Raw genomic sequence first — 144179 nt, forward strand, 5'->3', positions numbered from 1 at the left:
TATCCCTGATGAATATGGATGCCAAAATTCTCAACAAGATCCTGGCTAATAGGATCCAAGAGTACATTAAGAGGATTAACCATGAAGACTAAGTGGGATTCATCCCTGGGATGCAAGGTGGTTCAACATTCACAAATCGATCAGTGTGATAGATCACATCAACAAGAAAAGAGCCAATAACCATATGATCCTCTCAATTGATGCAGAAAAAGCATTTGACAAAATACAGCATCCTTTCCTGATTAAAACCCTTCAGAGTGTAGGGATAGAGGGCACATTCCTCAATTTCATAAAAACCATCTATGAAAAGCCTATAGCAAATATCATTCTCAATGGGGAAAAGCTGGAAGCCTTTCCCTTAGGATCAGGAACACGACAAGAATGCCCACTGTTGCCATTATTATTCAACATAGTACTAGAAGTCCTTGAAACAGCAATCAGACAACAAAAAGGGATAAAAGGTATCCAAATCGGCAAAGAAGTTAAACTGTCTCTCTTTGCAGATGACATGATACTCTCTATGGAAAGCCCAAAGACTCCACCCCCAAACTAGAACTTATAGAGCAATTCAGTAATGTGGTGGGATACAAAATCAGTGCTCAGAAATCAGTTGCATTTCTATACACGAACAATGAGACTGAAGAAAGAGAAATTAGGGAATCCATTCCATTTACAATAGCACCAAAAATCATACGTTATCTCGAAATTAACCAGAGAGGTAAAGGATCTATATTCTAGAAACTACAAATCACTCTTGAAAGACATTGAAGAAGACACAAAAAGATGGAAAAATATTCCATGCTCATGGATCAGAAGAATTAACATAGTTAAAATGTCCATGCTACCCAGAGCAATCTACACTTTCAACACCATCCCAATCAAAATACCACTGACATTTTTCAAAGAACTGGAACAAACAGCCTTTAAATTTGTGTGGAACCAGAAAAGGCACCGAGCCAGAGAACTGTTGTAAAGGAAAAACAAAGCTGGGGGCATCACGTTGCCAGATTTCAATATACTACAAAGCTGTGATCATAAAGACAGCGAGTACTGGCACAAAAAAGACAACACAGACCAATGGAACAGAATAGAGAACCCAGAAATGGACCTGGCTGTTGGGCAGCGAATCTTTGGCAAAGCAGGAAAAAACATCCAGTGGAAAAAGACAGTCTCTTCAATAAATGGTGCTGGGAAATTTGGACCGCTACATGCAAAAAGAATGAAACGTGACCACTCTCTCACACCATACACAAAGATAAACTCCAAATGGATGAAAGACCTCAATGGGAGACAAGATCATCAAAATCATAGAGAACATAGGCTGCAACTCTTTTACATTGACCACAGCAACTTTTTTGATCTCCAAACGCAAGAGACAAAAAGATTAAAATGACTTGTGGGACTTCATCAAGATAAAGCTTCTGCACCAAGCGAAACAGAATCAAAAAAACACTAAATAAGACAGATATTTGCAAATTACACCTACAGATAAAGACGGTATCCAAGATCTACAAAGAACTTTTCAAGCTCAAGACATGAGAAACAAATAATCAAATCAAAAAATGGGCAGAAGATATGAACAGACACTTTTCCAGTGAAGACATACAAATGGCTAACAGACACATGAAAAAATGTTCAAAATCATTAGCCATCAGGGAAATTCAAATCAAAACCATCTTGAAATACCACCTTACGCCAGGCAGAACGGCAAAAATTGACAAGGCATGAAACAACAAATGTTGGAGAGGATGTGGAGAAAGGGATCCCTCTTACACTGTTGGTGGGAATGCAAGTTGGTACAGCCACTTTGGAAATCAGTGTGGCAGTCCCTTAAAAAGTTAAAAATTGAGCTACTCTATGATCCAGCAATTGCACTACTGGGTATTTACCCCAAAGAGACAGATGTAGTGAAGAGAAGGGCCATATGCACCCCAGTGTTCATAGCAGCATTGTCCACAATAGCTAAATTGTGGAAGGAGCCGAGATGCCCTTCAACAGATGACTGGATTAAGAAGATGTGGTCCATATATACAATGGAATATTGTATATATGGAAAGAAAGAATGATTACACAACATTTGCAACAACATGGTAGGGACTGGAGGAGATTATGCTAAGTCAAATAAGCCAAGCAGAAAAAGACAATTATCATATGGTTTCATTCATTTATGGAACATAAGAAATAGCAGAAAGATTGGTAGGAGAAGGAAGAGAAGAATGAAGTGGGGGGTAAACAGAAGGGGGAATGAACCATGAGAGACTATGGACTCTGGGAAACAAACTGAGGGCTTCAGAGGGGAGCGGGATGGGGGATTGGAATAGGCCAGTGATGGGTATTAAGGAGGGTACATATTGCATGGTGCACTGGGTGTTATATGCAAATAATGAATCATGGAACATTGTGTCAATAACGGGATGTACTGTATGGTGACTAATATAACAAAATAAAATTATAAAAAAAAGAAAAAAAAGAAATATATAAATAATAAGAGGTCCACCATTTAAAAAATAAAACCTTAAAAAAATATAATAAAAATATAAAAATAAGAATAAAAAATATGTAAAAACAAAAAATATGATTTAGTAATATAGCAATAATGTAATTCCTTCCAGTTCTGTTTCTGTGTATATGAATTCAATTGTGAATTAACAGAAGTATGTATCAAATGCCTTCTGTCTGATCAAGCACAAGATTAGACTCTGAGGACATACTACAGAAAAAGCAGAAAAAAATCAGACCTGTGCCTATGCTAATGGACCCAAATGGAAGAGCTGGGAAGACAGAAATGAAACCAACAAATATAAGTTAAATACTGAAATAACAATGTGAGGTTCTTGGAGGCAGAATGATTTTTTTTTTTTTTAAGAGAAGGGGCCGTCAAGGAAAACCTCACAGAGAAGACAACTTTTTAATGATTACTGAGTAGTGAATAGCTGATACCAAAAAGGCAGGCAGAGACCCATTCCAAGCAGCAAGTACAAAAAGTACAGGCTCCAACCTGTATGAAGAAAGCCATAATCTTGCTGGAATCTTGGGCCAATATCTACCAGCTATTATACCCAACTATATTTAAAAAAATGATCCCTAAGAACATTTAAGCAGTTAACAAAGTTGAAAGACATTAAAGACGCCTTGTCCTAGCACTCCTGAGCTTGGAATCTAATCCTAATAAAAGTGATACACTGAATTATTGTACTCTTTCATTTTTTTTGTTAATTATGAAAGTACATTCTTTATAACCTCCTCAACTACTGCCAATTTATATGCTGTGGGACTGCCCCTTGACCTCTATGTGCCACAGTGTTCCACAACCACTTGTCTCAAAACAATGTGATTATGTTAATCAAAAAGCTGCCAGGCACAGGAGTCACTTAAAAATTGCTACCCAAAGGCCTTCCATTTGTCTTGTTTTAGAGGAGAAAAAAGAAAAAATATATATATATAGTTTTAGCATGATCCCTGGTGCCTACAAGTACAACAAAACTCTGATACACTTATAAATACTCCCCATAGCCTTCCCAGGTCCAATATCATATTTTCTTTCCAGTTTACAAAATTCTCTATCTTTACTTGAATCTTTCAAGTGGCACATTCATTATTACATTTTGGTGACTTTGAATTTTATTAATTTTTTTAAAATACATCTGAATTTGATACCTATTTTTTGGTAAAATCTTTGGAATTCAGTCATAACAAAACATAGATATAGTCCTCTAATAGAATTTGGGCAAATAGAAAGATAGTTAAAATAGGTAATTATACTAAGGTGTGATAATAAGCACTGTGATTAAAGGAAATACTGAATGAGATAAAAGCAAAAAAAAAAAGGTAGAATGAACTTAGTCTCAGGGCCAGAAAGGTGTTCCAGAGGAAACACTGTTTAAGGGAGAGACTTAGAAGATAAATAAGAGTTGCTCAGAGAAAGTGAGAAATGTGGAGAAGGACAGATGGTGGGGGAATACAATGAGAGACTCATTTTTGGACAAAATCAAAAGCCTAAAAGGAACACAAGGCAGGTCATTTTGGTGAGCAAAAATAGTTCAATATATCTGAGGTTTAGAGTTTATGAGCATTGAATGTATGATTGAGAGAAGTCAAGAGATGAGGTTGGAGAAAAAGGCAAAGACCCATGATATAAGGCCCAGCAAGGCAGGTTGCTTTATTCGTAGGACAATGGAAATCCAATGAAAGAATTAAAGCAGTGTAGACATGATTTAAAAGATGATCCTTCTACAGCGTGCAAAATGAATAAGCCATATAACAGTCTGTTGTACTAGTTCAGGCAAGAGATGATCTGATCACTGCCTTTACTAGAAGGATGACTACAGAGGAATTTGTTAGATGTTTAGGAAATAGAAATGTCAGTACTTGGTATCTGAATAGTATCAGTAAGGGCAGAAAGAGAAGTAACTGATGATTTCTATGTTATTAGCACTTTGAAAATAGGTTTAAAGGTGGAGTCATTTATTGTGACGAAAAAACCTCAGTTGAAAAGTAAATATAATGTATTCAGCTTTGACTATATACACTGATACACCAAGCAGAAATGACCAGTAAGCAAGAAGCTATACAATTCCACCATTTCTTTAGCACTTTTTGAAATGTATTACACCACTGAAAATGTTAATGTACTCTCTTCAGTAATATTTCTGCAATGTTGATCCACAGCATACAAAGGCCTAAAGATTGTTTCACAACGCTGTTAAAAGATAAAGTGAAATATTGAAAGAGCCAAGGAGAATCTTGAGATACTAATAAGTGAGTTAGACAGTGAATTACCTGAAAGAACCCTGAATTATGGCACTATGTGAGTTTTAATGGCAATTATATTCATGTGTTTTTTTGTGTGGCACAACTCAAAGCCACCCATGTGTTCTTCTGGAAATCTGCTATAACGGGAAAGACACATTATATGTTTTTGATGTTTGTGACAATTCTGGGACACATCTGCATTCTCACAGCTAGTCAAGTAGAAAGATAATGGAAGGAAAATTTGGAGAAGGACAGGGTAGAAATAAAAGGACAGATAAAGGAATGTTCTCTTTTGTGAGGGAACCTCTGCACCTGTATTTCTCAATCTTGGCTATACATGGAATCACCTTAGGAAGCTTTAAAACATACCACCCAACAAGTACAAAATCAATAGCTGTGGGTTTAGGTGATAGGCATGGTACTGTTTAAAAAGTTTCATTAGTTAACCTGAGACCTACCCTTTATTGAGAGTAGCTAGTTTATAACCTCTGTTGAAAGGAAAAGATTCACATATTGATATATATTTTTTATTTTACAAATATAACTTCCAAGGGTGAAATGGAATATGAATAGTTGTACTTAAAAATAATAGTTCAATATATCACATCAATAAGAAAAAGGATAAAAAACATATGATGATTTCAATAGACACAGAAAAAGCATTTGACAAAGTATAACCTCCATTCATGATAAAAATCCTCAACAAAACAGGTTTGGGGGGAATATGCTTCAACAATAATAAAGGCCTTAAATGAAAAACCCACAGCTAATATCATACTCAATGGGGAAAAACTGAGAGCTTTTCCCCTCAGGTCAGGAACAAGACAGGGATGTCCACTCGCACCGCTTTTATTCGACACAGTACTGGAAGTCCCTAGCCATGGCAATCAGAAAACAGGAAGAACAAAAAGACATCTAAATTGATAAGGAAGAAGTAAAAGTTTCACTATTTGCAGGTGACATGATACTATATTTAGAAAAGCCTAAAGATGCTACCAAAAAACTACTAGAACTGATAAACGAACTCAGTAAAGTCACAGGATACAAAATCGATACAGAAATCTGTTGCATTTCTATACACACATAATGAAGCAGCAGAAAGAGAAATTAAGACAACAATCCTATCTACAACTGTACCAAAACCAATAAAATACCTAGAAATAAACTTAATCAAAGAGATGAAAGACCTGTACTGTAAAAACTAGAAAATATTGAGGAAAAATTTGAAGATGGATAACACAAAGAAATGGAAAGGTATTTCAAGCTCATGAATTAGAAGAACAAATACTGTTAAAATGTCCATACTACCCAAAGCAATCTACATGTTTAATGCAATCCCTATCAAAATACCAACAGCATTTTTCACAGAACTGGAACAAATAATCCTAATATTTGTATAGAACCACAAAAGACCCTGATTAGCCAAAGCAATCTTGAAAAACAAAACTGGAGGTGTCACAATTCCAGACATCACGTTACATTACAAAGCTGTAGTAATCTAAACAGCATGGTACTGGCACAAAAATAGATACATAGATCAATAGAGCAGAACAGAAAACCCAGAAATAAACCCACAATTATATGCTTGCTCAATTATTCTTCAACAAAGGAGGCAAGGATATGTGATGGGAAAAAAGACAATATCTTCAACAAATGTTGTTGGGAAAAGTGCTGGACAGCTAAATGCAAAAGAATGAAAAATGGACCACTTTCTTACACCAGACATAAATATAAACTCAAAATGGATTAAGGACCTAAATGTGAGACCTGAAATCGTAGATATCCTAGAAGAGAGCACAGGCAGTAATTTCTTTGAGATCAGCTGTAGCATCGTATTTCTAGATATGTCTCCTGAGGCAAGAGAAACAAAAGCAAAAATAAACTACTGGCACTACATCAAAATAAAAAGCTCTGTACAGCAAAGGAAATAATCAGCAACACTAGAAAATAACCTACTGAATGGGATATATTTGCAAATCATATATTTGATAAAGGATTACTTTCCAAAATATATGAAAAACTGATTTAACCCAACACCCAAAAAACACATAATCCAATTTAAAAATGGGCAGAAGACATGAACAGACACTTCTCCAAAAAAGACATACAGACGGACAACAGATACATGAAAAGATGCTCAGCATCACTCATTATTGGGGAAATGCAAATCAAAACCACAATGAGATATCACCTTACACTGGTCAGAATGGCTAAAATCAAAAACACAAGAAACACAAGTGTTGGTGAGAATGTGGAGAAAAAGGAACTCTTTTGCGCTACTGGTGAGAATGCAAACTGGTGTAGCCACCGTGGGAAACAGTATGGAGGCTCCTCAAAAAGTTAAAAATAGAACTACCATATGATCCACTAATTGTACTACTGGATATTTATTCAAAGAACACAAAAACACTAATTCAAAGGGTACATGCAACTCTATGTTCATCAGAGCATTATTTATAATAGCCAAGACATAGAAGCATCCCAGGTACCCACTGACAGATAAATGGATAAAGAAGATGTGATATGTATATATAATGGAATATAATTCAGCCATAAAAATGAACAAAATCTTGCTATTTGCAACAACATGGATGGATCTAGAGAGTATAATGCTAAGTGAAATAAGTCAGAGAAAGACAAATACCATATGATTTCACTCATATGTGGAATTTAAGAAACAAAACAAATGAACAAAGAAAAAAAGAGAGAGAGAGAGAGGAACAAACCAAGAAACAGACTCTTAACTATAGAAAGCAAACCGATGGTTACCAGACGATGAGGTGGTGGTGGGGGGGGGGATGGGTGAAATAAGTGATGGGATTAAAGAGTACACTTACAACGAACACTGAGTAATGTACAGAATTGTTGGGTAAAAATAGTAATAGTTTATTGTCTTCCTAAAGACCGAGGGTTTTCTTTGGGGATCACAATTTCAGAAAGCTCAAGAGTAATATGTTATCTGCTTAGCCTGTAACACTCATTTCTTGAAAAATATTTGTCTTTTAATAAAACCTGTTAAGGGAGTTAGTTTTCTTTCTTGAAGTGATGCTATAGGCCACTGAATTGTAATATGCAGTTTTATCAGAATAATGTTGGGTATTTTTTTTTTCAAGTTTTTATTTAAACTGTAGTTAGTTAACTGGATAATACAGGGTAATATTAGTTTCAGGTGTAGAATTTAGTGATTTGGTTTAGTATTATTAAAAAATAGATTTTTCATAGCAATAAGATAAAGAGCAAAGATGTTTAACATACAAAAATAAATCCTAATCAGAATATTTTGAAAAACACTCTTTTTAATCAACTAGTTATTAGATAACCAACTATAACAAAAATATATACTGTATTTAGAAAAGAGCCAGCCCCAGTCCCCACAATGTCTAGCTTACTTTCTTTTTTCTTCCCAGGTGGAGCCAATCAGTGACCATAATTTTCTTGGTGTTCCAGACCAAACCAGAGATACACTAAAGCAGAAAGAATGGGTAAAAGTAAAGCAGAACATCGTTGAGTTTCTCTCTTTCTGTACCTTAGTTTCCTTATCTTTAAAATGAAGAATCCCTTCAACCACATTTTATTAAGCTAAGCAAGCCACGAGTGGCTAAAATAATTTAACATTTCCCTCTGATCTTCTAGTCAAAGATCCCTTACTTAAATAAATCTCACACTTCGATATCTGAATGGATGCTGTAATTTCATTAAAATTAATCAGAAAAATACAAATTTTAAGTTTCTAATATGAATTTATGTCCTAGTTTTAGGAAACTATCATACTTAAAAAAAAAGTCAGCATTCAGGAAAATGTAAGTATCAGCCTTGCGTTATGTATCTTACACTCAGCCCCATGAACCTTCTCCATGACCTGTCATGATCTCTATCTGCTATGCCGAAGTCTACTTCTGGTTAACTCAATGCCTGTGCATTCAGTGATTCTGATTCAAGAGCATTATGAATTACTTCATGAAATTTAAAATTCATGTAGGTTGTCTAAAATCTATCTACGTTAGGGGTTTTCAAATGGAGTGTAGCAGCAAAGAAAGGAGAGTTTCCCAGGGGTATTCAAACAGATTAAAGAAATTTCAAGCATCTGTGGTCTTTCCTGGAAAGAAAAGGTAATTGTAGAACAACTTTCCCTACAGGATTGTGGGAATTCACAGTGCCTGGATAGACAAAATCTGATTCGTATGTGCCTCCCTAGAGGAGACTAATTGAAAAGCAAAGGAGGAGTGCTGAGAACACTGGGCCTCCTTTGAAGTTTCTTGGCTGAAAACAGCCGGATTCTTACTGCGACTCAAGGCTCTCACCTAGGGAATAAATGTTTAAATTTTGAAGAAAAACAGGCACCTGTGGTAGTCACGTACTTCACGGACTCCTTGCCTCCTCGTCCTTATCACACGCGGCTCCATATACTATCCTGACCATTAAAGTTACACCCTCCTTGCTTTGCGCTTGCACCTGACATGTTGCTAAGACCCTAATAAAGGTGGAGACAAAGCTTAGCTCAGGGCCTTGTGCCACTAGAGCGTCTGGTCCCCAGGCCTCTCCTTTCTCCTACTAAGATATCTGGAGTAGTCTGTTCATTCGCCGACTCCGGGTTTGCTCGCCAAACCTGACACAGGATGGCATATTAGTGTTGAATAATGACTCTCTACTCACAACTCAATTAGGAAATATAATAGACCAGATTTACTATTAGGGGGAAAAAAAAGTAGACTTGAGAATTTGATTGTGTGTATTTGTGTGTGTGTGTCTGGTGGTGGAGGTGGCTGGAAAGGTGTGGTTGGTGTAAAGAAACAGAAAGAAAGCAAGAGAGTTTCTAACAGTGCCTTTTCCTATCCCTAGCTTTGCCCACCTCATCAGTTTAGAGTAGGAAAATACAAATCCCCAAATCAGGAGGGAAAAATAAACAGTATGAATCCAGGAAGAGAGCAGAGCAGATAATGAAAGGGGAAAACTAGCTAGCTAGACTCTAAGCTAATTATACTCCAGAAACCAAAGGACTACACAATGGCAAGTCATCTTTTCAGGGGGAAGGAAAAAAAAAAGTGCTCACAATCCGTATAACTTCCCAAAGTTTTGCTTGGCTCATGGACACTCCTGTAAGCGTGTAGAGAGGAGGGAGTGTGGCAAATAGGGTGTGGTTGAGCCTTAGCTGGAAATGGCATTCTTCTTCTGTAGGCACTAAATAACATGGCCAACTCAAAGTTTTCTATAGATACGGTATAAGATTGGCCCTAGGCTTTCACCCATCCTACTGCATACTCATGTGTCTAGGTTTAAAATTGGCCCAACGAAAGAGGAGCTTAGAAGAAAATAATAAATTGTTAGTAGTGCATGGACTGAAAAAAAAAATCAAAAGTTGATTAGTGTATTGTACAGGTTATTAATTAAATAGGGCAAACTGATTTGGAATTTTTAAAAATCCTAAGAAGATACCCTAATAAGACATCTCTGAATATTACCTCAGATGTAGTAAGCTAGAAAGAATGTTGCTCTCATCCTTACAATAAAGAGAAAGATGGACAAATTACAAATTAATGATTTTTTTTCTAAGCTACCAGAGAACTGAGGTTTCAGGCAAACCACATAACTCGACAACTTGGGAGAGATAGGTACCTTCAGGGAGAGGCAGAACACACACATTCGCTTGTCCAGGATACATACGGCCATGTGCCATATAAGCCAGTTAAAAGACACAATTGAAAAATTTTAATGAATTGCTGAAGCCATGTGTGAATTAGTGTGAGAACCTGAAGCTACGGGGGTGCCCATATAGGGGGATTCACACCTACTTTACACGTGTTTCCTCAATTAACCCCATCAGCATTGACAGGGAATAGTAAAAGCAATCCTGAGAACACTTTTATGGTGATGCTGGCTGGGGCAGGGAAACAGTGGATATTGCTGAAATTCTGCACAGACCAGCCCTTTCCTTTCTTTCCCAAAACAAAATGTTTAATCTGTAGAGGCAAAAGGAATGGGGAAAAGAAACAAAAACAGGAACTAACCCTGAAAGAAAGCAGTAATACATGCCGGGTCCAGAGCTATAGTTTTAGAAGGGGCAAGAAAACTTTCTCAGCTTATACCCTCAAGACCCAAGGCCATAGTACCTGCTGAGACTGAGGCTTAATCAGAACTGGAGAGAATGCCCCATCCCCCTGCCCTGCTACCACATTAACGAGCATCAAGTAAAAATGACAGTGGAATAAAGATGAGAAAGCAGCAGACAGAATTTCTCCAGGTATAAAGACTCAAAGCCAAGGGGTGAGCAGACATTGAGCAAATAACCTTTGGTACTGAGGGCATGCTCATCAAATGAGTGTATCATAGGTATATTGTATTGGAGAATCCATGACAACTAAAAATAATCATAAAGGTAAAAATGAGTTTAATTTGCGTCACAGTTTGATATGGCCATCCAAAAATTTTATACAATTCTAAGCTGCTTTAGTAGGAAAAGGGCCCCTAGGATACCAAATTGTTACATTTTAAATATACTCCACACTGGTTGTACCACAGTTTGATTATTGTTGTACACCTGAAGGGCAATGTAGAGGGTGACACCAAGCAGACAAACAGTCAAAAGAATATAACCTAATGTGACAGCACTAGAAATCATTCAAAATGTAATTCTTAAAAAAGATCAAGGCATGTTTAAACTTGAGAAAGAAAAGCCTATGGAATATATACTAGGTATTCAAAAACATTTAAAGGATTTTCAAATGGAAAAATCACATTTTGTACATGGTATTGATAGACAGAAATAATTAGTATCAATGTGAATCAATCATTGAGACGTATGCTTTCAATCACAGGAGAAATAACTTCTCATTCATCAAAGTAGCCTAAAGATAAATATACTGCTTCTGAGGTACATCATTAAAGGTATTCGTGTATATATTAAATAATCAATACTGGAAAATACTTTAATTGATCATTAGGTCAAATTATATTTAATACCCATTGATTATATTATTGTATCAAAGGTGAAGCACGCACCAAGTTTTCAACTCAGATTTTATATTGATACCTTTTGAGAAAGAAAGCTTATGATCGTATTTAGGCTAAAAATTTTACATGATATTAAACGCTGTAAATCTTCTAAAATAAGTCATTTGGCAGGAGACATTACTAACTTTTTATTTCAATGGAAAACAAAGCTAAGGAGAGAGTCAATGTAAACAATTCAGAAAAGAAAATCTTTTTCAAAATGAGCAAGAGATTTATATTTATTTATTGAATGCCCTAAAAACACTGAAGCTGCTTTGTATTATGTATTGCTTACACTTTAAGAATGCACTCTTCTAAAGGAAAGCAACCTCAATACATTCCATGAATCATCTTTCAGACAGGAAACACTGGGATTTGCCAATATCGGTGAAGGTGACCCTCTTATAAAAGTTTTCTTTCCTTTTGTCCCCATCTTCCACCAGGTTCTTAGATAAATTTAAAAATAGCACTGGCACTTAAAAATATATCTTAATTTATATGTAAATATTAAGAACTCTATAATTTAAAAGAAAATCTTGAAATTGCTTTGTAGCTTGTGTTTATAGGGAAGATTTCATGAAACAAAAGACAGAGAACTAAAAATGGCTTTTGGGTTTGCATCTTACAAAAAAAGGAATTTGCTGCCAGGAATAACAGAATGTGAAACAAGACTTGCAATTCATCAATACATTTTTTTTTTTTTAACCTGGAGCAGAGTTGGTCGAACAGATGTGGAGGGATTTGTGTTCAGGAAGGGAAAAGTATTCTGGATCTACACAAAAGGGAAATTTTTTTCAGTGTAGGATCTTGTGGGATGTCTATGGCGGAGAGGCAACTCCTATAAACCTGGCTTATTCTCTTGAGTCAAAAGAGCACAAAGACATCCATCTATGTTTCCCCATGAGATTGTCTGGCATTAAATTTAAGAGTAAATACTATGGAAAACAATGTAGCAAGTATATTTTTTCTAATAAAATAAGATTATTAAAGATTAGCTCAGGTCTTAACTCTATATTAAAATAAAATCTAATAAAAAGGCAACTCAATTTATTTAATCAACAAATAAAATACTTGCTTTTAATATTTTTATAATTTTTCCAAATATAATTATCTTAAAAAATTCATACATTGCATAATTCATTTAAATCATATAAATGCCAACACTTCCAAACTGAACAGTTTTAAGGAATTTGGGGGAAAACGAACAGCCAAACGATATACAAATTATATAATCAAATTTGCCTTCTGCAAGGTTTCCATTTTCTTTCTTTCTTTCTTTCTTTCTTTCTTTCTTTCTTTCTTTCTTTTTTTTTTTTAAGATTTTATTTATTTATTCGACAGAGATAGAGACAGCCAGCGAGAGAGGGAACACAAGCAGGGGGAGTGGGAGAGGAAGAAGCAGGCTCATAGTGGAGGAGCCCGATGTGGGGCTCGATCCCACAACGCCGGGATCACGCCCTGAGCCGAAGGCAAACGCCCAACCGCTGTGCCACCCAGGTGCCCCTCTTTTTTTTTTTTTTTTTTTAAGATTTTATTTATTTCAGAGAGAGAGCACAAGCAGGGGGACGAGTGGGTGTGGGGCAGAGGCAGAAGCAGACTCTCCACTGAGCCGCTGATCAGGGAGCCAGACCTGGGGCTTGATCCCAAGACCATGGGATCATGACCTCAGCCAAATGCAGACACTTAACTGACTGAGCCACCCAAGCATCCCAATGTTTCCATTTTCTATAAATTTTTACATTCATCAATAATTGATATAAATTTAACCGGCCTATAATATGGAATAAGTCCTTTCTTGATCAAGCATGTGAGTCTTGTGTGTGAGAACAGAAGCAAAAAAACAAGCAAGCAAATAAAACCCTGGTCACATGACATAATGTACCTGGAAAGGGCACACACATTCCAAATAACAAAGCAAGTTGCACTGTCAAGCCTTTTATCAGTGGGGCAGGAAGTAAAATCCTATTGCAGGAGAGGGTCCAGGAGAAAAGGGAAACAAATATTTTGACCAATAATACAATCTAGAACATATATAAAGATATAGTATAACGCTCCTGTAGATATCTTAATTAATTCAATCCTCATCCGTAACTTCATACGAGTTTGTTGGAACTTGATATGGAAATTTAATAGATTCTAATTGGATAGACAATGTAGCTCTTCGCAATTATTACAAGCTAATGTACATGGATGACATTTGATAATGAAAAACACAGGAAATATTGTCCTAAAAATTCTAATTAAAATTGCACTGAATTGTAAGTATTTATTCATCTTAAATACTGATATAAGAAAACATAAATTTAATTATGAACATGGGGGCAGGGGATGAACAAATTTGAGATTATCTCAATGAGATTTCTAAAATTCACAAAAGTCTTTAGAAATTGATGACATTGATTTATACCAGCGATAATTTCACAACAATACCTGTAACCTAAATCCCATAATCAATGCATCCCAAATTTATCTTAAGCTTATCTTTAAGTTCAGGATTGTGGTATACTTAACTCCTAAGGTAAACACATGCTAAAAAAGATAGGGAAAAAAATTCTAGGTAAAAGAAAGGAGGAAAGTATCACGTGTAGAACATCAAAAGAAATAGGAAAAAAATTAAAAGAAGAAAAATTATTTAATCAATAAAATAATCTGATTTAAAAGGCATCAAAGATAGAACTAAAGGAGAGTAATATGATACACAATTAATACCTTTGAGAGAAATAAATGCCATAGAAAAACTAGTGGAGATAGTTTATATATCAGTCAGCAACTCTATCTGTGATCAAGAAAAGCCGATTTGTTACCTAAATTGCGAGTGATAAGGATTAGGAAAATACAGGGTCTTTGTAGGACTATAGTAAAGAAAGAAAAAAATTCAATAAACTGTATATTCTTTTATACAACCTATGTATAAATTCTTCCCAGCTAAAATGAGATATGTTTTAATTGAAGAGTAAGAATTAAAAGAAATTTTTGTTGAATAAATTTGACAGGCAATATTGTGTAATTACAATGTGCTACCTTGATACCTTTATATTCTGTAATATGACTGCCAATGTAGCACTATTTATCAGGTTACATAATAATACTACATTATAGTCTATATTCACTATACTGTGCATTAGATCTCTATGGCTTATTTACTACTCATTACAAGTATCTACCTTTAAATATCATCACTCTTATCCTCCTCCTCCCTGAAGCCCCTGGTATCCACCACCCCACACTGTTTGCTACAGGTTTAATTTTTTTTAGATTCCACATTTAAGTGATATATAGTACTTATTCTCTGTCCAACTTCCTTTGCTTAGCATAATGTGCTTAAGGTCAATACAAGTTGTAAATGGGAGAGTATCGTCCTTTCTCATTACTGAATGATATGCCATTGTGTATATGTACCACGTTTTTTATCCCTTCATCTACTGATGGGTATTTGAACTGTTTCAATAACTTGGCTATTGTGAATAAAACTCCAGTAAACATGGGTGTGCATATATCTTCCTGTTTGCATTTCCTCTGGGTATATATCCAGAGTTAGAATTGCTGGATCATATGGTAGATCTTTTTTTAATTTCTTGAGGAACCCCGACATTGTTTTCCATAGTGGTTAGACTGATTTACACGCCCCCCCCCCCCCCCCCGGCAANNNGTAAGGGCTCTCTTCTCACCAGTATTTTTTGTCTCTTGTCTTCTTGATGATAGCCATTCTGACAGGTGACTGTTACATTTCTCATTGTAGTTTTGATTTGCACTTTCCTGATAATTAGTGATGCTGGGCATCTTCTCATGTGTCTATTAGCCACTTTATGTTGTCTTTGGAGAAATATCTATTTAGTTCTGCCTATTTCTTAACTGGATTGTTTGGGGGGGGTTGTTACTGAATTGACAAAATTCTTTATATACTTAGGAAAGTAACCCCTTATCTAACACATGGTTTGCAAAATTTTTCTCCCATTCTGTAGGCTGTCTTTGCATTTTGTTATTTCTTTTGCTTTTCAGAAGACTAAGTTTGATGTAGTCCTATTCATTATTTTTTTTTCTTTTGTTGTTTGAGCTTTTGTTGTTTTGAGCCCAAGAAATTACTGCCAAAACCAATATAATAAGCTTCTTCCCTACATTCTCTTTTAGGAGTTTTATACTATCAAGTCTTATGTGTAACTCTTTGATCTACTTAGAGTTAATTTTTGTGAGTGGCATGAAACAGGGGTCCAAATTCATTGTTCTTCATATGTTTCTCCAGTTTTCCCAGCACCATTTGTTGAAGAGACTATCCTTTCCCCATTGGGAATTCTTGGCTCCCTTGTTAAATATTAGTTGACCATATAAACTGGGATTTAATCTTAGGCTATCTATTCTGTTTCATCAGTGTATCTCTTTTTGTGCCATATTATTTTTTATTACTATGGCTTTGTAGTATAGTTTGAAATCCAGAAGCAGATACTTCTACCCTCTCCCTGCCCCGGGGATTGCTTTGGCTATTTGGGGTCTTTCGTGGTTTTCACACAATTTTTAAGACTGCTCCTTCTATTTAAATGATGCTTTTCGTTTTGATGGGGAATACATTAAATCTGTAGATAGCTTTGGGTAGTATGACCATTTTAGCAATATTAATTCTTCTTATCCATGACTACAGATAAATGTCTTTCCATTTGTTGGTGTCTTCTTCAATTTCCTTCAGCAAAGCTTTATAGTTTCCATTGTACAGATCTTTCACTTCCTTGATTAAATTTATTCCTAGGTATTTTATTTTGTTTTTGATGCTATTGTGAATAGGATGGTTTTATTTCTTTCTCCAATGCTTCATCATTAGTGAAAGGGAATGAAATTAATTTCTGTATGTTGATTTTGTATCCTGTAACTTTAATTAAATCATTAATTCTAACAGTTTTTTTAATTGATTCCTTGGGATTCTCTCTCTATAGGATCATAGCAGCAGCAAATAATAATTTTACTTCCTCCTTTTCAACTTAGATGCATTTTTTTTTCTATCTTGCCTAATTGCTCTAGGTCGGACTTCCAATACTATATGTAATAGTGAGAGCAGGCTTCCTTGCCCTGTTCCTGATCTTACAGGAAACACTTTCAATTTCTCCCAATTGAATATAATATTAGCTGTGGGTTTGTTACATATAATATTTATTATGTTGAGGTATGTTCCTTTTATATCCAGTCTGTTCAGGGTTTTCATCATGAAAGGATGTTGTATGTTGTCAAATTCTTTTTCTGCATCTATTGAGATGATCATATGATTTTTATCTTTCATTTTATTGATGTGATGTATTGTGTTTCTTGATTTGTGTGTGTTAAACCATCCTGCATCCCAGGGATAAATCCCACTTGATCATGGTGTATAATCCTTATAACATAGTTTTGAATTTAGTTTGCTAATATTTTGTTGAGAATTTTTGCATATATGTTCATCAGGAGCATTGGTCTATATTTTTCTTTTTGGTGCTATCCTTACCTGGTTTTGTTAACAAAGTAATGCTGGCCTCATAGAATGAGTTTGAAAGTGTTCCCTTCTCAATATTTTGGAAGAGTTTAATGGAGATTGGTGATAATTCTTTACATGTTTAGCAGAATTCTCCACTGAAGCCACTTGGTCCTGAAGACTTCTGTGTTGGGAGTTTTTTGATTACTGATTCAACTTCTTTACTCATTATTATTCTATTCAGATTGGTGGCTTGTGTCTTGGTAGCTTGTGTGTTTCTAGAAATGTATTCATTTCATCTGAGATTATGTAATTTGCTGGCATATAATTATTCATAGTAGTCTCTTATGATTCCATGTATTTCTGTAGTATCAGTTCTAAGGTCTCTACTTTTGTTTGTAGTTTTATTTCTTTGAGTTTTCTTTATTCTTGGTCCAGTTAAAGGTTTGTCAATTTTATCTTTTTGAAGGATCTTCTCTTTCGCTGATCCTTTTTATTTTTTCTGGTATTTCATTTACTTCCATTTTAATTCTTATTATGTCTTTCCTTCTGATAACTTTGGACTTAGTTTGTTCTTTTTTGAGTTCCTTGAAGTATAAAATTAGGTTTTTAGATTTTTCTGTCTTAATATATGTATGCACTTATTGCTACAAACTCTCCTCTCAGAACTGCTTTTGTTGCACCCCACAATATATGACATGTTGTATTTCCATTTTCATTTAAGATTTTTTTTATAATTTTTTTATTATATTTGTTTTTTAAGATTTTTTTATTTCCCTCTTGACTTTTTGACCCAATGGTTGTTTAGAAGTGTGTTTAGTTTTCACATATTTGTAAATCTTCTCACTTTCAAGTCCTCTTATTGTTGATTACTAAGTTTCATAACATTGTGGTCAGAGAAGATAGTTGGAATCCTTTCAATCTTTTTAAATTTGCTGAGATTTGCTTTGTGGGCTATTATATGATCTATCCTGGAGAATGTTCCATGTGCACTGGAGAAGAATGCATATTCTGCTGATGTTGGATGGAAAGTTCTGTATTTGTCTATTAAGTCTATTTGTTCTAAATTATGCTTCAATTCCAATGTTTCCTTTTGATTATCTGTCTGTACGATCTATCTATTGCTGAAGTATTGAAGTCCCCTACGATTACTGTATTGTTGTCTATTTCTCTCTTAAGTTCTGTTATTAATTGCTTAATATACTTCAGTGCTTGGGTGTTGGCAGCATACATATTTAGGATTGTTATATCTTCTTGATGTACAGATCCCTTTATCATATAATGACCTCCTTTGTCTCTTGTTACTTTTTCTGGCTTGATACAAGTCTTTAATACAAGTATGGCCACACCTGCCTTTTTTTCATTTCTGTTTGCTTGGAAAATCACCTTCCATCCTTTTACTTTGACCTATGTGTATCTTTGGACCTGAAATGAGTCTCTTGTAGGCAGCAGAGAGTTGGGTTTCCCTTTTTTCTATCCATCCAGCCACTCTGTGCCTTTTGATTGGTGAGTTCAATCCATTTATATTTAGGGTGATTATTAAGATATCACGATTTATACTATTTTAACTTTTGACTTCTGGTTATTTTGTCTGTCCATTGTTTCTTTTTTTCTTCTGTTTCTGTCTAGCTTTGTAAATTGGTAGTTGTTCAGTGACTTGTTCAGTCTCCCCTTTTTTAGGTTTTGTATCTCTGCTCTAGATTTTTGCTTTCATGGCTACTATGAGGTTTACATGAAACATTTCATAGATAAAATAATCCTTTTTCTGCTGATAGCCATTTATCCGCATTCATCTATAAAATTCCCATCCTTATATTCTTCTTTTGTATTTTTGATATCACAAATTATCTCATTTTATGCTATGCTTTCATTACCAAGTTGTGATTGTTAGTTATTTTTAATGCTCATTTATTTTAACCTTTATGCTATAGTTAAAAGTTTAATATACTATTTTTAAGAATACTTATTCAAATTTTGACTTTCATATTAATCCGAATTTTGTGTACCTTTGTCTTTTTGTTTCAGCTGAAAGGCCTCCTTTCAACATTCTTGTAAGCCAGGTCTAGTGGTGGTAAGCTCCCTTAGCTTTTGTTTGCCTGGGAAAGCTTTATTTCTTCTGCATATCTGAAAGATAACTTTGCAGATAGAGTACTCTTCTTGGCTGGCTTTTTTAATCTTTCAATATTTTGAATATGTCATTCTACTCTATTCTGGTTTGTAGAGTTTCTGCTGAGAAGTCTGCTGATAGCCTAATGAGGGTACCTTTGTAGGTTACTGTCTTTTCCTTGACTGCCTTTAAAATTCTTTATCACAGATTTTTGACAGTTTTAATATAAAACTGGAGAAGGTCTTTGTGCATTGAGATAATGAGGTGTTCTATTGGCTTTTTGGTCTTTTATATCCAGTTCCTTTTCAAGGCTTGGGAAAGTCTCAGCTATTATTTCTTTAAATACACTCTCTGCTCCCTCATCCCTCACTTCTCTTTCTGGAATGCCCATTATTTTTATGTTGGATTCTCTAATGGAGTCAGATAATTCTTGAAGGATTCCTTCACCTTTTAAAAATTTTAGGTATCTCTCCTTTTCCACCAGAATCATTTTTTATATTTTGATCTTCAAGCTCACTAATTCTCTCTTTCATATAATCTGCTCTATTTCCAATGCATTTTAGTTCATTCTCCATCTCATTATTGAGTTCTTCAACTCCAGACTTTGTTTGGTTCCTTTACAGAAATTCAATCTCTATAGTAAAGTGCTCTTTCTGCTTGTTAATTTTATTCTCAATATCATTGTATTGCCTTTCTGAATTTTCTTATAGCTTGTTGATTTTCTTCATAAGAGTTAAAGTTCTTTATCAGCTATATTGCAAAATTCCATGTCTATAAGTTCATTTGCTGGAAAATTGTCATTTTCTTTTTGTAATACCATATTACCATGACTTTTTAATGATGTTAGATGAAAAGTGCCTCTGCTACTGCATTTGAAGTAGTGGACACCTTTCTTTATTAGGCAAGGCTTACTTACTTTGACTCTAACAGTTCAACAAGTTGATAGTAAGGAACCTTCCCTTTGTTTTCCAGAAGGTAATGTTATAGTACAAGTTTTTGTTTTCTCTTCAAGGAGCTTACTCACCACTAAGGTTGGGAGCATGCATATTAAAAATAAAAAAAAAAAAAGGCAAAGGGTGGCAGCAGACTGGGGGAGGTATGCCCTTAGCACTTGTGTGCCCACAGCTCAATAGGGGGATCCTTAACTCTGGGGGAGTACCATAAGTCTGTGGGTTGTCCTCTTGCCTCTCAGGAGAGACAGAAGGAGATTCTTTCCTTTGCTCCTCTTTGTCTGCCTTCTTCCCTTTCCTTACCCCACCCCCGAGCCTCTCCCCTAGTCTCAGAGATATCAGTGGGTCCCTTCAGCTATAGTCCATGTGGCTGAGCAGGCCCCTACTCATTGTTTTCATTCCCCACCTCCTCTCCCAGAAAAGTCAGTACTGACTCACAGCCAGACTGCTCACTGCCTTCTCTGCCATCACTGCTTCTGTCACCACTTTCCTCACTCTGATGCCTCCTTCATAATCCAATCCACCTACTTTCTGGTGCACAAATGGATGAATTTCTTACATGTTCTAGTATGCTGTGCAGATGTGTTTTTTTTTTCCCCTTAAATATCCAATTAGTTGTAAATCGAAGAGGAGAGAAAAACGTAATGATTCCTGCCAACCATGACATTGATATCACCTGTCAATACAACAGAATTTTTTTTTAAAGGTATTCACATTTTGACTCCCTGGTGGAAAAATAGACAAGAAGTTCCAAATTACAAAAAATGAAACATTAGATAATATGCAGGTAGGAAGTCTTCCAAAATATCAGGAAAAAGAAAAGCATGATTTGAACAAATGGATTAGTGAATAAAAAAGAATGTTTACGACTTCTTTGGTTTGTTCTAGTATTGAAAGACTCTAACCTTCACTACCTATACTGAGCTACAAAGATTCTGTGTTCCCAATTCATTGCATTTATTTCAGCCATTATATTCAAAATAAGAGGATCTATATGTGAACTTTAAAGAAATAATAAATGGGCAACTAAGAATGTGGTGACATCTTTTTCAGTTTAGAAAAAGTAACTTTTGAGATGGGAGGTATTTTGCACAGATAATGATGTCATCCAGTTAGGTTTTTGTATAGTTATTATATTATTTGTTTGTTTTACCTTTATTTTGTTCCTTAACTGCAAGTGTGGATGTTGTTTTTAAAGTATCATGTTAGAAGTTTTGCCGGGGAGCTATGGGGTCATTTACATTAGAGTAGGATCACTTGGTAAGTAAACCTAGCAGCAAGAGAATAGTTGTAACTCTTCCTCCACCTTGTAAACACACAAAAAATTTGAAGTTTGTGATGCTCCTCTGAAACAGAGTAATATTATTGAAAATAGGATTTAATATGAAATATGAAGGAGTATTGAAGCTTTACACGGAGTTGAAGCTATGCTTAATATCACCCCTACCCCTCCAAAAAAAGTAAATGCAACATTGAATTACGAGAATATTTAAGATTATAAGATTAGACTAATGTTATCTGTCATACAGTTAAAGTTCTTCAAATCTCACCCCATTTTTACGCTAATCTTATTTAATATTTGAAAAAACAGAGATAGAAACTTTTAAACTGAAAGAATCCCTAGATAACATTTGTCCGTAACTCTCATTTTACAGAGAATAAATAGAGAGGTTTATTATGTCTTGTCTAATGCCACATAATTAATTAGAACAGATTTGAAATTTGTTAGTGTCTTTTTTTTTTTAAAACTGTGGTAAATTTTATCACATGTGTATAATCTATTTTAGGTTTACTTATACACACACCTGGAAGTTTTCAATTTTTGTAGACTGCACTGAATGAAATGCTACATACCATGTCTGTTTGTCAAATTATTTATATCTAAGTTCTGCATTTTCATGAGGTATCAAGAGGCCAAAGAATAAACTCCAGGAATGTTGCGCTCTTTAGGTATATTTTGCTCTTTCCTTGCTGCACATTTCCAACCTTATAAGTAGGTGGTAGAATAGACAATCCTCTGTTATAAAGGCACACAGATGGACCTTTAGATAAAAGCACATTAACCTTACTTGTTTATTAGGGGTTCCCCCAAAATCCATATGTTCATATGCTCATTCATACATCCTAAAAACCTAGGCCTCAGAGTATGTCCATATTTAGAGATAGGGTCTTTGAAAAGGTGATTAAGTTAAAATCAAGTCTTTGGGGTGGGCCCTAGGCCAATGTGACTGATATCCTTGTAGGAACAAGAAATGGGGACACATAGATAGACACACCAATCATGTACATGCAGAGGAATGACCATGTGAAGACACAGTTAAAAGGTGGCCATCTGTAAGCCAAGGAGAGAGACTGGAAATGAAACCAGTCTTGCTAATACCTTGATCTCAGACATCCAGCCTCAAGAACTGTGAGAAAATAAATCTCCATTGTTTACGCCAGCCAGTCTGTAGTATTTTGTTATAGCATCCTCAGCAAACTAACACACTGTCTATTTGCATTCATGAATACACATCGTGAGTGATCCACAGTCCTGAGCCTTTTGGTTTCTATTTTTTTCTTTACTGTGACAAATACAATTTTTACTTGCCATTGTTTCACCTTTACTGGAATAATTGGTTCAGAATCACGAAACATCAAGAAGTTATCATTTGTGTATCAGTACCATGTGTAAACATGAAGCTTTCAAAAATCTGCACATTGTATGCTTCTAGAGTCAAGAGGATGTATTTGGAAATACAGCAGTAAGTCTAGTTACCCTGCCTCACTCAGACTGTTAGAATGAATCCATCTTGCCTTAGAGTTCTGCTGACCCCAATCACTGACAGAAATCTCATCCTTCCAATCAACCTATCATTTCTGTATATTTTCTGTGTATTTCTATATATTTCCAATCCACCATCCCTTCCTTTTCTCTCCGTACTTTTCACCAATTTATAATCAACAAACTTGCCTATATTTGTACCATTTTGCATTGTTCTAACTATCTTTGCTTTTATGGAAAACCAGCTGTCAATTGAACAACAGCTTCTCCTATGATTTCACCAATCTGGAACTATTTTTGTTTTTTTACATAGCTATACTAGGATGGTAAACTGATACCTCTTTGCTTGCAATTGCCACTTCTGGGTCTTTACTGTCCTAAAAGATACCACCACCACCAGAAACATAATAGCAAAACTTTCTCTCACTGTGTGTTACTCAAGGCTCGAACATTATCATCCCTCTTCACCTATCTGTCTCTTGTTCACTCCCCAGCAGTCATTGAAGAAGTTAAATACTTGTTTATCTTTCTTCTCTATTTCTTACCACTTTCAGTAATATCAGAATCCACATGGATACCACTTTATCAATTAGAACTCTCATTTCTCTACTAGTCTTTTAGTTTCTTGAACTAGCCAAATTCATTTCTACATTAGAACCTTTTGTACCTATTTCCTGAAATGCTCTTAGTCATCTTTCCATGTACACATTTTTCAATGCTAACTATAGCTTAAGAAATATAAATTCTACACCATGCTTTTTCATGGTTTAAAAAAAAAAAAAGGTACTTTCAGGGGCACCTAGGTGGCTCAGTTGGTTGAGCATCCAGCTCTTAATTTCAGTTTAGGTCATGATCTCAGGGTGGTGAGATCAAGCCCTGCATGGGGCTCCATGCTGAGTATGGAGTCTGCTTGAAATTCTCTCTCCCTCTGCCCCTCCCCCACTCACTCGCTCTCTTTTCTCTAAATAAATAAAATATTTTAAAAAGAAATCTAAATTCTATATCATGCTTCTTCATGGTAAAAAAAAAAAAAGTGCCTTTCAGGAAAGAACAAGAGAAGAGAGGAGAGGAGAGGAGAGGAGAGGAGAGGAGAGGAGAGGAGAGGAGAGGAGAGAAGAGAGAAAAGAAGGAAAAAAGAAAGGAAGAAGAACAGGATAGGATAGGGGAATTAAGAACAAAGAAAGATTAATATAGAAATGAAGTCACTAAACTTTTTGAAGTATAGAGCAGGAAAAAAAATAATACAAACCATATTTCCCATCCTACTCTTAATAAACATACCTAGGCATGTTATTTTGAATTCCCATGTCTTTACTGTCTACTTTTTAAGAAGTAAACCACTTTGGCCATGGCCTAGATAAAGTTCATTTTTAAAAGATTTTAACCAACTATGGCCGCAGGAAAAAAAAATATAAGCTACTGAAATATATAAATTTGAGAACTTGCAAACTGTGCAAAATGGAACACAGAATGAAAGTGACGTCACCAAAAATTGGTGTCTGCCACTTTTTAGTCAAAAGACAAAGTTTAAGGGGAAGAGTATATCTAAAATTCATTGAAGTAACAGGGCAAGGATAACATCATAAACCATTTCCAAAGAATTAAAAGACCAATTTTCATTTTTTTGTTATGAAAATATTGGCATGTTATGCTTCATAATTAGGTCACATGTAAGGCCATACCAGGAGTCAAAGATAATTCAGGAAGTTGATTAGAAAATGTACCTTTCAGCCATCTTGCTTTCAGCTTATCTGAACCTGACACTTGCAGCTGTTTGCCATGCATATTGAAGCAGTGAAATGATTTTTATTAAAACGCAGTTAGTGTTGTCAGTTTGTTTCCAAAACTTGGTCTTGGCTAAAAGGGACATTTCTTCCTGAATATCCAACACCCAATCCCACAGGGTTTATATCTGCTTTGTTTGAATATTCAGTTTCTAGTTTTCAATTGGAAAATTCTATGGAAGAGATTTTTTTACTATCGAAGGTAATGAAAATACCACACAAACAGATGAATAAAATCTGCAGAAATTTCATTTAAACAGCATTATTTTTCCCCAGTAAAATATCTTTTTTAAAAATCTCAGATATTACTTGGTAGACTTTTCAGTCATAAATACTCCTGTTTAGAATGGCATTTCCAAATCATGATTGTATTCCCCAACATATTTTTCTGGAATTTCCCTTATTCTTTTGACTCTTTTGCTCACCTGAAAATAAATGTGATCTTTTCTGGTTTGCAAACATTTTGAAGAAGACCTTTTGCCTATGTATATACCAATAACATATAATTAATAGAAAAAAGAATCTGTTTTGAGATATAATAATTTGCCAGTTTTCTTCTCATTATATTATCACTGCCATAAACCGTTCATCTAACTTTAACTTCTAAGCTCCATCTGTTTAAAGAGAGGGCTTTATAATTATGTTACAGTGTTTGGGGAGAAACAAAAATGGAAAACAAGGAAGCATTATCCTCCTGAGTGGGTACATTTTATAAGATTATTAGAGAGGAATTTTTATTAATGGAATTTTTATTTATTGTATTTCATACCATGAAATACAATGATTTTTAATATAGAAAGAAAACACAGATAAGTCATTAATAATATAAAAACTCAAAAACATTAATTGCTTGGCACAAAAGTAATAAGAGGCCAGAAACATACAGATACACATTCATACACATTGATTGGTTAAAGCTTGATAGCAAGTGAAAATGAGTGAGAGCATAAAATAAAAGCTACAGGCAACAAATGTAGCAGAAGGGATTGAGACAGCAAGGATAATAGCTTGCTATAAATTAAGAGGGAAATAAAATTAATGATGAGTTTTTAGTAGCCAAGATACTGAACTAATATTTTAAACTTGTCTTGAAGGGAAAAAATGGGAAAAGAAAATCTAGACATTTGTAGAGTAATAGAGACTAGACTAATTGCACTTTCAAAAATCTAATAAGAAAATAGAGTACACCTAGAATTAAGTATGTAAAATGATAGAGTTCAGGTGCAATTTGTAATAAAGTAATAAAATAATTATAAGCCCCTAAGAATGTCTTAGACAATCATATAGCAAAGAGAGAAATATAGCCTTAGCTACAGAGAAGCTAAGAAACTACACCCAGGGAATTGTTGTTCATCTAAATCTAGTCCCAATAGATACCTCAATAATTTAAAATTTTGTTTAAGGGGAAAAAAATACAAACATTTTGCCTAGTTGGCAATAATTTCTTGAGATATTTCTTTGTAGGAAAATATATAATTATTTTGCATTTTGAAGCATATCTTCCTATTGTACGCAGATAATAAAAACAAACCAATATACAAACATACAACGAACACTTCCAACGTAAAGCCACTGATACTGACAATCTATAAAGGAAAAACTTATTTTATGCAAACATTCTTCTATGCAGCATAAGAAAGCTGAAGTGGCTCTATTAATATGACGAAAAAAGTGAATTAAAAAAAAACAATAGCACAAGATTATAAACAAGGCCATTTGATATTGACAAAAGGGTCATATTATCAAAGTGTAATCTATGTATGCATGCAATAGTACAGATCCGAGAAAAAAAGAATTAAAGGGAGAAATAAATACATCCACAAATATAGCTGCAGACTTTAACAATACATTGTAACTGAAAGAAAAAAGCAGACAAATCCACAATTATATAAATAATGACCAAAGTGATGTCATATATATGTATAGAAAACCCCACCCCATAAAAGCAAAGTACATTCTTCTCAAGTTAATATAAAACATTAATTCAGAATCAAAATAGTCTCCATAAAATTTCAAAGGATCAAAATCATTCAGAGCATGGTTTCTGAATCACAAAGGTATACTATTAGAAATCATTAAGATATTCAGAAAATCTTCAAATACTTGAAAATTAGACAAAACCCATCTCTATAACCCAGGAATCAAAGGAAAATATTTGAACTGAATAATAATGAAAACATAACATGCTGATATTTGTAGCTATAGCAATCCTCAGAGGCAACTGTATGATTTCAAACGGCTAAAACAGAAAAGATATGGGACTTAAAAAAAAATCTGATAATAACAAATACTGTTGAGAGTATGGAGGCACCTGAACTTTCTTACAGATGGGGATTAAACGGTCCAACTTTTTTTTTAATTGTTGGGCAATTCTTACAAACGTTCACTTCCTCTAGAATTCAGCAATTCCACTTCTAGACATTATTTTAAAAATGAAATATGTCCATACCAAGACTTTTACAGACTTATTCATAGTAACTTTACTCATTCTAGCCCAAACTGAAAACATCTCATGTTTCTATCAACAGAAAAACAAATGACTATGAACTGCTCTATTCATACAATGGCATACTACTCAGCAATAACAAGAACAGACTATTGGTACATGCAACTACATGGATGATGTCAAGAATATTCAACTGAGTGAAAGAAGTCAGACACGTAAGAGTACACAACTGTATAATTTCCTTTGTATGAAGTCTGAGAGTAGGCAACCCATAGTAAGAGAAATCCATGGTGATAGAAATCAAAACAACACTTGCTTGAGCAAAAGTTGGAATTGACTGATAATGGGCAAGAGGAAGAATTCTGGAGCTGAGAAAAAATATATATATACTGATAGGGATGTGGCTTATACAGCTTTATGCCTTTGTCAAAACCTATCCAAATGTAAACTTAGGATCAATGGGTTTCCCTGTGTTTCAATTATGTCTCAATAAAAGAAACAGTCTTATAAATATGAAGATACCATTTATAGTAGCAACAGAAAATCTAAAGAATCTAGGAGTTTAAGCAAAAATATATACAATCTCTACATAGAATATTTCAAAATTCTATGAGGAAGCATAAAATAAGATCTGAATAAATGAAAGATAGCCCAACTTGATATTAAAAATATGTTAATATACTCAATGCAATATGAATCAAATTTCCATCTAAATTTTTGAGAAGTTTGACAAATTTATTCAAGAAAAAATATATGGAAAATAAAAAGGCCATGGATAGCTGAGTCAACCTATATAAAAAAAATAAAAAAGAAACAGGCAACAAAACAAAGCAAAACAACAAAAGACTGAGGAGAACTTACCCTGCCAAGTAGTAAGACTGCAAATATGTATTAGTGTGAATTTGATGCAAGAACAGAAAAAAAAAGTTTACAGTTGGATAGAACAGAGAGGGCTAGAGAAAATACTTAATATATAATATATACATATATTCCTTTAATTTAATGGGGAATGCATGTATAAGTTTGGGAAATGTTGGGAAATTTGGGTTAACTCAGAGAAACAATAACGTACTGAATGCCTATATATAACAAGGATCCATGTGGATTAAGGACATTAATTAGAAAAGGGAAACTATAAAGTTAAAAAAAATGTGAAAAGATTATTGCTGTACTTGAAATTTTAAAAATGTCTACTTATTAAAACCTGTAAGTGCAAACAATGAGGCAAGAAATTTAAGGGTCATTTTTAATGGAGAAAAGCATGGAGAGAATAAGTAAAAAGGGGAATTTGGAAGATATTTGTATTATCTAAAATGAATAAGTTCATGACATTAAAGTGAACAGAAATGTCTAGAAATCAAAAATATATATAGGAGAAGGAAGGGAAGAATGAAGGGGGGGTAAACAGAAGGGCGAATGAACCACGAGAGACTATGGACTCTGGGAAACAAACAGGGTTTCAGAGGGGAGGAGGGTGGGGGATTGGGATAGGCGGGTGATGGGTATTAAGGAGAGCACATATTGCATGGAGCACTCGGTGTTATAGGCAAACAATGAATCATGGAACATTACATCAAAAACTAATGATGTACTATATGGTGACTAACATAACATAATAAAAAATTTATATATATATATATATATATATATATGTATTAATATATATATATGCAACCTAACAGAAGAATGGGCAAACAGATATGAATAGCCGGTTCAGAGAAGATGAAACCCCAAATTCCGTCAAACAAATGAAAAGAGATATTCAATTTATTCATTACAGAACTGCAACTTAAAAACTGCCTATTAACACATTACCAGCATTCAATCAGGAAAACCCGGAACATGCTGAATTTTGTTACCAGCCATGTAAATGAAAGAATGATGAGCACTGCAGCTGAAAACGGAAAGGAATAAAGCCATTCTAGTTGTATCTCCACTCAGTCAAGGTAAGTACAGGTAAAAATCCTGCTTCTTAAATACATCAACTTAAAAAATAATCCTCACACATGTATACGTTTGAGGATGTTTATCACAGAATCGTTTATGGTAGCGGACGCTGGAAGCCTCTCAGAAAGCCCCACTGGGGCAATAGGAAGACCGCGGTGGATATACAACACTGTGCGTGGAACGCAGCAGTTAGAAGCAGCCAGTATCAGACATATGCAGTCAGGCGCACACAGTCCAACGCGGATATTCCTGAAGACATTATTGACAGACAAAAATAGGTTCTATTGGAAAATACCACTTACATAAATTAAAAATAAGTACAGGTAGATGTAGAATTGAAGACTTGGTGGCAGGAATCTGAGGTGGTTGCTTGCGATAGACTTTATTTGTTCTACCAAGTAGGAGGCAAGGTCGTCTGCTGAGAACCACTCAGGTGGAGGAGTGTGGAGGATAGAAAGTTTGACTACAGAAACTAGACAAAACAAACGTAATAATAAATTTTTCAGCCAGTGTTGAGATCCAGCTGAGGTTAGTGACTATGCACTTATATTGCTAACAACCTCCTCAGTGTGTGATTTTTCTCCGACTGCTTTTAGCGCCCAGTGAGAGGCTTAGAGAATGCTGACAGTGATAGCGAATCATTTTTTTTTAATGGGCTATTTATCTAAATAAATTAATGGATTTCTTGTTTTTCTTTTAATTCTCTGGGCAGTACTTACTTTATCTCTACTTGATACTCTTGGTCAAGTAAAACGAGCTCTGATTAAAAATGGCAGAATTTGCAACAAATGTATTTAAAGGCTAAGATATGTTTGGAAATCTAATCAAAAGTATGATTACTTTTGAAAACCTTGATTTCTTTCTTTATTTAAAGATTTTACTTATTTGAGAGATTGAGAGAAGGAGCATGAACAAGGGAAGGAGCAGTTGGAGAGGGAGAAGCTCAGCAGGGACACGGAGCTTGATCTCAGGACGCTGGGATCATGACCTGAGCTGAAGGCAGATTCTTAACTGAGCCACCCAAGTGCCCACCCCACACCTCCCCCCGCTTTTTTTTTTTTTTTAAGATGGAAAACCTTGCTTTAAAATGAAAGATATACTATATAAATCAGGAGGGATGGATTGTAATTCTGGCACCATCATTAGTGAACTTTGTGAGTTGAGACCCCTTCCCAACTCTTTCAAACACCAGTTCCATCATCCATGAAATGAAATGATCAGATTTTTGGTCTTTGCATCTCTCCCACTGCAGACTCAGTAAGGCAAGCCACTCCAGCTGATATCTCCCAAGTTGCCACCAAATTCTTGAACAAATATAAACTCTACTAAAATTACTTAGATTTGTATTCTTATATGAGAACACCATAATGGAATATAGACAATGTTTTATAGTGATCTCAAGAGCTACTAAGCTAGAGATTTTAGGATGTATTCTCTTTATCTCCATTGCCTGCACTAGGAAGACTTTGAAATTAGGTTCTAGTAGTCACTAAAGACTATAGCTGCACCCATTATTGTAAGTAGAATGAAGACAGTTAACATTTGTTTTCTGATTTCTTTATCTGAAATAGGACTATTACAAAAGTCATACAGTTAAGAATATATTCATTATGTATTACCTGAATTTTATGGTTGCCTGAAGTCTTTCCTGTGGATTCATTTTGTCCAAAACACCTGGCTCTGAAAACAACAATAACATTATTTTAGGAGCTTGCTTTCCCCAAGAGAAAAGTAAAAATTAAACAAGCCATTATTCTTTGTGGAAAAAATTCAGAAAGGTATACAATGAAATAAATAAATAAAATAATAATAATAAATAAATGCTTCATGCTCAGCACTGTGCTTCACATATAAGGGATGCATTTAGGAAGTAACAAACCTGATACCCTGACTATGAAACTTGAAGTAACCCCATTTGTGTCTTTCAAACACAATTAAATCACAAGATAGGAGAAAAAAATATATGGGATAAAATATTCTAATTGTTTTAAAAGCCATATAGCCTACATGGCATATGTTTAGTGGAAATAATACTGTATAGTATGATAATGAAAATAATGTATAGTATGAGGTGAAATGGTATAGGAGTGAAAGTGTTTTGATAAAAGTGAAATTAGCACTTGATGCTCTTTGATTTTTTTAAAATGTGACTTAAGTATTAACAAATACTGGCACATGGGTTAATGTCTAATCTTCTTCCTAATAAAGAATATGCATGCAAACATATTTCACACATATGTGCATATATACATATCCATACATATATACATGTATGTTTGCTCACATTATCTGATTATTTTTTTTCTTTTTCAGGCACAAGATTATATTTTCTACCCCATCCTTTAGATAGTGCCATGCCACTTATTTTGGCCAATAGCTTGGGGACAGAAATGACATGTGCCTCTTTCTGGCCAGTGCATTCAGTTGCTAGCGCAAGACCCTACTCTCTTAATGGTAATCACAGAAGAATGTATTTAGGTGGAGCCACAGATTGAAAATCAGCTTCCTTGTTAAATAACCCAAACCTACAGTGGATTTTATATGAGTAAGGAAAAAGTACAAATAAACACAAACAAAAACCTAACCCCACTCTCCCATTAAAAAAAAGATACTTTGTTGTGTTAGCTACTTAAGAGGTTATGCTTACACAAAACAGATGGTCTATGCCAACTGATAGAATAAGCATCATAAATATTCCCTTCTCTAAGAATATTGAGTGCCCTAATAATAATACACTTGAGACAGCTCAACCCAGTAGGTTGGTACAGTGTCAAGTAGCTTAGAATGCTTAATTTTCTGATATAACCTTCACTCTTGTTTTTATAAATATGATTATCATGGTTGTATTAGTTTATGAAAAATCTAAAAGACTCATGATTCTGAAAATCTGGTGGGTCATTTTTATCCTTCAAATTTATTATTATTTACTGAGAAAACAATAGGCCTTATTTTGCTTTTGTTTCTCAATCCCAGCAAATTCAACTCATTTAAAAGTTTTAGATTTATTGTTCTTGCAGTTGTTTTCCCCATTCCCTTTAAAATAAATATATCACGCAGTGCTATTTTATAATCAGAAGTTCATATTTTTAATAGTTCATAATTACTTTTGTTATAGATTTCTCAGATATGTGTTCAAAATATGGATATCAGATTTCATATGTCCATTTAATTTGGTGCTCCTCTAAAGTTAAGCATTCTGTGAAAGGATTTAGAATCTTCAATTAATATGCCACTGATTGATCTACCCTAGAACATGGCGATTCTCATGTTTTGTTTTGTGTTTTTTTTCAGTGTAACATAGTAAGAGTACAGCAATACTGAAAAACTCTGTGCCCTTAATGTCTCGTCAAAGGTTCTGACCAATTTTGAAGAGGCTACTCTTCCATGAACAGATGGTTGTATGTGAATTCATCCAAGATATCCAAACAGATGTCTGTCCTGAGGTCATCCTACCACAGATTAGAAGATGTGCAAATGCTAATCCAGATCTGAGCTAGATAACATAATTTTTTTTCAGAAAATTGGATGAATTAAATAACCTAATTTTTGAAAGTTGGCTTTCAGGAAACCACAGCTGTTTGAAAATCACAGACTACACTCCCCATTACAACAGCATCTCATTCCTTCTAATGTTAATATTCTTACAAAAGGAAAAAAAAAAAAAGACTACTTGCCACATCCTGAAACTCTTAACTTCATAGAGAATATGACTTTAAATGATATTTCATGTGAATCTAAAAGCACCATTATTTTGTTAGGACACATCGTTTTAGCTTTTTTTTTTTTTTTTTTTTTTTCATTTTAGAGTTCTTATGGGCTAACTGGAAAGAGCAGATCTGCTAACTGATTATCAACCTTTCTCCAAAAAAATGTTTTCCGCACACTATAAAGTGTTTAATTTCAGTGTTTCCGTGATTAACTATTTAAATGACATTTGGTTATTAGACATCAGGCAAAAAATATATTTATAGTATAAACTCAATCATAATTAAATAATATATTTGTTTTATTCCACAAATACTTATAAATTCCTAAAATGTGCCAGTTACCCTTCATTGTCACGCTTAACTGAGACGATTTAAGTAAGAGAAAAAGAGTAGAGGGGTTACTTTATATTTCAAGGTCAGGTTATCAGATTTATGATTTCCATAGCAATGACAGCAAATACTGATGCATTTAGAAGACTGTTTTTGAAAGAGACTTTGACTTTCTCTGTCATACATAAATTTCCCAGAACTTTTATAAAGCAAATACACATTTCATAGGTTGTTTTATAATTTGCTCTCTGAATTTTCCTAATGTGGGAGATGAAAAGATTTCAGAGACACTACCTCTTTACTTCACCTATTTGAATTTTTAAAAGTTTTGTAAGAAGCTCTATTTGTTTAAATCCTCCAGATTATTTTATTTTCACCTAATATTATACTTCCCCAAACCAATTTATAATTATATTCAAGTACAGGTAGTGGCTATGTCTATTATTACTATGACTGACCAGTTACCCCACAAAACTGAACACATGCTCACCCTTCTATTCCATTTTATTTTATTTTATTTTTAATTTGACCTTATTTGTTAATCACATTAAACAGAAATAACACTACTTTTGACTCCCCTTAGCATTTTAAACAGAATTCCTGGAAGTGATTTATTCTTATCTTTTTGAAATTGCGTTGTTTCATAACAGATGACATGAAATTGATTATGCTACTTTATCCAATAACCGGAACCAATAGGAGCGCCATTTTAAACAGGGTGCAAAACATATGGTGGATTATTCCTGTCATTTTCTCTGAGAATTGGTCTGTATTATGAATACAAATATACCCAATTCTTATGTGTGTTACAGGAAACTTTAGTATAATCTTGAACATGTTAGAAGACAAAACACACAAAGGAAAATGCCAGTTTATTTTAATAGATATTTTAAAAATTTCAATAGACATATTTAATAGATATTATAGATATATTCAATAGATATTTAATAGATATTTTTAAAAATTCATTATTTCATTTGTTTCTCTGAATAATCATTAGAAATGGGCAGGATTTACGTAGCTTTTCTACAGATGATAAAGTGGATTGAACTGCTAGCTTTTAAGTGGCAGTGATTGGTCTAGAAAAGAGGGCTGTTTTTATAGCAATTTCAGAACTTTTCATATCCATCAGGGTCTTCATAAGTAAAATTATCTAAGTGGACCTTCAATTTATTTCATATGGATCTATTCACCTGGTGAATAAAGGTTATAGGAAATGTTGGAGATGCATAATTTGGAATAAAGGCAAAATAAAGCTGTCTTTCTTCATATTGTTGTCTAGAATTATAGTTACTACCATTGTCTTATACATAGGCAAATGAAGCAGCTAATGAGCAGAACAATATTTTATCAAATGTCTACTATATGTTATGCAGAACTGCATGTTATGGAAAGAAATAATGGCTTAAAAAAGCTCTCATTTCCAAAGAACTTGGCATGGTTAGTATATAAGAAATATAACCAAAATTTCACTAAAAAATTAAAAGGAATTTTAATGTAAATAGCCATTAAATGTGTAGTTGTATCAGTGAATGCTATAGGAATTCTGATAAGCAAAAAACAACAAAAAAAAGCAACTTTCCTGGTAGGTTGCTGGTGATGGATTCTCAAATTTTGGGCAGACATGTGGGAATTAAGTCAGCGGGAGAGTATTAAGAATCTTGCAATTTGTAAAAGTCATGTGATTCTTAGAACTCTTCAGATACAATTTTGTTTGTGAAAATAATAATGAAGACATATTAGGAAAAATAAACCTGATCTGGTGTGAAAGAATTCTGAATATCAGTCAGAAGAGCTAGATTTCTAATAAATGGAGAACCACTACAGATATTTGAAGAAATACATGTAAACAATATTTTGTATTTGTGTAAAAACAATTTGATGCTATTTTTCAGTAATAAGTGTAGATTAGAGAAATTTATAAAGTTATATGAGTTGAGAGAAGCCTGCTAACTGTATAGGCATAAGTTTGTAGACTTTGGGAGATAGTTTCACTGACATTTGAATGGTTGGAAGACTTTCACTCCATGGAATATATCAACAGGAAATAATGAATAATTAGAACAAAGAATTATTCATAAATATTACATTATTTATGATGGTTAAAAGTGTAATAAAAAGTTATATTCCCAAATATAAAGAAATGCTTTATATATATATACCTATATATATTTATATAGGTATGTGTATAACATGAGTAATATTAATATTTATTTATACTCTTCTACTAACATTAAAGAAATAAAAATTAACTTCTAAAATTGAATATGGAAAAATTATTATACTGTGCCTTATAATGGGTTATTATCAAAGTACTTAAATTATGATTTTAAAAAAAATGACCTCAGAAAATGCTGTGATACAATGCTAAATAAAGGAGAGTTAAAAACAATATAAAAAAAACCAAAATAAACAAACAATATAGTAAGTGGAAGACTTCCAGGGAAGATAGAGTAGGAGGATCCTAAACTGATCTCATTCCACAGATACAATTAGGTAACACCCAATCTGTAAATAACCCAGAAAATTACCCAAAGACTGGCAGAACACACTCTCCACCACTAAATGTAGAGAAGAGGCCACACCACAGAGGGTAGGGAGGTTGGAGATACTGCCAGGAGCTAAAACAGACTAGCGGGACTCTCTGTGGAAGGGAGGAACACTGGGCACAAGAGAGGGAAGAGAAACACACCTCAGGCCTGGGAACTCACTTGGGGAAAATGAACCCCCAAAACACTTGGCTTTGAAAACCAGAGAGGCTGAATTTCATGAATTCTTACAATCAGTGAGGCTTAATACCTAAAACTTTTTTTTTTTACCTTCCAAGTTGTTTTTAAATTCAAATTAGTTACATATAGTATTGGTTTCAGGAGAATTTAGTGATTCATCATTCACATAGAACACCTAGTGCTCATCACAAATGCCCTCTTTAATGCCCATCACCCATTTAGCCCATCTCCCCACCCACCTCCCCTCCAGCAACCCTCAGTTTATTCTCTATAAAGTCTCTTACGGTTTGTCTCCCTCTCTGTTTTTATTTTATTTTTACTTCCCTTCCCCTATGTTTATCTTTTTTGTTTCTTAAATTCCACATATCAGCGAAATCATATGGTTAAAACCTAGAACATTAAAAACCAGCAGGTTTGTTTCTGGGAAAGTCAAAAGGCGACAGAAATCTGAGTCCCTAGCCCTAAAGGAACAGCACAACAAAAAGCTCCTCAAAGATTAAGCACAGAAGCAGCAGTTTGAAAATCACCTTGGTTATATGGGAAAGAGATTTGTTTACTAATCTCAGAGCATGTGCTGGAGGGGCAGGGATCATTGCAAAACTTTTCCAGGAACGAACAGCTGGCAGGTATCATTTCCTTCCCCTGCCCCCAGCCTGTTCAGACAGACACTTGTGGCAACCAGCACAGCAACAACTCTCTCCACCTAACTTGCCAATACCACTGGCTCCACCCCCACATGCTTCTGTGGGTCCACCCCCTCAGCCATCCAGCCTTGGCAGGAGTTTTGGGCAGTGGCCAGGCCTCTCCTGCTAACACTGCTGCCCTGCCCCCACACAATTCTGCAGATCCCCTTCCTCCACCAAGCCTGTCTCATCCCTGGTGGCTGCAGGTTACCTCCAGTGGTCTGCACAGATCTTGCTGGCACTGCACAGCCCACCCCCGTGTTTTACTGTGGACCTGGCTCCTCCAATACACACTTGGTGGAGTTTGTTCAAAGCGGTGCCACAAACTTGGCAGTGCGCAAGCAGTCCAGACAGGGGACAACACCACTCCAAAGTGACTCCTAACCCAGGGAGATGGGAAAATAACCACACAGACCAGTCTCACTGAGGCCCCAGCCGTGGACTGGGAGCAGACATCTGTTCTGACTCCCGATATCATCCAACCCCTAAAGCTTCTCAGTACACAACACAGGGAAGTGCCCTACAATTCAGTGCTACTTCATCTCTGGAAAAAGCCTGATCTGACTCAAATCCAAGACAACCCCAAACTGGCCCACAAACAACACAAGGACCAAATCCTGCCCACAAAGGCAAAGGGAGCCATTGCAGACAACTGGGATAAAGGCAAACTTGGCTGAACTACAATAGTCAGGTACATACAAAACACATAGGAGACGCAACTGAAGTACTGGGTCCTGGCAAACAGGGGACATTGCACTATAGCACTACAGGCACTACAGATCCCGTCTTCATAAGGCCATTACTTTCAAGAGCGGGAGATACAGTGGACTTCCCTAAAACACAGAAACAGTTTGACAAAATGAAGAGACACAAGAATATGTCCCAAACGAAAGAACAGGACAAATTTCAACAAGATAACTACATGAAATGGAGATAAGTAATATGCCTGATAGAGAACTTAAAGTAATGGTCATAAAGATATTCACTGGACTTAAGAGGGGAGGACTTCAGTGAGAACCTTTAACAAAGAAATAGATAACATAAGAAAGAACCAATCAGAGATGAAGAACTCAATAACTGAAATTAAATATAAACTAAATGGAATACATAGTAGACTACAGGAAGGAGAAGAATGGATCAGCAACCTGGAGGGCAAAGTAATAGAAATAAATCAAGCGAAACAGGAGAGAGAAAATATATAATATATAATATATATAATATATAATATATAATAATAATAAATATAATATATAAAATATATTATAATATATAATAATAATAATAATAATAAATAATAATAATGAAAAGACAGGGAACTCACTGACATCATTAAGCATAGTAACATTTGCATTATAGGGATCCCAGAAGAGGAGAGAGAGAGAGAGAGAGAGAAGGGAGCAGAAAATTTATTTGAAGAAATAATAGCTGAAACCTTCCCAAATTTGGGAAAGGAAACAGAAATTCAGATCCAAGACCTGAGAGCCTGCAACAAAACAATCTAAGGAAGGCCACACCAAGACACATAGTAATTAAAATGGCAGAAATGTAATGATAGTGAGAGAATTTTAAATGCAGTAAGAGAAAATAAATCAGTTACATACAAGGGAAGCCCCACAAGGCTATCAGATGTCTCAACAGAAACTTTGTAGGCTACATATATTCAAAGTGCTAAAAGGAAAAAAAAAAAAAAAAAGAGCCAAGAATACTCTATCCAGAGAGGCTATCATTCAGAACAGAAAGAGTTTCCCAGACCAAAGTTAAAGGAATTCATGACCACTTATCCAACCCTACAAGAAATGTTAAAGGGGACCCTTTGATTGGAAAGGAAAGACCATAAGAAGTAAGAAAAGTACAAAGCACAAAAGGAGCAAAATTAAGTATATCTATAAAACTCAGTTAAGGGATTCACAAAATAAAAGGATGTCAAATATGATATCATATACCTAAAATGTGGGTGGGGAGGGCGAGAGTAAAGAATGGGCTCAAACTTAAGCGACCACCAAACTAATATAGACTGCTATATGCAGAAAATGTTATATACAACATAATGATAACCACAAATCAAAAAAACAGTAAAAGATATGGAAAAAATAAAGAGAAAGGAGTCGAAATATATCATTAAAGATAGCCAACAAACCATGAGAAGAGAGCAAAAGAAAGGAACAGAGAACTACAAAAACAACCATAAAACAAGTAACAAAATAGCAGTAAGTTCATATCAATAATTACTTTGAATGTAAATGGAGTAAAAGTTCCAATCAAAAGACAAAGGGCGACAGAATGAACTAAAAAGTAAGACTTATCTATTTGCTGCCTACAAGAGACTCATTTCAGACCTAAAGAAAGAGTCTATAGACTGAAATGAAGAAATGGAAAATAATTTATCATGCAAATGGAAATAAAAAGAAAGGTGGGGTTGCAATATTTATATGAGTATTTGCAATCCAGTCCTACAAGAAATGTTAAAGGGGATCCTTTGATTGGAAAGGAAAAACCATATGTCCATGGTCTCAAAGACCAAAGACCATTTACCTTCATAGTCTCAAAGTCCAAAGACCATAAGTTTCAACGATAAAGACCATACTCAATGGTAAAGCAAAGACTGTACCATATTCAAATGGTACAAAGACACTAACAAGAGACAAAGAAGGACACTATGATATATTAAATGGAACAATCCAACAAAAAGATATAAAAGTTGTAAATACTTACGCATGCAATGTGGGATCACCCAAATACATAAGGCAGCAAATAACAAGCATAAAGGAAGTAATTGATAGTAATACATTAATAGTAGGGGACTTTAACACCGCACTTATGTCAATGAACAGATCCTCCAAACAGAAAATCAACAAGAAAACAGTGGCTTTGAATGACACATTGGACCACACTGGACATGGCTCTAACAGATATATTCATAAGAGGGCATCCTAAAACAGCAGAATACACATTCTTTTCAAGTGCACATGGAACATTCTCCAGAATAGATCACATATTAGGCCAAAGACAAGTCTCAACAAATTCAAAAAGATGGAAGTCATGCCATGCATCTTTTCCACTCCAACACTATGAATCTAGAAATCAGCTATGAGAAAAAAATCTAGAAAGAATACAAATACATGGAGGTTAAGTAACGTGCTTCTAAGCAATAAATGGGTCAACCAAGAAATCAAGGAGGAAACCAAAAAATTACATGGAAACAAATAAAAATCAAAACATAATGGTCCAAATCTTCAGGATTCACCAATAGTGGTTATAAGAAGAAAGTTTATGGCAATACAGGCCCTCAAAAAGAAATATCTCAAGTAAAAACCTAACCTTACGCCTATAGCAGTTAGAAAAAGAAACAAATCCCAAAACCAGTAAGAGGAAGGAAATAATAAAGATTAAAATAGAAACTAAAAAAAAAAAAGCAATAGAATAGATGAATGAAACCAGGAACTCCTTTGAAAAGATGAACACAACTGATAAACCTTTAGCCAGATTCCCCCCAATACAGAGATAGTGTGGGTGAGAGAGAAAGTCTCAAATAAAATCAGAAATGAAATAGGAGAAATAACAACTGACACAACTGAAACACAAAGCATTATAAGAGAATATTACAAAAAATTATATGCCAACAAACTGGACAACCTAGAAGAAATTGGTAAATTTCTAGAAACCTATAACCTCCCAAAACTGAATCAAGAAGAAATAGAAAATTTGAACAGACTGATTACCAGCAATGAAATTGAATAAGTAATCAAAAAACTCCTAACAAACAAAAATCCAGGATCAGATGGCTTCACAGGAGCATTCTAGCCAAACATTTAAAGACAAATTAATATCTATTTTTCTCAAAATATTCCAAAAATATAGAAGAAGGAAAGCTTCCAAATTCTTTCTGTGAGGCCAGCATTATGCTGATAACAAAACCACATAAAGATACTACAAAAGAAGAGAACTACAGGCCGATATCTCTGATGAACATAGATGCAAAAATCCTCCACGAAAATACTAGCAAACAGAATCCAATCGTACATCGAAAATCATTCACCATGATCAAGTGGGATTTATTCGTGGGATGCAAGGGTGGTTCAATATTCACAAATCAATCAAATGTGATACATTTACAGCAAAAAGAGAAAGGATAAAAACCATATGGTCATTTCAAAAGATGCAGAAAAGCATTTGACAAAATACAACAACAACTCATGATAAAAACCCTCAACAAAGTAGGTTTAGAGGGAACATACCTCAACATAATAATGGCCATCTATGAAAAACCCACAGCTAACATCACACTCAATGGTAAAAACCTGAGAGCTTTTCCCCTAAGATCAGGAACAAGACAAGGATGTTCACTCTTTCCACTTTTATTTAACATAGTACTGGAAGTTCTAGCCACAGCAATTAGAAAAGAAATAAAAGTCCAAATTGGTAAGGAAGAAGTAAAACTTTCGCTAATTGCAGAATGACATGATACTGTATAGAGAAGACCCTAAAGACTCCACCAAACAACTACTGGAACTGATGTATGAATTCAGTAAAGTCACAAAATCAGTATACAGAAATGTGTTGCATTCTTATCCACCAATAATGAAGTAATAGAAAAAGAAATTAAGAAAAAAAATCCTGTTGCACTAAAAATAAAAATAATAAGATACTTAGGAATAAAGTTAACTAACAAGGTTAAAGACCTGTAAAACTATAACACTGATGAAAGAAATTAAAGATAACACAAATGGAAAGATATTGCATGCTCATAGGTTGGTAGACAAAATACTGCTAAATTGTCCATACTATTCAAATCAATCTACACATTTAATGCAATCCCTATCAAAATACCAACAGCATTTTTCACAGAACTAGAACAAACAATCTTAAAATTTGCATGGAACCACAAAAGTCTCCAAATAGCCAAAGAAATCTTGAAAAAGAAAAAAGAAAAAAAAAACTGGAAGCATCACAATTCCAGATTTCAAGATATACTACAAAGCTGTAGTAATCAAAACAGTTTGGTACTGGCACAAAAACAGACATATAGATCAATAGAACAGACTAGAAAACCCAGAAATAAACCCAGAATTATAATGTCAATTAATATTCAACAAAGGGGGCAAGAATATGCAATGAAGAAAAGAGTCTCTTCAATAAATGTTGTTGAGAAAACTAGAGAGCTATATGTGAAAGAATGAAACTAGATCACTTTCTTACAACATACACAAATATAAACTCAAAATGGACTAAGGACTAAATGTGAGACCTAAAACCATAAAAATCTTAGAAGAGAGCACAGGCAGTAATTTCTTTGATGTCATCTGTAGCATATTTCTAGATAGGTCTCCTTAGGCAAGGGAAACAAAAGCAAAAATAAACTATTGATACTATATCAAAACAAAAAGATTTTGCACACAAAGGAAAAAATCCACAAAACTAAAAGGCAACCTATTCAATGGAAGAAGATATTTGCAAATGACATATCCAATAAAGGGTTAGTATCCAAAATATATAAAGAACTTCTATAACTCAACAACCAAAAACCAAAACAACATAAAATTAAAAATGGGCAGATGACATAGACATTTATTCAAAGAAGGCATACAAATGGCCGATACATGAAAAGATGCTCAACATCACTTATCATCAGTTAAATTCAAATGAAAATCAGAATGAGAAACCACCCTATACCTGTCAGAATGGTGAAAATGAAAACTCATAAAACAGCTAGTGTTGCCAAGGATTTGGAGAAAAAGGAACCTTTGTACACTGTTGATGGGAATGCAAACTGGTGTGGCCAGGGTGAAAAAGAGTATGGAGGCTCCTCAAAAATTAAAAACAGAATTACCATACGATTCAGTAATTCTACTACTGGATATTTGCCTAAAAAATATGAAAACACTACTTAAAAAAAGATATATGTACCCTTATGTTTATTGTAGCATTATTTACAACAACTAAGATCTGGAAGCAATCCACTTATCCACTGATTAATGAATGGATAAAGAGCACGTGGCATATATACATACAATCGAATGGTACTCAGCCATAAAAAGGAATGAAATCTTGCCATTTGCAATAACATGGATGGATCTAAGTGTACAATATTAAATGAAATAAGTCAGAGAAGGACAAATATCATATGATTTTATATGTGGGATTTAGGAAACAAATGAATAAAGAAAAATGAAAGAAAAAAACAAAATCATACAAACAAACGAAAAAAAAAAACAGACTCTTAACTACAGAGAACAAACTGACTGTTACCATATAGGGGGTGGGGGATGAGTGAAACAGGTGAAGGGGATTAGGAGTACATTTAATCATGATAATCATGAGTAATGCACAGAATTATTGAATCACTATACTGTACACCTGAAACTAATAAAACAGTTTGTTAACTGATAACTATACTAGAATTAAAATTTTTTAAAAATACAAAGAAACCTCCAATATGTAAAGCATATAGATACAAATGCACTATATGTATTACCAAGTATATAACATATATATTATAAAGCAAAACACAATAAACACTTTGAAACAAAAACCAAGAAATATGAAAGTCCAATAGTCACTAAGAACTAGGTACAATTTACAATTTGATTAGTTTCATAGCATGTTTTGGAATCAGATTATTCACTTTTTTGTAATAACTACTGCCCTAAGTGATATTTAGGACCTCTTCAAAACATATTATTCTGATAATTCAATTACATATTCCATGTTGATAAGTTGGGTTTGGTGTAATTTTGTCTCTTTTGTCTACCATAGACCCTGACACATGATAGATGTTCAATAAATCATAACTGAATAAAGGAAAGCTTGAATTCAAAAGACAAATAACATCAAAGTGTCAAAGTTGATACATGTGTTGTGCTTAGATAACTCACTGAATCACAGAATTATATTTGAGAAGTAATCATAGTAGGGAAATGTTCAACATGCTGATTTTCAACATGAAGAAAATGATAGGTGAAATTACTTCCTTAAGATCACACAAAGACCAAGAAATTCCCTTCTAAATTTGAATGTTCTTAAGAAATTATGGACAGATTTTTTTTAAACCATGGTTATATTTGCTATCAGTGTTAAAAGTGCCAAATATTTGATGCACTTAAAAGGAGCTCAATTTCATTATTTTATATAATCAGAATATCTATTGAGTCAAGTATAATTGTAAATAGACAAATAATAAAATAATGTGTTTATAAGTTATACCCATTAACCTTATTTCATATAACATACTTGAGAGTAAATTTAGGCACATATACATGTGTTATACACATACATATACACACATGTACAAACACACAAATCTGCAATTGAAAAACTTGTTTCATAGTTATTCTACTTTTTAAATAAATTATCTTTTAGTAACAATTCAACAAACTTGAATGCAAGTTTATGGATCAGAAGGAGGGAACATTTTCTTCTTTAGTATCTAAATTTACTGTGAGGCAGGGACTTAGGCACTGGGGAAAATTTGGCTTATTATTTCTCTATATCAGTGAGGGGCAGAGAAACAACAAACCTCTGGCAAATATACTTTGTTCTCAGGAAGAAAATGAACTGATTTTGTTCTCTCACCAGGGCTATTTGTGCTAGATATGGATAATGGTCACAGGTGGTCTGATCCGATCTTTTCCTATTTTAGTTGAGAAATAGCTTTTCACACTTAGGAGAGTTCACTCCTATTTAGCTCTGAAAATGAGATGTTCTTGCATTTGTACCCAAACTGAAGTCACCTTCCTTTTATCTTGATAAAATCCCCTCATAAATAGACTTGGAGAAAAGTTTCATAGTCAGAGGGTAAAAAAAACTAGTTTTTTATAATATTTTATAATAATACACACAGCAAAAATTACGGTGTAGATGTGGTAATTTGATTAATTTTTTACTATTAAAGTCCAACTTTTATTTTCACAAATCGAAATAAATGGTTTGTACGAATTTCCATTGAAATAAAGTTACTTCAATATGCATTATGTCAACATGGTTTTAATTTTATAATCTTCATTTACACTATTAATTCTGAGTTATTCTTGGGATATGCACTGAAATGGTCCATGTAAAACAATTAAGGGTATTCCTAATAAAGGTAAAACAGAGAATAAGGTTGTGGGTCTGGAAGCAGAATAATTAGATGTGTGGTCAATCATTTTCTATTTATTAGATAATATTGCTATTAAATAAGTAAACACTAAAATAAAATAATGTTGAATTCACACTAACTTCTCTCTGTGCCTGACTGGGAAAACAAACAGTTATACCCTAATGTTCTAACAAATTACAACCACATCAGGATTAGCTGTTTCTCTGAGTCATTGACTGTGCTCTATTGTGCTTGCAACTACAAACCACAAATAACTAATTGCAAGAAAGATATCCTAAAGGCCAGACTGAGAGATCTGTTACCGTTTCTGAATCAGTAAGTCTTGAGGAATGGATTGCAGTAGGAAAAAATACATATATCTATTCTTTCCAGTGAGAAGAAAATACAATAAAAAACTAGAAGAGTTTAAGAAAGCCACATCTTTCAGGATTCCTCTCTGGCACCTCATTTGTATTTGCTCAGCCTGTGTTATAGGATTCATTCAGTCCACCTTAATTGTTCTCAAATCAACCCCTAAAAATGAATGTTTTGAACACTTCAAAATTATGTATATTGTTCAAGTAAGTTATAAATGAGAAGGCAATCTCCACTTGTTTTATAATATTGTGGTAAAATACTTAAATATTAAGATGCATATTATTTAAAAATACCCAATAATGTTTCTGTGAAGATTTTGCTCAGGCAAAACTATTAATCTTTTAAGATTTTATTTATACATCATTTTCCTCCAAGGTTCTGTGCTATGCATTACTCTTAAAGCTGTTTAATGCTGTTTCTATTTCATGATCATAAAAGCCTCAAATTTTTTAAATATGTAATTTAGTTCTCACCAGGAGTCTGAAAAGAAACAGAAATGCCTTCCACAAGGACAAACTGAACACTGAGTCACACGTGTACTGATATTTCTTGGCGCCACAGCACAATGCTCACCCATTTCATTTGCAGTTCAGCACCACCTTGAATAAATTATATTTTCCCAAACAACCCATCCCATTGATAGCATCTGATTATTTTTCCTTAGTTTGTATTTCCATACATTCCCCTTCAAGTGATTACTTGAAGGTTCTCTATCACTGTAAAATGTAGTTCTTGGATTTCTTTACTTTCTAATATATTCTGCAAACTTCCATTAAGTATCTCTATAAGGCTTATTAAAATCTTATTTAAAACCTGTTCAGAGATGCCTGGGTGGCTTAGTCGGTGAACCATCTGCCTTTGGCTCAGGTCATGATCCCAGGGTCCTGGGATTGAGCCCCGCATCAGGCTCCTTGCTCAGCAGGGAACCTGCTTCTCCCTCTGCCTGTTGCTCCCCCTGCTTGTACTCCTGTTCTCTCTCTGACAAATAAAATCTTAAAAAAAAAAAAAAAGCCCATTTGTTCTTTTTCCCAGATCATTAATAACGAAGTTATCTCTCTGGACCTTCCATCAGGCAGTTGATGCTTATGTTGATGTTTATCATAAACACCATTGTCTTATGGTCCATTATCTGAGAATCCATTGCTATGGTACTGATAAGAGTTTATATTTTACATGAATCTGTATTCATGAATTCAGGGGTATGAATTTATATTATACAAAAGTTATATAACACATTATAAAACACGGCTAAAACCAAAACAAGTGGTATCCTTCTTAATACTAACAATTAAAATACTTTATGAATAAATTTTGTTCTTAAACATTTCATTTATTATACATGACTCATTTGCCCTGTTGGGAATTATATTAAATACATATTTATAAGCTGCAGCATATGTTGTTTCCTTTATCTAACAAGGCACAACATTTATTTAGTTCCTTAATGTGCACATCCTGTAAAGCACCCTTAGTGTCATAGATATTTTGGTGTGGAATTTTGATAGTGCTCCAAAAATTATTGCAATAGAGGATTATAGCTCATACGTACTTATTTTAATAACTTTGTATCCCACCTCTTTCAAAAAGAGATTTAGAGCTATTGGTTTAATTATGACTTAGGATGTCTATCAGTAAATCTAGAAGAATTTATATTTTCATGTTTGATTGCATAAGGTTGGCAGCTCTTGAAACATTGTGTGTGTCTTAAGCAGACAATTTTCCAGAATCATTTTGTATCAAGAAATTTTAAGAGAATACTGCATGGGTGGGGCTTCATTTAAGCAGTCAAAAGAAAGATGGCACAGTATGGTATAACAAACATAGGATATGGAGTAGACAGACCTTGATTCCTATGCAGGATTATCATATCTGAACCATGATAATTCATGATCCAGGAATGACTTTTTGGTACAAATTGTGACTCAGAATACATGTTCAGAAATTGGCAGATATTTTCACTTTTCATGATTATGACAAAACAATATACCAGAATAACTAATAATTTCCCATGTTTCCTATCTCTATTTTTATTGTTTCATTGTTTTATTTTACATCTCTCTACTTAAGACTGCCATAATTCAAAAGAAAAGTAACAAATTAAATGATAAACCATGAAATAAATTATAAGATTCTCAAAGCTGAATAACAAAAAGTATTAATGTGTATCTGGTTAAATTTATTGATGCTTTATACTCAGAATATGGTCTATGTTGGTGAATATTACACATACAGTTGATAAAAACGTTTATAGTACTCTCTTGTTGGAGGCAGCATGTTATGATAATGTGTTGAAATTGATTCATGGTTTTTTAGGTCTTCTCTATTCTTACTGAATTTTTGTAGATGTGCTATATATTTTATTAAAAGGCGAGTTAAAGTCTAGAATTATAACTGTGGACTTATCTATTTCTTTAAGTTTTATAAAACTTGAATTCATTGTATATTGAAACTCTGAAGTGCACACATATTTAGAATTATTAGATCTTCTTGGAGAATTGACACCTCTAACATTAGGTAACACAACTTTTTTTTTTTTGTAATGCCACTTTTTATCCATGGTAATATTTCTTGTTCTGATGTTTCCTTTGACATCTGCCTTTTTTTTTTTAAGATTTTATTTATTTATTTATTTGAGAGAGAGAGCGCACAAGAGAGCACAAGTGGGGTGAAGGGCAGATGGAGAAGCAACTTCCCACTGAGCAGGGAGCCCAATGTGGGACTACACACCAGTCTCCAGGATCATGACCTGAGCTGAAGGCAGATGCTTAACCAACTGAGCCACCCAGGCACCCTCTAATCTGCCTTTTAATTAGTGACTGGTCTACCCTATTTTTAACCTATGTTATTATATTTAAAGTGAGTTGCTTATAGACAGTCCAGAGAGAACTCTTATTTTTTTCACCCAATCTGACAATCTTTTTTCATTGGTATGTTCCGAACATGTATGTTTTTTGTAATTATTGCTATGTTTGGATTAAAATATAACATCATACTTGCTGTTTTCTGTTTGTTCCATCTGTTCTTGTTTCCCTCCTTATCTACCTTCTTTAGGATTAACTGCTTATGTATTACAATCCCATTTATCTCCAGATCAATTTCAAATTTATTAACTCTTTTAAAAATATTGTTTTATTTTTTTGTGGCTGCCTTAAGACTTACATAGTTTTCATTAAACAAAGTCTACCTTCAGACAAGAATATACTTCTTCATGTATAGAAAAAGAACTCTACAACAGTATGCTCCCCATATCTCTCTTCATATTTTGGTTTAATGCTGTCACACACTTTTTTTTTTTTTTTTACCTATTAACAAAATGCATTACTGCTAATTTTCTGAGCTCCTAGAATCTATAGTTTTGGTTACTTTTCTTATTACATCTGATATTCTTTCTCTAGTGAGAGAACAAGGACTGTAGGTCTCTTTGGGAAAAAACTAGGAGATTCACTACCAAAAAATTTGTCATGTTGTTTCAGAGGTTTTTTTTTTTCCTTATGTGGACAAAGCCTGCCCTCAAAGGTTTCTGAGTCTATGAACTCGCTCAAATCTGGCAATGGGGTAAGGGATCATGATCTTTAAGTGGCACCACTTCCCCCAGCCTCTTGCTCATCCATGTTAACCAGCAACTCAGACTCCTCAGGTAGGAGAGTCTAAATCACCCCACCAGATAGGCAGCATGGGTCTATAATGGAACTGACAAAAGTAAAGGGAATTTAGAATGGTTGGTGGAAGTGAACAAGAAATAGATGATGAACAACATCTGTAGTCTCAAGACCAGTGTTGTAATTTTGTTCACAAATTTTCCTACCGTATGAATCCCTGGGCGAGGTGGGGGGGGGGACCAGAATATTTTTTTTTTAAACAACCAGAATCTAAAGGAGCTGTTCCCAGATAGAATAAAATTATTGTGTAAAGCACGAGGATTTGAGAAGAGCAAAGAGTGGACAGTAGTGTATATTGTGGTCTGGCAACATATTCTCTACTTTAGGAACTTGACATTCATTCCCAGCCACAAGCACTTGTGGAATTCGCCCTTCAGTGGGGAAGGTTACATCCCCTAACGCCATTGACTGGTAGATGCAGAATACAATGGCCTAGCCCACTTATTTCAATTCTCACCAAATCTATGCACTTTCCCAGCTCCAGAGATCCCAGTGGAATTGGCTGTTGTCTCTGGTGCTGTGCCATAGTTCAATGTTACCCTCTCTCCAAATCTGCCCCACTTGTTGCCTTATATGTATTCTTTTAAGAACACTGTATAATTGACCTATTTGAAAATCTCTTCCTTATGGGCCATTTCCTAAGGAAGCTAGCCTCAGATGCTGTACTAGTAGTAAAGTACAATTTTGCTTGATTATATGTGATTTCAGTGTTTTGAATAGAGTTTATGCTTTACTTTTTAGCCTCAATAACCTTGAATTAGGTCAACCAAAAATTTCATTTTAGATGAGTTCAAGTACATACCTCCTATGATTCCCTTTCCTCCAAGTTACTCAGGCTTTTTCATTTTTTCATTTATATATTTTTCATTTCTTTATCATTTATAAAGGTTTGTTTGAAAGAGTTGATGTTTAAGGTATTTACTAAACTTTACCTAGGTTTCTTCATGTATTGAATAAGCATGATAGTATTTGCAGGAGTGTTGTGGGAAAGAAAATATATAATGGAGTATATATATATAAACCATTTTTCACAGTACAACTCATAATAGAGAAAATTGTTATTTTATATCCTCTCTTTCTATACTCCAACATAAGGATGTCAAGGTCCTTGGCTGATGGGATCTTTTATAATAATAGCCCCATTCAACTTAGCAAAATATTTTATTAAAGATTTGTTAATCATACTACAACAATAGTTTCTCTAAGGAATCAAGAACAAAATAGAAAAAGAAAACCCCCTCATTTGAAAGATTTTTTGCTCCTAATTCCCACTAATGAAAGTAGTTAGAGAGTGGACACTTTGAAAGAGGACATGCATTTTTTTGCTTCCCAAAGCAGAAATACATATATTTATGTGTATGTGTAGGAGTGTGTGTGTGTCTGGTTTGTGTATGCATGTAAATGTATATATGTACACACACACATATATGGCATATGCATACAAAGACACACATACATATATACATATAGTGGATCTGGGGCTTTGCTTATGGAAACTTAAAGACAAGTTAGGATAGGATAGGATCAGGAAATATATACTGGCAAAAAAATAAAAATAACTAAGTCCTACAAATTTTGCTCAGACTCCATTTTCAGGACCACAGAAAAACTTGAGAGTAATTCAAATCAAACACACACACACACACACACACACACACACACACACACACGTCACTATTATGAAAAGCCAGCAATTTTTTTCTTTAAAGGGACAGAAAGTAAATATTTGAGGTTTTCCAGGCTAACTTCTCTTGTGCACATTGCTCATGTGTTTTGTTTTTTGCAACTCTTTTAAAATGTAAAAAATATTTTAGTTCATAGGCTATGTAAAATAGGCCATGAGCTGGATTGTGCTCCTGGGCTTCTATTCTACAGTATTCTCTATACTACGTAGTTCATGAGTGTAAGGGCAGTGAGTGATGGCCAGACATACCAGCAGAGGAGGAAGGAACTCTCTATGCTAATAAACATGACTCCTGTTAATACAGTGGAACATAGTGTTTGGACATGGAATAGTGCACTCACTTCTTATTTGAGCTATAAACTATCAAGTGAGTCTCTGTGGGTGCAATTAGTGCGCCCCAAAATACTCACCATGAGTTAGCATCCCTGATTTTACACATGGAGTGACATCTTGAGCAAAGAAAACTTACCAAATTTTTTACCATTTCCCCTTAAGACTCACTTCAGAGCATCTTAGTTTAGTTTAGTTTGTTTGTTTTTAGTTTATTTGTTTTGCCATCCTTGAAATGTGACCAACTGATAGAGAACAATCATGGATGATGGTGATAGCTTAGATACTGGTACTGTCTCTACAAGTTTTCTAAACTTAATTGAACTAAGGCTGACTCAGTGTCAGAAATGATAATGCCTTGGCATTCTGTGCTATAAATAACTATTATATAAACAATGGAATTTGGGGGGAAATGTATGAGATGAAACCAAGAGAATTAAAATAATAATAAAAGCAGAAAGGCTACAAGCAAAATTCCTCCCAAATTATGATGAAAATAAATACAAATTTTACGTAGAATCATTGGAAGCTTCGATAAGAAAAGTATACCTGTGCCTTTATTGGTTTATGAAGCCAGTCCAAACTTTGTATTCTTTTACCTTATGTCAATAATATAGTATGATGAAGATAATGATATGATAATGATGATTATTATTAGAACAGTCTGAATTCTCTATAACATATATCAATTTGATTAAATTGCAAATAACTTGAATTCCACATCCCCTGCCACTTCCAAACACATTTTCAGACTGAGGTGAAGCACATGTCAACCTTGAATTAAATGCATTTGTTCTTTCTATGGAACTACATGAAAAGATAAATCAAGAATCTATTAATATCAAAGTGGAATTTATAATGGTAAAGAGCTCAAGGTATTTGCCTTAAAAGTAGCTATTGCATCACTGAAGGTAGATATCAAATATTTAGCCAAAAACTTGAGCTATAAAAACACACATTATCCTGGAATAGGATAAGATTTAATTAACCAACCTTTAGATTTGCAAAAAATCCTGGGAAAAAAGTGTGTGAGAAACAATGTCCAAGAATCTACTCAAAGATTTTTTTCAATTAAATGTGTTCTTTGTATATATCACTAATAGTGTTGACTTAACAGTCTCAAGGATATGTTGAAGGTAATTTCAGAGCTGAGAAAACTATTCTGGATTGCTTAATTTTCCTCCCTTCCTCCCTTCCTCTCTCCCTCCTTCTCTAGATTGGGTTTTATAGTTCCAGAATTTGGTTTAACACTTCCCAAAACCTGCTTATGATACACTTTGGAATTTTTGTCTGTAAACTTCTAAGGAAGAGACAGAGACATGGAAAAATTAAGGGACTCACTCTTAGAGCAAGTAATCTAAGAAGTGAAATTCTAGAACACAGACCTCTTTTAAGTCTTAGACATTTATTGGAAGGGGTATAATTTTTATCATTTTACTGAAATTCTACATACATAAGAAAACTTTTAGTCTCACAAAAATTAATGTAAAATCCATCATTTTTATTTAAAAGATATGTGAAATAATGGGAAAGTTAAATTTTTCTAGAATGAGACTGCTTGCTTTTTGTTGTAAAAAAAAAAATAACTGCATATATCTGAGTCATCATAAGTAATGACCCTTAACATCTTAGTTTGGATGATGATATGTGTGTTTATTTTTTTTTCTTTTAAGGGACATATTTTTGAGTGTCAAAAATCTAGTTTGATGGGGCACCTGGGTGGCACAGCGGTTAAGCGTCGGCCTTCGGCTCAGGGCGTGATCCCGGCGTTATGGGATCGAGCCCCACATCAGGCTCCTCCACTATGAGCCTGCTTCTTCCTCTCCCACTCCCCCTGCTTGTGTTCTCTCTCTCACTGGCTGTCTCTATCTCTGTCAAATAAATAAATAAAATCTTTTAAAAAAAAATCTAGTTTGCATTACCTTTTGTAATTTAATCTGCTAATTATAATTCAGTTCTTAAAAAATGTATTCTCAATGCAAAACAAAACATGTCTAGGAGTCAGGACTACTGGGTGATTTGTCATATTGCGTCTCCTTTGTTGAACATCTCAAACAAGCTCTGGCATACCCAACTCTTTTTTTCATCAGCTGCTTCTTAAAATCATAAAGCCAATTGTGCATTTAAGCTAGAGAACGAACCTCGGGGCATGCCCATCTGTCTAAACAAATAAGCACATTTCCAACAGAGTTACGGGCAGATTGTTCTTTTAACTGAGGTGATGAATGTGAACATTTAAGAAATTATGAATTATTGAGAGCACATAGCTTAATGTACTACTTTCCATCCCTATAGTCATATTTTGAGACATATTATTGACTTTGGAGTAATTTTACTATTATTATTAATACATCATTAACATTAAAGTGTTTCCAGATTAACATAGTTAACTACAACCATGAAAAAGTGCATTAAAAAGGCAATTGAACATTGTAGAAATAAAACTCCATATGCATGACTCTTAAAGACATATATCTATCCCTAGTGACTTAAAACAAATTTAAAGTACATTAATTCTGTTTTAACTAAAACTTGTATGTAAAACATAGAACAGTAATCCTCAACAAAGGTTAGACATATTAAAAAAAGAACAGCGAGAGGTCTGTTATATCTAAATTAATATGGGAATTATTCACTTATTCATGCTACTACAAACATCTTAAAGATATTTATATGACATTTTAAAGGACAGTTTGTATTTACAAGAGTACAAAATAACAGAAATGATCTTCTCCACAATTAAGTTAGTTAATGGTTATCTGAAATTAAAAGGTGCATCTCTTTTACAGGTATGGGGAGAAAAGGTATAAGTTAGATGTGACTAGAGTTAATGTGAACTAAGAAAAACATTCGAGTGTAAGTTAAATTTGCCCTCTGCTTTGCGTGCGTGTGTGTGTGTGTGTGTGTGTGCTGAGCAGCTTTCCTCTGTACTAATTTTCTTATGAAATATAAAGGTCAGCATTTGAATGAATAGGGAAGGGGAATTATTAAAAACTATTTACTAGGTACAAATGAGGGCAGAAACTAGAAGGAACGGGTATGCTAATGAGAACACAGAATTAGTCCAAGAAAAATTATGAGCATCCAAAGTATTTTTCTTTCCTAATCTTTAGAAAGGTGGTTCATGCAATTAAAGGTAATCATTTATGTTCACAGAGTGGTACACAAAGACTTGGAATGATTTCCAGTCACAGCAGGCAATTTCCACACTTCTGAAAATTATCCTTTTTTTTTTTTTTTTTTGCATATGCAATATTGGGCACCTAAAATCTTAAAATCTAAAACCTTTCTTGGGGGGGGGGAAGAAAGCAAAAACTTCTATGTTTGAAAAGTCAATTCCTCTAGCTAGGATTTAAAAATATTGGCTCTTTTTTAATCTATTTTGCATCATTATAGCTTAGTTTAGAATTTCCACTAGAATAAAGATTTCCACGTTGGCTTGATTTTTGATTTTACAGAAATTCAAATAATATCACTTGTACTCTTTTGCGCCAGCTTCTCTCATTCAGTAGTATAACTGTGGGATTTATTCATATTGCAGACATTTAAAGTATTAATTCTATACTTTGCACTTAAATGTTGAAGATACATTAGCTACTGTTCATATTTCTACTCTCTCTTTGGATATCCTTCTCTCTCCCATTACTTTCTCATTCATGGAGCAGCATGTTCCCTTTTCTCTTAGTTTATACTTGTTTTGATGAGAAATATTTTCCAGTTGATTTGTAAAAAATGGATTCATGGGAAATATCTTTTTAAAGTTGTTGCACATCACAGGGATGCCTGGGTGGCTCAGTCAGTTAAGCGTCTGCCCTTGGCTCAGGTCATAATCCCAGAGTCCTGGGATCAAGTCCTGCATCCGTCTCCTTGCTCAGTGGGGAGCTTGTTTCTCCCTCTGCCTGCTCCCCCCTCTTTTCTGACAAATAAATAAAAATATTTTTAAAAAATTAAGCTGTTGTCCATCAGAAAAATTTTTGATTAGAATATAAATCCCTACTATAATTTTTTTCATTGAGAATTTCCAAACTACGCCTCCTTTATCTTATTCTCTTTTGCTGTTGATATTAAGATGCCTTGTTTATTTCCCATCCTTCCTGAGTACTTTTTCTTTTATTCTGGAAGGATTTAGAATCTTTATTTTAACCCTGGTGTTCTGAAAATTCACACTGATACATGCCTTAGGCTGGGTCTTTCTTTTATTTCGTTCTCAGTGTCCTTTCTAGACCCTTTTACTCTTGAGACGATTAACTACAATCCAAGGAAGTTTTCCTGTGTGGTTATCTGAATATTTCTCCCTTTATGTACTTTTTCTTTTAGAAAATACTGTTAGTTGGATTCTGTACCTCCTGAATTCACCTACTTCTTTTCTTTTCTTTGCTTCAAATCTCTTCCTACTTTTAAGGATTCCATCAAATTGCCAACTTTTCTATTAAATTATTTATTTTGACTGTTGTAGCTTGTATTATCTTGTATTCAGTGGGTTTGTGATCTTTTTGTGTTACAGATGCAGTAACTTTTCTAAGGACATTAACTGGAGTTTGCAGCTTTTGACACTATTTTCCTGCATTTACTGTATTCTTTTCCTCTCTCTACTACTAGTTTTGTTTCTGTTTTGTTTAGCGTCTGTCTTTCCTTATGGAGAGCCTCAACAAATTCTACTGATTCTTTGGTATTTCATATTCAAAATTTAAGTACTAAACAGATAGCAAAGTTCTGTTAAGGACAGGTGTGCTTATCTGGTGGAACTGAATATAGGATGGTCAGGGAATGAGAAATATTCTGCGAAGTCATCCTAAAAGTCAGTATCTATAGGCTTTCTAAGGCTAATATTTTGTTCAGAAAAAAAAATCCTCCAAGTGATTGAGTAGGGACAATCAGTACTATAACATTCTCACCATTTATTGAGCTAATTTTTATTTAAGATGCTGCTTTTTCAATCATAATTTAATTATTTTTGCTTCAATTTCTCCAGTTCATGTGCTTCCTGATTCTTAGGATAAACTGGATAGAGAAAACATTTGGATATCAGAGTTTTATAGCTTCAGGGGAATCAAATTTGTCTTTATCTACACTCTTTAGACCAACCTTGTGCTTTTTATTGCTTATTCTCACCCCATAGCCTTCATAGTACCTCATACAACTACTTTTTTTTTTTTTTTTAAGACAGAGCGAGGTGGGGGGTGGGTGCAGAGGGAGAGAGAGAATCCCAAGCAGTCTCCACACTTAGCACAGTGCCTGATACTGGGCTCAATCTCACAACCAAAAAATCATGATGTGAGCTGAAATGAAGAGTTAGACAGTTAACCAACTGCGCCACCCAGGCACCCCTCATGCAACTACTTTCTAGGTATTTCAAGAGTTCTTCAGTGATGCTTTTATTTCTAACTGGGATTTCTCTTTTCAGGGAGTAAGCGTTTCCCTGTGTCCACTTTGCAAAGGCATTTGACACTCTGCCCATTTCCAACTATCGTGCTTTAACACTACCGTTCTCTCCTAGTTTCATCAAACTTAGATTTTTTTTTCTGTTCATTTTCCATGATTTTCAGATGAAGGAGAGAACACATTCTTTACACTGACATGTTAAAACTGTTCAAATTGCTTTTTATCAAATAATTTTGATAGGTTTGATGATTTCTGATATTTATAGGAATATTTATATACTTTAGTTTTTTGTCTCTATTAGGTTTATATTACCACGATTAAATATTTGACGGTTGTTGGAGAACTATAGTAGAACTGAAGGCTTTAAGAAGATATTGAAAAATAAAATATTTTCCTTTAGGCTTTCTATGTAAACTTCTAATATCTGAATACAGACATTGCATAGTCTTCTAAGTTTTTATCCCTTTGCCTACCTGATAAAATTTCATCACAAATTATGTTGAACACATTATTAAAAAGTCAAAATTACTAGTGAATATAGTGATAATGAGTGAATCTCTTAAAGTACACACTATGTGCCATAGGCCTGAAGAGTTGTAAACATCTACTAGCTATTACAAATCAAATCACTTGGCTCAAATACCTATAAAATAGATAAGAATACTGGCTTAGGGGGATGCCTGCTGGCTCAGCTGGTCAAGCAACTGACTCTTGATTTCAGCTCAAGTTGTGATCTCAGTGTCGTGAGATCCAGCCCCACAATGAGCCCCACATCAAGCTCTGGCTTAGTGGGTAGTCTGCTTGAGATTCTTTCTCTCCCTCTCCCCCTACGCCTCACCCCCACATTGTCTCTCTAAAATAAATAATTTTTTTTAAAAAAAGGAATACCAGCTTATTATATTCATGAAAAATTTGTATACCTGAATTTATTGCATTATATTATATATTTAAAAACTTGGTTTAGAAACAAGAGCCAGAGATAGAAATTTTAGTAATTTAACAAAACTTCTTATTAGTCATATATATTTTCTCTATCCACGTATTCTTTCTTTTATGGGTAAGATTGCATATTTCCCTGAGTTCAGATGGTAGAAGCACTCTGTAAACTCAACTGCATTCATATATATTATTCTGTTGGAAATTATCAATAGTTCTTATATTGTTCTATGTTTCACTGGTCTTCTTAAAATGCACAATCAACATATGTTATGTTTTTGTGTATATCTGATCACAGCTGGGGGCCTTACACAGGAGAGGGAAAGCACACACACATTCCAAAACGTACTGGATAATTTTATGCTCCTCTTGTGTCTCAAATTTCTCAAAACTAACCAGTTTTCGAGCAAAAATGTACCACTTTGGTTCAGTTGTTTCAGAAGAGTGGCAAGAATTTTATATTAAACTAGCTTGTGTTTAAATGTATTCTTTGCTTTCTAACCCACCTAGTTAAAAATTCTTCTAAAAATCCTGTTATTTTTCTAAAATGCTCAGAGACAAACTAGATAGAAACACATCTTAATAAATATTTATATTACAGTGTTGAACTTTGTATATTTTGAATAATTTTATATCATTATATAGGAAAACCGAGACACCAGAGACATTCTTTGGTGTATTTAACAACTCGGGGCACTCAGTAACTTTTAGGGTAAATATTTCACTGAACATTTCTGAAAAATTCATTTTCTGAGCTTTTGTTCAGGATGTAATTCTTAAAATGTAACAAGCTTAGTTATTGTATTTTGGATTTTTATTTGGAAATAGTTCCATAAGGGTATCTTCCTATGTATTATATTTTTAAAAGATTCATGTAATCATAGAATTATTATAAGCATTTTCCTAATCAAGATATAATGAAATTATAATCCAACATTTATGCTGTATTTAAAAATCTTCTTTAGGAGCATACTCTCATTGAGGATATAACCAATGAGCCAAAAGAATGAAGAGAATCTGTTGACATGAGCAAAATCATTAATGAATAGGCAGGTAGACTATATTCTGATGTTAAATAAACAATACTCTTGGGGAGGGGCAGGAAAATAATTCAGTTAACCACCTCTTTATACATAGGTTAACACTAAAATTATTTTTATATCTGAAGAACTGTTTATTATTGCAATTCAAACCATTTCAAAATTTGTACCCAAAGCAAATTTTTATAGTACAATTATTGAGAAGATAAAAAGGAGTTAGTAACAAAAATGCTGACACATCCATAACTAGACTCCTGCAACCAGGCTTTGCTATAATAAAGCACAGTTTTATTAAGCACTTAATTAATTGCTGCATTAAAATGATAGGGGCCCAACTCATAAAAATGACTTATGAGAATGCAGGCTTCTTTTGCTGTGTTAACTGAAAATGCAAGCTGTACACACCATTTAATTAAGAAAAATGTAATCAAGCAATAGTGTGGGTGTTTAGTTTGGAAGCAAAACTTGCAGGTGTGAGGGGACGAAGAAATGTGATCATGACATCTTTAGCTGAGAGTACCATTTATTGGAAGTGACTATAAGATAAAGTTTCATAGGCTTAACAACTGAAATAACGGTGCTCAGAGGTTTATCCTATTGCTTTTACCTATTTTTAATTTTTAATTTCGAGTTGCACTGAAGACATGTATACAGCAATCCTAATTGCAGACTATCCAGTGTTATTTGAGGAAATTTGTTTAAAGGCAACCTAATAATAAGAAATATTTAAGTTCTTATTCTATTGCAGATATTGTGCTAAGGACTTTATACGGATTAATTTTATTTCTCTCAACAGCCCTTTCAAGTTAATTCCAGTTTTACAAACGGAATCTTAGGGACATTAAATAACTTTTCTAAAACCACACAACATGTGGTGGAGGAGACAGATTCCTAATAGTGCCAATATGCATGACTGCACAGCCTGTGCATTTAAACCTTATGCCCTCTCTCCCTGTTTTTAATTTAAATGCCACCTGTAAAATTGTGGTCACTTTCACGCTCTATAATATAAGATCTGGGGCAATAGTTTTCTGTATAGATTACCCTAATTATTTTATATTTCCCCCCAGAAAAGAAAAAAAAAAAGACAACACAGAAATTATTGTATCTGTTCAGAGACTCTAGGGATGACTGAGGAAGCAACAGGAAACGTAGTTTTCCCTAGTGGTTAATCTGGAACCCAAATAAAATAATTCTTTTCCAGAGCTGGCCAAACTTCAAAAGCTTATTCTTGTCTCCTTGTCTGCAGCCATTATTAATGAAATGAAAGCTATACTCTTCTTTCCTAAAGAAATAAGCCTTCAGCTGGCCTTCCCAGAGAGCTATTCATCACCATCATTTAATTATACTGCAATGACTCACACTCACAAAATATTGTAAAGGAGTAAGAAGTAAAGACAGTTGTTATGATAGAATTGAAAATCATAGGAGTTCCTAAAAGATTTTCTTGATACAGACCCCAAATTTCTAAAGTATTTTACTCATTTACCCTTCCTTTAGATTTTTATTCAGTTTCATCTTTTTCACCTTATTTACCAAGAAACTATGCCTTATTTTTAGCTCTCATATGTATCTGAAATCTAATCAAGATAATATAGGCACCAAAGTAAGACAATTTAATTATACTTCACAGAATATACTATTCCTCAAGCTCAACAATATTTTATGCAATAAAGACAGGTAAAATTTGATATCAAAATGAAATACTGCTGATCAAGAAATTTGCTGATAAAAAAATTTCTCCTTTAGTGACTTCAATGATAAAACTTTAAAATTAAAATAACTGTTAAAAGTAAACAAAAAACAAGCAAAATAATTGTCATTTTTCTTCAAATATTCAGTGACTTGGCCACCGATATCTTAAGGTTATTGTTCCTAAGGTAAGTCCAGGCGATCAAAGCAACATATTATCCAGATAATTTTGGCTACATTAAATATCACTATACCAGATAACTGAAGATAAAGTATTTTTTTACAGCAAAATTACAAAATATTTAAAACTCCTAATGCAACATGCTAGAAACACAGTAAGAAGCCAGCTAAAAAACATAAAGTGAGGACTTTAATTATCAACAAAATATATAAAAACAAGGTATACTTTTCTAAAAGAAAAAATAAAATAGTGTTCAGATTATAATAGAAGATCTCAAAGCAAAAAACAAAACACAGATTTTTCAGTCATAAGTATATTACTGAAGAAAATCCCTGAAGCAATAAAAAAAATTTTAAATATTGACCTTTAAATGTAATTATTATTGGTAATCTTCATTATTCTATATTTCTTATTTTTACAATTACCATTCTATAATAAATTTGATCAAATAATCAAGTAGAAATTCCAGGAGCAATTTTACTACTTAAAGCATTCAGCTGTCTCTGAGCCAATATGCGAAAGTTTCTATATTGCATATATAATTTAGTATCAAATAGGACCTGTGCTCTTTGAGACAAATGATTCTTCAGTTATTTTTTGCCATAAAGAAACAAAAACCTAAGACAATAAGACACACATACTGATTTATGTCCATAAAACTTTGGTTTTTTTATTGTTGTTGTTATTTCCAAATCAAATAAAGTACAAAGTGCTATGCTGGCCAAAATTGCCAGCGTTTGGGCAAAGGTGGGTTTTGTCAGTTGACTGAATAGTTCTAAGCCAAAAAGTAGGTGCAACTGGATGGTCAAAGGTAGCACAAAATGAGGGATTTTTTTTGCAGCATGGAATCAAAGTTCTCCAAGTAAAACAAGACACCTGCCTCAGGAAATGGAAATAAATGTTTCTATTTGTCCAAGGGAGGAAATTATATGTCTCCAAAGAGATTCAAAAACGATTTCCCTTTACCCATTTGTGGAATATAATGGAGAAGATTTCTCCTTTACCTTTTTTAAGGTAATAAAGAATCAGTTTAAGTGTATAGTTTGATAAATTTGGTAATTACATACGATTGCAATGACCACTGCCACAATCAGACCTAGAACAGTTCCACAGATCTAAAAAGTTCCTCCTGCCATATTACGGTCAATTCAATCTGACCTCAAAACACAGCCACTAATCTGCTTTATTATTTTTCATTACTATAATTTAATAGAATCAATTCATAGACAGCCTTTTGTGTTTGATTTCTTTCAATTAACATAGGTGTGATTCACCTATATTTTGAGTATTAATATTACATGTCACTTTACTTCCAAGTAGTATTCCATAATATAGATATACCAAAATCCATTATTTTTGATTACTGGTGATCATTTTTATTGATTATTGACTTACTGATTAATGGACATTTTGTTTCAGTTTTTAGTGAATAATCCTCCTATGATTACCCATATGAACATATTTGTGTAGGCACATATGTTAATTTCCATTGGATAATTACCCATGAGTGGAATTTGTGAATCTTAAAAAGAAGAGTAGCTTTAACATAACAAAATATCGCTATTGTATTTTCCAGAACAACTCTCCAATTTTCTATTCTCAGCAATATTATATGGAGTTCTAGTTGTTTAAACTCGTCATTATCTTGATATTGCCACTTCTTAAAAATTTAGTTATTCAATGGATTCATCATGGGATATAATTAGGGATATAATTTGCATTTCTGTAATGAATAATAAGGCTATACATCTTTTTATGTGCTTATTGGCCATTCGTAGGTCACCCTTATGAAGTAAGTGTTGAAAGCTGTTTCCCATTTTCATATTGGCTTTTTAGCTTATTAGCAAGTCATAATATAATACAAGAACTGTGGGACAATTTCAAAGTTGCAACATGCATGTAAGTATAATACCAAAAGAAGGAGGAGATAATGAAGCAGAAAAAATATTTGAATAATGGCCAAGAATTTTGTAAAATTAATAACAGACACCGAAATACTTATGCAAGAAGTAAACACACAAAAATTAAACATTAAAAAATACCCTAAAATCCATATATAGACTTATCATATTGAAACTTTAGAAAATCTTAGAATAAGGAGAAAAATCTTAAAAGAAGACAAAGGTAGACAAAACATTTTACCTCTAATGGAACAAGGATATAAATTACAGTGGACTATTCATCAGAATCCATGAAAGCAAGAAGAGAGTAGAGTTGAAAAGTTTTGAAAGAAAAAAAAAAAAACTACCAAAGTAGTTTCTATATCCAGCAAACTTATTTTTCAAAAGTGAAAGAGAGCTCTTTGGTTTCAACAGCAGAAATGAGATGCAAAGGGGACTCATCGTTTGGAAAGCTCAAAAGGATGCTCTAATACCACTTTCAGAAGTCGATCTGTGGCAAATGTGGCTCTCCTGCCAAGCAGAAGAGAAAGTATAACTGGAGTGCCAAGGGTAAAACCACTGGGATAGGTGGAACAAGGCACCTAAAAGTTGTGTACCACAGATTCAGGTCTGGATTCCATGAAGGAACAATACCTAAATTCAAGAGGGCAGCTGTTGCAGCATCCAGTTCATCTTAAGGATTTCAATCGTTAGTCACACATAAATGCTCTGGTTTTAAAACATTAAAGAAAAGTGAAAGAGAAATAAGACAATCTAGGTAGAACAAATGCCGAGGGAATTCATTACCGGCAGATCTGCCCTGCAAGAAATTTTAAAAGATTTTCTTTAGGCAGAAGGAAAATACAGGTTAGAAACATGGATCTATATAAAGAAAGGAAGAGTTTCAAGCAAGGAATAAGAAGGGAAAGTAAAATATTTATTTTTTTCTTATTCCTTACTGATCTAAGAGATAATTATTCAAGGTAATAATACTAGCAATGTATTGGATGATTGTAGCAAATAGAAAAGTGAGATGAATGACAGCAATTATCACCAAGGATGGAGGAAGGTTAAAAGGTACCTGCACTAAACTTAAAGTGAGATAGTTTTATTTTAAAGTAGACTAAAATTTGTCATAAATGTATACTGTAAATTCTAAAACAAAAACAATTTAAAGTATACTTGATACACTAAAAGATGATTTACATAAAATATTCTATCGGAGAAGGATGATAAAGGGAGCTCTAGCAACAAAGAAAAAACAGTTCTAGACATAGTAGATATTAATCCAGCTACTGATGCAAAGGTGATACGCATTTACTACAAACTGTATTTTGAATTTTCAATTTTCATCTTTTCTTGGGCTAGCAACATGAGATATGATACCCTCTCATGATGCTGGACAGTGTAGAGAGCTTTGGCTCCCAGTCAGCCACACAATTACAAGGGTAAATAACTGATACACTTACAACCCTTTTGTGTCCATATAATCATTGTTTTTTCACTGTCAGTATTCAAGAAATTACAGGAAATATTCAACATTTATTATAAAATAGGGTTTGTGTCAGACAATTCTGCCCAACTGTAGATTAATTTAAGTGTTCTGAGCATGTATGAGGTAGACTAGGCTAAATTATGATATTTGGTAGGTTAGGCACATTAAATGCATTTTCAACTTAAAAAATTTCTACAATGAGTTTATCCAGATGTAATGCCATTGTAAGTTGAAGAAGAGCTTTATATAAATACTTTAAATATGAATGCTAAAAATGCCCCAATTAGGGGCACCTGGGTAGCGCAGTCGTTAGCGAAAGCCTTTGGCTCAGGGCGTGATCCCAGTGTTCTGGGATCGAGCCCCACATCAGGCTTCTCCTCTAGGAGACTGCTTCTTCCTCTCCCACTCCCCCTGCTCGTGTTCCCTCTCTCACTGGCTGTGTATCTCTGTCAAATAAATAAATAAAATCTTTAAAAAATATAAAAATAAATAAAAATGCACCAATTAAAATACAATAAGGGGCAGAGTGGATAAAAAAGACAACTGTATGTGTCTAAAAGAAACACAATTTGAATAGAAAGACTAATAGTTTAAAGGTGAAGGAATGAAAAAAGACATACCATGCTAGCACTAATCAAGGAAAGCTGGAGAAGAACTATATTATTTTCAAACAAAGCAGACTTGAGATCAATAAAAATTATCACCAATAAAGAGAATTAAGAGATAAATCCACAACAATGTATAGCAATCCTAAATGTGAATGAATCTAAAAATAGAATGTCAAAATATATGAGGTAGGGGTGTCTGGGTGTTTCAGTCAGTTCAGTGTCTGGTGATTTCAGCTCAGGTCATGGGTGGTGAGATTAAGCATCATGAGGAAAACATCAGGCTCCATGCTCAGCAGGGAGCCTGCTTGAGATTTTTCCCCTTCTGTCCCTTCCCCCACTAGCATTTGCTTTGTGCTCTCTAAAATAAATACATCTTTAAAACTATATATATGAGGCAAAACTAATAGACTGAACAGAGATGTAGATAAATCCACTATTAGAACTAGATGCTTCCGACAACCCGGGGCAGCAGCTCTTTCTGCCCATGGGTCCAGTCCCGTGCTTTAATAAACCACCATTTTGCACCAAAGATATCTCAAGAATTCATTTTTGGTCATCAGCTCTGGACTCTACCCCACTGAACCTCACCGATATCCCACAACCTCATCACTTCTGAGAGCTGGTTTACTAGATGGGATCCTTGGCTTATTTCAGAGGCAGGGGAGAGAAGATGGCAGAGGACTAAGGGACCCCTTTTTCAGCTGGTCCCCTAAATCAAGCTGGATAGGTACCAGACCATCCTGAACATCCACGGAATCAGCCTGAGATGCAGGAAGATACATCTGGATCTCTACAAACGAACATCTCCAGTGCTAAGTATTGAGGTACGATGTAGGGAGCTGTGAATCCACACACAGATATCGGAAGATAAACGGAAGGGGGAGGGAGCCTCCGTGCTCGGGTGCCGGGAAGCGGTAGCCACCTGCACTGGCGAGCAGGTGGACTCTCGGACCGGCACCCGCGAGAAAGCAGACTGAGACCGTGAGGCTGGGAACACACGTGCGACCAGACTGATGACCGGAGCTCCGGAGCGCTCACTGGAACTGGACTAAAACTAGGAGCTCGGGAGTGCTCACGTGACCAGACTGAAAACCACCACTCAGAGTGTGCTCAAACCACACTGAAATGGGGAGCTCGGGAGCGCTCACGGGAACCAGGGGTGGCTGGCAGTGTTAGAAGCACAAAGGACAGAGACCTGCCAGCCCTGGAAGTGAAGGCTGGGAGAGCAGCTGTGGGGCTCACAACACGGGACGCTGCAGAGTTTTTAGCAGCACCGACAGAAATGGAGTTAAAGTAGCCAAGAGAGCTCAGTGGAGAGCGGACTGTGATCTCTCTGTTCTGAGACAGAGGCTAGGATATGGTCACTGCTGCTCTGACTCTCAGAAGAGGCACAGAAAACCACCAGGGAGAGCCGTCAGAGAACAAAAGCCCAGAAATACCAGCTCACATTGTGCCCATCCCCCCCTCCCCCTCGCAGGGGACAGGGCAACTCTACCCAAACAGTGTTGCCTGAGTATCAGCGTGGCAGGCCCCTCCCCTAGAAGGTAGGCTGAAAAGAATCAAGTAGCCCACATCCCTAAGGTCCCTATAAAACAAGTGCACACTGCCTGGGTCCTGGTCAATAATTTGGGCTCTGGGCATCCCCGCAACCTCTCCTCATCAGAATGACAAGTAGGAGAAATCCCCCCCAGCAAAGAAAAGATAATAAGTCTGTGGCCTCTGCCACAGGACTGATGGATATGGACATAACCAAATTCTCAGAAATGGAGTTCAGAGTAACAATGGTCAAGATAATGTGTAGGCTTGAAAACAGTATTAACGAAAATATTAACGAGAATATAGAATCTCTAAAGGTGGAAATGAGAGTGAATCTGGCATAAATTAAAAATGCTATGAATCAAATGCATCTACACTAGATGCTCTGATGGCCAGGGTAAATGAGGCAGAAGAACAAATTAGTGAATTGGAAGATGGGATGGTAGAAGAGAAAGTTAAAATGGAACCTTGGCTCAAAAATATCCAATCTCAAAAATGTAGATTACGGGAGATTACTAGCTCAATGAAACATTCCAATGTCAGAATCATCGGCATCCCCAAGCGGGTGGAGAAAGAGAGAGGTCTAGAAGAGATATTTGAACAAATTGTAGCTGAGTACTTTCCTAATCTGGCAAAGGAAACAAGCATTCATGTCCAAGAGGCAGAGAGGACCCCTCCCAAGGTCAATGACAACAGACCTACACCACATCAAGTCATAGTGCATTTCGCAAATATTAGATCTAAGAATACAGTATTGAAAACAGCCAGGGGGGAAGAAAATACTTACATACAGAGGAAAAAATATCAGAATAATATCAGATCTGTCTACAGAGACATGACAGGCCAGGAAGGGGTAGCAGCATATTTTCAAAGCTCTATCTGAGAAGAATATGCAGCCAAGGATCTTTTCTCCAGCAAGGCTGTCATTCAGAATTGATGGAGAAATAAGGACCTTCCAGGATCGGCAGAAACTGAAGGAATTCGTAACCACCAAACCAGCCCTACATGAGATATTAAGGCGGGTTCTATAAAAGTAAAGAGGCCCCAAGAGTGATACAGAACAGAAATTTACAACCTATAGAAACAAAGACTTCACAAGCAACATGACATCATTAAAATCATATCTCAATAATCACTCAATGTGAATCACCTAATCCCATAAAACACCACAGGGCAGCAGATTGGATAAAAAGACATGACCCATCCATTTGCTGTCTACAAGAGACTCATTTTGAACCTAAAGATACATCCAGACTGAACGTTAAGGTATGGAAAATAATTTTTCATGCCAGTGGACATCAAAAGAAAGCTGGGGTAGCAATTCTCGTATCAGACAGATTAGATTTTAAACTAATGACTGTAGTTAGAGATACAGAAGGACACTATATTATTCTTAAAGGATGTATCCAACAAGTGGATATGACAATTATAAATATCTATGCCCCCAATGGGGGAGCAGCTAGATACACAAGCCAACTCTTAACCAGAATAAAGAGACATATAGACAATAATACGTTAATAGTAGGGGACTTCAACACTCCACTCTGAGCAATAGACAGATCACCTAAGTAGAAAATCAACAAAAACGAGAGCTTTGAATGACATACTGGATCACCAGATGGACCTCATAGATAAATACACAACACTACACCCCAGAACAACAGAATACTCATTCTTTTTGAATGCACATGGAACTTTCTCCAGAATAGACCATATACTGGGTCACAAAACAAATTTCAACCGATACCAAAAGACTGGGATTATTCCCTGCATATTCTCAGACCACAATGCTTTGAAACTGGAACTCAATCACAAGGAAAAATTTGGAAGAAAATCAAACACTTGGAAAGTAAGAACCATCCTGCTCAAGAATGACTGGGTAAACCAGGAAATTAAAAATCAGTTTAAACAATGTTTAGAGACCAATGAGAATGAAAACACATCCATCCAAAACCTATGGGACACTGCAAAGGTGGTACTAAGGGGAAAATACAGCCATCCAAGCCTCACTCAAAAGAACCGAAAAATCTAAAATGCAGTTTTTATATTCTCACCTCAAGAAGCTGGGGCTGGAACAGAAGAACAGGCCTAACCCATGCACGAGAAGGCAGTTGATCAAGATTAGAGTACAGATCAATGAATTGGAAACCAGGAGCACAGTAGAGGAGATCAAAAGAACTAGAAGCTGGTTCTTTGAAGGAATAAATAAGATCGATAAGCCACTAGCCAGACTTATTCAAAAGAATAGAGAAAGAACCCAAATTAATAAAATTATGAATGAAAGGGGAGCGATCACAACCAACACCAATGAAATAGGAAGGATCATTAGAAACTTTTATCAACAGCTTTCTGCCAATAAATTAAACAACCTGGAAGAAATGGATGCCTTCCTGGAAACCTCTAAACTACCAAGACTGAAACAAGAAGAAACTGATTATTTAAACAGACCAATTAATTATGAAGAGATTGAAGCAGTGATCAAAAACCTCCCCCAAAACATGAGTCCAAGGCCTGATGGATCCCCGGGGAATTCTACCAAACATTTAAAGAAGAAACAATACCTATTCTCCTGAAGCTGTTTCAAAAAATAGAAACAGAAGGAAAACTACCAAACTCATTCTATGAGGCCAGTATTACCTTGATCCCCAAACCAGGCAAAGACCCCATCAAAAAGGAGATTTACAGACTGATATCCCTGATGAATATGGATGCCAAAATTCTCAACAAGATCCTAGCTAATAGGCTCCAACAGTACATTAAGAGGATTAACCATCAAGACCAAGGGGGATTCATCCCTGGGATGCAAGGTGATTCAACATTCACAAATCGATCAGTGTCACAGATCATATCAACAAGAAAAGAGTCAATAACCATATGGTCCTCTCAACTGATGCAGAAAAAGTGTTTGACAAAATACAGCATCCTTTCCTGATTAAAACCCTTCAGAGTGTAGGGAGAGAGGATACATTCCTCGATTTCAGAAAAACAATCTATGAAAAGCCTACAGCCAATATCATTCTCAATGGGGAAAAGCTGAAAGGCTTTCCTTTAAGATCAGGAACAGGACAAGAATGCCCACTGTTGCCATTATTATTCAACATAGTACTAGAAGTCCTTGCAACAGCAATCAGACAACAAAAAGGGATAAAATGTATCCAAATCGGCAAAGAAGTCAAACTGTCTCTCTTCGCGGATGACATGATACTCTACATGGAAAACCCTAAAGACTCCACCCCTAAACTACTAGAACTTATAGAGCAATTCAGCAATGTGGTGGGATACAAAAATCAATGTTCAGAAATCAGTTGCATTTCTAAACACGAACGAGAGTGAAAAAAGAGAAATTAGGGAATCCATTCCATTTACAATAGCACCAAAAATCATACGTTATCTTGGAATTAACTTAACCGGAGAGGTAAAGGATGTACATTCTAGAAACTACAGATCATTCTTGAAAGACACTGAAGAAGACACAAAAAGATGGAAAAATATTCCATGCTCAAGGATTGGAAGAATAAACACAGTTAAAATGTCTATGCTACACAGAGCAATCTACACTTCCATGCCATCCTGACCAAAATACCAATGACATTTTTTAAAGAACTGGAACAAACAGCCCTTAAATTTGTGTGGAACCAGAAAAGGCGCCGAATCGCCAAGGAATTGTTGAAAAGGAAAAATAAAGCTGGGGGCATCACGTTGCCAGATTTCAAGCTATACTACAAAGCTGTGATCACCAAGACAGCATGGTACTGGCACAAAAACAGACACATAGACCAATGGAACAGAATAGAGAACCCAGAAACAGACCCTCGGCTCTTTGGGCAACTAATGTCTGACAAAGCAGGAAAAAAACATCCAGTGGAAAAAAGACAGTCTCTTCAATAAATGGTGCTGGGAAAATTGGACAGCTACATGCAAAAGAATGAAAATTGACCACTCTCTCACACCATATACAATGATAAACGCCAAATGGATGAAAGACCTTGATGTGAGACAGGAATCCATCAAAATCCTAGAGGAGAACATAGGCAGCAACCTCTACGACATTGGCCACAGCAACTTTTTTCATGACACATCTCCAAAGGCAAGAGATACAAAAGAAAAAATGAAATTGTGGGACTTCATGAAAATAAAAAGCTTCTGCACAGCCAAGGAAACAGTCAAAAAAAACTAAGAGGCAGCCCACGGAATGGGAGAAGATATTTGCAAATGACATTACAGGTAAAAGACTGGTATCCAAGATCTACAAAGAACTTCTCAAACTCAATACACGAGAAACAAATAAATCAAAAAATGGGCAGAAGACATGAACAGACACTTTTCCAATGAAGACACACAAATGGCTAACAGACACATGAAAAAATGTTCAAAATCATTAGCCATCAGGGAAATTCAAATCAAAACCACCTTGAGATACTACCTTATGCCAGTTAGAATGGCAAAAATTGACAAGGCAAGAAACAACAAATGTTGGAGAGGATATGGAGAAAGGGATCCCTCTTATGCTGTTGGTGGGAATGCAAGTTGGTACAGCCATGTTGTAAATCAGTGTGGAGGTCCCTTAAAAAGTTAAAAATTGAGCTACCCTATGATCCAGCAATTGCACTACTGGGTATTTAGCCCAAAGGTACAGACATAGTGAAGAGAAGGGCCAAATGCACCCCAATGTTCATAGCAGCATTGTCCACAATAGCTAAATTGTGGAAGGAGCCTAGATGTCCTTCAACAGATGACTGGATTAAGAAGATGTGGTCCATGTATACAATGGAATATTACTCAGCCATCAGAAAGTATGATTACCCAACATTTGAAGCAACATGGATGGGACTGGAGGAGATTATGCTAAGTGAAATAAGTCAAGCAGAGAAAGACAATTATCATATGATTTCACTCATTTATGGAACATAAGAAATAGCAAGATTGGTAGGGGAAGGAAGGGAAGAATGAAGGGGGGGTAAACAGAAGGGCAAATGAACCATGAGAGACTGGACTCTGGGAAACAAACTGAGGTCTTCAGAGGGGCGGGGGTAGGGGATTGGGACAGGCCGGTGATGGGTATTAAGGAGGGCACATATTGCATGGTGCACTGGATGTTATACACAAATAATGAATTATGGAACATTACATCAAAAAAATAAGGATATACTGTATGGTGACTAACATAACAAAGTAAAAAATTATTAAAAAAATAAATTAAATAAATGTGTAAGTATGGAATGATGGGATGATGGGATGGCTGTCAACATAAAAAAGAAAAAAAAAAGAACTAGAGGCTTCCACAGTCCATGTTAATAACTGATAAATCAATGAGGCTATATCAGAACTGAATCAGACTACTAATCAACTTGATCAATTTGCAATGAAAACTTCATCCAACTTCAAAAGAATACACATTCTTCTCATGGAACGTTCACCAAGATCACCCACATTCTAGGTCATGAAATATACTTTAAAAATTTAACAAAATAGAAATCATGTAAAATTTGTTCTCAGACCACACTGGATTTAAATTAGAAATCAGTAAAAGAAACATAGCAGTACTGGGTGATATATGGAATCACTGAATCACTATATTGTAGACCTGAAACTAATATTACACTGCATGTTAACTAGCTGGAATTTACATAAAAAATTTAAGAAAAATGGCTGCAAAATACCCAGATATTTGGAAATTAAGCTGCACATTTATAAATAATACAAAGGCCAGAAATATAATCCCCCCAAAATGTTAAAGTATTATGAACTAAATGAAAGTGAAAACACAATTTATTAAAATGTGTGGGATGCAGTGGAAGCAGTATGGAGAGGGACTTCTACAGGACATAATGCATATATCAGGAAAGAGGAAAGATATAAAATTCAATAACCTAGCTTTCACTCTAGGAAACTAGAGAAAGAACAGCATGTTAAGGTTTGAACAGCAGAAGCAAAGAGATCATAAACATTATCAGAAATCAAGAAATTGAAAATAGGAAAACAATGGAGAATATCAACAAAACCAAGAGTTGTTTCTTTCCAAATGAATGCATTTATAGACAGGATAACAAAGAGAGAAGACACAATTATAAATTTCAGAAATGTAAAAGACGTTGCTTATTTCACAGATATTGAAAAGATAATAAAGGATGCTACAAACAACTTGATACCTATAGATTTGGTAAGTTAGATGAAAAGGGACAATAATTTGAAAGGCAAAATTACCAGGGAGCCTGGGTGATGCATCCTTTCAGCTTCCAACTCCCAATATGATCTCAGGGTCCTGAGATCGAGCCTTGTGTCCAGCTCTGCACTAAGTGTGGAGTCTGCTTTAGATTCCCTCTCCCTCTCTCTCTTCCCCTCCACTCATACTCTCTTTCTCTCTGTAAAATAAATAACCCCCCCCAAAAAAAGAGACAAAACTACCAAATTTGAAGAAAAAGATGACCTGAATAGCATGGCATTTATTAAATAAATTGAATAATTAATAATATTCCAAAAATGAAAGCACCAGTCCATTATGATTTCATGGTAAATTCTCCCAATCACTTAAGGAAGAAATAACTCCATTCTTCACAATATTTTCCAGCATATAAAAAACAGGGGGAATACTTCCTAACTTATTCCATATATTACTTTAATAATATGATGATATAAAAACTTCATCAGAAAACTGCACACCAATATTTTTCATAAACATCCTCAACAAAATATTTACAAATTGAATACAACAAGGTATAAAAAGAATTATTAACCTTGGCCAAGTGAAATTTATTCCAGTATTGTAGAATTCTGGGATTCTATTCCAGATATGAAACATTGATTCAGTATTTGAATAGCCATCACTGTAACGTGCCATATCGACAAACTAAAGACTAACAGACTGAAGCATTTGGTCATATCAACTGATGCAGGAAAAGAATTTGAAAAACCCAATAACCACTTATGAAAAAAAAAAAAGCCTCAGAAAACTAAAAATCAAGAGGACCTTTCTCAATTTTATAAAGAATATCTACAAAAATCCTACAGCTATCATTATACTTAATGGAACAAAACACATCACATTTTTCCTAAAATTGAAAGACAAGAATGTCCTCCCCTCACCACTCCTATGCAGTAGCATAGTGGAAGTCCTAAGTGCACTAAGACAAGAAAAGGAAATAAAATGTAAAGAATAGAAAGAAAAAAAGAAAAGAAAAGAAGGGAAAGAAAAAGAAAGAAAAACTGTTTTTATTTGCAGATGAAATAACTGTCTACATTATAAAAAAATAATAGACCCCCTGAAAAGGGAGAGAGAGAGAGAGAGAGAGAAGAAAAAAGGAAACCTCCTAGAACACATAAGTGAGTTGTACAAGGTTACAGGATTGATAATATACAGATGTCAAATGTTTTCCTATATAGGAACAATAAATAGATGGAATTCATATTTAAAATTACCATTTATTGGACTCCTGGGTGGGTCTGTCAGTTAAGCAGCTGTCTTAGGTTCAGGTCATGATCCCAGGGTCCTGGGATCAAGTCCCACATCGGGCTCCTTGCTCAGTGGGGAGCCTGCTTCTCCCTCTGCCTGCTCTGCCTGCCACTCCCCCTGCTTGTGCTCTCCCTCTCTGACAAATAAATAAATAAATCTTTTAAAAAATTTAAAAATTAAAAAAATAAAATTAGCATTTAGAGGGGTATATGGGTTGCTCAGTCATTTAAGTGTCTGCCTTCAGCTCAGGTCACAATCTCAGGGTCCTGGGAACCCCATGTCAGGTTCCCTGCTCAGTGGGGAAGTCTGCTTCTTCCTCTCCCTCTGCCCCTGCCCCCTCAGCATGCTTGCATGCTCTCTCTCTAATAAGTAATCTTTAAAAAAAATTAAAAATACCATTTAGAGTTACATCAAAATATAATACTTAAGTATAAATCTAACAAAATTTGTAAAAAACCTGTCTGTGGGAAATTACAAAACAATGAATTTTTTTATATTAAAAAATGTACAGAGATTTTTCCATCACTCATTGTAAAACTTATAGCCTTTATAGAGTCAGCACAGTACTGAAAAAGAACAAAGTTACAGGACTCATACTACCTCAGTCCAAACTTTCAACAAGATTTTATTAACCAAATGAGTGTAATATTGATGAAAGAATAACATAGGTTAATAAATAGAATACAGATCCCGGAAACAGACCCTAACAAACATAGTCAACTAATCTCTGACAAAGATCAAAGGCAAATCAATAAAGGATAATCTTTCCAATCCATGGCTCTGTATCAATTGGTTATCCATATGCAAAAATATTAATCTAGATCTTATATATTACATATAAAATGACTCAAAATGGGTCATAGACCAAATTGAAAAACACAAAACTATTAAACTTCTAGAAGATAACTTAGGTGAAAATCTACATGATCTTGGATTTGATGATGAGTTTAAAATATAATACCAAAAGTAAAGTCCATGGAAGAAAAAATTAGTCTTTCTTAAAATTAAAAGCTTATTCTTTATGGAAGATATTCTTAATAGAATAAAAAGATAAAGACTGGGTGAAAATATTATCAAAATACATATCCGATAAAGGACTTGCATCTAAAACAAACCACCAAAAAGGACTAGGAGGCACGATGGTGGAAGAGCAGGGGCCCTCGTTTAATCTGGTCCCTTGAATTTAGCTAGATAACTATCAAATCATTTTGAACACCTAGGAGTTCAACCTGAGATGTAAGAAGAGAATTGCTGGAAAAGAGAAAAGCGACTACTTTTTACAGGGTAGGAGGTGCAGAGGAGTGAACTGCAGGGGATATATCGGAAGATAAATGGTGGGAGGAGAAAGCTTCCAAAAGCCAGCTTTGTAAAGTGATATAGCCCCAGAGCACAAAGTCAGAACTTTGAGAAGTCTGCTCCAGTAACAGATATCCCTGCTTGAAAGGCAGGCAGCAAAGTTGGGCAGAATCCTAGGTTGGACAGTGTAGTCTCAGGATCCCTGTGGTCACAGAAAGAACTGGGGTGCCTGAGCCAAAGAGTTCCCAAGCATCAGAGCAGGAAAGTGGCTATGGTCAGCAAGGAGCCTGGGAGTGGACTCTCAGCTGGGTTTGCCATAAACTCAAACCTCCAAACGATCATTCAATCCTTCTCAGAGCAGAGGTCCTGTAAAGTGCAGAAATCAGCAACCCTCCACCTTCCCCCGGGAGGGGCGGTGTGGGAGTGCAGAGTTTGTCACGCAGAAAAGTAAAGACTACTTTTCCTTGAGGGTTTACTGAAGAGAGGGGCGTTCAATTTTTCAGCTCAGAGCTAGAGATCAGGGTGTGCCCATTTTTACCTTCATCCTCTAAAGCAGCCAGAAAGCCTTCAGGGAACAAAAGCCACATAGAATAAACCAAAGCAGCTTACATTGAACCTGGCCCCCTTAAAGGGGCAGTGAAACTCCCCAGACAAAGACACCTGAGAATCAGTGCAGCAGACCCCTCCCCCAGAAGACCATCTGGAACATCAGGGGAATACAAAGTTTATGAAGCACACAAAACTGCAAAACTCCAGCACTAAGGGAAAGTAGTATATAGAATTCAAGGGTTTTTTTTCTTGTGATTCTTTTATCTCAGTTTAAAATTTTCATTTTTTCTTTTTTTTTCCTTTTCAACTAGTTTTTTATTTTACCAACTCTTTGTTCTTAAGTCTTTTTTTAACTTTTACTTTTACATTATACACACACACACACACACACACACACATATACATATATATAATTTTTTTTTTTACTTCCTTTACAATTTTGGGATTTAGATAACAGACCAAAATACACCCAGGACCAAGTGGATCACCCTGTTTTGTCCACCTGGGAGATTATATATATGTATTTTCCCCCTTGTTTTCCTTCCCTTTCCCTTTCTTGTTTCTGACCTCCTCAGATTTGTCTAGAGTATTTTGCTTGGGTCATGGTTGATACTTTTGATTTTGTTCTCTCATTCGTCCATTTTTCTCTGGGCAAAATGACCAGAGGGAGGAATTCACAAAAAAGGAAAGAAGCAGAGGTAATACTCTCTGCCACAGATCTAATTGATATGGATGTAAGTAAAATGTTAGGGCTGGAATTCAGGATAATGATTATAAAGTTACTAGTTGGGCTTGAAAAAAGCATAAAGAACACTAGAGAACCTCTTAGTGCAGAAATAAAATCTAATCAGGCCGAAATTACAAATGCTTTAACTGAGATGCAGTCTAAAATGGGTACTCTAACAGCTAGGGTAAATGAAGCAGAAGAGAGAGTCAGTGACATAGAAAACAAGATGATGGAAAGGAAGGAAGCCGAGGAAAAGAGAAAAATAACTAATGGACCATGAAAGGAGGCTTCAAGAAATCATCAATACCATAAAGTGAAACAATATTAGAATTATTGGGGTCTCAGAGAAAAGAGAAAGGGGAGGGAGGGAGACAGAATGTATATTTGAGGAAATCGCAGCTGAGAACATCCCTAATCCGAGGAAGGAAACAGGCATTCAAGTCCGAGAGATAGAGAGAACCCCCTCTCAAAAAAATCAATAAAAACAGACTAAAACCCTGACATATAATAGTGAAGTTTGCAAATTTCAGAGATAAAGAGAAAATCCTGAAAGCAACTCAAGACAAGAGGTCCTTGATGTACAATGGTAGAAACAGTAGACAGGCAGCAGACCTATCCACAAAGACCTGGCAGGCCAGAAAGGGCTGGCATGATATATTCAGGATACTAAATGAGAAAAAAAACATGTAGTCAAGAATTCTTTATCCAGCAAGCCTGTTGTTCAGAATGGAAGGAGAGATAAAGAGCTTCCAGGACAAACAGAAACTAAAAGAACTGATCACTAAACTAGCCCTGGAAGAAATATTAAAGGGGATCCTGTCAGTAAAAGAGAGCCCAAAAGGAACACAGACCAGAAAGAAACAGAGACAATCTACAGAAACAGGGACTTTACAAGTAATACAACGGTACTAAGTTCATATCTTTCAATAGTTACTTTGAATGTAACTGGACTAAATGCTCCAATCAAAAGACACAGGGTATCAGATTGGATAAAAAAGCAAGACCCATCCATATGCTGTCTACAATGGACTAATGTTAGACCTAAAGACACTTCCAGATTGAAAGTGAGGGGTGGAGAACCATTTATCATACTAACGGACATCAAAAGAAAGCTGGGGTAGCAATACTCATATCAGACAAATTAGATTTTAAACCAAAGACTGTAGTAACGAATGAAGAGGGACACTATATCATACTTAACGGGCCTATCCAACAAGAAGATCTAACAATTATAAATATTTATGCCCCTAACTTGGGATCAGCCAAGTATATAATCCAATTAATAACCAAATTAAAGAAACACATTGATAATAATACAATAATCATAGGGGACTTCAACACCCCATTCACAGCAGTGGATAGATCATCTAAGCAGAAGATCAACAAGGAAACATGGGCTTTGAATAACACACCGGACCAGATGGATTTCACAGATTTATACAGAGCATTCTATCCTAAAGCAACAGAATACACATTCTTCTTGAGTGCACATGGAACTTTCTCCAGAATAGATCACATAATGGGTCACAAATCAGGTCTCAACTGATATCAAAATAGTGGGATTATTCCCTCCATATTTTCAGAACACAGTGCTTTGGAAACTTGAACTCAATCACAAGAGGAAATTTGGAAGGAGCTCAAACACTTGGAGGTTAAAAAGCATCCTATTAAAGAATGAATGTGTCAACCAGGAACTTAAAAAAGAATTTTTTAAAAATCACGGAAACAAATGAAAATGAAAACACAACTGTTCAAAACCTTGGGGATGCAGCAAAGGTGATCCTAATAGGGAAGTACATAGCAATACAAGCCTTTCTCAAAAAATTAGAAAAGTCTCAAATACACAAGTTAAACTTACATCTAAAGGAGCTGAAGAAAAAACAGCAAAAAAAGCCTAAACCAAGCAGAAAAGAAATAATAAAGATTAGAGAATAATTCAATGAAACAGAAACCAGAAAAAACAGAACAATGAAACTAGAAGCTGGTTCTCTGAAAGAATTAATAAGATTGATAAACCCCTGGCCAGACTTATCAAAAAGAGAAAGGACCCAAATTAATAAAATCATGAATGAAAGAGATCAGGACCAACAAGGAAATACAACTTTAAGAACATATTATGAGCAACTATAATGTCAATAAATTAGGCAATCTGGAAAGAAATAGATGCATTGCTGGAAACTTATAAATTGCCAAAACTGAAAAAGGAATAGAAAACCTGAACAAACCCATAACCAGCAAGAAAACTGAACGAGTAATCAAAAAAATCTCCCAACAAACAAGAATTTAGGGCTGGATGGCTTCCCAAAGGAATTCTACCAAAGATTTAAAGAAGAACTAAGACCTATTCTTCTGAAGCTGTTTGAAAAAATAGAAAGGGAAGAAAAACTTGTGAACTTGTTCTATGAGGCCAGCATTACTTTGATCCTAAAACCAGACAAAGATCCCACCACGAAGGACAATTACAGACCATATTCCTAATGAACATGGATCCCAAAATTCTCACCAAGATACTAGCCAATAGAATCCAACAGTACAGTACATTAAAAAGATTATTCACCACAATCAAGTGGGATTTATTGCCGGGCTGCAAGGGTGGTTCAATATTTGAAAATCAATCAACGTGATACATCACATTAATAAAAGAAAGGACAGAGGACATATAATCCTCTCAATTGATGCAGAAAAAGCATTTGACAACATACAGCATCCTTTCTTGATTAAAACTCTCTACAGTGTAGGGATAAAGGGAATATACTGCAATATCATAAAATCCATTTACAGAAAGCCCCACAGCAAATATCATTCTCAATGGGGAAAAACTGAGTGCTTTCCCTACAGTCAGGAATACGACAGGGATGCTCACTCTCACCATTATTGTTCAACATAGTACTAGAAGTCCGAGCTTCAGCAATCAAACAACAAAAAGAAATAGAAGGCATTCAAATTGGCAAAGAAGAAGTCAAACTCTCACTCTTCACAGATGACATGCTACTCTACATGGAAAACCCAAAAGACTCCACCCCAAAATTGCTGGAACTCATGCAAGAATTCAGCAACAGGGCAGGATATAAAAATCAATGCACAGAAATCAGCTGCATTTCTATACACTAACAATGAGATAGAAGAAAGAGAAATTAAGGAATCGATCCCATTTACAATTGCCTTAAGATATCTAGGAATAAAACAAAAACCATAAGATACCTAGGAATAAACCTAATCAAAGAGATAAATTATCTGTACTCTAAAAACTACAGAATATCTATGAAAGAAACTGAGGAAGACACAAAGAAATGGAAAACAATTCCATCCTCATGGATTGGAAGAATAAATATTGTTCAAATGTCTATGCAACACAGAACAATCTACACGTTCAATGCAATCCCTATCAAAATACCATCAACACTTTTCACAGAGCTGGATCTAATAATCCTAAAATTTGTATGGAACCAGAAAAGACCCGAAATAGCCAGAGGAATGTTGAAAAAGAAAACCAAAGCTGGTGGCATCACAATGCCAGACTTCAAGCTCTATTACAAAGATGTAATCATCAAGACAGTATGGTACTGGCTCAAAAACAGACACACAGATCAAAGGAACTGAATAGAGAACCCAGATATGGACCCTCAACTCTATGGTCAACCAATCTTTGACAAAGCAGGAAACAATATCCAATGGAAGACAGTCTCTTTTACAAATGGTGTTAGGAAAACCGGACAGCCACATGCAGAAGAATGAAACCCGGACCACTTTCTTACACCATACACAAAAATGAACTCAAAATGGATGAAAGATCTAAATGTGAGACAGGAATCCATCAAAATCCTAGAGAACACAGGCAACAACCTCTTTGATCTCAGCTGTATGAACTTCTTACTAGACACATCTCCAGAGGCAAGAGAAACAAAAGCAAATGAACTACTGGGATTTCATCAAGATAAAAAAGCTTTTGCACAACAAAGGAAACAGTCAACAAAACTAAAAGGCAACCTACGGAATGGGAGAAGATATTAGAAAATGACGTATCAATTAAAGGGCTAGTATCCAAGATCTATAAAGAACTTATGGAACTCAACACCCAAAAAAAACAAATATCCAATCAAGAAATGGGCAGTAAACATGAACAGACATTTCTCCAAAGAAGACATCAAAATGGCCCATAGACACATGAAAAAATGTTCCACATCACTTGGCATTAGGGAAATCCAAATCAAAACCACAGTGAGATACCACCTCACACCAGTCAGAATGGCTAAAATTAACAAGTTGGGAAACAACAAATGTTGGTGAGGATGCAGGGAAAGAGGAATGCTCTTACACTGTTAGTGGGAATGCAAACGGGTGCAGCCCTCTGGAAAACAGTATGGAGGTTCCTCAAAAAGTTAAAAATAGAAGTACTCTATGACCCAGCAGTTGCAATCCTAGGTATTTACCCCAAAGATACAAATGTAGTGATCCAAAAGGGCACCTGCACCCCTATGTTCATAGCAGCAATATCCACAATAGCCAAACTACTGTGTGCAAAAGAGTCAAGATGTCCTTCAACAGATGAATGGATAAAGAAGAAACAGTATAAATATACAATGGAGTATTATTCAACCATCAGAAAGGATGAATACTTACCATTTACAAAGATGTGGTTGGACCTGGAGGGTATTATGCTGATCAAAATAAGTCAATCAGAGAAAGGCAATTACCATAAGGTTTCACTCATATGTGGAATATAAGACACAGCACAGAGGATCATAGGTGAAGTTAGGGAAAACTGAATGGGAAGTCATCAGAGAGGGAGAAAAACCATGAGAGACTCTTAACTATAAAAAACAAACTGATGGTTGCTGAACGGGAGGTGGGTGGGAGGATGGGGTAATTGGCTGATGGGCATTAAGGAAGACTCGTGATGTGATGAGCACTGGGTGTTATTATATACAACTGATGAATTATTGAACACTACCTCTGAAACTAATGATGTACTATATGTGGGCTAAATGAATTTAAATTAAAAAATAAAAATAAAATATACCACAAAAAATCTTAAATATTTAGAAAAAAATCCAATTAAAATGGGCAAATATCTAAATAGATAACACACTAAAAAAAACACAGAGGGCAAATAAGCGTATGCAAAGATGTTTAACATAATTTGTCCTTAGGGAATTGCAAATTAAAACAATTTCTTTTTCCAATACATACTTTATAATGGCTACAATTTAAACAAGAAACAAATGTACTATGATAAATGTACTAATGATATGGTGCAACAGGAGCTCTCATTAGTTGCTGGTGGGAATAAAAATTGATACAGCTACTCTGGATGTCAGTTTGGCAGTTTCTTACAAAATTAAACATCTACTTACATCTATGTAAATTCTTGCACTGCTAGGAATTCACACACTGACTTGAAAACTTACGCCCAGACACACACACACAGAATCTGCACATGGATGTGCATAGCAGCTTTATTCATAATCACCAAAAAATGAAAGCAATGAATATGTTCTTCCATAGGGAAATAAACAAACTGTAGCTTATGTATACAATGGAATATTATCCAGTGATAAAATGAGCTATCAAGCCATGAAAATACATGGATAAATCTTAATTTCTTATTTATAAATGAAAGAAGCTAGTCTCATAAAGCAATATAATGTATGATTCCAATTATATTTCATTCTGAGAAAGGCAAAACTACAGAGACAATAAACAGCAGTGATTGCCACGGGGCTGGGGAGCGCAAAAGTGAAACATAAAAACTATTTTAGGGCAGTTAATCTATTCTGTAGGATACCAAATTAAGCATTGGTCAAAAGTCATGAAATTTTAGAACACAAAAGTAAATAAAGATACATACACACACACACACACACACACACAAACACATATATATACATATTTTATGTATATGTGATATATATCTTACATATAATTACAAACAGATTTATATATATAAATATATATATTAGGAACTTTAGGAGTACCTGGGTGGTTTGGTTGGTTGAGTGGCCAACTTTTGATTTTGGCTCAGGTTATGATCTTGGGATTGTGAGATCTGGATCATTGGCTCCACACTCAGCGGAGAGCCTGCTTAGGATTCTCTCTCTCTCCTTCTCCCTCTGCCCCTCCCCCCTGCTCATGCTTACTCTCTCCCTCTTTCTCTAAAATAAATAAATCTTTTAAAAAAATAAAAATAAAGCATTTAGGAGATCAGGGATTCCCTAGGTAGAATACAGAATGTGATAAAGAATATAAATGTATCACAAATGTATAAAACAAGCTCACTAAAAGGAGTGGGGAATAATAGGCTGTCCTAAGTTACTTTGAAAATAGATTCTGTAAGACTAAAGGCAAAAGAAGCTGCACAGAAGTACTATACTCTAGCTGATAGAGTAGTTTTTCCACAGTGTATGGCAGGGCATATATTTGAAAGTTGATAAGAGAGCAATTTTTTAAAGTTCTCACTACACAGGAAAAAAAAATGTGAGATAGTGAATGTGTTAACTAATCTTATTTTCATAATCTTTTTTGCAATATATACATATAAAAAATCATGTATAACTTAAACTTACATGATGTTATATGTCAATTAAACTTACACAATGTTATATGTCAATTATATCTCAATACAACTGGAAAAAAATAATTCTGAAACCATTTTACAGGTATACTGTAATTGAACACATTTTCATTAAGAAAATGGAAGACAGAGAGTGTTAAATCCAGATGCCTCATGGTTAGAATGCGCAGTTTCAGGTAAACAAGAGGAAGAAAATAGAATGATCTGTGTGGTAATGGATTAGAGTTGGATATATCAGTATTAAGTCAGGTTTCATTTAATACACAGATGGTTATACATAGAACAATTTATAAATATGTGCTACACGCATGTATCTCCTGTTGGCTAAAAGAACCTAGGTGCAAAAACAGTCCAGAGCAGCAAGTATACCTAAGTAGCCAGATCTTGGTTTCTAATACGATTTTCCAATAAAATAAACCAAGGATAACTGAAGAAATGACTGATTCTAGGACTGGGGCAGGAAATACACAAAATGAGCACAGAGTATCTTGCACTGCCAGAAAGGCTAAAAGTTTGGGGGAGAAAAATTATATAAAGAAAACCCCAATGATGGGGATGTGTAAAAGAACACTGGAATATTCTAAAAGAGCTCCCACTGAAAAATAGCAATAATTCAGCAACAAAATAAAGACAGTAGTATGGAATCATTAAGGTATAAAACAAATATCCCCAAGTCCATTCTAATATAAATAGGATTGAATAAATAAGTGATTAAATAAATCTCTCATGCAAAATAATCCCAAATAACGTATGTAGATACTTCACCCTTAACAGGTGGCTCATAGCTTCTATTTGTTTAGTGTAGGGTATGCACAGTGATTTCCTTTCAAAAGTAAAAAAAGAAGGGGGTAAAAATAGTAACTTTATGGAGAAAACTGACAAACATTACCTCAAGCCAGGTGATTAACATCAACAGTGATAAGTCATATTGATAATATGTACTCTTGACTAATGTAATGAGAATGGCGTTTTACTTTTATGATCCTCCTCCAAAAACACATTACCTCAGTGAGAAAAGCATCAAACAATTTCCAACGAGTGACAACCTATAAAATATCTGACCAGAGTTCAAGGCCATCAAAATAAGAAAAGTCTAAAAAACTGGCAAAACCAATAAGAATCAAAGGAGATAAGACTATTGTAATGTGGAATCATGGATGGGATCCTAGAAGGGAAAAACAAGTTCTTTTTTTAAAAAAAAAATTAGGAAAATTGGAATAAACATGGACACTAGTAATAATAATACATCAATATATGTTCATTATTTTTGACAAATGTACCGTATATATATAAGATGTTAATAAAAGGGAAACTCAGTGTGGGACATAGGGGTACTGTCCATACTACTTTTCTTTTAGCAGATTTAGATAGAATTCATATTCCATACAATTCACCAATTGAAAGCATACAATTAATGGTTAGTAGTATTTCACAGAAATGTGCAACCATAACAACAGTCAATTTGAGAATGTTCTCATCACCTCAAAAAGAAACCCTGTGGTCTTAAGCTATCATCCACTATTTTCCCATCCCATCTCCCCAGCCATAAGCAACCACTAAGTTAATTTTCTGTCTCTATAGATTTCTTATTCTGGATATTTCATTTGAGTGGGATAATATGTGATAGTTTGTGACTGGTTTCTTTCACTTAGAACAATGTCTTTTCAAGGCTCATCCATGTTGTACCATGTATCAGTACTTCATTCCTTTTTGTAGTTGAAAAATATTCTATTGTATGGATATATATGACATTTTTATCCATTCATCAACTGATGGACATTCGGGTTGTTTCCATCTTTGGGCTATTAATGATGCTGCTATAAATATTTTCATGCTGGTTTTTGTATGGACATAACTGTCAACAATTTTTCTTGTTTGTTTCTTTCTCAGTCTTGTTACTGTGTCTGTTTTGATAACCAATTAGTGCGTAGTGAGTATATGCTCTCGTGGAGAAAATGAGGCATGTATTAATAAAGCACTATATCTTAGTCTTAAACATTTTTATGCCTTGGACAATATTTGGAATTATTAACTTTCGTTATGGCATATGTAACTTTTGTATTGCAATGAATGTATGGAATGTGACACATAATTATAATTGTCTTACCTCTCTGTTAGCAAGAGCTAAGAAATCCCAGAGATGCATGATTGACTAGATATCTGCATCCAAATGAGATTCATAAATTTTAAAGCAGAGCTTTTAGAAGTATCTGTCATATCTATTTCCTTCTACTGTTATCCTAATTATGAGTATTTGAAATAAAGATATTGTGTGATATGATTCATATCCCATCAGAAATGTTAGTTCCCTTCTTCATGATTCTGTGACATATGTGTTATAGAGTTTAGTACAATTCTGATGAAAATGTTAAAAATGTATAAGTTGCTCTCCCTCCTCCTTTTTTTTAAATAACACCACTGAAATGTAATAATGCCTAGTAGCCAAAAGAATTCCATATAAGCCTGTAGCAATCCTCAGTCTTATAAACAACATTCATTATAACTTCAACAAATACTTCAATTAATCTTGACACCTCAATTCCAGCTAAAACTGCATCTAAATATTTTTAGTAAGTAGAGGGTTTACCACCCTATGGACTAGAGATTCTTGGAAATAAACTGAAAGTCACAATTTCTTAAGTTCCCTTACCTTTCTTAGTTACTCCCCATCATTTTCATATATTCTCAGAAATTAGCATTTTATTATTAACTTCACATAAGCCCCCGATCAGTAGCTGAATGATTGTATAATTACAAACATAACAAAAATCAGTCTTTCTTTTCCATTTTAAATAAAAAAGGCAGCTTTGGAATAAACACCTTGTCAATATCCAACAGAAATTTGAATTAAAGATAGCTATCATGTAATTTTGACCAAAAAAAGTTTGATTTCAAATGAGTTAAAATGTCTTAAGTCATAGCCATAATCATTATGTAGTTCATTGCTTAACAGGCAACATAGCCTAGGATAAAAATGTTCTCAATCACTTTTTTTTTTTTTACTGAATATAATTCTTATTAAATTTGCTTGGAAAAAAAACCAAAATTATTAGGCTAAGATGACTTGCCCTCCTCTATGTTGGGATCTTCTTTCCCTCTTATTATACTGGCCATGAATTAGCATCTAACAACTTTAATTCACTAATTCACCCATTTATTTATTCATAGAACATATGAAACATCTGTTATGTAGCTGCTGAGTTTTATTAAACCATTTTTTTAAATTATGGAGAATGAAGGCTCATAATACAGACTGATGTCCTTGATGCCCCCTAGGAGTTTATCCTGTTAACCCTTTATTTTGCCATTTTAATATAAATTCAGAGGAAGAAACTATAAAATAGTTTATGAACTATAGGAGACAGAAATACCTGTAAGATAAAATATCCGAGAAGAAATAAATACATGATGTTTTCACAAATAAAAATGATAATGTTCACTGCTATCAGGCTCCCATGTGAATGACAGATTTTTCAGGGTAAACTTCAGCTCAACGCTGGCTCTCCTACTACTTCCATATTATATTCTTCTTTCCCCTTGTCACTCTCACATTTCCTCTAACATGCCATTGATTTTTTAACAGAAAGTCTGACTAATTAAATGCCTATTTAATAAGCACCTATTTTGTGATCATCAGTATAGAATCAGAAAAAAAAGGAAAAATTTCTCACAAATGATTGGAAAACTGGACTGTATAGGCAACAATGGTATATTAATTAAACAGTATATAAACTGTAGTGTAGTGGGATGTAGGATGGCCACCAAAAATATATATCCACATCCTAATTCACAGAACCTGTGAATATTATCTTACATGATTAAGAGTGATTATTACCTTATATGGCAAAATATGTGATTCATCAAGGATTCTGGAAGGAAATGATTATCCAGATATGTCCTAAATCCAGTGACAGATGTTCTTATAAGCATGATGCAGAGGGAGATTTGATAGATAAGAGTAGAATGTAATGTAGCTACAGAGGCAGAGGTAGCAGTGATACAGTTACAAATCAAGTAACACCTGGAACCATCCAACGCCGAGAGGCAAGAAATGGATTCTCCCACACAGAACCCCCCAGTGAGACAGGAGATGGCCCTACCGCAGTTTGGTCTCCAGAACTATGAGAAAATAACTTCCTGTTTTTCTAAATCACCAAGTTTGTGATAATTTGTTTATAGCAGCTCAGGGGTGTGTGTGTGTGTGTGTGTGTGTGTGTGTGTGTGTACGTACAGATGTGTATATATGTATATATAGACACATATACACACATACACATATTAGAATTACATATACAACATATAACATACAAATGTGTGTGTGTGTGTCTGTGTGAGTATAAAAGAAAAAGCAATTCAGAAGCCTGTATAAGACTGGCTCTCATTAAATCACTTAGATTTGAACACAAATGTCACCTCTCCTATCTGCTTCCATTCTCTGTTTTATAGCTCTCTGTTTAATAATGTTGATATCAGTTATCATCTTTAAAAATCATTTTTCTATCCGTTTTCTGTTTGCCTGTTGCTTATTTGTACATATTCTGTATCTCACCCAGACAATGCAAGTCCTATTAAGGCAAAGAAAACAAAGAACTTCTCTTTCACATACCAAATGCTAAGTAAATGTTGAATAAATGAAATAAATGAAGAAGGTTGATGGGAAAGGAGAGGGACTAGAACCTTTTTGGACTATTTTTTATGAAGACACAAATATGGAGCCACTATTCTTAATTTATCCATTGGATTAACTGAATAATCTATTTCAGTATAAAATATTAAAATGATACTTTAGTTATTTACCTTTTTCTAACAAAAAGTACTTCTTTCTCCCATTTTTCCTATTCCTTATAAGGATCTATTGTTTAGTTACCTGTGCTGGAAATTTATTTTATCCCTGATTTCTTCTCCTCTCTTAAACCATCATCAATCATCAAATCAATCACCAAGTTTTGAAAAAATCATCTAAAGCGCCAGTGCATATAGTAGGATTCTCATTTGGAAAAAAGCAAATAATTCTCAACATATGGACACACATGCTTGCATATTTCTACTCAAGTAGAGATAACACAGTGTAAAGATACACGCTAGGGGGATAAAAACCAATTAGCTCCAGGACACGAGAGAGCTTTGTGTATATATGTGTGCGCATTCTGGAAAAAAGAGCAAGAGAAATGATGAGCTTTGCATTTCTCTATTTTATATTGTATTTCAATTGTTAACATATGCACACATTATTTCCATAATTTGAAAATCAAATAAAGAAATTTTTAAAAATCCTGTCTGTTCTTTTTTTAGACTTCATTTTCATTCAGGCTACCACCATCTTAATTCAGTCTAAAGTTACTTCATCCTTGAACTAATATACAGTTGTTCTCTCCTCCTTCAGCATCTTCCCATTTCAGTCCACCCTACATAGTTCTTAGATTTATCTTCATATGTCAACTTAAAAACCTATAATCTCTCTCTTGAGACTAAAAAATTATTAGCAAAGGCTCATATAACATCCATAATGTTCAAAATGAGGCTCTTTTTAACTTTACTATTCTATTACTTTCCTATCCTCTATAGAAAAATTGAACTGTCTGTGCACAAAATACAGCTAATCATTTTACTCTACCAAAGTTATACCTCCTATGTTATCTGTACCAATAAAGACATCATAGATTTATCCACTCATAATTATCTAAGCAGACAAAAGACATTTGACATTGAAACAAAATTCCATATTTATCTTAAAACACTCATGCTTTTTAATATACTTGTAAACTTACCTTCTTAAAAGCAATTGTAAATTTTGCTACTACTTTACAAACTGTTCCCCCCATACGAGCTCATTTAATCCTGACTCTAGCTGGTGTTAGATACAATTAAGTTATTAAAGCCCACAAGCAAACTGATTTCACCAAAATCATGCACTTGGTAAGTTATAAAACTGGCACTTGAACATCAGTTTTCTGACTACAAAATGTGGCGTCTTGTTCCATTAAACAACAATTGCATTTCATCCTGCCCAAATCATTCAACTTGACTGCAAATTCTCTGATAAAACTCTTGGCTTCATCTTTTTAACTTTGAGGTAAATGATAAAATACTTTGAAACAGAATTTCAATAAATATTTTTTAATTAAATAATTTGTATTTCAGACAAATGGACAACACTCTTAATGATGTAATTTTAGACATGACCAGAAAATATGGTCACAACACTTAGAAGAACTTTCAATCAGTTGGATAAATACACACAAAGACTTATAACTCTGTTCTAAAAAAAACTTCTGGTAGATAAAAAGAATGGGCTAAAATTTAATAGAATAATGTCAAAGTTTTATACTTAGTTCCAAAACAGCAATCACTGAAGTAGAGATAAAATGATGTGTGATAAGTGTTTGAGATTATTTCATTTAACATAATATGTGTGTATACAGTTGATTCTAGTTACTCATGGTAGTTGGTAGTCATGTTCTAGAAAGTTGCTGGAAACACTAAATTAGTGAATATTAAACCATTGCTCCCAGATAAAATACAGGTTCTTATGAGCTTCTGGCCACATTTCTACCAACTGATCAATACATAACCTCATTTTATGTGTGTTTCTGTTTAAAGTCAACTTACATTATCATTGACTATTATTATATATACTGATATATTACTGACCCTTTAACATTAAAATCACACCAACAGCAGTATAACACATGCCTGAATAAAGCTAATCTAACAAATATTTTCTCCATAAGACCCAAAACAATCTTCTCGTGATTAAGAACACCAGATAGTACTTTGGTACTATGCTTGGGGGTCATCTGAAAAAGTTAAATCACCACCAACAACAAAAAAGACCAATGTGGAAATGTGGCATTACGCAGACCATAAAAAATATACTTGTTCACAGTATGAGAGCTGAAATAAGAAGGCAGAGCCTCACCTGTTCACCTTATTTAGCCGGGAACTTGCACTTGGGTGATGCAAATTCTCACTGCTATGCACCTGTGCATGAATGACATACAGTGAAAGCACATGAGTACAGATTTGGTGTTACAAATACATTTTAGCCAGCAGGTGAATATTCAAATACAGAATCTGCCAATAACGGGGATTGGATGTACATGTAATTTTAGACAGTCTACTTTTCTTTAAAAAATTCATGTTTTCTTATTAATGTAAAATCCAAGAAAGCACACATGTTCACAACTGTCCTTTTTTATTTTTTTTATTTTTTTTTATTTTTGGCTAGTAGGGTATCTAAAACGTAGTGATTACTGTCTTACAAATTAGTCAGACTCTGAGGGACTTCCAACGTTTCTGGACACTGATGAAAATTATGGCACTTCATCCTCAGAAAGTATGTTCATGAAAATAATATTTTGCACACAATTTCAGGTAGTTCATTGAGATTTAAGGCATACATAATCACACTATTGTAAGTTTCCTTTACTTAGAAAACTGCATTCTGTTCTAGTAAACACAATTCTAAAATATCATAAAAATACAAATGAAAATGAATATAGGATAAAATGAAAACTAAAAGCTATGTAGCATAGCTCAAAAAGTGGGGAGAGTTAAACTGGGGACATTTTGTAATATAACATTTACATTGAAGACTAGCATATGGAAGGCACTTTCTTTATTTCCAAGTAAGAGTTCATAGGACAGAATAAGAATTAATACGGGGCGGGGGGGGGGGGGCTGCCTGCATGGCTCAGTCAGTTAAAGCATCTGCCTTTGGCTCAGGTCATGATCCCAGGGTTCTGGGACTGAGCCCCACATCAGGCTCCCTGCTACATTGGGAGCCTGCTTCTCCTTCTCCCTCTACCATTCCCAATGCTTGTGCTCTCTGGCTCCCTCTTTCTGTCAAATGAATAAGTAAAAATCTTTAAAAAAAGAAAAAAAAAAAAAAAGAATCAATGGTGAGGGGGAAGCTACAGAAGACTATAAAAAGTCATCTTTTGCCAACAGAATTATCCAAACATGATTGAACTGCCTCAGAATGTGGATTACCTAGCATACCAGTCCCTCAAGTCTTTAATAAAAATATGAATATTTGGAGATATTGAAGGTGTTCAAACATTACATGGTATTTAAACAAGATGCCTAAGACTAAGAATCAGATTCTAAAATTCATGAATATTAAATTTTATTTTTTTAAGTCAAATACTAGCAAACAAAAAAATATTTCACAATAAAATAATGTCTTTCCCTTAGAAAAATGAAAATTTAAAATGAGTTAATGCTTTAAACTCGATTTTTGAAAAGCTGTATAATGTAACTAAGTTTTGTATAAGGGGAAATTTATTTGGGAATATAGTACTTCTAGGCCCAGTGCAAGCAAAAACTCTCTTTTACTGTAGTTATATCCAAATAAACTCCAATTTATTTTTAAAATAAACAATATAAAGCAACTTACAATTAAACATTTACTAATATGGAGCCCACAGCTTAAAGATGTTTTCCATTGTATAAATGGGTAAATAGTTACATGTATAAATGTATAGTTACAAATGTATAAATACATTTGTATAAATACAAATGTATAAATAGTTACAAAGTTTTTGTTTCTAAATTTCTCATCATTTGGGTTTAAAAAATTATTTTGTAGCTTATTTCCAAAGTGAATTTCACTTTCATTTTTGTATTTCTTTTTCAAGTTTTTCCACAACTCACAATAGAACAATGCAATACTAGTTTCAGAATGCAACAGAAATTCAATAAATGAAGGGTATCTGATTTTTACTGAACACTGATAAAGTAATCCAACTACTTCCGTTGATTTCCCCACTGATTGGCAGCTGGGGAATTGAGACAAAGAAAAATGCCCTGAGAAACTATAACTTGGATTGTCAGTCAGTAGGAAAACAAATATGTCCCCTGAAAACTATATCCAAAAAATTTTTCTTAGCAAACAGTTCTGCTTAAGATACTCAAACAATGAAACAAAACATCAGTTGATCTGAGATAGAATTTAAAAACAGAATGTAAAATCTTAATGATGAAAACAAATTTCAAAGTTACTTCCTAGTAATTCTAGGTAATTAATCTAAGAGGATAAAAAAATCAAGATGATTATAAATTTGTTGTACAAAATAAGGAAATATTTTATATATTTTAAAATACTACTGTCCCTCCTCTACACGTGTATACAAAAACCCGTATCAGAGGCAACTGTGAGAGGATATTTTATAACTTATTACTGCTTTTATGAAATGTATCTCTTTCACACTTACTAAAATCATAGGAAAGGCATTGTGCATTTCTTTTGTATTTCATCAGGGACAGAGTTGAGAGAGGGTGGCAGTTTGGCAGAAGTTGTCATTCTAATACATAAGTGAGCACTACTGTATTATGCAATAGAATGTATATCCTTTGGGTAAAATTATCCAGAGAAAATACTATTAAAAGAATCATGGATGTTATGAGAAAATAATGAATTATTTCATTCATTCCATTTTTCTTTCAATATGTCTACTGAGGGTCTGCTTCCAAGATTACTTATACGGCTGTTGCAGGATGCAATTCCTTTTCATTTTTTGGTCTGAAGGCCTAACTTCCTAGGTGCTTGTTGGCCAGGGGCTGCCCTCAGCTCTCTACAGTATTGCCCTCCTGAGATATGGTGATTTATAAGAAATATATGAGATGACCAAAATATATTTCATCTATATTTTTACTTCAAGTCCCTGGCTTACAGCTCCCCAAACCCTTGGAATTTCCCGAAAGAGCAACAGAAGCATTTTTTTTTTTTAATAATATTTGGTCTCTTATTCTCAGTTCCTAAAAAGCTTCAGAGCCATAAAGGTGAAATGGATGTCTTTTTAATTCATAACAAGCCCCTTTCAACAACAACTGACTTTATATTAATGAGATGACCTTTGGAAATCTCCTAGAGAAGGGGGGGTACGGGGGCTGATTACCAGAAGGAACCACTAATGAATGGAGGGTTGGAAACTTCCAACCAATTTCCAGGGAGGGCAGAGGGGCTGGAGGTTGAATCAGTTTTAAGCAATGTTTTAAGCAATGATTTAATGCCTATGTAACGAAGCCTCTGTAAAAAACACAAAAGAAGGGGGTTCAGAGGACTTAACAGATCGGTGAACCAGAATAGTTCCACGTACCAACACACAGGTCCCCAAACTCCACAAGAACAAAAACTCCTTTTTGGGGGACCTCACGCCATATATATCTTCAGCTGGCTGTTGACTGTATCCATTAATATCTTCTATAATAAACAAGTAATCTAGTGAATAAACTTGTTTCCTGAATCCCGTGAGCCACTCTAGCAAATTAATTGAACCTAAGAAAGGGTTCGTGGGAATCTCTGATAGCCAGTAGGTCAGAAATACAAGTAGCAATCTGAACTTCATCAGGCATCTGAAGTGGGGGACAGTCCTGGGGGCTGAGTCCCTAAACCTCTGGAATCTGATGCTATCTCCACGTAGACAGTGTCAGAATTGAGCTGAATTGTAGGACACCTAACTTGTGTCTAAGAATTTCTTGGTGGTGTGGGTGCACCCCCTGCGCCCACACATTGGAGCTGGTGATTAGAACGCTTACCTTCCTGCAGGAGCACCAACACCGACTCCGTCTGCAGCCCTCCGTCTTGTGCTCTCATTTGGTGCACAGATGGTGCTACTTTAAATAACCAGCAAGCCCCCCCCCGCACACAGGTGGCGCCACTTAGATAACTGCCCTGTGACCTCACCACCTCGCCCCTCACTCCAAGAAAGCTGGGGATTAAGTTGTGGAAAATGGGCGGAGAGAATGGGGGTGGAGAATAGCTGCATAGTGCCCTGATCAACTGCCCCAGTCAGTGAGTTACCTTGAATAAAACTCAGTAAACCATACGGAGTGGCTTCGTTTTTCAGGATTAAAGCACCTTCTCAGTTTGGAGAAAATATTACTGAAACTCCTCTGCCTTCTAACATTTCCCAACATGGCAATTTGCTTCATTAAAGCAAGGGGGGGAAAAAAAGAGTGCTACCAAGATGCAAGATGCAAGTCGGTATTTCTTATAATCTAATCAGAGAAGAGATATCCACTAAAGTTGAGATAGTCTAAGAAGTATTTAAAAGCTACCCAGCAAACTATGCATCCAGTAAGTAAGACGTGAGTGGCTATTATACCCCGGGCATTGTTTTCGGTGTTGGAGATACAATGGTAAGCAAGACAAAGCAAGTACCTTGCTTCATAGAACTTAGTCTCCAATAGGAGTAATAAGTCATATTTCTGTTTTAAAGTCATCCATCTGGGCAGGACAAAAAGAATGATTAAAGGAAGGCATTAGAGACCACTTGGGTGGCTATAGTAATCCAGATGAAAAAAAGCTGAGGGTGAGGTAGAGAATTTAGATTAGAACAATTTATAGCTTTGAACGATTGGTGTCACTACCAAAACAGGAAATGTCTAAAGGGATGGAAGTTAAAAGGTAAAAGAAATGAATCATTTGAATTTGTTCAATTTAAAAAATGTGTGGATGTCAACATAGTAAGTGCCCTAGGAAATTAATTTCAGAATTTCTGGAGTACTAACCTAAGTAACACTCTGGAAAGCACATCATATAATGTCTGCTTCTAATATGTCCACAAAATTTGTTAACATACCTTCATTCAAAGCTTAGCTTGTATTGTATCTCTTTTGGGGGGGTTGTTTTGTTTCTATTCCTTTTCCCTCTCCTTACCCCACATTCGCCAATGCACCCACAATACTGCATTCAACATATGTCCTCCTAATATATTTTTCACAATTCGTTTACACAGTAAAAATCTACATATATATAAAACACCCTTCTAAACTACCTTCCATGAATGGGTTTTCCACCTATCCACCTATTCTTAAAAATATGATTTCGGTTTCAGAGTGTATACATTGAAATATACATTAATAGTATCTTAATTGTCTATTTTTTTCATTTAACAATATAAGGCCTCTGTGTATACAGCTAGTTCATTACTTCTGAGTGCTGCATGCATTTTCATCAAGTATATATACTCATTTTACTTTTACATTTTTCTATAATGAATGAACTAATACCTCTCTCTAACCTTATCAATATATTTTGGTGAATGCCTTAAATGTGACTCCTTATATATGCATCCCATAGATTTACTGGGTTAAATACTTTGTAATAACATTACTAGTATATAGCATATACAAACACTTCATTTTAATAGTATTTCCAAAGAGCTCTTTTGGAATTGCTTACGGTCTCACCAGCACCGGAAATTGTGTCACTTTTTAATGTTTGCTATTATACGGTGTTATCTCATTGTATTTAAACTTTCATTTCTCAAATATAATGACACTGTGTCTATGTTTATAACATTATTACTTACTAAAAATGCTTTTCTTTTACGGCAGCCAGAGCTGACTAATATATATCATATGCGCATCCTCAATTTTAGCAAGTAATATCTGTTTTCTAAATTAGTGCCATCTCGATACACTCCCACAACAGTGTATTAATCCACATCTTACTAAGATGCTCCCCTAGTCTATGCCCAATATTTCATTTACAGCTCTCTGTAGTTACACACAGAACACACACACACACACGCAGATGTACTCTGGGCACATCCACACACCTACACACCAAGGGGATAAAACCATTTCTAGAATACCTGCAGATTTCTCGTAGTGTGTGTGCGCATGCACACACAAACGCACGTGCATGCAGACATGTATGTACGTGTGAGTGAGGGAAACAAAAAGAGAGTTATCAACATATGACATCTTCAGGATTCTGTTGGTTTCAGGGAAAAAAGCCAGAAACCTATGCTAGTTTTCCATCTATTGGGGGAAAAAATTACAAGGTTTAGAAATCAGTTCTTTTTATCATTTAATACTTTATAAATGTGAAGTACTTTCACTCACTCATCAAGATGATATTTTCTCTAAGTAAATATGCTACAACTTAAAAAAATTTTCCCCCAAATACATTCTTTCTAAAACCAAGTAGAATCACTGCAGGCGCTGTACTCAAGGCAATTTTTTTCTTTAATATTTACTGATGAATGTACACAAATACATGTGTAACAAATCTGATGGCTGGTTTCAACTTTCTTGTTTATGTTTTCTAACATACAGCCACAAAATATTTTGCTAAAAATGCACAATATATGCTAATTTTAAAACATGCATTTGGAAATCTCAGTGTGATAATGAGAATTGCCTTCTGAAACATTCATTCTAGGAGCTATGCTTGTAGATTTAAATATGTCAGAGAGGAATACCTTGGAAACAATTTGACTCATCATTTTGAACTGACAGTTTCTTTTTCTGACCTAGGATATGCACTTTGATCTTATTTGTAGCCTTTCCACATTCATTTGCATTTACAGGCTTGATTCCAATGGTTGTTATTGCTACTTGTGATTTCTAACAGTGTAGTTCCCCCAGGGTCATTCTGTCAACAGATCTAGATGCTTCTTTCAGTGGCATAAAGTCACACATCAGGGGTGACAGTTCACAGAGAATGACCCTGCTGTGTTTGCTCTTAGCAAAGCAGGAAGACTTGTGCTTATCATGCTCTATTTCATTGCTAGGAGGCCGTGTTATTGAATTTGCTTAAAATTACCTTGTAATGATTCATTCAAATTCTTTGTTAATCCAAGAGAAGCTAAAAAGTAATTTTTATCATACGTGCTTACTATAGACATTTTTTGTGTGTTTTAGAAAACATTTTTATTATATCCTTCTATAAAAAGTTTTCTAAGATTGGTTCCCAGTGAGGAAACCACCTAAACATAATAGTTCCAAGATAATATTGTTGGTACAAAATTTTTAATGCAATATATTATAAAATTATATAATTTCTTTTCAAGAAATTATTTTGAAATCTTCCATTTCCACATATGCTAAAGTTGTGTATGTTCTATGGATATGGCAGAAACAATTCCCTTGGGGGTTTTTTTTGTTTTTGTTTTTCATAAAATTTGAGATAAGAGAAAAACATGAGCTTTGAATACTTTCTAAAACTGATACATACATAATGAACTATTTAGAAAATGCTGAAGATATTAATTTGTCTTACTTTTGCATATCTGTTGGAATTGCTAAATGAGAACTATCAGGAGATAGCAATTTTGAATATTCAAGAATGCACAGAAATTCATTAGGAGGAGGAATTTAATTCTCTGGGGCAAAAAAAAATGAGGGCAAATGATAAGAAGCCAATAGTGCTATCTTTTTTTTTTCTTCCTCCATTTACTTACATTTTCTTTCTTTTTTTTTTTCCTTGTTTGGAATTTGGAATTACTAAAGAACAAGAAAAAGACAAGACTCTAACCTGGTTCACATTTACTATGAAAAGTGGAATAAGAAGACCCATACTCAACTGATCAAGAATAAAAAGAAATATCCAATGTGTTTTAACATGTAGCAATTTATTGTTCCCCTGGCAAGGGCCCGGTTGGGGGTCTACGATGCACAGGGCTGACAGTATAGCTCCCATAGATAGAGAAAGCAAAGAATGAAATTATTTCATAGTTTTATATGCCTTCTTTTCAGGTTAAAGAAAAATAATAAAATTTATCTGATAAAGATAAAAATAAAGCAGATAAAACTTAACTTTTCTTTGCATATGACTATCAATTAGGTAAAAAAAAAAAAAAAGAATAAAAATGAGTTCTTGACACTGTAACCTAAATTACTCTAAGAGAAAATCAGTATTATAGGCTTCCAAAATGGATATATTTATTTAAATATATGTAAACACACTGACCAAATATTTTTGATAAATTGGCCATTTTGCATGTTTGAAAAATTTTGGTAAGTTAATAAAATAGTGGAACCCCTGAAATTACCCTATGAAAGAGGGCTATCATGAAGATATGTAGGCAGAAACTTGAGGACTAACAGATTTCTTATTTCAGAGATAGAACAGTTACTTATGCAGGTCATTGCCCTTATTAAATCAAAAGCTCCTTGAGGTTACGTGGAATAATCAATCTCTGCATCATCCTTATCAATGAGCACAATATTTTGTGAATAACATTTAGTCAAAACATTGGTTAATGAATGAAGAAATGTTAGGAACCCTGGCAAGACTATTTATGTTTTTGATGCAGTAGGACAAAAAGGTGTGGGAGAAAAGTACAAAGGAGAAAGAGAAGTTAACAGATGAAAGAACATAGAAGGGAGTAAAAATGTAGTTGAATCACAAATAAGCTAACGTGTGAGAAGAAATAATAAAAGAGTATGATTATTTAATATCAGAATCAATCTATCTACAACAATGTTTTGTGATGTGAAAAAGGTTTTTAAAATGGGTCCTTTCTTTTCAGTTTTGATAAAATGAGACCAACTAAGTTCAAAGTAGATATTTAAAAACTGATTAAATGGCTATTTAAAAAAATTAAAGGTTTTTATTTATTCATTTGAGAGAGAGAGAGAGTGTGAGAGAGAGAGAGAGCACAAGTGGGGTGAGGGGCAGAGAGAGAAGCAGACACCCCGCTGAGCATGGAGCTCAATGCCTGGCCTGATTGCAGGACCCTGAGATCATGACCTGAGCTGAAGTCAGATGCTTCAGCTGAGCCACCCAGGCGCCCTGAGGATGATTTCTTTGGAGAGAACTGTTGGCAATCTGCCATGATTCCCAAACTCCAGAAGGGAAGGATATACTTCTTTCACTTTAAGACAAGGGAGAGGAGAATTGTAAGGTCCACATTGTAAGACTTGGGTAGGGGTTTTCATACTAAACAAAGTATGAGGAAACAGAAAACCAGTGTCTACATAATTGTCTGAGAAATCTACAGGACAAGATTAACTACAGCTTGGGAATTACCTAGGCTCAGGCAATTGATAAGGGCTGACAGTAAACTTTCATATCCCTGGGGCTACAAAAGATGTAATACATGACTAGCCAACATAGAAACTTAGAAATTCTGGTGACAATTTGAATACTTACAAGGAATGGACACCGCAGGAGTGCACTGGGCTGTTGATGTCTTCAACAATGCAAAGAAGTACCCAAAAGAAAAAGAATGAAACATATTCCAAGTTCAAAGAGCAAAGATTATAGATGACCACGGTGTTATCGGTCTAGGACACATTTGTTTCCAAATTTCTTCTTTTGAATTTGGCAAGGCTCAGAAACTGAAGGTGACTACTTGGATGAAGAGGAACAGAAACATGACAGAGACATAAAGTAGAAGCCAAACACACACTATCTTGCCTGGAAAAGGCTTGAGACGAAGAAGAGAAGAGTGGCTTTAACTACAAATCAACTCAGAGCTTTGCCTATTATAAAGGAACTGATCTAGTTATTAAATTGAACCTGATTTTATCATCTGTATTAGTTTCCTATCGTTACCGTAACACATTACCACAAATTTAGTGACTTAACCAATACAAACTTTTTATTTTATAATTCTATGGGTCAAAAGTTCAATACAGGTCTCACTGGGTTACAATCAAGATGTTGGCGGGTTTGTGTTTCTTTCAGGAGGCTGTAAAATAATCCATTTCCTTATCTTTTTCCAGCCTCTAGAGCCCACACATTCCTTGACTCATCGCCCCCTTCCTTCATATTCAGAATCAGAAATGTTGCATCTCTCAGACAATTTTTCCACAGTCAGGAAAGATCCCCAATTTTAAGAAACCACGTGCCTACCTAGATAATCCAGGATAATCTCTCTATGTAAAGGTTTTCGACTTAATCACATTTGCAAAGTCCTGTTTAGCATGCAAGGTAACATATTAACAGGTTCCCAAATTAGGACTTGGGTACCACATCATCTAAAAGAGAGAAAAATGTCGCTGGGGCAAATATGTCCCAGAAAAAAAAAATGAAAAAGATGGTGTGAGACAAAATAAACTTGCTTTATAAATAAATGCCATAAATACTGTTTGGGCAATGTATCAGATAATTATAATTCAAAGTTTTGTACTAATGAATTTAGTTGAGTTATCATTCATTATACTGTTTTTCTGTTTTGTTTTGTTTTGCTTTGTTTTTTAAACTGGGTACTGGGACAAGAATGCACACGGTGAAGTATTTTGAAGCATTTAGGTTGGGAGGGCAAAAAGCTTCAGAAACTATGAGATCAAAGGGGATGTGCAAACATGCCAGTTAACAGAAAATCTGGGATTGGTATGCTAAGGAATACAGCCTGCAGATAACACAAAGGGGAAAAATAAAATCAAAGGCTGGAGGAAGTTATTAAAGGTAGGAATATGGAGCAAAGGGTTCAAGGTTTCCGGAAATGAGAATTTCAGGAAGCAAGAAACTACTCATAGGAATAAAGTGGATAAATAAGCTAGTAAGAGGTTGGGAACAAGACATATTATCCCTAAATAGCTTCTACAGATCTCTAAATGCCACTTTAATGGGTAGCCACGCCATCCTCACACTTGCCTTTGTACATACAAGTATTGGCAAAAACAGTAAATGATAAAGTCTCACCTCAACTCCCCTTTATTTTATAAGAGACTATGGATGTCATCCAACCAACAAGCCAAATAGGTTATTAGGATTAATGTATTTATTTAGATTATCCTAGAGATCTGTAGGTTAAGTATTCTGTAAATTTATCAAGTAATACATACTATAAAATGAGAAATTTGATAGTTGACTATAACATTAGCTTAATATAATGTTGATCTTTGCTCTTCGAATAAAGCACTGACACTAAATCAGCATCTGGATGTATACAGATGCCCTAACTTTTCACTTTATAAAATGAAAGATATAATTTACTTCTCATAATTCCTAAAATAATACCAGCAATAGAATTCTGAGCTACTCACCTCCATATTCGGAGCTCTCTATTTTAGCACCATCACAAGACAGGATTCATTGGTCCATGACAGGAAGAATGTCTTCCCTTCCTCTTTCAAAATGATAACCAAAAATTGATGGGTTCTCACTATTTTTGTTCACTGACACCGGCTAATTATTAACTCTGCAGGAAAAAAATGAAATTTTAATGTTAATGTCATTGTAAAACACCAGGATCTGTCTCAGCATGTTAAGATATCATAAAGGTTTAAGTTGTTTTGGTAAGTTGGCCACCTGTTCAAATGTTAAAAATTTACAGTTTCTCCAGCCTCACTTGCGTCCATCTTTTATATTGATATATGTATCATAGTCACTGTATTTGCATGGTTTGAAATAGTCTCTCTTGAAGAGGTCTGCTGAATGCATAGTTTAAACTGCAAATGTTACTTAAATCTTTCAGGAATAATTTATAGTTTTCATTTTTTTCCATCTGATACCTTGTTAGAAGTGCCACTAAATGATGAAAATTTCTTGGAAGTAGCCTAAAATTGGAATAATCTAAATGTAAAAACATATAGTAACCTCTGGACCGCAATTAACATTCAACATACAAAACAACAGCCGACAGAGCATGCTGTCAATTAATCACATGCTTCATAATAAACTTTTGAAAAGATATTCTGTGGATTTCTTTTACCTACTGATCTGCATAAAGAAAAGATAGATAGATGAATAGTTTGAGTAGACCTTTATGTAACTATTTTTATAAAACAATAAAATTTTATAAAAACAATCACCTTCTATCAAGCCAAAAGTTTTGCTTTATCATTAAAGATTTCCTGTATTTAACTGAACTACAAGAAAAAGATTATAGCCACGAGCCACATTTCTGTTGTTAACCTGCAAACAAAGAGCCACAATACGAAGCAAACGAGCGTTTATTTGGGATCAAAGAATTGCAATTCTGGAAGCACAGATTCAGCTAGAAACTCAGTATCCTGCTTGCAGAGTGAAAGCAAGGGATTTTATTAATAAGGGAAAGGAAAATGTCACAAGTTAAGAAGACCAAAAAAAAAAAAAAAAAAAAAAACACACACACACACACATTTTTCTACGGGTGTTAAGCTAAACTACTCTGGGTTATACATTGACTGACTACTGATTCTACCTTCAGAAAGTCCACAATCATCAGCTTGTGATCAAGATGCCTCTTCTCCCAGTGACTTCTCAAGCAATTTTTTTTGTACAAAAATGGCATTTCTGGTCAACATAATATTTATTTTTTTTAATGATTTTTTATTATGTTAGCCACCATACAGTACACCCCCGGTTTCCAATGTAAAGTTCGATGATTCATTAGTTGCGTATAACACCCAGTGCACCATGCAATACGTGCCCTCCTTACTACCCATCACCGGTCTATCCCATTCCCCCACCCCCCTCCCCTCTGTAGCCCTCAGTTTGTTTCTCATAGTCCATAGTCTCTCATGTTTCATTCCCCCTTCTGATTACCCCCCCTTTCTCAAGCAATTTCTTAACACAGTTGCCATTTTGCTCAGTCCAAAGGTTTTAGCTCAGTTCAGAGATGGAGAGGGCAGTGTCTCTGTAGTGGAAGTGGAAGTGCTCCACTTCCACTTAAAAGTGGTTCCATTCATGGCAATTTTTCACATCATTAATACATTTATTTAGATATGAGAAGATATAATTGCAAGTAGGGTTCTAGCTCAAAGACACTTTTCTTATGAGACACTGTTTTAATATTTAACATGCTTAAAATTTTATTGTATGTAAACTAGTCATAGAGGAACTATGGATCAATACTTTAAAAATAGGAGATAAATCCTTTGCTCTCAAGCAGCTTATAATTTAAATAAGGTTTTATCTTCATGGATATAAAAAATTATGCAGCAAATTTGTTTTGAAAACAGACCCTCTCCAAAAACATGTGTTATTTTACAAAAAGTGAATCATTTTAAGAAATGCTGAGTAGAGTCTGGATGAGACTGAGGAGAATCTTCTAGGATTAAGGGAAGGATAAGTGAAGGAAAAAGGTTTTGTGTTAGATTTAAATATTAATTAATCATTTAATCAGCAAACATTCATTACAAGTCTCCCCTGCGTCAAACAGTTTTCTTCACATTGGAGATGTAGCCACGAATAAGACGGACATGGACTATGCCCTTATTGAAGTCAGAATAATAAAACTCTCATAAATGCAGTGATAGGAAGTACAGGTTGCTATGAGATTGCCTATCCAGGGCAAATTTCCCAAGCCAGACAGTGATGGAAACTTTTAAGAAATAGTAATAATAATATAAAATTATAATAATAGTAATAAAGATTGTAATAGCCAAAATTGCTTAAGCACACACTCCATATGAAATACTTTTTTATGTACTTTGTAGGTATAAAAGGAAAAACTACTTTGACACTTGTTAAAGATAGTAAGGCAGACTTTGTTCAGTGGGACTATGACGATGGGGTTTTGTAAGAGGGGGAGATTGAACTCAACCCCAAATACCATAAGGACAAGTGGAGATTTCTAGCCAAGGGGCAGGGTGAGGGTCAGCAGATAGGAAAGTACTCAAAGGGGACCTCAAGGGTAAGGAGATTCTAAGCCCACTTGACAGAATTTTTGGTGAAGGTAGGCCAGGGTGATAAGATACTGAAGGAGGGGATAAGGAAAGTGATCACACATCAAGGGTGGGGATTTTTCATTATATTCGCCCAGCAGGACTCTTGCTAAAATTGGACAAAATGGGCTTAGGGCAGAGTCCAAGGGCAAGACCTAGTCAAAAATAGAACTCAGAGGAGCCTGACCTAAGGACATGAGAGAGTCTGTCATAGGTATTAAGGCATTTAGTACTCACAACACATAAGGCAGGTAAGTAATGTCATGCTTCTACTGATAACAGAATCAGGGAACATCTAGGGTAAGTCAATTGCTGAAGATCACATGGCAAGTAAGTAGGATAGTCTGGTCTCAAATCCAAGCGCTCTCCCTCTGCAGAGCCAATGCTTTTAGTCCTCTACTGCACTGAATCAGAGGGACATCATGCACAATCCACTCAGTTGCCACATTTTACAAATTTTAGGGTATATCCAGATTCATTTCCACATTTTTTCATGTATATATATCCACATATTTGTCTGTAACCATCATAATACATGTCTTATAACTTTTTATTATTATAGTATTTTTAAATTACCCACAAAACTTAACTAAATAAAAAAAATGACAAAGTACAGCTGACCCTTGAATAATGCAGGGCTAAGTGTGCTGACTCCCCCAAACCCTTGTAGTCAAAAATCCACATGTAATTTTGGCCCCTCAAAAACTCAACTGCTAATAGACCAACTGTTGACCAGAAGACTTATCAGTAACATAAACAATTAGCACACACTTTGTATCTTATGTGTATTATACACTGTATTCTTATTGATGAAGGATAGTTGGAAGGTAGGTGGGCAGGGACAAGCCCCCCCCCCCCCTGGTCGCGCCCACCTAAGAGGAAACCACCCTTAAAAACCACCCTTAAAAGGATTTTACATGCCCTGGAAGGAGCCCTCCACCCTTTCCCACATGATAGATAGATGACAAAAACCTGATTGGATGATAGCCATGGAGGGTTATCAGATTAAAACAGCCCACCAACAAGCCCATAAAGACCCCTAGACTTAGAAGGCCCAGTGACATCCCTCAATTGGGTCCCCTCCCTCCTTGGGAGCTTTGCACTATCACTTTGCTATCAATCAATAAAACTTGTGCTGCCCACCACTCTGTCTAGTCTACTTCATTCTTCCAAACGGCGTAACCAAGAACCATGGGCACCAATGGAGGAAAAAATCCTGTAACATTTACAATAAAGTAAACTAGAAAAGATGCTATTAAGAAAACTGTAAGGAAGAGAAAATGCATTTACAGGACAGTACTGTATTTAGGGGGAAAAAAGTATGTAGGTGAACTGGTACAGTTCAAACCCGTGTTGTTCAAGGGTCAACTATATTTATTCTGTAAATATACCTTAGTTTTTTAGTATCCATCTTACTATAATTAGGTAATAAAAGTGTTTCCAATTCTTCACTTCGCATTCCTTCAAATTTGGTATCATTCACTTTTTAAAATGCTATTCCTGAAATTCATGTGATTTTCTAAGGATGGAAATGAAAGTGTCAAAATTGCCCTGTTTCTTTTTTTAATAAAAGGTTTGTAAAAATTTATATTCCCTTCCATTTGAAAGGGCCTATTTACTTAAATATTATCTTTTTAACTACTATAAATCTCCTTAAATATAAAATTAAATTGGCAAATAATGTATATTTATTGTTAAGCTTTATTTTATTTTGGTGTGTTGGGACATGTTTGTATGTTTCTAGTTGCTGTGGTTTTACCGATCCGTATTCCCTTTTCTGTGAACTGTCTGTATTCTTGCCCCATTTTTAAAGTTAAGATCTTGGTTTCGGTTCACATTTACAGAGTACCTACCATGGTGTAGATACTATGGATATTATAGCATTGTCTCTAACTATGGAGGCAGGTCAACAGGGAAAGATAGTCACAGTGGAGGGGGATGAGTAGTGGTTATGGTAAGAGCAAAGGCAGAAGCATCTATCTCACCTGTAAGAGAAACAGACAAAGTGATTTTTAAACTGCTTGGGGGAAGGATGGGACTTAGTCATGAGTTGAGGATACTTTTGCATTTAATTAGGACAGTAGCATGTTTAAAGTCTCAGAAGAACAGAAACATGGTGATTCCAAGTAATTGTGTGTGACTAAAGCATAGAGTAAGTGTAGGAGTAGGATGTGATCAAAAATGAGGATGTAAAGGTTAAGCAGAGACCATATGATGAATGGCTGTGCATTCTACCCTAAACTGCTCACACACATGCTTATCTAAGTCAAATTTCATTCTATTTCTATTTAAATGTTGCATTTATTGGAGTTCCTGGGTAACTCAGTCAGTTAAGCGTCAGACTCTTGATTTCAGCTCAGGTCACTGATCTCAGGGTGGTAGGATTGAGCCCAGCCTCAGGCTCGCACTGGGCCTTAGAAGCTGCTTAAGATTCTCTCAGCCTTTCCCTCTGCCCCTCCCCGCCCACTCATGCATTCTTTAAATAAATAAATAAATAAATAAATAAATAAATAAATATTGCAATTACTTAAAATACTTTCCCAATGTGCTTGGTTCTGTTGATAATGTGCTGGACATGCATATATTTTCTTCCTTGTTCCAAATCTGTTCACCTTTCCTCTACCATTTCTTCCATTTTTCTATTTTAGTTCAACATAATTTTAAGAAGTAAATGGATAAGACCATCCTGGACTGGTTTTACTTCTCAATTAACTCATCATATTTGATAAGAAATGCACTTGCAAGGGAAACTACATATTTGATAGAATAGAATAGCAATGATTATGTTTATTTTAGTAATTATATGTGACCATATCTAGAGTAGTAATTTCAAGAAATATCCATTGTTCCCAGCAGTATCTCATGAATATTCCATAAGCAATTGTAAATGCCGTTTTCCAAGATTTCACAGGTGGTTTGGAAAACCCATATAAATTGAAAGGTCTGTGTATTTGAATTACAGCTCAGCTGGTGTTACAGCCAGCCTCTTCACAAGTTGAACCAACTGCATTATGTGGGAGTCTGGAGGGTTTCCACAGCATAGGGCCATTTAAAGCTGTTTATACTGCCACCAATTCTCATTATAATAAATGTACCTCATGGTACAATACTTTCATCTAGATCCAAGTTGTCTTTGACACAAAGCCTAGAAAATAATTTGTAGGTAATTTTAGACAATCATCCCCTTACATTATTTACTGTGAGAGATTATTACTATACTTACCAGGGAATTTCAAAAACATGTTGATAATCCTAAATCTAAATACTGAGAAGCACAGAAATACAGATACTATATTTCAAGTGAAAATAATTTATTCTAGAAAAAAAAAACTATATACCTGCAATCATCTCATTCAGGAGTACAGCTTTATTCATTTTTTATTATTTCTTTTCTCCTGATTGGCTTAGGCTTTATTTGTTGTTCTTTCTCCAGTTCTTTAAGGTGTAAAGTTAGTTTGTGTATTCGGGATTTTTCTATTTTTTTTTGAGTGAGTCGTGGATGGCTATGTTATTTCCCCCTTAAGACCGACTTTCCAGTATCTCATAGGTTTTGGACCGATGTGTTTTTGTTCTCATTGGTTTCCATGAATTGTTTAAGTTCTTTAATTTCCTGGTTGACCCAAACATTCATAAGCAGGATGGTCTTTAGCTTCCAAGTGTTTGAATTCCTTCCAAATTTCCTCTTGTGATTGAGTTCCGGTTTCAAAGCATTGTGGTCTGAGAATATGCAGGGAATAATTTCAATCTTTGATATCCATTGAGACCTGATTTGTGACCCAGGATGTGGTCTATTCTGGAGAGAGTTCCATGTGCATTCAAAAAGAATGAGTGTTCTGTTGTTTTAGGGTGGAATGTTCTGTATATATCTATGAAGTCCATCTGGTCCAGTGAGTCATTCAAAGCTCTTGTTTCTTTGTTGATCTTCTGCTTAGATGATCTGTTTATTGCTGAGAGGGGAGTGTTGAGGTCTCCTACTATTAAAGTATTATCATCAATACGTTTCTTTATTTTGGTTAACAGTTGACTTACGTAGTTGGCTGCTCCCATGTTGGGGGCATAGATATTTATAATTGTTAGATCTTCTTGTTGGATACACCCTTTAAGAATTATATAGTGTCCTTCTGTATCTCTTACTACAGTCTTTAGCTTAAAATCTAATTTGTCTGATATGAGAATTGCTACCCCAACTTTCTTTTGAGGTCTGTTGGCATGAAAAATGATTCTCCATCCCCTCACTTTCAGTCTGGATGTATCTTTAGGTTCAAAGTGAGTCTCTTGTAGACAGCATATGGATGGGTCATGTCTTTTTATTCAATCTGCAACCCTGTGCCATCATGAGAGCCTTTAGGCGTTCACATTGAGTGAATATTGAAAGAGATGATTTTATTGCCATCATGTTGCCTGTGAAGTCCTTGTTTCTATAGATTGTCTCTGTAAATTTCTGGTCTACATTACTCTTGGGGTCTTTCTTCTTTTATAGAAGCCCCCCTTAATATTTTTTGCAGGGCCAGCTTGATGGTCACATATTCTTTCAGTTTCTACCAGTCTTGGAAGCCCCTTGTCTCTCCATCCATTCTGAATGATGGTCTTGCTGGATAAAGTATCCTTGGCTGCATATTCTTCTCATTTAGTACCCTGAATACGTCTTACCACCCCTTTCTGGCTTGCCAGGTCTCTATGGACAGGTCTGACATTATTCCGATGTTCTTCCCTCTGTACGTAAGGAATCTCTTCCCCCAGCTGCTTTCAAGATTGTTTCCTTGGATCTAAGATTTGCAAATCATACTATTATATGTTGGGCTGTCGGTCTGTTCTCAATGATCTTGGGAGGGGTCCTCTCTGCCTCTTGGACACGAATGCTTGTTTCCTTACCCAGATTAGGGAAGTTCTCAGCTACAATTTGCTCAAATACATCTTCTAGACCTCTCTCTCTCTCCACCCCCTCAGGGATTCCAATAGTTCTGACATTGGAATGTTTCATGGTGTCATTAATCTCTCTCAGTCTGATCCCTTGGGCTTTAATCTGTTTTTCCCAGGCTTCCTCAGTTTCCTTCTTTTCTATCATCTTGTCCTCTAGCTCACTAATTCGATCTTCTGCCCCATTTACCCTGGCAGTCAGAGTATCCAGCATTTTTAAGTTCGGCCTGATTAGATCTCATTTCTCCCCTTAGAGATTCTATATTGTTGCTAATATTTTTCTCAAGCCTAGATATCAACTTCATAATTATTACTCTGAAGTCTATTTCTGACACCGTGCTTATATCCATATCCATTAGTTCTGTGGCAGAGGCCATAGTCTCTGATTCTTTTCTTTGTTGGGGGTTCCTCCTCTTAGTCATTCTGTTGGGGGGTGGTTGAGGGAATGTACAGAGCCCAAAGTATTAACCACAACCCAGGCAAGATGCATGTGTTTTATAGGGACCTTAGGGCTGTCATCCTCTTGTTCTTCCAGCCTGTCTTCTGCGGGAGGGCCTGCAGCACTGATACTCAGGCAACCCTGCTTGGGGAGAGTTGCCCTGCCCCCTGTGGGGGGGGAGGGAGGCTTAGTGAGAATCGGGTTTGTTTGTTTTTGGCTTTTGTTCTCTGGTGGCTTTCCCTGGGGGCTTTCTGTGTCTCTTCTGAGAGTCAGAGCAGAAGTGACCTCATCCAAACCTCTCTCTCAGAACAGAGAAATTGTAGTCTGCTCTTCACTGAGCTCTCCAGGCCACACTGTCTCCATTTCTGTCTGTGCTGCTAAAAACCACAGCCTCCCCAGTTGTGAGCCCCATAGCAACGTCCCCAGCAGTGGAACCCAGGGCCCAATACGTCTCTGCCCTTTGTGCTTCTAAAACCGCAGGCCACGTTAGGTTCGCGAGCACGCACCTGCGGCTCCTGGATCCTGTCTGGGGGCTGCACTAAAGTCCTTTCCCCACTGTTACAGGTCTGCGAGTCTGTGCCCGGTCCCCAGCGTGGAATGCTTTTGTGCTCCAATGTTGTTTCACCTTCCCAGCGCCAGCTTTGGTGGCTCCCTTCCCCTATTGTTTATCTTCTGATATCTGCACACAGAATCACGGCTCCCTGCTTCATATCTCCAGACTGTCTGAGATATTCTGTTTGTAGAGATCCATATATATTCTTACATCGCAGGCTGATTTCATGGGTGCTCAGAATGGTTTGGTAGATATCCAGCTAAATTCAGGGGACGGACCAGTTGAAATAGGGTCCCCTACTCCTCCGCCATCTTCTCCATCCCCCCACTTTATTCATTTTTTAACCTTTATTAGTGGCATCTGGTGGCCCTACATTAGAATGGGTGGAGGATGTACTGATTTATGACTGTTCTTTTTAAAATACTTTTATTTTCTAATAAGAGAAGGATGTAAATACAGAAAAACTTTTATTGAATACCACCACCTAGAATAATAATGCTTAGTGTCTCCTTATCTTACTATGTTTTGGACCCTATTTTAAGCATTTTACATATATTAACTCACTTATAATCATAAAAACTCCAGTAAGTATATATTATTACTGTCCTCACTGTACATATAAGAAAATTGAGTTCCAGGAATATTATGTAACTATTCCAAGGATACAAAATTCTAAGAGTCAGAGTCAGGACTTGAATCCAGGCACCTGGCTCTCAACTATCATAATACATGATAGAAACTACATGCTAGATATGTTACACACATAAAGTTATTAAGATTTTACAATAACATCATGAAATAACTCGTTACCGTTGTGTGACAAATGCAGCAACTAAGACTTAGAACAATTTAGTAACATGATAAATTGAACACAGCTCACTACAGAGCAAGACCTAGCCTAATTTGACTATAATGGCCTGTACCACCCTGTGCCCAAATTCCCCTAAAGAGAACTGCACATTCCAAGAACTATAATAATTAAGATACTTAAAAATAATAAATGGAAGAGATCGTTGAATCCACTAAATCCTAATTTTATCTAATTCTTTTATTGTTGACTTTGTAAAACTTTTACTAGAACAATAGTTTACCTTTGTGCTTTAGTTCTTTGTCACTTTTTAAAAACCATCAGACAGATGTGATAATTATTAAACATATAACCACAAAAAAAGAAGCAGGAGAACAAAGGGCTTGAATAATTTGGAAATGATAATTAAATACAAGATAATAAGAATTTGCCTTTGCACAAACTATGACCTATTAGAAAGCAATATGAATTTTATCCTATTAAATATACAGTCAAAGTTAGAAGGGTGCTAGCAATTATATAAATACCTTGGTTCTAGGTGCATTTTTATCTCTTTATGGTGTATTTACAATTTGCTCTCTGATTCAGATACACATCCAAATCATGAGTACTTATTTCTCTCTCTCTCTTTTTTTTTAACCTACCACCTACACATAATATTAAATTGATAAGTTAATTTAACCTTAATAAATGTAGCTGCATTATATCACTGTCTGGATTTTATTGTCTGACAAATGATGGAAATCACATTTCGACCTATACCGAGAAAGTACTATAAACTGCTAAATATTTTACTTAGAGTTTAGGGCTAAAAGCATTCACACAGTTTTCTTTCTGCCCTCTCCTCAGTTAAGAAAAACACTGTCCAATTATTTCTTCAATTGGGAAAAATCAACATTGGATTAAAGAATTCTATGAATTTTTGGTTATTTCCAGAAAATATATCATTAATATCATAATAACCTGCAAAACAAATAAAAATTTTGGAATCAGAGGCTCTTTCAAACTCAGCTTAAGATGTTCATTATTGATAGATACCACTGTTGACTTCTTGATGAGATTAAGATTACATAACCACCCTATTGAGCATTTTGATACAAAAAGATATGCCAAAATAAAAAAAAACAAATAATACAATCCCTGAAACAAATGAAAAATTAAATATATAAACTTTTAAAATGAGTAAGCACAGACAATTATAAATCTCCAAATATTTAAGTTTTGTATTCACAAAAAAATGTTATTTTAAAATATAAAAACAAGTTAATTTCTTAATCTTTAGAAATATAATAGTTTCTTAATATCAATATTTAGTCAGAATTCAAATTTCTCCACTTATTTCATAAAGTCATTCTCACTGTTGGTTTATTGGAAATTATATCAACCAGTGCTCACATTACATTAGTCTCTTAACTCTCTTTTTTAATCTACAGGTGTCCACAACTCCTTTGTTGTTCTGGAAATTCATGTGGTAAAGAATGCAGAACTGTATTCTCTACTAAAGAATTTTCCACACTCTGTGTGCTGGACGTGGCTAATTGCTTCCCCATGATGTGGCTTAACATGGTCCTCTGTCCTCTTTTTTTTTTTTTTTTTTTTTTTTTTTTTTTTTTTTTAAGTTTTAGAGCAGAATGCTTGATCAAATTTAGGTCTGACTCTTTGGCATGACAAACTCACAAGTAATGGTACATACCTCCTATTGCACCATATCAGAGTTGCATAATATCTGCTTGTCTCTTTCTTGATACTTTTAAGACTGGTCAGAGGTTTCAGATGTCATCACCCCAATTCATCCAGTAGTTAGTTATAGGCTAACATCTCACTTGGTCAAGTTGACAGTAGACAGATATAACCTACAGATGCTGCTGGAATGGGTTGGTGATGGACCTATAGACTAGTACACAAGCATGCGCACTGGATGATGACAAATGGAGAAATTGGCTTCTCAAGTGTCTTACAACCCCATGAATGTATGATTTTTAAATTCTCTACATCTATCCATCTAAAAGTTATGCATTCTATAGTTAATTTGTTATACCAAAACATGCATTAGGCCTGGTAGACAATGCATGTGTGTATATATATTATATTATCCAGGGATCTCTAGACAAACAGAACCAACAGGGTATATATAGATAAATACAAAGAGATTTATTGTGTCAAATTGGCTTACATATTTATAAAGACCGAGAAGAAACATGATCTCTCTGCAAGCTGGAGGCTCACGGAAGTTGGTAGTGGTGGGCCAAGTTCAAGTCCAAGCCCAAGGGCCTATGAACCAGGGGACCAACAGTGTAAGTCCCAGTTTGAGTTCAAAGTTGTGAGAACTAGGAGCAGAGATATCCAAGGTCAGGAGAAGATAGAGATTCTAGCTAAGGCAGACAGTAAACTCGCCCTTCCTCTACCTTCCTGCTCAATTCAGACCCTTAAAGGATTGGATGATGCCCACCCACAGTGGTCAGGGCATCCTCTTTACTCAGTCTATTGATTCAAATGCTAATCTTTTCTAGAAGCACCCTCACAGACACACTCAGAAATAACATTTCACCAGATATCTAGGCATCTGTTATCCCTGTCAAGTTGATACATGAAATTAACCATCAAAAGCATATCTATATATAATTTTATTTAGTATTTCTTGTAAGGAGTAAGTTCTTTGAAATGAATTTAGTGCTCTTGTATGTGATTTTATTATATTTTGGAATAACTTTTTTTTATTTGAGCACGCCATTGCAAATTTCATAGAAAATGCCATTCAATACAATTTGCATATTGCACACAAATTTTCAGTGTTGTATCTTATGCTTAAATTAGTGAAAAAATGCTTATTAGGCCAATGTATTTATTGAGTATCTTTTAAATTCCAAGACTTCTTTTTAGCACGTAGGATATATAGTAAAAAGCAATGAAAAACTCCTGCCCTAAAAAGCCTATATTTTCACTCACCTGTGGGTTTTTCTATTTTTTTAAAGTCTCATTCACTTGAATCGCATTCATATATTTTATATTTATAATATAATAAATATTATATATTTGTTATATTATCTAATATTATATATATTACATACATTTATTATATATATGATTATAAGTGATTAATGTATAAGCATATTGATTTTGAATGATTCATATTACCCCTATAATTTCATTGTCTGAGGGCTCTAAAGACAATGAAGACCAAGGAGAGTTTCCTTGTTTTAATACTCAGGAAAGCAGCATATTAGCACACTTCTAGTTAAAATGCATGGGAAATCTTACTATTAGAATGTAAGATCCAGTGCCCTGCTCTCAAGCAATGTAAAAGAAAATCATTATTCTAACACTTTTTTTTTTACCTTTTATCATTTTGGAACTTGACAGTACTCATGTTTTTTCCCAAATTGTGTATGTAATTAACATTTAAAGGTTACATATAAATTTTTACACATATCATATCAAATATAACTAATGATTACTAAGAATATTAAAAATGTTTGTGCCACTGCTGTGACACTCTTGGACCGAAAGACCATGATGAGTCAGTATGCTATTGATTCATTAACTCGGTCAGTCTTTTGTTTTCAACTGAAAACTTGCTTCCATAGATTTTTCAGTAAGGAAAAAATACATGAAATGTATAAGACCATGTGACTCATGGAGCCCACATGACAATGGTTATGACTGAAATAAACAGCTGAACCTTGAGCTGTGGCAGTGTAGAAGGCAGTGCTGTGATACACACATTGTTCTTAAAAAAAAAATCTGTTTCTAGGGGCGCCTGGGTGGCTCACTCAGTTATGCATCTGACTCTTGATTTTGGCTCAGGTCATGATTTCAGGGTCTTGAGATCAAACCCTGCGTTGGGCTCTGTCCTGAGCGTGGAGCCTGCTCAAAATTCTCCCTCTCCCTCTACCCCTCCCTGCTCTCTCTCGCTCTAAAAATAAAATAAAATAAAATAAAATAAAATAAAATAAAATAAAATAAAATAAAATAAAATAAAATTAAAATATTCTGTTTCTGGGTTAAAACATTAACAAAACAAACAAATAAAACCAACAAATTTTAATTTCAACTCTTGGTATAGCATAGGAGAGGACAGTAAGTCTGAAGGCTAGAGAACACAGATGTCTCACATTATAGAGAGAGAAGACAGCAGAAAACCAAAATCAAAGAAAGAAACAGAGGAAGCAATAGGGCACAAGTAAGACAACTTTTTTTTCCTTGAAATGATAGTAGGGTTGATGTCTAGTTATATCAACTGTTAAAATATTTAAGTATATAAATGTTTCATATCCGTTACTAAGTAGTTGCTCCATGAGTCACTCAGAGGGACCACATTAACTCAGATTGCTCTGGTTCCTCCCCCTAGACCCTTAGAATTACCCATAAAGGGTAACATTGGAAATGGTACTCTTATTGTATCAGTTGTCAGATAGTTTTACATACTAGTAATAAAAAAAAAATAGCAGCATGCATTTTGTAAAATATACCAGAAGATCAAAATGTAATTCATGTATGAGCAAGGGACTATATAAGAAAATTAGCATGCTTTACAAAACTCATGATAGAAGGCAGAAAATGCATGACATCTACCTAAACGTGAGGTCAACTCATTGGTGAAGTCAATCCTACCACATACTCTGGAGAGAGAACCATATGCTTACAAATAGCCTTAAGAGCTACTGTAGGATTGTCTCCAATTCCTTAGTGATAAGTTTTAAGGGAAAGAGTCTTCCCTCTATTTATATATCATCTATCTATCTTCTCCAAATGCAGCAATAAAATATACATGGTTTTCAGTGTTCTTTCAATCATTCTGAACAAATCATTTTACTTCAGTTATGTCTGACACACACAGAGGGCAAAATGAGGTGAGGAGAGTCTTACTGAGTGTTGACCACATTCTACTTGTTCATTAACTTTAAAAAAAAAAGTCTGCTCAGTATTTTTAAATAAGAAATACTGTTACAAAAACATTGGAATAAATTCAAGAGTCTTTTATTTAATACCTATGCCAGGTGCTATACTACTAAGTAAAGGTAGAAAAATAATTATAGGCACAGTTCCTGTCCTCAAAGAGTTCAAATATATAAGAGTAGAATGGTTCCGTAAAATGCTCTCAGTCTGGATGATGAAAGTAAACAATTGTTTCAAGGGGTCACTTACCTTAAACTAGGAAGAGGAAAAAGAAAACAATATCAAGGAATTTCCAAGAGCAGGTAAAACTTCAACTGAACAGAAGACTTGTAAAGTGAGCCAGGGAGACCCAAGTCTCTCAGGTTTTAATTGCACACTTGCGATCACAGGACATTGATCTTAAGGGAAAGCAACTACTGAGGCTCATCAGGCCTCCTTGTGAAGGGATTTAAACCAGACTAATGCTCCTTGTTCTGACCCATTCCCCTAGACTCCTCATTTATTCCTCTCCAAGGAAGAAGAAGTGAATTATCCGATTAATGAGTTTGGAAGAATGCTCCTCTTCGGAGCAAGCCTGCATTATGGACAGATGTGTTCTGGCCTGCTTTCTCAGCCTTGTCGGTGAGCTTAGGGAGCTGGTGATGCCCTAGTGGAGCAGCTTGCAGTTCTTCCAGTAACTGGGTAGATAAGTTGGTCCAATTCTAGGAGGTATTCTCAAGTCCTTTGGCTGTGTATCTAAGCCATGTCCTTTACTCCTTTGATCTATTTTTTATTAGCAGTAAAGCTGATAATTTGGTCTCATCTAACTGACTCCTGTGCCTATATCTATATTCATTCCAAGTACGAGGAATAAAGAAGGATGTTAATATTTAGGGACTCATTAAAACTACAACCATCACTTCCAGTACATTCTCCTAAGTGGTTAAATACATACAGTTTAGTTTTGGTGATTTGTTCAGAAGCCTAGAACCTGAATCAAATACAATTTGGGTCCTGATAGTATCTCTTTTCCAGAGGCATGGCCAAGAACTATGCCTCTGACAAGAGCTACAATTTTAAATTAATGAGTTCATTCTCTCAGCTTGACTCCCTTGATAGGTCAAAAAGTAATAAATAATATAAATCTATCAACACTGAAATATAACTATGAGCGCTTGCAGTATTGCTCACGTGTTCTCTGCATTACTGTTTTAGTTGGCTCTGGCTGCCATAACAAAACACCATAGACATCAGGCATTTAATTTTCTCACAGTTCTGGAGGCAGGAATTCTAAGATCAAAGTACCAATAAGGTCAGTTTCCAGTGAGGCCTCTCTTCCTGACCTGTAGACAGTCACCATCTTGCTGCGCTCTCACATGAGCTCTTCTCCCTGCACATAGAGAAGAAAAGGGAGCAAGCACTCTGGTGTCTTTTCCTAGAAGGACACCAGTCCTATAGGATGAGAGCCACAGTGTTATGACCTCTTTTTACCTTAATTACCTCTTTATAGGCCCTATCTCCAAATTCAGTCACGCTGGAAGTTACAACTTCAACACAGAAGTTTGGGGGACGGGGTACATGATTCAGTACATGGAAATTACATCTGTAATAGAGTAATGATGACTAATTCAACTTTATTAATCACTTTTCCTGTGCCAGTCTGTGCTGCTTAAGTTTAATCCTTAATCTTATCTTATTATTATTATCTATTTCAGAAAATGAAACTAAAATTAAAGAAAATTTCAGTAACCTAACCAAGACAACTCAGTGACAGGAGCAGAATATAAATCCTGCAATCAAATGCTGTCATTCTTTGTTATTTCTCAGCCTGGGTTCGTTCATATTCCTTGTATACTTCCGTTTGCTTGTTGCTAGGGATTCAAAGACATGGGGTCTGCCTTTGTGAGTGGAAAGAAACGCAAACAAGCAATGATAAATAATATGTTGATTAGTTGCTTCAATGGTATTAAGTCCAAATGTTTTACATATATTAAAACACTTATTTCTCCTTCTTTTTTTGTCCTTTTCTAAGCAAAAATGTTGTCCACAATAAAGGCTGGAAAGAACATAGAGCTAGCATACTCTGACAAGCAAAAGCGAACTTGAGTGTCAACTACATAGATTCCAAACAATAAGTAGGCAGCAAGAATCTGCAGAGTGTTTCCAGAATAATACCACAGTGCTGGGTATTAGTAAACAACATTCTCACTAAATTACTCATATAAGTCGTACCACATTAATAAATTTTATCTATGCAATATTAAAGTTAGGATCTAGAAAAAAATTTTTCACTTTTTTCAACTCTGGAGCATTGTAACCTACTAAAGCTGTGTGTATGTTTGAACAAATTAATAAATTAATTTGTTTGCATATTTACTTATTTAATTTCTTATTACTGATACTGCAGGCATTGTAAGAGTAAATAAATCCTACAAGTTCCTAATTTATGCCCAGGGATTAATTTGTTCACTAAACATGTCCAATATGTTCTCGCTTTGAGGCTGTAACACTGCTACAGATAGAGACAAAGCTGAATAGTTTTGTTGTCTCCTATTACCTTATTTTCATTTCCTTCTAATATCCCTATATTTGACTAATTATATTTGGACTTGCTTACAAATTAATTTATTTTGATTAAGTAAAAGGAGATAATTCCTAGGTTATTTTAATTAGTATTTTTAACAAACATCTGCCTGCCTAATGGAGACCTTTGCATGACCCAGCAAAACAACATGCTATCAATTAGAATTAATATTATTCAAATAGATCATATAGAGGCAACAGCAGAAAAATAGAGCCTGGGTAAATAATTTCTAAGCTAGTGCTGATAAGAGGTAAGAAAAAATAAAACAGATGTGTTTCATTCCTTTGAGTTTCTCTCCCAATGTGAAGTAAATAACCCCACAGAATATGTTATTTTGACAATACTCATAGAAATTTTCTTTAAAAGATGGTTTCTGAGGACGTAAACTAGAAGATTTTAGAATAAATTATACTATTATTTTCTTCTTGGAAAAACAATATTACGGTCAAAATTGATATACTCTTTCATTGAATCTCTTCCTAGAATCCTTCCCAAAGTTGCCTCTACTTTATCATCCAGCAGTATGCTCTCTGCCACACTCCCCTCTGTTTCTCCTTTAGCAGAGCACCACTTCTGCTCATAGATCTTCAACCAGAACAAAAGCTTAGCCTGAAATGGCTTGGATATAATTCAGACCGGAGAGGCAGAAAGTACTGTGAACTTTTAAAGCATTTTCACAACAAAAATGCACATTTCGAATTGGAAATTTCTGTAAGATAAGATAAGGCCCATAGTGTTCTTTTATTGATGCACTATGCAATGCAATTTTTATACTCTCCTATCTCCTGTAATAGAAAATATGACCTGGAGCTACACATAACACCGGTATTTGGAACCATTACAGGCCTTTGTAAAGTGTATTATGCCTTGGTGATACATTCAGAAGAAATCCAAAAGCATATAAATCTAACTATTGCCCTTAAACTACACCTTTGGGTGAGATTTCAAGTTTTCAGAATCTGAATGTTTCTTAGCAGGTTAGAATTTTAGAACCATTGGCTATTCCTCAAATGAATGTTTGACCTCTCCCCAGACAGGAATGGGAAGGGATAAGAGAACGGCATAAAGATGGAAAATCTATTTTTATAACAAAGGCACCATGGTAATATTAAAAAATATATCATCTATACATATAAGCATGCATATGTGCACCCACACATATTCATGAAAACGCACACATATAAAACCCGTTATCAACCTTTCTCCCTTTGTTCTAATTTACTTTTCTAAACACCACCTTTCACCACTTGATATATTGAATATGTATTAATTTGTTATGTCTTATTCACCCATGTATTTACACTTAACTGACACAGTGTTTAATAAATATCTATGAATAATGAGTAAGTGCATATGCAAGGAGACTGTAAACTACTTTCCCCTATTCTATTATATACTGTTTCTAAAACACAAGCTCAGTATCAATTTTTTTGATTTTTAAGCATCTTGGCAATTCTGCATCTCCTAGAGGCCCAATGCCTGTTTGATACCTGTAAGGCTATCAAGAAAATTAAGAAAAGGAACTGTCAAATGTATGGGTTTACGAAAACTCTCTTCTATTTGAATTTGCCTTATTTCACCGGTTGTCAATGAAGAAATTATCATCACTATGGCAGTATTAGATAATTAGGTAATAAACAGAATTTTCTTGCTTATTAGGGAAAATGACAAAAAATATAAACAAACCAGCCAACTGGCTAGTTTTTTTTCAAGTACATAAATACTTGTGGGTAAATTTATATAAATATAAAACTAATAAAACTTTTACTAGTAAAAAATATATATGGGGATCAGATCACTATTTGGCTTAGAGATGTGATAATAACTACAAAATAACGTGTTAAGATTTTCTTCAGTGGAATTTTGAGATTAGAGGAAAAAAATTAAAAACCTTTATGCTATTGATCAATGTTTGTGATATGAAAATTGCAGAAGTAAGCATAATTTGATTTGATCCATTTAAAACTAGAAAGATGACTATCTTAGATGAAAATGATAGAGTTATGACTAAAGGCAGAAACAATTTCTTTTAAAAGGAAGACCTTCTAAGGATTTTTCTATATTATCAGCCCATTATTTTTAGATAATAATTTCCTTTTAACTATCTATATATCATATTATCCACCCAGATATATCCATCTGTATATCTCCTAACATAAACCTATTCTTAAATTTAAATTTATGTTGACACAATATACCTTCTTCCCTCTCAAGTAATGTTTACTGTCCCTCAATTTTTTTCAAATTGCCTAGCAGTTTTTTGTTTGTTTGTTTGTTTGTTTTTTATTGTTGTTGTTTAGCAATATCACAAGGATGGAGCAGGGGACAATCAATATTCCCTCTCTGAGAGGTGAAGGAAATGCAAAATAAAGAGACAAATTACTCACAATATGATATCTACTGAAGAAAAATATGCAAAATGCTTTATACAAAATTAGTTTAGTATTCTAGAAAAGTAGAAGTGTGAAGCAGGGGGCACCTGGGTGGCTCAATGGGTTAAGCGTCGGACTCTTGTCTTCAGCTCAGGTCATAATCTCAGGGTTTCGGGATTGAGCTCTGAATCCACTCCATGCTCTGCAGGAGTCTGCTTGGAATTCTTTCCTCCTCCCTCCCCTTCCCTCTCTGCTCCTGCCCCCACTCACACTATCTCTCTTTCTCTCTCTCTCTCCATCAAATAAATAATAAAATCTTTTAAAAAAAGTATTGACAGGAAGACTATATAACTATGTTAACAGACTATTTCAAGGATAGAGATCATCATGGATAATTATTTTCTTCTATAATATTTCCTATTGTTTCAAAAGACTCAATGAGGATGGATTTATTTTTAATTTAGAAAAAAACCCACATTTTTATAAATAAATAGTAACAAAATACTACACTGTGTAACTTGTTCAATGTATTGCAGGGTTAGAAAATGGCCTTTCTACTTTTGCTCAAAAGTCTTTCAACATAAGAATGTAATTAACTTCAAAAAAAAAAAGGATAATTATCTTCAATTATGAAAAGTTGAGAAGTGAAAATACAGACTTACAAAAAAAAGACTTTGTAATTTGCATTACCAAATGATTCTGTAATTTTAAAAAATAATTAATAAAAGGGAAATTCAAGTGGAAAATTCAGCCAGGAATTTAAAACACTGTAACACTTTTTAAGAATGACTTGCAGAGTTCCTCCAAGTTAGTCTGTTTTCAAAGGAAGATGAGGTCTACCTTCTATGTTGTAAGAATTGTATGGAGGGAAAATGACTGGAGATTCTAAACAATAGCTCAAATAATGTGATATATGAGTTTGAAAAGGATTCCAAGCATAAATAAACAAATGAATGAATGAATAAATAAATAAATAAAGTCATTTGCATTTGCAAGAAAAGGAAGTATATTAATAAATTAAGAAAATTTGAGATGTTATAAGTATATATGACTAAAAATAAATAAAACTAAATAGTACATGAATATAGAAAGAAAATTATAAAATCTTCCTTTGCTGGATTTAAAAAAACAAAAATAATAAAGTTTATCCTGGATGACTTGGATGTTAGCACTGTGGTTGCATGACATTTCCTTCATTGTGTAGTTGGAAATATTTTTAATGTGACAGCAGTACATAAAATAGAAATTTAAAGAATACAGAAAAAATAACAAAGGAAGTCAAAGTGGTAAACCACATCACTCACAGATTATTGCTATTATTTCAATGAGTGACACATACACACCAGATTAATGTACATCAGGAGTGGTACACTGGGGTGAAGACAGCTATTTGGAAAGACATAATATCTTTCCATTTTTTAAACAAATTCTTCATCAATAGTTGTAAATTTTATTCATATAAGTGGTACATTTTTCTTAATATTCTTGCATTTTATATTTATATTTTTCTGCTTTTATGAATAGGTTGTTTTATTATATGACCTAATCGGTTATTTTTATATAGAAGAAAAATTATCAATCTATAATACAGTAGTTTATTGAGGCAATGTTTATAATTCAAATAATTGTACAAAATGTTTTATTTAATCAAGTATTCAAATTTATTAATGTAGTGTTATTTAATGTATTTCCTTAATTTTTTATTATTTATATATCTTTAAAGAACTAATATTGGTACTCTATAACTGCTTTACACAGTGTATTCATTTATTTGTTTAGTTTTTTTGTTAGGTATGTTGGTCAACGTTTTTTCCTACTTATTATTTCTGTATTATTATTATTTCTACCTTATTATTTCTAAGGTTGCTATTCAAGTGTTACCTATTTTCATTGTGTTAAGGTTAACACTCAGATTTTTCTTTGCAACAAAATTTTCCGGAAATTGGTGGTTCCCAAACGTTGTGCCTAAGTAGTCATGAATTTCAAGAGAATTAATGCATTATCTAGGCTTAAGAGGTATTCTAAAAACGAATCTACTGGAGAAGGGAGGCAGTAATTAAATGATACAAGTCTTGTGACTCAGACTCTATGTTATAGCTCTAAGATTGTCAGTGAGCTACCGGCAAGGAATCTCTGAATGGCATTCTCTAGAAACTGAAGCTCACAGAACTGTATCTCAGTTTCAACTGCATGCTCTTAATCATTTACGAAAATATAAGATAAAATCTCAAGATAAAAATAGAGATCATGGGGATTATATTTTGGTCTTTCTCTGTCTAGATACAAAGTCATTTTATTACAGATGCATATCAAATTGGTCTCATAATAGGTATTCTCTACAATATTATACTGCTTGCAAAATTTCTTATTCTAGGGAATTGTAAATTGGTAATTTGATGGCTTGTCTCAGTATCCTTTCATGTATTAAATTTAAGCTGGCAAGTCAAGAATTACTAAATTATTCCTATTTCTCTTCTAATAGTTTAAAATATGCATACATATTCACAGATTATTTTTAAAAATAAATGTAAAGATAGAAGATAAAAATAGCTAAGACTACAGAGTATTTTTCATGTAACATATTGTTTTGAATCATATATTGAATGCATATATTAACTCATTTCCAGAATAGGAAAGTAAGGCACAGAGAGGTTACATAGCATGCCTAAATTCACAAAGCTAGTCAGTGCTGAAGCCAGAATTCTAGTCCAACAATCTTGTTCCACCACATTATACTACTCCCACTGCAGTCATACTTTGTAGTCATGTGGCATGTCTAATGTCACTCAAAAGCAGGCATTATCCATTGTATTGCTGATTTCAGTAAATAAGAAAAAATGGGAGAGTAGAAAAATCCACCATAGCAGAAAACTCAAGAAATTGTTTGAAAAGTGTTTGTAATATTTGCCAAAGTATTAAATTACAAAATGCATTTTATTAATGTTACCACAAAAAATACAGGATGCTCAGTTAAGTTTGGGCATATATGGGACATGTTTACACTCAAACACATTTTGCTGTTTATCTAAACTACAGTTGAATTGGGCATCCTATATCTTTGTTGGCTAAATAGGGCAATCCTAATTTCCTAAACTAATAGATATTACAGATCATAAAGAAAAACCGTAACTAGGTAACCAAAAAAACTTCGAAGAATTGTATCTCATAGCTTCAACTTTTATAAACTTAAATATTTCTCAATTATAGATTTTAAAATTGTTGATGTTTTTAAATCAAATAAAAAACATCTAAATCAGTGTTCAACTGTCATTCACAGCAAAAGACACAGAAAGCAGTTTTGGCACGGTTTATAACACTCAGAAATGACAGATTAAAATTTTAAAAACCAGGAATATATGTGTGTGTATGTATGTATATATGAACATGTGTGTGTATAAATATGTGAGTGTAAACACACTCTCATATTTATACATGAAATACAAAACACACAGTTGAGCTTAAGAAACAAAATGTGTCTACATATCAGAAACGGAAAAGACATCCTAAATTTCTGTAAGACAAAGGTCAATATCATCTATGCCCCACATTTGGAATCTGGGTTTGACGCTATTATATGTAGGCACTGAAAATGTGGCACATAAGAGAGGTAGAAGCCTGAAACATAAGAAAGGATGCTCTAACTCACTGGAAATCAGAAAAATGCAAATCAGACAATAAGAAAACAGGATTTCATGCCGTTGATATGGGCAGAATTTTAAAACATGACAATGTTAGGTGTTAGGAGGGATGTAGAACAAAAGCAACTTTCATATATGCTGATGGAGCTGAATTGGGAAAAGGACAGAGAAGAGCAATTTAGCAATATCTAATTTTATTAAAGGTATGCATAGTCTTTGATCCATTTCCATATGGTAGGATAATAGTTTTGCGCATATCTTTTATTGAGTAGTAATTAAATGGATTTATGCTATATTTTATAACTTTGAATCCCTGAATTATTTGACAATAATTATTAAAAATAAGATAAATTAAAAGAGATAAACAACTACTGGAGGAAAATTCCTCTAAATCTAATTAAATGAGTTTCCAGATCCAAAGGAAGCTTGAGACAATGAAGCAATTCTGAGAGGAAAGTATTCTCAATCTAGAATTCAAGCAAACTTTACTATAAAGTATGAGTAGAAATATATCCTATCATATATTATATTATATCTATTAGCAGTTTTGCCTCCAAAAGACAATGGGTGTTGTGTATTACTGAAATGAGGATGTGAAAATGAGGAATAGGCAAGACCTGGAAATGCAGAAAGCAGGCATCCAGTGCAGTTCTGAGATAAAATTTGTGCAGTGAGGAAAGTGAACACTGAGTCTAAATTAGAACAGAAAGTCAGAGGGTTCTACGAGTAATGCTTTTAGAAAGAAACTGAATTAATAGATAAAATGATGCAATTAATTGTTCTAAAATTCTTCAGGAAATGAGTGAGAGAGCATAGAAACACAGGGCTCATAAAATTCACGAATTCAAAATTAAGAAAGAAAATTATGTTATAATGGTTCAGCTATGGACAATATTTAGACACAAAGATGTTGACACTGAACATTGTTTTTCTGAAAATCATGATAAAATCTTCTTAGGAAAATTTACGAATGTATTTTCATACTAGAAGAAGGTGAGAAACATTAAAGTATATTTAAAATAGAAGAGGAGAGCAGAAGTTAGTAGAATAAAAGACTCTTTCCTTAAGAAAAACTGAGTGAATATTAGACAAATGAATTTGAAATGTGAAAAATAATGTCTTCAGGGGAAAAGAATCATGCTTAGAAAAAGAAATGCAAGAAACTGTAATAATTTGTCATAGAGTTGTAATATTTAAATATAACAGTGTGCTGGTATTATTTGAGGGAAAGAGAATTGACTGGAGCTAAAAAAACGTTTGTGGGATCCTTACAGAAAATATTATAAAACGTTTAATAATATATAAAGGAAACCAGAATTAATGGAGAAATAAGATTTTGATAGAATGGTGGTTACTGCTAAGTAGGATATCCACAAAAGTGGATACAACAATGAAAATAAATGAATAAAAGTTATTGTATCAATAGGAATAAGCCTAAAAGAATAATGGTAAGTATAGAAAGCAAGGTGCAAACTTATACTTGGAGTATGATATCTTTTATTAAAATTTAAAGACCTGTAAAAACTACTACAGTTTTTGGATACAGACATATATAATAGTAATATCAAAATATGTTTCAGAATTATAAAAACTATATGCAACATACTGGTTGGTTCTTGATAGGACAGAAGAAAAAGAAATTGGAGGCAGAATTTATGGGGTTAAAATGTAGTTTATAGATTAAATAATTATAAAAAATCCAGTAATAATAAAGAACACAATATCAGGATTTGACCGATCTGATAACTGTGAATTCAGATATTTTTAGTATATTCTTAGTTTATTTTTTCTATAAGGTTAAAATATTCAAAAATTAAAAACACTGGAGTGCTATCACAGACAGATGAAGAATTCCTGGCAATTAGGAAATTGGCATACTTGTAGATAAATGACCAGTTAGATGGAAAGAGCAGGGATGACCACATGACCAGAAAAGACAAGTGAAAGAAAGCAAAGGGCAAGTCTATATATAAATATACGTTGATTGAGTGCCCACAACACTCTAGGCAAAGTACTACACACTTAGCATTATCTTCTCTTTTAGAGCTCTCAATAATATTTGTTAATTTGAAGCAAAAAAACTAAAGAGTAAAAATAATAAAATTTTCATAACAACTAAGTGATAGATAGAATCAAACTAAATTCCATATGACGTCAACATCTACATATTTTCTATTCTATTCTATTTCCTTATAGGCCAAAATAGGGCAAATTTACACTATCCCCAACTCCTGGACTAAGATTTCTCAATTCCTAAGTAAATAAAGAAGACCATACACACCTGTTAAAATTACCAATAAAGTAAGCTAGTGAAAAGAAAACAGTATCAAGAAAATCACAAGAGAAAATATATTTACAGTACTGTACTATAAAATTCTGACTGTAAGTGGACCCATGCAGTTCAAATCCCTGTTATTCAAGGGTCAACCATATATTGATTTCAGGGGTACAACATAATGATTTGATATTTGTATGTATTACAATATGATTGCCACAATAAATCAAGTTACCATCCAACCCCATACAAAGTTAAATTTTAGGATTTACTCTTGGCAACTTTCAAGTTGTACTACAATATCATTGACTATAGTCACCATGTTGTCCATTAAATCCAATTTCAGAAATTTTGCAGGTTTCTAAAATGCATATACAGAGACTCTTTTCTGGAACTTATTACCTGCTAATAAAAATGTACCTTGGTACTGGTAACTTAAACACTGATTTTCTTCCCAAGGAATGGCATTATTCAGACTATCATGTGGCAAACATATTCAAAAACTTTTATTGAGCACTAACAGTGAACTAGGAACTATAGATTATTCCTGGAAAAAAGACATAAATAAAGCATACTTTTCCCTCAAGGGCATATAAAGTACCAATTACAAGACATGGTAGCAATGTCCTAAACTGATATTAATATGATGATAACAGAGAGAAAAGGAGGTCAGTGCAAGTACGTTTTATAGTATAGTCCAGCACTGTGCTTACTATTTAAACTACAGCCTGGTCCAAAATTGGGGATGAATCTACAGCTCCCAAAAGAAGTAAGGTCACAAGAATCCTTTGGTGCCACATCGGGAAGTATGGGCTTTATCCATCAAAAATGAATTGCCTAAGGCAATATGCACTATTGTATAAAAAAGCAATTGCCTAAGAAAATGTAAAATTAAAATTTTAAAAATAAAAGAGGTACTTCTGGCTTATTATCAGTTTATCTTAAATAATGGCAATATTGTAATTATATTAAATTTTTAAATTTATATTTTGATTTCTTTTACTGGAATTATCTTTTGTACTTGTTCGCATTTAGCTCCTCCAGAATTTCTAAGAATAGATTTTATTCTTTTTAAAAATTAATTGCAAGAATCATTATTTCTGTTCTGAGTGGGATTGTTAATTATAACATTTCCTTTAAAATTGTGCATCTAATTCTAGTTTTTGAAGAAATGATCTCAACTATAAAAGAAAACCTTCTTTTATGTATTTTGTTTGATCTGATCAATCACATTAAAATATAATTACCATACCTCAACTTGTTTTTTAAGAACTTTGAGTCACTTTTAGGCTATCTTTTGGCCTAGCTATTGTCTTTAGACATTTTAATTCCATTATTTTAAAAATATTTTTATCTCAAATCGTGTTTACACTGCTTTTAGTCACAGTATTCAAATCATAAACATTTTATTTTAGATTTTGTTAGTAGGGACTATAGTGTACAGGTGTGAGGAAATAATTCACTCTTGATGGTTTTGTTACCACATATCGAAGATTGTCTCTGTGCTTCAAACATCTTTTTGTACTTTTCCACATTAAATATTTTCTCCATTTCCATATCATTTTGTCCTTTTCCACTGATACTGTGTAGTCTTGTCACTAACAATCAGCTCTAGCCTTTAGCTTTATCGAAAACGTCACCTCAAACATTGCAATGAATTTTCTTTCAAATTTTAATTCTCCTTGCACAAAACAATCTTGAATATCTTCTGCTTAGCGAAAGAGATGTGTCTTGAGCTCTAAATTCTTCAGTATTCTGTCATGCCACCTTGGGGGAGTGACCTAACTTCAGTGTTTCAGCCTCCACATCGTGAGATAGCATGTAGATAATAAAGTTCACAAAGGAGCTGTGAAGATAAGATAATTGCACAGCACTGTGTAAACGCAAAGTGTTGTAGGAGTAGGACAAAAATGAAATACGAAGTCTTTTAATTTCATTCCGGCTTTCTCATAAATGTATCTAGCCAGTGTGTTCCTACAGCCTCAAGTGGACGTGATCAAACGGCTTTGCCAGCTCACACTCAAGCTGAGAGCAACTAAGGAGTTATTTTCTTCATAGTTGTAGGCCTATGTGAAAGGGAAACAAAATGAAAGATGGGTAGAAGGTAAGAAAAAAGAAATATTTTTTTTTCTCTAACCAGGAAGGAACATAGGTAGCCTAAGTAGCTTGCCATACCTATCCTTGGCATAAACTAGAAAGCAGACTAAGATGGGAGCATTTATTTGTTCATTTGTAAAACAATGTTCCGTGTTATACAAAGAAAGGTTTGAGATTCATATGGACCTAAGCTCAAAGCAGCACGGAGTCACTCCCTGGTTTTATAAATGTGAATAAGTCAGGCACTCTGAGACTCAGTTTTAACACTATAAAATGGGGATTATGGGAGCACCTGGGTGGCTCAGTGGGTTAAGCGTCTGACTCTTGATTTCAGCTCAGATCATGATCTCAGGGTCCTGGGACTGAGTCCTGCACTGGGCTCCACGCTCAACCACCAGTCTGATTGAGGATTCTCTCTCTCCCACTCTCCCTGGCCCTCCCCCCACTCATTCTCTCTCTCTCTTTCTCTCTCTCAAATAAAAAATAAATCTTAGAATAAATAAATAAATAAAATGGGGATTGAGATAATGCATTCAGGTATTTGTGAGAATTAAAAATAAAAGTATTTAATGTCATGACTGGCAGGCACATGGTTAGTATCTCCTAATTGATAGTTTTTGTAATCTTTGTATGTGCGCACACGTGATTGAAAAATGTCACACTGGAACCTTTACTGAAGCTTAAGTATTTGAGGGTGCAATATAAGTATTCAAATAACAAAAATGTGTGTGTGTGTGTGTGTATATATATATATATATATAAAATAACCTGAATTTTATACATTTAGTAATATAAAGTGCTGGAGTCTGATTTCAAGAAACTGTATTATTTCTGTTCAACTTTCTGTTACCTATCACCTTCCAAAAGATAGTCATCATTAACGCTTATAACATCTGGTTTATATTTTTCTGATTCTATCTTTGGATGTTAATTAAAGTACTGTCACAATTCCTTTAACTTATCAAATATAACAAATTTGATCAGGACCAAAAATCATACTAGGAAGTACTAACATTTCAGTATTTCCAACAAGCAGTTTAAAATCTGTATTTTTTTAGCCCCAATTGCCTTCTCTCCAATATTAGTATCTCAATAAATTAATTTCATTTGTAGAATGATTCAATGTTTGCTCCCTTCTGCCACAACCTAATGAACTCGTGGGTGTTGTTCTCAAGAGCAACGAGAAGAACAAAGACACTTGCAAATACTGATGGCAAATTTCGATGACTTTAAAGCAGCCTTATAAAATGAATAAGCAAGTCTTTCAATGACAGCCTCCTTTTGGAATCAATTGTCTTCCAATACAGTTTTGGCTCTCTGATCTGTTTGCAGATACCTGATCTTGTTTCCACATGCAAACCATACCATTCCTAGGATTCTTCACTCACAGTTTAATTTAAAGCATTACTCCAGGTTCAGTAAATATTTATCTAGACTATAATATAGTGAGTATGTGCATTTGTGTGGGTATGTGTGTGTGTGTGTTGTTGAAATGAGAGGGAAACAAACTAGATTGGAGTGAATCTAAGAGACTTCTCTGTACTTCTCTGTCCTCATTTTTACATACACAAAATTAAAAGAAACAGTAACATTATGGGGTCATAATTATGGACCAGATGTAATTAGCTTTTCCTCTTCTGGTTGATTTTTGTTGACTAACAAAAAAAAATCAATTTTCAATTCAGATAGCACAAAAACAAGGACTTTCTATATTAGAAATTTAGACACTGTTTAAACTGAAACATATAGAGAGATATTTTCCTTTTGAGAAACCAATATACATATCTCATCTCACGACATCTGTTCTTTTATCAAAAAGGAATGAATAATGTAGAGTTCTTACTCCAGTTTTTTGGAGGTGATATTTTAAATTTAATCTTTCACATCGTTAGCTATAAAACATCTCTCTGTCTCATCTCCAGATCGCATTCTCTCTACGTGTCTCTCTCCCCCGCACATGCAGACATGCAGTCTCTGGAGTGTATTTTGATGTGGCATCTATTCAGTATTATCTCCTAATCACTCTCTTCTTTTTCTTCTTCCTTAAAAAGAAATGGGTTTCTAACAGCTGAGTTCTAAAGCATGCAAAACATCATAAATACAAGACATTCTTTGCCCTTGGAAAAGTGGAAGGGCTTAAGCAGATGTGTCTGGGATAAAAACATATCTTCAAAATTCTCAATGTTCTTTACAACAGATCTTGTAGAGTAACACACTGCATTGTAATGCACTTCCTCAGGAGAAGGGAAAATTCAGAAAAGTGGATGTCAGCCAGTTCTCCAGAGGATAGCTTCAGGGTCCTGAGAAACCTACCTGTAAGATACTAGATGAAAGATGCGAGAATGACTTCCAAATACTGCCCCCCGTTTCCAAATTAATTATGTAGGATAAAAAGAAAAATGCCTATCATCTGCTTTAAATTAAGATTCAGGAACATCTAATGTAGCATTCATGATTTATTAGATATTTAGTCTCTACCACGGATGATACGTGCTTCATTGTGGGCATACAAAGCAATTACACATCACCCTTGCCACCGAGGGGTTTATAATCTAGTTGAATGTTATTTTAAGATAAAATGCTAGGTGTTAACAAGAAATCAGTAAAGTTATAATTTTTAAATGTTTAATGAAGAGCATTATAAGGCCATATTTATCATCCTTTACCTGGAATTGATCCAGCCCGGGCTGTACATCAGCTCCTTCCACAGCATCCCCAACACTGAAGCACAGTGGCTTTAAGAAAAATCCATGACTTTATTATTCACCCTCCTAATGTTTCTTCTGCATAGGTTTTAGTTCCTCCAACACCTCATTTCCACACGTTAATTTTATTGGATTTTACTAATGTACAAATCGGTTTTTCAGGGCTATGTAGAGGATTTAGAACAAGGACTAATTAAACAGACAAAAGGACCCTTACAACAGCTTTCATCTCTCCTGAATGAGAGGATTAATTTCAACAAATTACAATTGTCTTAAGAATAATCCACAAAGAACTGCCCTACAAGAGTCTTTAATGATGAAAATTTTTCCTTAGCAAATTTGTGCTACTTGTTACTTAGATGTTTTTTTAGTCTTTAAAAGATTATCTATCATTCATTAAACATCATTCTAAACACTATAATTCAGAAGAAATGCTAATGTGTGTTCTAGCCTATAGGTTAAGAATTGACAACCATAAAGCAAAAATTTCTAACTATACTACTCTCTCTTCCATTGAAACACAATAATTTTGACCAATGTTAGTTCATTATGGCTGTGAAAGTCCAGTTAATTCATCCCAGCTTTGCCCCACTGAAGCATCCCATTTATGTCAGTCATTTGCTGAAATGGCATTCTTCCTTTAATGCCAAATTGAAGTTCCTCCTTGTTAAGCATTTTCTTTATTTCCTCAGCCTTCCACTCATGACCTATTCTGGAATATTCATGTGTGTAACTCTAAACTAGCACTAAATATATTACAACTTTTGTTGCTATTGTTGTTTTATCTTACAAATACCTATTTTATAAAGTAGTGCATTTGGGATTTTAAGAAAATTTTCTATGATCAGTAAAACAAAGTAACTATTGAGAACCTATATATTATGAACATTAAATAACAATGAGAACAACAACAAGACTCCATCACCAGAACTATTCAGAAAAGCAAGAGTAAAAAGAATAGCAACGATTTAGGTTTTAAAAGTATAATTTACCTTCAAAGTTCTAAGAAATTAAATACAAGTGAAGAAGATGATATAGGTTATTCTAAATATTTGAGAATATTTATAATGAAAAAGTAATGATTATATAGTCTATTATGAATTTGGGGAAAAAGTAAAAATTAATGAAATTTTCCATTGGTCATTAATAATGTAATATTTATTAAGCACGTACCAGACTTTGCATTGAATAAATCATTAATTTTATAGAATAGATTCACATTGTAAAGATCTTATTGCAGAAATTGATAAATGAGTAAAAAAATCACCTCCTTAAACCTAGTTTTTAAAAGGAGATAATTTGAATAGGATATAGTACTACTACTAAGGAGCTTATAACTTCTTTCTTTAATTAGGGGGAAAAGAAGAAAAATTATATGAAAAAATGAATATTAAAAATAGTTTAAAACATAAGAGGATCAGGTATTAATATAGAGCAAGGAAGATAAAAGAATATGATCTTTAAGGTCAATCTATTTATTCAATAAAAATATATTAACAGTGCCAAGCACTGAGATAGACAATAGAGATATGGTGTTGAGTATAAAAGAAAAGAATCCTTCCCCTGATGGAGCTTATATTGCAGACACTGAACAAGTACAATCATGGTATGTTAGTGATACATGCTAAGAAAATAAATAAAACATGTAAAAAGAATGGGAAATGTGCTAGATTGGGCTACAGTTTTATAATGTGTACAGGGACAGTCAGTCTTACAAATCAAGTGTCATAGGGATAATGACTGGAAGGAGGCAGGGTAAGAGATCATGAATATTATCTAGAGGAAGAACTGAGGGAATAGGAAATGCAAAGGTCCTGAGGCGGGGGGGGGGCAGAGCTGGTCTATTTTAGAAACAGTGAAAAGGTCAGTGAGGCATGACATTGGAGAGTTAGGGGAGAGTAATATGAGTAAAAAGAATATTGACGAAATACAAAAAAACTTGCAAAAGTTTTTGATCTGAGCATCTGAAGCAATGAGATTCCATTTATTGAATGTGAATGACTCTTGAGGGAACAGGTTTGATGGGAAGATTAGGAAACAGTGAAAAGAATGACAGGGTTCAAGATGATGAAATAGGAGGCTTCTGAACTCACCTCCACCCATGGATGCACCAAATCTATAGCTACACACAGAGCAATTTACCACTAAAAAAAATCCAGAAACTGGCTGAGTGAGTCATCTACATTGGGTGAATGAGAAAATACCCACACACTGAGCCACACAGGAAAGGCTGAGACTCCTGCTATCAACTACATCCCCAGCACAGTAACATACAGTCGGGAAGAAACTCCCAACTCCCAACTTCTTCCTGAGGAATGAAGGCATTGGATCCAATACCTAGCACTCCAGCTTTTAAGATCTCCACCTAAGAGACAGGCCCTTAAAATAGCTAGCTCTGAAAGCTAATGGGGCTTGCATCCATGAGACCCATAGACAACAGCAAACAACGATATAGTTCTTAATTGGCTCCAGAAGTCTCGCAGTGACTATTCACCACAGAGGTTCAGGCTCCGCACAGAAGGAGCAGACAGAAATGCCCATCTCCCAGTCTTTCCCTGAAAGAGGCCTATTCACACACTTCAAAAGTTCCTTCAAAAACCTAACCCAAACTGTTAGGTTTCTCATTTAGGACACATCTGGGAGCTGACTGTGATTCTCCTGGGAGACGAGGGAGGCTGGGGATACCATCTCTGCATTCTCCCTCTGGCCCCTTCCAGGTCACGAGTGTCTTCCTAGAAGGAGCATGTGCACACATCACGTGCCCACCAGTCTGTGTTTTAGCAAGCCCTCCAAGTTTCTCTTATACATGGTATAGTCTGGAATCACTGTTCTAAAAGATCATTCCAGAAAGAAGCAAACTTCACACAGAAGAACTAAAATGAAAGAAAATGTTCAATATGTGTGCAAATTTTAGGAAATGCAGCCTATTAAAATAATGATAAATTAATGTCTAATTTGTAGGGCTAAAAACAAAGAAGTAAATAAAATACTAGAAAAAGATAGCATATCTCTCATGAGATCAGTGAATGGGTTTAAAGCATATATCCTTTGGGAGTAGTGTAGAGAAAATTATTAACTGTAAAATTCTGTGTATGTTAAAATTTTAAGCGTAATCATTAAAGCAATTGAAATAGAATGCATATATTCCAAACTAATAAATAAGAAATAAAGTGATTAAAAATCAACTTGCTGGCAACCCAAAGAGTGAGAGGATATTCACAATATATGTATTTGACAAATTCAGAATATATAAAGTACTCCAGCAAATCATTTAGAAGAAACGTCAGATGATGGAAACACAGAGGGAAAAAAAGATTTAAAAGACACTTCACCAAAGAAAAGATATCAAAATAGCTACATAATATAGGTAAAAGTATTGTTGAACTTTACTGACCACTGATAAAATGCCAATTAAAATTGCAGTGCCATTAGTTTAAACAATAAAATGTCCAAAATGAAGGAGATGAAAAAGTGTTGGTAAGGAGGAGCAGCCAGAATTCTGTATGCTGTTTGTTGGAGCAGATGTTTATACAGTCTGAAAACTATTTGATGATTTGGATTGAAGGTATATCCCTAAATGAAATGGAGACATAGATTTACCAAAAGATATGTGCTAGCATACATAGCAGTATAATTTTTTACAGTCCCAAACTGTTAACTACTCGAATGCCTACCAACCACAGAATGAATAAATTAACTGTGTTATATTCACAAATAAAATACAATAGAGCAACAAGAATAGACAATCTACAATTGCATAGGAAAATAAGGAAGACTCTCATAATCATAATACAGAATAGATAATCAGACAAAAAATATAAATATTCTAAAAATCTAGTTATCTAAAGAACAAAATACCAAATCTCATCTGTGCTGCTAGAAATCTGAATAGTGGCTTCTCTTGAGTGGCCACAGACTGGACAGGAACATGAGGGCATTTCTGGGGGGATGGTAATACTCTGTTATTCTGAGTGCTGGATAGACAGATATTTTCAATTTATAAAAAAATTACTGAGGTATACACTTATGTGCATTTTTGTTTGTATATTTTACTTTGATGAAAAGTTTTTTAAAACTGAAAACATTCCCTTATCAATAAAAAAGAATTCAGGAAAGAAAATAAAAAAGAGAAACAAACAACACATATAAAGGTATTCCAAATATATCAAGCACAATGATGAATGTAAATGCATTCGGTTAGAATATAAAAATATAAACCTAGGCAATTTTTAATGAAATATATATGTAAATCATTAGTTCATAATACAGTTGAAAATAAGATAATATAAAATTATACAACAAGAAATCCTAACCAAAATAAAGGTGGTATGGTACATCAGGGTCTCTAAATAGTGGCACTATTGACATTTGAGACTGGATAATTCTTTGTTATGAGGGATTGCCCTTGCAGGTTGTTTAAAAACATCCCAGGCCTCTATGCCCTAGATGCCAGTAGCACCACCACTTCCATTGTGATAGCCAAAAATGTCTCCAGACATTATAAAATCACCCCTGGATTACAAAGTCACCCCTAGTTGAGAACCACTAGGCTACATTAATATGATACAAAATGGACTTTAAATAAAAGCTATTAACAGACTTAGAGCTACTGTGTCATGTTAAATTATTTAATTCATATTTGTTCCTCAATAAATATTTATTAAGTTCCTACAATATGCTAGACACCAGGGATACAATAGAGAAAAAGCAAACAGAGCTCTGGTTGTCATGGAACTCACAATCTAGTGAGGATCAACAAACAATAAACAAATAAATAATTCATTGATAACAGCCAGAAATAAAAGTAAAACATGGCAAGTGGATGGATTTTGATGTAGTGAAATGTTATTTCTTGTAAAGTTCCCAGAGAAGATTTATGTAATAAGTTGACATCGCAAAACACATGTCAAGAAAGTAATGGATAGCTAAGATTGTTCTGGATGAAGGGAAAGCAAGTACTTGCACAGAATCCAAGAACAATAGAAAGGACAGTATCGCTCAAGTAGGGTAATAAAGAGGACCTGCAAAAGAAGATAAAAGTTGTGTGGCTAGTTTGTCAAAGACATTTGGACTAATCAGATACAAGGATTCTAAACACATATGTAGCTAAAAACAAAGGATGAAAATACATAAAACTATTATCAGAATTCCAAACAAACTTATGAAAATACATAACCACATCTGGAGACCTCTCTCAGCAACTAAAGATCAATCTGACAGAACATCAGCAAAGATAAAGAAAAGTTGAACGACATAAACAAATGACTAACTTCATCCAATAGACATATCCCTAAATTTGAAAATAAATCCTTATCCTTGATCACCCTGTACTTTTAATCTTGGTGAATGGCATTATTTAACTCACATTATCACCAAATTGGGAACCTAGTTAGTACAGCTGACTCCTTTGTCCCCCACCCCACATCTCCCATATTCATGCAATGATTGTCTCACTTCTGTCTCCAGAAATGCCTTAATAGGCTTTCCATCCTCTCCACCTGTGCTGCACAAGTCCCTGTATCTCCCACCATCACTTGCCTACAACATAGTTTCTGGAAAGCAGAAGTTCTCTTTCAATGAATCCTTCATGCTACCAAGATAACGTTTTGAAACACAACTATGATCATGCAACTTCCATGCTTAAATCCTTCAAACAAACCACAGGATAAAGCCCAAACTTACAGCAAACTCCCTTCCTTACTAATTCTGGCCAATTGCCCTTTTTTATCTGGATCTTAGCTTAAATCAGAAAAGACTTCCTTGCCACAACTTAATTTAAATCAGTTTTCTTATTCTTCATCCTGGCATTCTGAATTTCAACTCCATTTTACCTGGGGGAATTTTTTATTATATATTTATTTTAAAAATTAGTTATGTAATAATAGTCTTTCAACCAGACTAAAAGTGCTACACCTTTAGGCATGTATTCAGTTTATGCCATAAAACTAGCACAATGATTTAATGAGTGATCCAGGATACCCAATGCCTTATCACCCTAGGCCCACTGTGCTCACACTAACCTCCCATCCACTTACTAAACCATTATCATATTCTCTATCCACGATATTTCACAATGCTGGTTTTTGCTCAGGAGCCTCATTCTCCTTGCCCTCAAATGCCCTTACTGCTTCCATGGTTAGTCTGCCATACACCTATACAGTTTTTCAGGAACCAATTAAGAAATGATTAAAGAGATGAAAATTATCTCTCTAATTAAATCATTTTTGACTCTCCTCTCTCCATTGTACTGCCAGTGGAATGGATTGTGTTCACATTTTCATGCTCACTAAGCTTGTATCATTCAGAGTTCATTCTGGGCATAGAAACCACAGTAGTTACTTTAGCAAAGATAATTTAATATAAAGGTTTGTTAACTAGGTATGGAAGAAATGAAAAGACAAAACAGGTACCTGAAGGTATTTCCTTAGGTAGGCAACAACAGAAAGCACTAATCCCTAAGGCTGGAGGAACAAGAGGTTGGAAGTTTTCTATCCTAGCAAACTCAGAGGAGGGGCCCTTCAGCCTGAAACTCTGATGTCTGAGGAGAAGGTGCCTCTGCATTGGGGTTCTGTGGTTCTGGTTTCCTAGGTATTGTGGAAACCACTACTAATGGAGCAAAGTGCCATGGTTAGGATAAAGCAGCTCTCTGCTAAGGTGATGCTAACAGGTACAAGAAACAAATTAACAACAACAAAATAGTGCACGGTTCTTTCTCTTTCAGCCTTTTGGGACCTATCACCCTCTATTGGCAGAGACTTATCAGGAAGCTATCTTGCTAAGGAAAATGTGTTTTACAGAGTCCACGGGTATAGATGTGTTTAAAGGAAACATATGATAACTTGATAACTGGCACACCATTCCATCTGCTTTATTGTAGTTTTTTAAAAAAAATTTTAGAGATAGTGTGTGCACGCACGCTGCAGGGAGGGGCAAAACAAGAGAGAGAGAGAATCTTAAGCTGACTCCACACCCAGCCTGAAGCGGACAGGGTGCTCCGTCTCAGGACCCTGAGATCATGACCTGAGCAGAAATCAAGACTGGGGCACTTAACGACTGAGCCACCCAGGCACCCCTGTCAGTGTTTATGGCTGTTTTCATGTTCCACCAGCAGAGGTGTGATTGTGACAGAGACCAAATGGCTCAAGAAGTCTAAAATATTTATTATTAGTCCCTTTAGAGAAAAAAATTACCATTCTCTAGAACAGGTACTTAAATTTTAGTATCAACACTTGATAGGATTATCATTTAGGTGAAATTTTTTGTTATGTATATACGGATATGTATGCTACCAAAATTAACCAGAGGAAATGTATTAATTTACTTTAGAAATTTAAATAAATTTTGTGTGAACAACTTCCCTAGGGCATTAAAAATTCAATTTTCAATTATCAGTCTAATTTAAAACATTTTCAAGCTTTTTTTTCAAAGACATTTAGTGGAGGTATAACTGATACAATTTTGTTTGTTCATTTGTTTCTCAGTCCCCTATACTATTTGGAACAAGTGTGTCTTCTTAAGCTCACTAGATAAGAAACATATGTTTTCCCCAGGGGTAGTACAACTTAGTAGTATTTGGCAGATCATTTTTCACTAGAGACCTAACATACAAAATTGTACTTTTATTCCCCCTTATAGTGCCTTTTACTTTTGCAAGGGCAATATCTTTTTTGTTTAATAGCACATTGATAATTAATTCATCAAACCATACTGCAGTAAACTTTTAAAAAGAATCTCAATCCGTATATAAGCCAAATTGCTGTATGAACCTGCTAATTTAAAATGTTTTTTATTAGCCATGATGTACTACTAGCCCACGTAAATGAACTTAAATAGGTTACAAAGTTTGAGCAAAAACATAAACTAAACAGAACAAAATTCACACTCTACATTACCTTTTAATTTTAACTATTTTTATATGTTCAGTGATAAAGTATCACTCCTTGAGAAATCTCTCCTTGGCACTATCACTGAAATTATAAAATTACTTTGAAACACTGTATCATTTAATTATTTTGACTTAAATTTTCTTCTCTTAGACTTCTTTTTACTAGTATCACTTCACAGAGAAACAACCTGTCAGCTTTTTTCTTTTACTTTTTTTTTTTTTTTTGCTTTTTTGGAAACCAGTCACATTTTTCTCTGTCCATGAAAGAAATATTTTCCCTTTCACAAGTTGTATGAAGTAGAAGTACATATTATCTCTGCCCTTTCAAACAAGAAAAGGGCAAAATCCTTCAAAGTATTTTTTTTCTAATTGCATGCATTTTTCTTTATTTTTCTTTAAAAGATAAGAATTCAATAAGCTAATCTCTCCTAAAGCTGAGTTCTTTTGTGACACTGACTAAATCAACTTGATTGGGCCCTCAGTCATTATATAATTTACTATCACTCATTCAACAAATAATTAGTAAGCATTTATTACAAATTAGGCATAGTTCAGGTTGTCTGGGATCTATATAGTTGAAAAGAGGAGATTTTTGTCTTCATGGTGTTTACAGCATGGTAGAGAGTCAGGGGAACCGACAATACATGATTAATTCTAGCACAATGGTATAATGTTAGAAAAATTATAGTGTAAATACTAGATAACTATTTTAAGAGACTCAGTGGATTTTACAGAGGAAATAATGTACAAGCATTATAAACTGTTAGAGAAATAAGAAATAAACACAGTGGGGTAAGGTCATTCCAGGCTGTGGGAAGAGTATGTGAAAAACTGTACTTTGAGAGTCCACTGGAAGAGTTATTCATCTGTGTCTCTAGAATATTAGATGCAATACTAAAAAAATGAGGATTGTGAGAGCTATATCAAATATTACTGTACAGAACACACTGAAGTGTGATTATACTTTAAAGACAATGAGGAACTATATGCTAATTTTAAGCAAAACATAAACATTACGTAAAATATTACAAAAATAATATGAGCAATAATGGGGAGAAGTGTATATATAAAATAGATAATTAAGAGGTCGTATCCACATGTCTTATTTAAGCAGTCTTGTAATGGAGATGAGGAAGAATGAAGGAAAAGAATTATTGCCAGGGTGCAAGCGTTCTTCTGCTCGTTCCTGACAAGAGAATAGCAGTGCCGTTATCAAGGGTAGAAAATCTAATATGATGAATTTGATAATTGCATGCAAAGTTTGAGATGAAGTGTCAGGTAAGGCTACTCATGAGAGATTGTTTATGAGCTCTTAGCATTAGGTGAAGTCGTTTTTGTATATGCAGTTTCCCAGAAACAGTGTATGAAGAGTGAAGAGTATCTGGAGAATATATATATTTATAAGATGACAGGGGAAAAGCACTCTAATAAAGAGGAGACAGTTTGGGAGTTTCTTACAAAACTAAACCACATGATCCAGCAATCAACTCATAGGTATTTATACAATTGATTTGAAAACTACGTTCTCCCCAAAACCTGCATATAAATGTTTATAGGAACCCTTCCCATAACTTGTTACCATTTCACTATGATGTCCATATCCCTGCAATAGCTCTCAGTAACCAGAAGTCAAATCCGCTCATATGGAGATGGTTTATTTTTATTATCATTTATCAATATATTCTCATCAAATTTCTACTAGCCAGAAGATCCACACTTAAATTTTCACAAGATAAAACTTATAACTTCCAATTTGAAATTCAAGAGTTTGAATCATTTAGTTATTTTCCTGCAGGTGAGGTAATAATTTCCCAGAGCTGAAATATTATTACTAATTTTCCTCTTGTTTGCTCTTTTTTTTTCTTTTTTTATAAATCAACTTTAGGAAATGTGGTAGTTACTAAGTTTCTGGTAAATCTAAAAAACAGGGATAATTTTGAGAAGATCATTAGGTTCAGAGTTTTCACAGACACCGGCCCTCATCAAAAAGTTAAAATTTTCAATTAAGACTAAGTTAAAATTTCAAGTAATTGAAAACTGATCAAAAATTACATTGCTTGTATCACTCATTCTATAAAGTTTTTGTTCAAAACTTTCAGTTCAGGATATAGGGTCTTTTATAAGACAAGTAGTCAAATTCATGAATAGCATGTAGAAAAATCTAAGCTTCCTCTTCGGGTCTTTGTTGTTAAAATAAGGAAAATCCATCAAATTCTTCAAGAATTCTTCTCGAATATGCTGTCTGACTTTACCCAGAGAAGAAACTGTGCACTGCCACACCTGTCACAGGGCAGTTTGATTCTGTCACCTTCAAACCCACAGTTTACTCATTAAAGATATAGTTCTGCATCTTACCCAACAGATCTAAGAGTCAAGTAAATAACATCAGCAAAAAAGTAACTCACCTTAGAGGTGTGTTGTGACAGTTCATAATTTCATTAAAATAGAGTAATATTTAGTGATTATGGGACAGAAAAGATTGTGCACATTTGAATGCATATTTCTTCCTCCTCTCATACCTTTAATGAGTCATAAAACATAATACTCCCTGGGTTATATGAGCCAAGGAGCCCATCCCCCACACCACTCATTGATGGCTTATTCATTTCACAGTTTCCACAGGCAGTATGTCAGGCTTCACCAGCTCCTCAAAGATTGCCAAAAGAGAAAGCCCTTAGTGTTTTATGTCTATAAAACATATTTTATGAATAGGTTCAAACTGCTTTAATAATCTGTCTTGAGTTTGTGCCTATCCTTAAGTGATTATATCATATCATGCTAGACATTACTGTAAGAATATGTATTATTTACATGGCAGAGCTCTATAGCCAAGAGTAAAGTCAAAGAGAGGCAAATAAATTTTAACTCTGTTACTCTCTAAAATAGCTAGAATTCTGTACTATCTTCCTTTCATTTCTGCTTCAAAAAGACCACCTTTTTTCATGAACACAGCAACCTCTCTTAATTCACTCTCCTCTTGGCACAATCATTTTCTTTTATGAATAATAATGATTCTAAAGGCTAACATATTCTTTCATCTCTAAACCAAGTTCATATTCTTGAGCTTATTCCCATCCCTCAGTTAAAGGGAAAGTGAATTATTGCATTCAACTTTTCAAAATATTTACTCAGGGTAAGGGTCTCTCATTAATAAGTTGAAAATGCTTTCAGATTTACCTTCCCCTAATTTCATATAGCATTTCTATCTGAAATAATCTCTCTCCATTACATAATGATTGGTGATGATGATGGCAGGGGTGGGGGTGCTATTGCCCATAGTGTAATAAGTGATTTACAGAGATTGCCAATGCTACAGGATTTGGGTCATTATTCCTACTCTGCTTACTTCCCATCATGCTGCCACTCTGATTCCTGATTTCCATTTTATAAACTTCACATTGTAAATTTTGTGTTTCTAATTTTCAACTACCTTTACTAATTTTACTTAGTAGGCTATAATTTTTTTTTTAAAAAAAAACCTAAGATACGGAAACAATTTGTGATCTAGAAAACTTCATTTGACCTTTTAAGGACAACTGAGTTTTTTTTCTGTAATCCCATTAATGAACTCTGTGTTTCATGTATTGACTATGTGGATTTTTGAGAGTTCAACTGTAATATGCAGATTGAAATAAGAAAGAAAAAATTATGAAATAAAAAAAATTAAAAAATTAAAACAAAAATATAATAGATTCTATGAAAAGATATATTTCTTTATTGAATAATGTAAATGTATTCCTAATTTTCCTTATTTTTGTCATCTCAGATTAGTAAAGTTAAATGCCTGATTTAAACAGCATGTTTTAGAAATACATTTTTTTAATTCAAATACCTGCAATAAAACTGAACAAAAGTGGAAGCATGGATGACATTTAAAACACCTATAACTTTTTAGATTCTTAATAGAATAAAAAATATATAATTGTCTTATTAGTAGTAGGTAAACCTTCTAGTAGATTTGGTTACCAACAATACGGGACTTAAATCTCACTATTAAAGAAACAGCCCCATTTCCATACAATTAAATTGCTTTTCCCACAGGTAATGTAAGTAGAAAACCTGAGATAAATGTCCATAATACTCAAACAAATTAATGATGCTTTACTGATCCTCTTATAGCTGGATACAGTCTAGAGGAAAATCTGTTCAAGATTGTTCTTGATTATAAAAATAAAAAAAAAGATTACTCTTGATGATGCAATGATCTGCTACTGATTCTGACACCAACCACATTACAGCAGCAGCTTTTCCTCTTTTGTCTCTATGGACTCGTACACATGATAATGGACAGATGTTTAGGGCAAGACTTAAACAGCTGATATTGACATAGCATTAACTTACAACTAAAATAATTGTTTCTGTTCTGGAAATAATGTAGCTATATAATACTTCCTAATTCTGTGGGGACATTTTTTAAGTTTCACATTGGATGTCAGCTCATAGATGGCTTCGTCTTTAACTCTATGCCTATCCTTTCAACAACAGAAGAAAAGATAAGTGATTGTTGGGAAGGAAGGAAGAAAGGAACGTGGAAATAAAGATATTTAAGAATAAGTTCATTAGTTTCATAAATTTGGAAAACCTGGTATCTGAAAAATAAATGTCCCATTCTGCTCTAAAAACTTGGAAGACTCCACAAATACAATGAAAAAATACCTATAAATCATATAAAATGTTCACAAATTATTAATAGCATGATTTTAAAATTATACTTCAATGAGTTGTGTTAAAGAAAATAATTTTTATAAATACTATATAATTTGATACGCATTCCAACTTTGAGAACATCAGTAGAAACTACCTTAGCTCCACTCATGTGGTCAGCACCTTACTAAGTAAAAGGCTTAGGAAGAGATTTAGAAAATGAGAGTTTAAGTCAGGTACAGATTCTGCAGCCAAGTCCTTAAAATATATCAGGTTTTCACCTTTACACCTAGAAGATAAACACACATGCAATACAAGTAACTATACCAGGTAAATTTGGTATCCTTTTAAAAATCACAACAAGAACTATGAATTATATAGTGTTTACTATGCGCCAGTCTTTGTTCCATGAGCTTTATACATATTATATCAGTTGATCTTCATTACAACCATGTATCAGTTCTGGAAGGCAAAGCTACAATAACAAAAGTAGACTCCCAACGTTTAGAACACAAAAAATTCACTTATTTTTCATGTGACATTTCAGGGCAATTAAGGCTCTACTTCACAGTGATTCAGGGACTTAGGCTGATAAAGACTCTCCCATCTTCAGATGGTGGTCTGCAATACTGTCATTGTCATTTTCATTCCATTCAGTCAGAAGGCAGAAATGGAATGAAGATGAGTGACAGCCTAACAGGGAGCAGGATCATGGTGTTCATGAACACAGTGAGCCCTTCAAGGAGGAGCCAGAGGGAGAGATCAGGACTGTTCAATGTGTCACTAACCATATTAGAGGATCTCACAAATCATATTAATGGACTTTTGACTTTAAACATAGTGAAAGAAAGGATTTCAGTAAAGAATTATATCAAACTTTTTACATTTTAAAATACTCATCTTTCTTCAAAATAAATGTTTTATTTTAGAAGTTTTAGGTTTACATATAATAGAGAGAGTTCCCATATAGCTCACATCCAATTTCCCCTCTTATTCATGCATTACATTAGTATGGTGTATTTGTCACAATTAATGAAGTCCAATTTATCAATTTTTTTTCATGAATTTTGCTTTTAGTGTTTATCTAAATACTCATTTAAAAATCCAGTTACATAAGTTTTCTCCTGTATTACCTTCTAAATATGGGATTGCAGGGGTGAAATTGGATATTTCAGTTAGGAGAAATTTGATGATGGTTTGGAATAGCTTTGTGATACCAAAAAAGAGAAAAGTGGACATATTTGACATATATTCATTTGCTGACAAACTGTTATTGTGTATCTGTTCATTACCCAAGATAATTAAGTGCCAATATAAGCAGGCATTTAATTACTTATGAACATAGAATAAGAGTGACTAAAGATGAATATATGAAATTTATCAGAGCTTCCCAAATTACACTGTTAATGTTGGCTTTCGTTGAATAAAATGTAGGCTCCTGGAGGGGTAAAAGGAAAACAACTATTTCTTGGAGAGTAGGGAATTCATGCTCCCAGAACAGATGGAAGAATCCAGCTGATCATTTTTAATTACCTGTAGAGAACTTTTTATTTTACTTGATGAATTACTAAGACCGTAGTTATTTTGTTATCCCTTTATAAAATTGTTTCCCTGTTAATGTCCTGACTACTAACAAATGTGTTAAGTTTATTACTTTCATATTCTGAAGGTAATAACGGAGGAAGAGGAAAATAGAAGAGGAAAGATTAGAAAAAGTAGGAATAGTTTGGAAATTTAACATTACTGGACATAGGTCTCTGGTTCACATCACAGTTTAATATATTACAAGAAATGCATTTGAGTACTCAAATTTGACATTTTTATGTCTGTTGGACATATATTCATCATTTCTTCAATTAAAATTCATTAGATATATGGTACTCATTATTTTAACAAATGCACACTCAGAAATAATATTAAGCATTCAGTTATAAACACTGATGTGAAAATAAGCACAAAATGATATCA

At 34.5% G+C, this 144179-nt stretch overlaps 1 long non-coding RNA gene across 1 annotated transcript; it reads right to left on the minus strand.

Annotated features, from left to right (window-relative positions):
- Nucleotides 1–29671: 29671 nt before the first annotated feature.
- On the minus strand, nt 29672–98567 carry LOC121101024. Its single transcript, XR_005832892.1, has 3 exons — nt 97975–98567; nt 89005–89066; nt 29672–30848 (listed from the first exon to the last, which is right to left on the minus strand). It is a non-coding gene; the product is annotated as an uncharacterized LOC121101024 (long non-coding RNA).
- Between the last annotated feature and the right edge of the window lie 45612 nt (nt 98568–144179).

Source organism: Ursus maritimus, unplaced genomic scaffold, assembly GCF_017311325.1.
Source record: "Ursus maritimus isolate PB19 unplaced genomic scaffold, ASM1731132v1 scaffold_10, whole genome shotgun sequence".
In the NCBI taxonomy this organism is placed as follows: domain Eukaryota; kingdom Metazoa; phylum Chordata; class Mammalia; order Carnivora; family Ursidae; genus Ursus; species Ursus maritimus.